The sequence below is a fragment of the Conger conger genome, chromosome 1 (genome assembly GCF_963514075.1).
Source record: "Conger conger chromosome 1, fConCon1.1, whole genome shotgun sequence".
NCBI classification, from domain to species: Eukaryota; Metazoa; Chordata; class Actinopteri; order Anguilliformes; family Congridae; genus Conger; species Conger conger.
Window position 1 is genome coordinate 80,904,252 of NC_083760.1, and position 143,024 is coordinate 81,047,275.

Consider the following 143,024-nt stretch of genomic DNA (forward strand, 5'->3'; position numbering starts at 1 on the left):
TTCAGTTATTGTTCGCATCAACCATCAGAATGGGCGTGGCATGATTGTTAGTGCCAGAGGGGCTGGTTTGAGTATTTCTGTCACTGCTGATCTCCTGGGATTTTCACACACACTCACTAGTCCCCAGAGCAAAGAATGGTGCAAAAAACATAAAAATACAGTGAGTTGAAGTTCTGCAGACAGAAACACCTTGTTCATGGGAAACGTCAGAGGAGAATGGCCAGACTAGTCAAAGCTGACAGGAGGTGACAGTAACGCAAATAACCACACATTACAACAGTGGTATGCAGAAGAGCATCTCTGAACACACAACGCATCATAACTCTAAGTGGATAGGCTACAGCAGTAGAAGTCTAGAAAATGTCCAATAAATACCCAATAAAGTGCTCACTGAGTGTATGTACATATATAAGCCGATAATCATAAGTGAATTGCATTTCAAAGTTAAATTGTTTAATGAAAATGGAAATCTTGTAAGCTGATTCAGAGGGGGGGTGCATTGTTATTTAAATATTGTGGTACTTACTGCTGTTCATCATCACGTCTATCTTAACAGGTGCTCTAGAACTAGAATTTTTCATATAAAAAAATAAAGACCACCGCTTTATTTCAAGATGCATGGGGTCAATATCCTACATAACTCCTTTATCGCACCATTCTCTGCAAACTCTAGAGCAGAGGTCACCAACCCTGGTCCTGGAGAGCTACTGGGTCTGCTGGTTTTTGTTTTCACCTTAAAATCAGCACCCTGCTGAGTACCAGGTAACCAGGTGAGGTGAGTTAGCTGTGTAATCATCTGCTCTAATTGATCAATTAAGTGCAGAGTAACAGCGAAAACCAGCAGACCCCGTAGCTCTCCAGGACCAGGGTTGGTGACCTCTGCTCTAGAGACTTGTACTTGATCAGCCATTTTTGAGCTACAATCCACCCTGTCTGGCACCAACAATCATTCCATGGTCAAAGTCACTTGGATCACATTCTGACATCAGCTGAACCTCTTGACCACCTCTGCATGTTTTTATGCATTTAGTTGCTGCCACATGATTAGCTGATTAAATATTTGCATTAACAAGCTGGTTGGTGAGCAGAGGAATTTATCTCTTTATAATGACCAGGCATGACCAGGTGTCTCAAAGAAGAAAAGGATTTATTTTTCTGCACAAAGTCCAGTACTTAAACACACAAGGTGGTCAAGCATGAACTGATGAGACAGGCAGTCTGCCATTTTATAATCAAAGTGTCTTACTAATACATAGATTATAACATTGAGTGGAAATATAGTGAAATACATCATTCTACCTCTGATTGGTACACAATCAAAAAACTCAAAAAACAACATACAATTATTGGTTCATGCAGCATGCGTATTGGATGAACACGAGTGCACGGTGCCCCAAATAATACACAAACCCTTCCAAATCAGAACTAGCTATTCGGTCTCTCAGAGCCGTCTGTTTTGTTAATTCAAGATGAAGTGTCTCCTCTAGTGATAAGATAGGCCAGTGAGTCTCAGCTGACTGGAAGTTATGTATGTACTGAATGTTGTTTACCAGGTTTAGTGATGCTATGTTTACAGTGTCGTCATGACTGAGCACTTATCTGCCCAAACACTATTGCATTCTCCCAGGTACACTTTGTTCCAGTGTCACAATCACTCCTGTATTCATTATTCAACTATGACTATCACCACACACCAAAACATCCATATCATGGAATGTGCATGTGACACCACCATCATTGGACACATCATCATTACATTACATTACAGGTATTTAGCTCTTATCCAGAGCGATGTACAATAAAGGGCAAATAAAACCCAGGGACAAGTGTGTTGAGGACCCTAGAGGATAGTGCAGTTCCAAGTGACAAATCAGCCAACAATGACGAATCAGCCCACAGACATGGAAGTGCAAGGCCTTACAAACTGGTGCGAAGACAATCCACACTGCCATTAAAGGAAAACACCAACATTTTGGGACATAGGCCTTTTTTCTGACTTACCCAGATGATGTTTGATTTTATTTTCATTTTTGTGCATTCACTGGCTCAATTTCCATCTTAGCATAACGTGTTAGCTTAGCATAAAGACTTGAAGCCTATCGGAGTCAGTAGCCTACCTCCTTCAAAGTGAAGAAATACACCTTACAGCAACTCCGAAACGGTCTTATTTACACACGCTAACGTGTATTTGAAATACGGCTGAAACTATAACCGATGAACACACATGTATCCTCTTGGTAGCCGCTGGTCGAAGAACTTCTGACGGTAGTTTTAAACGTCTCTCGTTCTTACATTTTAAAAAAATATTATTGTTCATTAGTACGAACCAACCCGGCTGTCCTTAAACAGTCCTTAAATGAACATGGACTATACTTTATTTGTAACGTGAATATCTGTTTCTGACACTAATGCGTAATTAAACCCGTACAATGATCGTCAGACATTAAAGTGTCTAAAAACAATGAAAAAGTGCTTTATACTTCAGGAATGGCATCAAGGTTGAAATGAAAAGCAGTGCTCGCTGGGGCTCACAGATCCACGGCTCTGTAAGGACCAGGATCAGGCTGCTATCGGTGCATATCAGTAACTCCACAGCATTGCCCAGGCCATGAGGACAGCCACCACAAAAGAGGAGACCTGTAAAGAGCTGTGGAGGAACAGGACATGGTATTTTATAATAATACAATCTTCTAAACCTATGAACTGCTCACAGTACCTAAATGGCAAACAAAAAAGGTTATCGCAATGTTGCTGCAATGTAGTGGCAATGTTACAACATTGGCAAAACGTTCCAGTAACATTCTGAGAAGATTGTGTTCGCAGGGTATAGGAACAGGGGCATGGCGAGTTCTGTTACTGTGCAGCCTGCATGAGTGTGATAATTCAGTCAGAACTGATTCTGACACAAGCCAATTGATAATTATCCAACATGGACCTGTTGGTCATACAGTTCATGTTCAGCGTACAGAAACAATGACCATTGATCCCCAATCACCGGTGCAGTCAAACACTGATGCAGAACTGTGAAGGCAGGAAACCCTACGATACAGTTGCGAGGGAGTCGGCTACACACCTTGTTTTGCTTGTGGTGGTTGTCTCCCTGACACTGCAAAAGGAGACATTTAATTATTAAAACTTAACTTTGATGTCAGTTTGAAAAGCCAAACTGCATTTAAAACTGCCCCAGACATTCTGTGAGTACAGCTATGAGGAAGTCTTATTGCCACTCACTGTAAGAATCCTGAGGATGAGGTAGCAAAGTAGTACGTATGTATCATAGAAACATATTCCATTAAGAGGGCAATTCCATGCTGGTTCTATTCCCGACAATCTATTTCCTCACCCACTTCAAAACAAATGCAAGGGAACATGAATGAAATGGTGCTTACAAAGGCACACATGGGCCATCATCTGCATCGGCACTTGCAATGTTCTGTGGTGGCAGTACAGTGCTGCACTCACGAGAAGGGCCAGAACGCAGTTCTGAAATGTCTGTGGAAAAAGTTATTGTTTATATTTTCATTAAGAAACGATGATGCCTGTGTTTGGCCATTACCACTTAACCAGTTAACCCTTACCTTGCATGTCTACAAGGATGAAGATGTCCCCTCCTTTCATGAATCCTCCATTCCTAAATTCTTCCAAGCTCCTTAGTTGCACTCCAAATGCACGATTCACGTAATAAGAGTCGCCGTTCGAGTCATTGAACAATGTTCCAACTTTCCGTGGTTCGTCCCATATAGGAGCTAGTGATGATAATAAGATTGCAGATTTTTTTAGCCGAAGAATCTCATGCCAGAACATCCTCAGTTGTGGAAAGAAAGCCATGCCTTAACTGGACCCACAATTATAACGACTTTACTAATGAGCTCAGGGCTCTGAGGACAGTATTTGTTAATGCAATAGAGCAATTGTCTCAGTTACACTCTTAAAACTTTTTGGTAGACTTTTTGGAAGTTTATGACTTCTTACTTTGAAGTGTTTAATCAATTGATATATTTTAGACTGCTTTGTGACATGCCAGAAACAGAGCAAAGCATTTATTTCCTTGAATGCTTGCGACAAAGCCATCTAAAATATATTAATTGATGAAATAATATTGTGAGACAGCTTTTTTCTTGTTTTGCTAGATGAAGACTCACCGTCTGTTGACGTGGGATCCGTGGTGTAACTAAATTGCCTGGACATCCGTTTCTGGATGTCAGGGTTCTGGTCCAGGAATAGGATTGTGATCTGATGCCAGGGGCATGGCCACTGCAGCTGATCGTCATTTTCCCCTGACACCAAGCGAACAAAGGCCCCAATGACAGTTGGGCTCAGTACGGCCAAAATTTGGTACCCGTAGCCAGTCTTGGAAAAATATCTTGGGCTAAAGAGGACTGTGTCATTAGCAATGAGCTGCTCCACGTTCCTTATGTGCCAAGTCTGATGGGGACACTCCGTCTCAGACAGGTTGATGTCATCGATGGAGAAGCCGCCAGAGGAACGTCCTTCTCCTTTTTGCCCCTCAAATTCCACCTGGAATAATTTGTTGGCATTCAGAGGCACATGCTGGAGCTGCCAGTAGTCAGCTGGTGGGCCTGATAAAAACAAATAGATTTTTGCATTTCCTTGTATATTATTTGCATTACATTTATTTAGATTAGGTATGGTATATATTCCCATATAGCCACAAAATAGGTTGTTGGGATATTTGGATAGTTTACGAACATGTGAGAACATTATTTGGCAAGCTAGCTGAGCTACGTGGTTAGCAGTAGTCATGCTTTGTGAACTGTTCGTTTTGTGGCATTGCATCATTCTATGGGTTTGGTTTGGTAGGGTGTCCTGATTGCTGATGCAGGCTAGTATCATACTGGCTCACTAGCTGATAGCTAACCAACTAGCCTACATACTTGCTAGTTATAAACAATCTTTCCTCTCAGACCGGAACCAGAAATTTGATATCAATATTCTGAAAACTGATATCACAATTCCGGTCAGAGAGGAAACCGGCACATCTCTGGAGGCAGAAGCAGCAAATGAAACACTAAAACCACTTTTAAACTTTTTTAAGTTAGGTTTTAGGTTGATCTTGACCAACAGGGCACCTAATAGAAAATAAACCTAACTTTCTTGCCAATAATGCAAGTCTCTAAATACAACAATTACCTGTGATCCGCCACATAAGACTCAGTGTTTCCTTGTTATTGTCTTGATCAAACTGTCTTATCCATATGTTGAGTTGATCAGACTCATTTCCACTGTGGTAGTAATAAAACTGGAGGCACTGTATACTGCAACGTCTCCTGGGAGTCATCTTCCCGGTCTCCATTTTGGCTCTGTCTCCTTCCACACCATTGACTGTGCTGAAATGCATGAAGATGTCTGTCCCTGTGGAAAGGGGTTAACAGTACTGGATAATCATTGGATAATCAACTTATGAAAACCTGACACCCAAATATGATCCTGTCATAGATATAGATATGAGATTCAAGACAAAATATTAATGGAAACGTTATTATACCTGTCATATTATTTGGAGCTGAGGTGCTGGATTCATTGGAGGGAGTACTTGTTGGTCCTGGAATAAAATAATTTGTAAAGTAAAAGCTAATAAAATAAAATTATATTGAGTAGCTCTGTTCTCCCAAGGACTGACTATACATTATCATATTCAAATCTTCACTATTTACAGTAAATACCATCTAAAGCTCATAGGTTTAGATGCAAAACTGGTTGGTAACAATAAGACATTTTTTCTCTCTCAAGTAAAATTTTATTTTTCCATTTGCAAATCAACTTATGAAAACCTGACACCCAAATATGATCCTGTCATAGATATAGATATGAGATTCAAGACAAAATATTAATGGAAACGTTATTATACCTGTCATATTATTTGGAGCTGAGGTGCTGGATTCATTGGAGGGAGTACTTGTTGGTCCTGGAATAAAATAATTTGTAAAGTAAAAGCTAATAAAATAAAATTATATTGAGTAGCTCTGTTCTCCCAAGGACTGACTATACATTATCATATTCAAATCTTCACTATTTACAGTAAATACCATCTAAAGCTCATAGGTTTAGATGCAAAACTGGTTGGTAACAATAAGACATTTTTTCTCTCTCAAGTAAAATTTTATTTTTCCATTTGCAAATCAACTTATGAAAACCTGACACCCAAATATGATCCTGTCATAGATATAGATATGAGATTCAAGACAAAATATTAATGGAAACGTTATTATACCTGTCATATTATTTGGAGCTGAGGTGCTGGATTCATTGGAGGGAGTACTTGTTGGTCCTGGAATAAAATAATTTGTAAAGTAAAAGCTAATAAAATAAAATTATATTGAGTAGCTCTGTTCTCCCAAGGACTGACTATACATTATCATATTCAAATCTTCACTATTTACAGTAAATACCATCTAAAGCTCATAGGTTTAGATGCAAAACTGGTTGGTAACAATAAGACATTTTTTCTCTCTCAAGTAAAATTTTATTTTTCCATTTGCAAATCTTGAAATGAGATTTGCTTTGATGAGTAAAATTTAATTCTTGAAGTCTTGAAATTAGTGAAACCGTCTTACCTCATTCAGTATTTTTGGCATAATTTAGCATCAAAGTTAATAGTAATTTTAGCATTAGCATTCCTTTAATTTAGCACTGAAGCGATGCAGAAGTAGTTTTGTACCTTCTGAAACCCCCAGATTGGTGTGACCGGAGCGGGGGCCACCGGAGGTGAATGTCTCATTGCTCCAACTTGCGTTGGTCTTGGAGCACTGGCTCATGCGACACGTTGACTCGTTCTCAAAAGTGCACTTCTCCAGAAGGGCCACTGAGGATGCTGAGAGTGTGATTTATACAAATAGAAGTGTCAATGATAGCTTTGGAGTGCAGGACAGCCACTTTAACATTGTGCCAGTTTACGCTGTTAATCTATGCCAACATTGGTGGTCATCGTGTCTAGAATGTGTGTTCCACACTGCTGTTCAAGATCAAACATTTTACTGTGGTGTAAAATAGACTAAAAACTGCATTTCTACAAAAGAATCATCCAAAATAGTGAATGTCTTTGACTTAAAATGTGCCTGAGACTGTCAAGAATTACTTTCCTGGGCGATTAAGATCATTGTCATCAGGACTGGTTCTAAACTTGAGGTCCCTTTTTGAATTATACATATCCCACCCAATCGGACAAACAGATGGGCTATGACTACTTATGTTGCATGTCGCCCATGCCTAAAGCTGGCTCTGACTGTCACAGCCACATTTTATAGTGTGTTACAATTGCAGTATCTTTTCAAGTATTGCAATATGTCTAACACATTCAAAATTATACAGATTTCTACACTTACAACCTAGTGTATAGTATAAAGATAGGCCAGTGTTTTCATTTCGATATCCATTAGCCTTGCTCTATAAATGACTTAATATACCACAATTAGCCCCATTGCTGGTCTTTTGACTTACTGCAGTTGTAGAGGTTGTTGAGTTCCTCGGCATCATAGCGACTCAGGCTGAACCTCTGTCCAATCAGATTTTGAAACTTAGGCTGCTTTGTGATTATAGTTGTTCCGTTTCCATTACTAAAGGCGAACTGCGCATAGTGCATGATGGAGTTGTAATCATACAGACTACCTTGTGTGGTGCTTTCATTTTTTAATATCTTTTCGAAGTTGTTCTCAAACCCTGCAGAACACAGACATAATACAGCAAGAGAATATGTTGTGAAGTATTTAAGGTTCAGGAAAGAATGCGCAGTGTGATTTTATTTTACATCAATATTCTCATACAGGTGAACATGGAACAAAATACTGGCGAATCCAGCAAAACTTGAATGTAATGAAAGGGTGACATACCTTTCTCAATGTTCTCCCAAACAATTGTGACATACTCATCTCTGTCAAATCTGGATTGCTCATGAAAGAAGCCTAGAGCATGAAGAAATTCATGCTCGACAATAAATACGTGATCACAGTATTGTCCAATGGAAAGGATTTGTCTCCCAGAACGAATATTCCCCACATAAGAGTAGCATCTATAAGGAAATGCAAAAAAATCAGGATGAAAAAGTGCCTATCACAACATTTTTTTATTGTTTTATTAAACAATGATGAGAGAGGTTACCCTGAATCTTTTTCAATTGATATGTAGTTTCTCTCTGTGTCCCGTAGCTTGAAATCTATGCATGACTTCAGAGCATACTCTTCAATTGACCTCAGCACAACTGCTTTAGCATTAATGTCTGCAATGCAAAATGAGACATAAATTAAAACCGTGCAAATGCAGTTGATCTTTAACAGCATGTACATCCGTATTCCTCAAAACATGGTCCCTGAGGGCCAGGAGCTGCTGGTTTTCCACCCTCCCTTTACCTGGGAGTCAGGTGTGGCCAATCAGTAGCACTAATTGTTAAATTAATTACCTGGGAGGAAAGAAAACCAGATTTGGATTTGAGGATACCTGATGTGCATGGTGCACATTACTAAGGTGTGGTGTATTTTTGGCTCCTGACATTGCAATGATTTAGTCCTACACACAGGTAGGTTGTCTCCACCTCTTCGTCTCCTCATGTGTTTGTCCCCAGCGAAGATATTGCACTACGTTATAGTTCTCGGAGGCTTTTCATGGATATTGGAAATGGTTGGCATTTATAGAGCGCCTTTATCCAAAGTGCTGTACAATTGATGCTTCTCATTCACCCATTCATACTCACCCTCACATACCAATGGCGATTGGCAGGCACCAACCAGCTCATCAGATTACTCACCAAGGCTAGAATTAAGAGTATAGGGCACTGGAATCTCCCATCTGGCCTCCGTTTCTAAAACAGCACTTCTTTTCCGTTTCTGAAATCAAGCAATGGCAACTTGAGCCCCAAGCTTAACTTGGCAACTTTGGAGCTTACTCTAAACAGAAACATCATGAAAAGACGTGCCAACTTGTCCTCTTTACACACTTAATCAGTCAACATATCAATATGACACTAAAACTGTGTGTGAATGATTATTTTTTGGCTGAGGAACCAATTCTGTGGATGAACATTTTCGGGCATTGACCAATCTTTGTTTTGCCTTGCTGTTTGGGTCACCGGTCAAAACTGCTGTCTGGCTAGACAGGGGACCAGGTAAGCTCACAGGAGTTGGATTTGTTTTTTTGTGCATGTGTGTGTTCTTTTGAATCCCACTAATCATTGTTTTGTTTTGTTTTCTGCCTTCCTCTCCCTGCTCCGAGCTCCAGCCTGCAGATGTAGCTGAAGCACCACAACCTGAACCCGGCTTCAGCTATCCTCCGGATAATCATCTATATTTGTCATCTGCAAAAACTACTTTGTGATAATCTTGTGCTGTAAAAAGCGCAATACAAATAAAATTGACTTGAATTGAATTGATTGTGTACTCTGATGTACTCGGGTATTCCCATGCAGTGCCTTTGTCTGGGGTTCTTTCTGTCCCCCCATCAGGGGACAGTAGCTGCCAGTGTATGCAGGAGGAGTACAAAGGAGAAATTCCGTACAGATATTAGGAAGTATCTTCTCACACAGAGAGTGGTCAATGTGTGGAATAGCTTGCCAGTGCATGTAGTGGAGGCACAAATACTGGGGGTTTTCAAGACTAGGCGTGTTGGAATCTATTCATTACCTCATGTTATGTTATGTTATGTTATGTTATGTTATGTTATGTTATGTTATGTTATGTTATGTTATGTTATGTTATGTTAGGTTATGTTATTTACATTGATGTATAAACTGAAAATGCTGATTAATGTGCACTGTCCCTGGTGAATAAATCAAATAAAAGAACCCAGGGCAACAGTGGCAAGCCAAGGGCAACAGTGGCAAGGAAAAACTGCCTGACTAACAGGAAGAAACCTTGAGCAGAACCGGGCTCACAGGGAGAGTTCATCTGCTTCTGGCCACATAATGAAAAAAAGTCTTATTGCAGATATAATGGGTAAGCTTAAAAATCTATAGTTTTATTGTGCTTTAGAGAGGAATATAATTCATATAATACAATATAATTCATTTGATGTACTTTGTTGATAATGAGTCACCAAATCAACGCATTATCAATGATGCCAAATCAATAATTGATTGAAAAACAAACCTCTATGGATAAAAATATGATAACATACCTGCATGATATCACCTCCAGTAAGATTCGGATTCAGGCCTGTATTGAAAAATAATAATTTTCCATATATTTCCTGCAGGTCTTTTGCTTAGCTTAGTGCTGTAATCTTAATATTCTGCTATGTGAGACCTAGCAGAAGTAGGCACATACAGTATTTACATATATGCTGTGGCCAAACAACCATGAAGTAATTTTACATTGGTGTTCATGAACATTTTTTGTTTACTATCTATTGTATATCAATCATCAATTATATATCAGTATTGGCCAATTTCTTTGTTTTTGCAATACACTGAATACATTTGGGGTTCAGATAAAAAGATAAACACATTTTCATAAAATTTCTGGTATTTACTGCTAGATGTGTTAAACTACTTAGAACATAGCTGACCACTCAATTTTTCGGTAAGCAAAATTCTTGTAACAGAGAGTATTTAAGTTAATTGAAGTAAATAACACTTAATATTTGGCAGTATATCCCTTGCTTGCAATAACTGCATGAAGCCTGCGACCCATGGACATAGATTCTTCTTTTGTAATGCTTTTCCAGGCTTTTATTACAGCCTCTTTCAGTTGCTGTTTGTTTCAGGGTTTTTTTCCCTTCAATCTCCTCTTCAGGAGGTAAAATGCATGCTCAATTGGGTTAAGGTCTGGTGATTGACTTGGAGGTCTAAAACCTTCCACTTTTTCTTCATAATGAAGTTCATTGTTGTGTTGGCAGTGTGTTTTGGGTTATTGTCTTGCTGCATGATGAAGTTCCTCCCAATTCGTTTGGACACATTTCTCCATAATTTGGTACATAGAATGTTTTTGTTGACTTCTGAATTCATCCTGCTGCTACCATCATGAGTGGCGTCATCAATAAAGATTAGTGAGCCCACTCCAGAAGCAGCCATGCAAGCCCAAGCCATGACACTTCCTCCACCGTGCTTCACAGATGAGCTTATATGTTTTGGATATCACTATTTGAACTCTCACAATGTTTCTGTCATCAACTGTTGTTGTTTTCCTTGTTTGATGTCTGTTGGTCAGTAGTCAGCAGTTTATTTCTTTTTCAGGACATTCCAAGTTGCTGTACAAGCTATCCCCAATGCTTGTTCAATGGCTGTGGTCGATTTCCCCTCTTTCTAAGCTTCAAAATGACTTGCATTTCTCCTAAATACAGCTCTCTGGCCTTCATGTTGGTTTTTCTAAATGCAGTATTCACAGGCAAAACCAAAGGCTAAAACCAAGAGTCGGCATTCAGAACTATTCATTGTTTAACCAATAAATCTAACAGGACACATGTGGGCAACAAGAAACACCCGTAAGTCACATGTTCCAATACTTTTGCTCACCTAAAAATTGGGTGGTCTGATACAAAAGGTGATATATTCTAAGTTGTTTAACAAATGTAGACAAAAATACCAGGAAATGAAAGCTGAAATTGAGATCTGTCATCTCATATCATCTTTTGACCCCAAACTCAATTGTCTTCAATGTATTGCAAAAGCAAAGGAATTGACCCTGCTGTTCTAATATTTTTGCAGGGGACTGTACAATGCCAGTCTTATTCAGTTCCAATAATGTAACAAATCATTGGCCGGACTGTACCTTGGTTTATTTCTTCAATGCTTAGATCCGGACCTATTACAAAGTCTGTTGAAATTAAAAGAACAGCAACACATCAATCAAACAAATCATATCAATATAGCAATAAATATATGAATATATCTTACATGTATAATGCCAGGCTTTTGGCTGACCAGGTGCAGTACATTGTAGCAATTTTAATCAGAAGAAAACTTTATTTTTAAAATAATTTAACGCTTATATATTTACCATGCCACAGGATGCATTAATATGTGTATCAACTACCACCACCACACTGAACAAACAGTTACAAATAAGCAATTGTGCTCACCTGGACCTAAATCCTTGACAATATCACCTTGTGTAGGCTGGGAAAAGGAAAATGAAAATAAACAATACAGTACAAATATAATTGGAATTACAATATAATTACCATTTGTGCAAGCATCGATGCAATATGCACTCATGGATGGCAAAAGTGTGGCCTCTAGATTCCTTAGCTTGTAAATGGCCATGTGAACGAGCAACAATCAGGCAAGTGAGAAAGATCACATGAGTTATACATTTTTATTTCAAAGGAAAATATTTATACTTTTAAGGTACCTACCATGGACTGGGATAGTTTTATGGTGAAGCCCACAAAGAGAAAAATAAAAAAATCCATTCTTCATTCGGTGTAGTGCTTCTTGATGTAGTGTAGCTTTGAAATAAAGAAAGAAAGAAAGAAAGAAATACAATTTGATGATTATGTGCTGTACTATACGAATCTGCACTTAATTTGCTCCAACACGTTTTTAAGCTCAAATACGTAAATCATGAAACAACCCTGAAAGCTTGTCATTCTGGAGTCATTCAAGTCTAGAAAAGACAGTTTCATGATTAAATTTTCATTTGCAATACATAATCTACACAATAGCTGCTTTCTGATATTCAGGTCCAAGTCCAAGACAAAATGTACATTTACCTGAAAACTAATATGTGGGCTCCCCATGTCCCACAAAATAGACAGTTGCTGAAATATTCAAACGTCTAAACAGTTAGGCTCAGTGTCATAAAAATACTGTACCTGTTTGTTGAATGAATGTCGCCTTGCTGTGGGATATTATAAGACTACTGCAAAATCTGACTTTATATGCAAAGAGAAGGAAGTGAATTGGCAAAATTCCATAACTTTGGTAGACAATGGAGAAATGGGAGGAGCTTATAATGGCCATGACACCCAGTAATGTGGGCTGGTGTGGTTTCACAGCCTGAGAGTCCATGTGAAACCAATCATGTGTAACTCCATCCCTACTGTTTTCATAATATCAAATCAATGTAAAACCAGCTAAGCTGCATTAGAGTTCCGCCAACTCTTTCATACCTCCTTAATCCTGTCCTGTCAGACAAGTTTTCTGTTGTCGGTGACAGCTCTGCTCAGCATTTTTTGAAAGGAGGGTATAATGCCAGTTACATATGAATATTATTCATATGTATTATTATGTTATGTATTCAGATCCAATACCAGGATTTTGGGTGGTATAATACATTTCACAAGTACATTTTACTTCTGTCAAGGACTCCGACAGAAGACAAAACTTTCCTTTTAAAATGTCATTAATTTAACTCTATATTTACCATGTCACAAAATATGTGTTAATATGTGTATCAACTACCACCATACAGAACAGCCATTTACCAATAAGCAGGACAAAATCACAAAAAATTAGCGATCTGCATTGTTTTTTCAAAGGCAATCTTGGCAGTTTTCCAAAACGGACATTTGGAGTCTCCATAAGGACACATGGAACCTAACTGCCGTTATGGGTCTTATGAAGTGTAAAATATTGCATTTTGCTTACTAAACTATTTTTTTGTTTGTACGTTTGCAGCAGGTTGAGAAGAAAAAAATAGTACAATAATAACAATAATACCATATTGTAATTTAAAATTATTATTCAAACACTGTTGGAATCTTAAAGGTACAATAGCTAAGATTTTTGTGTTAAAACATTGTTACAAGACCATTGTAAATCCCTTCCTATCATTGAAAAAGGTTCACTCACATGTTGACTCACCCTCTGCCAAATTTATAGTCAATAAATTTGGGTTTCAAAATATACAGTTGATGGCCCAACACTCTGCACCAAAACCTTATAAAATTGTACAATAATTCAAGCTCATTGGTTGAAAATACGGAGAAGGAGGAGGGATAAACAGTGATGTGGTTACAGTGTGTTTGTTGCTGTTAGAATTCAGAAATTACCTACCTTTAATGTCATTAGCTAAAATGCCTTTTCGTCATCATCTCTATAACAAGCTCGTAGTCAGTTCTCTGATGAGCTGAAGTTATCCAGAATTTTCTTACACACGGATGGGGGTAACGCATTTTCTCTGCAACTATGTTACAAATACTGGTCAGAGATGGTTGTACTAGGGCCCATCGTGTTTGAGAGAGCCTAGGTGCCCTGAAAAAATAAATGAATACAAAAACCCCCCACTAGCCCAGCCCTGGGGTTTATGGGACCTTGAAGTTCTTTCAAAACAGAACGAAATTGTCAGACTCCAGGCTGTTCTGCTCTTATCTGTGCTATTCCTTTCGTTTCAGTAGGTGTCTATGTCCTTGGCATTTTCCTGTATTTTGTCCCTTGTTGCTTTTAGTAGTCACTCATTCATTTCAGCTGTTTGTCGTTTTTGTTAATTCACCTGTGTATTTATACCCCTCTACTTCCTTTGTCTCATTGCTAGATTGTTATGTATGTACCTCTTTTCGTGTATCCTGACTTTTGTTTTCTGATTATTGATTTTGTTTCGGTTTGGATATTTCGTTTTTGACTTTTGCCTGCTGATGAACAAACTTTTGCTTGTGACTTCGACCCCGTCTTGGATAACCCTTATTGCAACTGTCTGCTGGCAATTGACTCATAGCTGTCTCGACTGTCTCTGTTGGAATAAGGAAACCTTTATTCTGCATACTTCCAGGTTGCTATTAGTTCTTCTGCCTCACATTCTCACAGGTATAAGGCTATTTGACATGGAGTGTGAAATGCCAAGAGAAACAAAAGAGTGTTTTATTCTCAGACTTGTGCAATCCATCACTTAAAAAATGTATTTTTGAATCTTCACGCCCTTATGAACAAATCAAATGAAATGTGCCTTCACGTCAATGAAAATATATGAAAACAAAACTGTGTGACTTGAAATAGGTTTACTTATAGTTAATTTTTCCCACCCTCATCTTATAAATGTAATTATTTGCTTATGAGCACTCTTCATATCTGTTTTACTGTTTTACTTCATATCTGTTTTACTTAATATGTCATTAAGATTAAAATAAATATTTATTTTTTGCTAAATACTTTAAATCTTAACCAAGATTTGTGATAAAACACACATTATGTTAAATGTTATATTATGTAAATTTTATATTATGGAAATATTTATTTATACAACCAAGGTTTAAGATTTAAGTATTTAAAGTCAGATTAAAGTATTTTTATATATTTACAATATATTTAGAACATACTTAGCCTGTATATTGATATTTGTCAATTAAATATGGGTTGTAAACAACAAAGCTAGGTAAATTAAAGCAAGTTGAATCGGCCTACTCCCACTTGCCAGATACCTGTAATCCTGTGCTCCTCTCTTACTATTTGTCTACGGGCTCCTAGTTACCGAAGTGGTTTTCAGACAAGCTTACTGGTTTGCTGACAACCTTGACAGTCTGTCTGGAGACATTGTGCTTCTAAGATAATTCTTGGTTCGTTTCAGATTTGAAAATGATCTCGGCTGAAGCCACAGTCAACAGAAACTATTAAAAGGAGCTTAAAGGCTTTGGCAACCGAGGAAGAAGCTGAGCAGAAGTGAGTTGGTGCTTTAAACAGGCTACAGCAGTTCAGCGAGATTCTTTAAACGATTCTGTCCCATCCACCGTAATGCCCGGTGTCACGGTGCTATAGTGAGCGGCCTGTAGCGTAGTGGTTAAGGTAAAGGACTGGGACACGCAAGGTCGGTGGTTCTAATCCCGGTGTAGCCACAATAAGATCCGCACAGCCGTTGGGCCCTTGAGCAAGGCCCTTAACCCTGCATTGCTCCAGGGGAGGATTGTCTCCTGCTTAGTTTAATCAACTGTACGTCGCTCTGGATAAGAGCGTCTGCCAAATGCCAATAATGTAATGTAATGTAATGGAAGATATAAACTGTATAAGAAAGGCCTGAGGGAAGGCTGACTCTACCTGGAGGCTGCAGGGGAAGTACAGCGGCCTGCGATTCATCAACAGGCGTGGAAGGTTCATGCCCGCTTACTGGTCATAATAGTGACATATTATTACCACTATGGACAGGCAGCCTGAGGTACATAACTGGGACCTGCAAGGTCGGTGGTTCGATCCCCGGTGTAGCCACAATAAGATCTGCACAGTCGTTGGGCCCTTGAGCAAGGCCCTTAACCCTGCATTGCTCCAGGGGAGGATTGTCTCCTGCTTAGTCTAATCAACTGTACGTCGCTCTGGATAAGAGTGTCTGCCAAAATGCCATTAATGTAATGACATTATTTTGGTATTTTAGCTTGTCAAGATAATGTTTTTGTAGCTTTTTGGGCACCACTGGGAGACTTTTTGCTCATCATCTTGAGAAATAAACTGCATCGGTCTGTTCACTTTCCAAACCGGCTGCGCATTAGTTTTAGTTGTGTTTTCTGAGCGCCTGGCAGGTGGTTATATATGCCTTTGTGGTTATATGTTTTTACAGTGATGGCTGCCCACCCATTGACATGGGTCAGCTCCAGAGGGGTAGGTTCTACTGGGCATGATTTGACAGTAGCATGATAGGCGGGCTTGATGTAGGGTATTAGCTACTCAGGAGAGAGGTGGTATATTCACCTTGTGGCTGACAGTGGCCCTCTGCTTGTCTATCTCACTTGCTTAGTCAAATAATAAAGAACTTACTAGATCTAAGACTAGAGCAGGGCCATTTGTGCAGCCCCCACAATGCCAGTGGTTTTGTGTTAAAAATTAACATTAAAAAAAGTTAAATTTCCTTCACTGCTTAAACTTATTAAAAACAATGTATCCCTTCTCTGTTACCATGTAACATGCTCATTGCAGTAAACTTTTCTGGGCAACTCAGACAAAAGGATTGAAGCTGTTGTCGGTATTCATATTGCAACTTTCTGGAGGGCAGAAATGTTTTCCATGTCTCCAGATTTACCCATAGAGCCACTGGCTAACACATTCATAAACACTATGCAGACGTTCATAAATGCTTCAGCGAATAAGTGTGATTCTTAATTTCTTCATGAACACTATATAATACCTTGATAAGCCCAATGTCAATATTCATAAATACTGATCATAAATAAACACATTGTGTGTGCCACTTGCCATTTCATGGTAATGTAATTTTCTACATTGTTAATGTCATGGCACTTTGCACTTATGAAATGTAACGCAACGGCTTCTAAAGAAATACCTCAAATACGTGTTGCTGGTAAACAAAATTGCGGATGCCAAAATCTCAGAAAAATGAACATAGCAGCAATTATACACAGCTTATGCACCAACATTTAACTTACCTCATTCTTCATACAGGGCTGTCCTCTCTGGTGTCTTCACATGGTTACAAGCCCAATTTAAGGTCTAGATTTTGGTACCACGGAAGGGCGATGCTCTATTAGCTCGCTCAAACAATTGCCCGGAGTAGTAAAACATTTAGCAATGTATTATTATAAACAAGTCCTAGTATGCAAAACATTGACAAAGATGTCTGAATACAGGAGGTCAGTGGAACATAGATGGTAGTCAACACAAGTAAAAAAAATTGTCAATTGGTTTAAGCGCTTGTAAATATTAATGTCGTACTTACTATGGTGCAACTGTGAGTTATACAGCTTTTGGAAATCAGATTAAAGTATTTGTATATATTTACAATATATTTAGGACATACGTAGCCTGTATACTGATATTTGTCAATTAAATATGGGCTGTAAACAACAAAATTAGGTAAATTAAATCCAATTAAATCAGCCTCCTCCCAGTTACTGGCTGTGCTGTTTTTGGTTGTAAAGTACTGACAACCTTGACATTTAACACTGTATTATAATAAACAAGTCCAAGTACACAAAACATTGACAAAGATGTCTGAAGACAGGAGGTCAGCGGAGGGTAGATGGTGGTAAACCCCAGTCGTGACTCAGCATAATCACTGGAAGGCACATCAATCACGCTCCTTAAAGTCCATAAGGGGGTATTTTCTCATAATAATTATGATGACAGTTCAATATGATTCCTTCATAAACACTTTGTAATACCTTCATAAGCCCTATGTTGACGTACATAAATTCCAACAACCGATAAGCACATGATGTGTGCCACTGATCACGCCATGGTAATGTCACATGCTGGACCTTACACGTGCTTATTGGTGCTTTTTAGATTTGAAGATTAGTTTAAGCGTTTGTAAATATTACTATATTACTTACTGGTGCTACTGCATGAGTTATAATGCTTTTATGAAGCACTATGGAAAGTTACCATCTTTCAAATCAAAATAAGCTGATTTGAATCGTCTCCCTCCACCATTCATTTTTCTTCCTTCTACCCTCATGCTGTTTCTTATTTTGCTCATTTGTCCTGTTAACTTTGGTATCAATCTTTAATTGTGCTTGCTGCAGTAAATTCACATATAGTAAGCTGAATTGGGAGTGCTCTGTCCCTTTTTGGGGAATTCAGCCAGTAGAGGTCACTCCGAGTTTGTTTGTTCATACAGCCTGTTAATACTACCTTTTCAAGATTTGTTAACTTGTTTCAGTGAAGATGAGCTGACATCAAAATGCACCACAGACCACAATACAAAAGAAAGCCCCAGAAACTGGTTTTAAATATATGCGGATAAAGGAAGTTATTCCATTTTTGGTGCCAGGAGGCGTGGTCCTCAGATTGCCCTGCTTGCTTCCTGCAAACTGCACCCTGTGGCACCTCGGTTATTGACTTCCTTCATTTACATTTACATTTTATTCATTTGGCAGACGCTTTTAATCCAAAGCGACTTACAAGTGCATAGGTTCTACCACAAGTCAAAGCATCACATCCAGAACTAGAAAAATACACCTGGACTGCTGTTCTAAACATATAGTCGTCATATAAGTGCAATATTTTTTTTTTTTTTTTTTTTTTTTTTTGGGGGGGGGGTTAGACAGGGATAGGGGTATCAGAAGGGGGGGGCGGGGTAAATCAGGAGGGGGGACTAAGGTAGAGTTTGAAGAGGTGTGTTTTGAGTCTGCGTCGAAATAGGGGGAGGGATTCTGCTGTCCTGACAGTGGTAGGCAAGTCATTCCACCACTGAGGAACCAGAACGGAAAACAGGCGTGAACGTGCAGCTCGACCGCCAGGTGCCCGTAGAGAGGGAATCGTAAGGCGACCAGAGCTGGCAGACCGGAGTGGTCTAGCTGGGGAGTAGGGAGTGATCAGGGATTGTATGTAATGTGGGGCAGTCCCCTTAGCAGCCTGAAATGCCAACACTAGGGCCTTGAATCGGATGCGTGCGGCAATAGGAAGCCAGTGGAGGCCAATGAGAAGCGGGGTGACATGAGCCGACCTGGGCTGACTGGTGATCAAGCGGGCTGCAGCATTCTGGACCAGCTGGAGGGGCTTGATGGCGCACGCTGGGAGACCGGCTAGGAGGGAGTTGCAGTAATCCAGGCGGGAAATGACGAGCGCCTGGACTAGGAGCTGGGTGGCTTTCTCCGTCAGGAGATGACGGATGCGGCGTATATTAAACAGAAAGAACCTGCAGGTTCTGGCAGTGGAGGATACTTGTGGAGCCAGGGAGAGGCAGTTATCAAGAGTCACCCCAAGATTCTTTGCCGTACGGGAGGAGGAAACTACAAAGTCCTCCACAGTCAGTGAGAGGACTTCATTTGTACTTCATTTCAAGCATTTCAATTTACACACAACAAATATTAAATTAGTGGATTTTTAGTTACTGCACATTCCAGTCATTTTTCATTCTGGATTAAAGAGATCAAAATTCCCATAGCAGGTGGTGCCTCTAGACAGCCCAGAGGATGTAGGGAGTCAAGCCAATCTTTAGCAGCCTGAGGTGAAACTGGCATGGTGGAGCCTTTAGCTGGAGTGGAGCCTTTAAAGTGTCATTTGTCATACATTAATCCATTCAGGAATGTTGTGTAAGTTCTGAAGAAACTGTATGGTTTCATTTTACATTGTAGATTACACAAAGTATCCAATGCTTACTTGCTCAAAAATATGTCTGGTGGAGAACCGGATTGGTGGCCACGTCTGCTGTTGGAGAGGGCACACACACCTGGGTTGAGATAACTAAACGGCCCAGGTGCTTAAAGTGCGCTGGCCTCCACAGTACGTGACCCGGACCGAGAGAACACTCGGAGGGCATGGTTTTTACCTCATTTTTTGTATCTTTATTTTGCAGAGTGGGGGGCGGCCTGTAGCGTAGTGGTTAGGGTAAAGGACTGGGACACGTAAGGTCGGTGGTTCTAATCCCAGTGTAGCCGCAAATAAGATTGGCACAGCCGTCGGGCCCTTGAGCAAGGCCCTTAACCCTGCATTGCTCCAGGGGAGGATTGTCTCCTGCTTAGTCTAATCAACTGTACGTCGCTCTGGATAAGAGCGTCTGCCAAATGCCAATAATGTAATGTAATGTGAGGAGATGCTGCTGAAAGCTGGCCAGCACCCAGCTGCAGTCTGAAAAGATGTTGCTCGGTTTCACTCTCATTTGTACTCTTTATTTTAGTTTGTTGTGTTAGTTTGTTACTTCTGCCCATAACCCGTGAAGAGGAAGGTCGAAGACTTTTTTATTATTTATTTTGTGTTGTTGTGGGTGCTCACTCTCTCCCCCCATCAGGCTGTCAGGGGTTGGACAAAGGGAACCAATCGCAGACTCAGGGATAAGATAACTTTATTGACATGGGGTAGATGCAAAACATAATCCACAAACAGGCAATGGTTGGGATCCAGGCAGACAGGTACATCTGAAACAGGCAGAGTTCAAAAACCGAGGAGACAGACAAGCAAAGGTACAAATCCAAAAAACCAAAGCAGAGTCCAAAAAAACAGGCAGAGATCAAGAATCAAGATTTTAAAAAATTAGAAAAACAGAGAAAAGCAGATACAATATAACAGGGCACAGGGTAGACAAAGCTAGAACCGGGGTAGAGAACAGAATAACAGAAAGACGAACTAGCAGCACGAAACTGAAAAGGACAGGTTTAAACACACTATTAACAAGCACTAAATGAGAAACAGGTGGAATCAATGACAGGAGACAGGAAGGAAGTACATACAGTACTGTGCAGAAGTCTTAGGCATCCTAGACTTTATTATATACATGCTTATTTTTTTGTGTGTGTTAGTATAAAAGAACGTATTTGAGATTTCCAAATATTCATTTTTCAAAAGATTTAACAGAGACATTTTTGTAACAAAAAAAGTAACATGTTACTGTAAGCAATTTACAATTTTTTACATAAAAACTTGATCAAGGCTGTCTGAGATCAGAAGCAAGGAGCCAACCAAAGTCTGCAGAAGAACTGTGGCAAGTTCTCCAACATGCTTGGAACAACCTCCTTGCTGATTGTCTTATTGAACTGCAGGACAGCGTTAGCCATCTCAGAGAAGTCATGCAGTTTTAACGCCAAAGGGTGGTCACAAATTTTTTTTGATTTGATTTAGTTTTTGACTATTCTGCCAAATTACAAAAATGTAATGTAAAATGTATGTAGTATGTTTATTTAGGACATTTCATTGAAGAATCGTATCTGTACAGAATGTTATACAGGTGCCTAAGACTTTTGCACAGTACTGTATTAGGAGTGGGGAGGCGGAGACACGAAATGGGACACAGTTGAAACCAATACATGAAGGTAAATGGAGTAGGAAACAGACTACGGTGGTCACAGAGGGCAACAAGGAACAAAAACGCTAATAACTTAGACAAAACGGATACATAAAAACACAGAACCTGACACAGGAAAAACCTGAAGTGCAAAATCTCTGTATCCTACAATTTAGTACACTGACAAAACAAAGTAATAGCAAATTGGTGCAATATTAATTTGACATAAATCCAGTATTAGTATACACAAATAAATGAGTAAATAAATAAATACATTATCAGATGTTTGTTACATTACATTACATTATTGGCATTTGGCAGACGCTCTTATCCAGAGCGACGTACAACAAAGTGCATACCCATAACCAGGGATAAGTTCGCTGAAAGACCCTAGAGGGAAGTACAATTTCAACTGCTACCTGTACAACAAAGATAAGGACGAGGGCCCTTTTTTTTTTTTTTTGAGAACAAAGAAACAAAGAAACAGAGCAAAGGTGACCAAAGTTAACTATCCAAACACTGCTTACCGATACACAAAGTCACAGAAACAACAATTAAGGTTCACAGGAAGGTAGGGAGGGATGGGGAGAGGTGCTGCTTGAAGAGGTGTGTCTTCAGCTTGCGCTTGAAGGTGGGGAGAGATTCTACAGTTCTGACCTCAACGGGGAGTTCGTTCCACCACCGTGGAGCCAGAACAGACAGTAGTCGTGAGCGTGATGTGGAGGTTCGGAGAGCCAAGCGGCCTGTGGAGGCTGAACGAAGAGGTCTGGCAGGGGTGTAGGGTCTGATGATTTTTTGTAGATAAGCTGGGGAAGACCCTTTAACTGCTTGGAAGGCTAGCACGTGACGTGTGAGTATTTGGGAAGGTTGAAGACCAGACGAGCTGCTGCATTCTGGATGAGTTGGAGGGGTCTGATGGCAGACGCTGGGAGGCCAGCCAAGAGGGAATTGCAGTAGTCCAGGTGGGACAGAACCATCACACCGAGGTTCCTTGCACTGGGTGACGGCGTAAGTGTGGTATCCCCGAGGGAAATGGAGAGATCCAGATGGGGAGAGGTTTTAGCAGGGATGAATATCATTTCAGTCTTGCCTGGGTTGAGCTTTAGATGGTGGTTGTCCATCCAGCTCTGGATGTCCCTCAGGCAAGCAGAGATACGGGCTGAAACCTGCGTATCAGACGGCGGGAACGAGACGAAGAGTTGGGTATCGTCCGCGTAGCAGTGGTAGGATAGCCCATGTGCAGTGATCACAGGGCCAAGGGAGCGAGTGTAAAGAGAAAAAAGAAGCGGGCCTAGGACTGAGCCCTGGGGAACTCCTGTTGCGAGGGGCCGAGGTGTCGATACCGAACCAGCCCAGGCAACCTGGAAGGAGCGACCAGAGAGGTAGGACTCAATCCAGTCCAGGGCTGTGCCACAGATGCCCGTTGCTGACAGGGCAGACAGGAGGATGGAGTGATCCAGAGTGTCAAAGGCAGCAGAGAGATCTAGAAGAATGAGGACAGAGGAGAGGGAGGTTGCTCGTGCGGCATGGAGTGACTCACTGACGGAGAGGAGCGCAGTCTCTGTCGAGTGGCCCGATCTGAAGCCAGACTGATGGGAGTCTAGCAGGTTGTTGTTAGAAAAGAAAGAAAAAAGTTGAGTAGAAGCGGCTCGTTCTATAGTTTTAGTTTATGTTTAATCCTGTCCTAAAATTAGATTAGAAAAGTAGATTTATACATGAAATTGTCTCCTCTTCTGATGTTCTAGTGGAATTAATTATTCCGTCACCTAAAAAAGGTCCCAGTTTTCTTTTTTGTGCTCTACCATCATAAATTATACTGTGATGTAGTTGTAATCCATGGTACTTCAGTCACTCATGAAAAGTAGTAGAAAAGAATCAACATTCTGTACAGATCCACTTATGATCTGTACACCAAATACAATTGAAGAAAACCCAGTCAAGTGTCCATCTCACAGTGCAAGTTACAGGTCGAAGGGTTCAGGTCGATCTCAAAAAAGAGAATCTCAACGGGTTTTCCTGGTAAAATGAGGGTGAATAACAATAACAAATGCCCAGTGGTTTTTTCGTCACACTGATCGTCAGTGTCACATGCAGTACCCAATCCGTCCCACTAGATGGCAGGAAACCAACATGGTAATTTTGATCAACAGGACTGCTGTGAGGAGCTTACTTACTTATAAACTGTAAATAGTACCCAATCCGTCCCACTAGATGGCAGGAAACCTACATGGTAATTTCGATCAACAGGACTGCTGTGAGGAGCTTACTTACTTATAAACTGTAAATATAAATGGATAGGCAATAAACCATGGGCCAGTTCGCATGATTTTATGTACATATATGTTCCCACACACACACACCACACATGCGCGCACACACACACACCGGCTACTTTACAAGAGACTGCTCCTCCGAACAGTAAATGGCAGGCATTTATATAGCGCCTTTATCCAAAGCACTGTACAATTGATGCTTCTCCATTCACCCATTCATACACACACTCCCACACCGACGGCGATTAGCTGCCATGCAAGGCCCCGACCAGCTCGTCAGGAGCATTTAGGGGTTAGGTGTCTTGCTCAGGGACACTTCGACAAAGCCCGGGCCGGGAATCGAACCGGCAACCCTCCGACTGCCAGACGACTGCTCTTACTGCCTGAGCCATGTCACCCCCAGAGTGAACAGTGAATGATGTGGCTGGAAGATGCTTGCCCTAAGGGACTTTGACTGCAGTGTGATTGTTGGTGCCAAGCGGGGGGGTTCCCGCATCTCAGAAACAGCCGCCCTCCTGGATTTATTTTTACACACATTGTGTGTGTGTGTGTGTGTGCATGCACTATATTCTCTAACTCGACTACTACTCTAGAGTTTACAGAGAATGGCAGTTATGTGCACCTTCTTAACGAGAGAGGTCAGAGAAGAATGTTTAATGAAAGAGAAAGGCCACAGCTTTTTACAGAAAGCTGAATGTGAAGCACATCAAACCCTGGAGTGAATGGGCTACAGCAGTGGAAGCTAAGAACAGGAAGATGAGGCTACAGTGGAACGATTGTTCATTTGGAAAAAAACATTACTTGGTCCAACTAATTGATAAATTTGATTTCTGCTGCGACAGAATTCGACATAAACAACATGAATCCAGACTTGTCTTGTGTCTGTGGTGCAGGCTGGTGATGGTGGTGTAATGGTGTGGGGAATATTTTCTTGGCACACAAGAGATGCAGAGAACTGCAAAATTGGGAGAGAGCAAGCTTAATATGCTATAGGCCTACATACTGTAAGTGTATACAACTACATAATATTTCATAAGCTACCAAGGAGTGAACAACATACATTTCAGCAGTAAACCAGCAAAGGGAGCAGAGACAGATGGAATTACAGAAAACTATGAACCTTAAAACAATATTGAGTTTTCATTGGATGGGAAGATGATTCCTCTGGGTGGGCAAGGCTTATCTCTGCCCACCCGTAGACACGCCCTTGCCGGTGAGTGTTCTCTCTCTCTTTCTCCCCCCTCTCTGTCTCGCTAAAATATCTTTGCTTTTTATTTTCCTTTGTTGATCTATTGACGATTGTGAACAAAAGCTTGGACAGAGGCAATTTTACAATGTCAGTGAAGAAGAAGACAACAAGTGAAGAACAAGTTGCCTGTGAACAAAGAAGGAACTCTTTTATTTTAGCTTTTATCACTTTGGCCCCCTAGAAGGCAATTTCTTCCTATTTTGTACTAGTCCTATAGAAGTGTCAGTATCTCGAAAACAATTTACTCCACACACAGGCTTGAAGACTTCAATTAAAGAAGAGGCCATTCATAAATTTGAGACAGAACAAATTTATATCAGAGCATGCACATTCAATGTGTCACACAATGGTACATAAAAATACAAACAAATTACAAAATGCCTTTATGTTTTAATAACACTGGAGATTAACACTGGATATCTCAATTTCTAAGTGAAGTACCAACCCAGAATTACTTTAGGTTTGTGCACAAACTAGATCTTGGGTACAAGATTATCTACAGGCATTAAAATTCCACAAGAGATATCCTCAAGTGTCCCATAATCTCACCAAATACTAAACATTTGTCCAAACAAATGAATGATTAACGCTTACTTTTCTATTAAACCCGATTTTATACAAAATTTAACTTTATTTCAAAATTACGTTAACCAGAGCCCCTTTAGCTAGTAAAATTATAAATAGTTTTATAAATAGCAAGTCCAACACAAACGCTCACTTGATGTTTTACGCACATCTGAATTCTGCTATGCGAATGCAGCAATATTCCTAAACTGTCCGTCACCTGAATATGACAAATTATGCCTTGTTGGAAAGGGTAGGCAACCCCGTACAAGAAGATCCCCATGTTTTAAATTCGTTCAGTACTGAAATTACCTAGCAATGCATTTACCCAATAACAGCAAATATTTCAAGACGGAATTTGCTTAGTTGTAGTGGCTGTAGTGTAGTAAATGGCTGAACGGATTACGAAATAAACTACAATGTTAGTCATAAAACAGCCATAGCTTCATAACCAGGTTCCATAAATTAGTCTGCATCGAATAATTTGCAAAACAAACTTACATTTCCACAAAAATGGAAATATGTTGACTGAACGTTCAATAAAAGTGAGCTATGAAAAAACAATGTGAAAATGTCTTTATCCATGAATTGTATATTTTTGTTCTTATAGTGGAACATGATTCCAATATAAGGCTCATTAGAATATGCCTTTTATTGTCTCAGTCTGTGACTCAGTCACCATTAAAGTGGAGAGTCTGCTGTTTTATTGCCCTGCTTTGCAATTAAGAGGCAGAGAAGAATCTAAAGTTCTGTTCTTGCTAGCAGAGAGTCTTTTTAACAATCGGCCATCGCCATCTTGTGGTTTTTATTATCTTAGAAATATGAATGAACAATAATTTGGACGGTCGGCGGCTCGACTGAGCGGGGGCGGCGTGGACGGGGTTAACGGAAGAAAGTCGGTCTGTCCAGCCAGATACGATCCCAGCCCCGCAGGCCAGTCGAATGCCTTGAAAGACACTTCAGCTCCCCAGTTCCCCAGGAGATTCTGGGAAGAATGCCACCGGCTGATTTGCAAAACAAACAGATCGTGGTGCCCGCGTATCATCCATCTATCTCTGTCTGTCTAAGCAGCTCCTAAATCTGCCCCTCCCCTCAGCAAAGATCAGATGTGTGAGATCACAAAGGCCATCCTGCCACAGACCTTTTCTTCTATCTGTGTAAAAACGGTGCGAGTCATTGGGTGTTGTCACCGCGGGGACTACGAGTGTGGTCTTGTTCAAAGCAAACATCTTGTCTTCAGCACCCAGCAGTGCTCAGACACCCACTCCCACCCACGCATTCCTCACTGATGGTCCACCTATGCAGACTTCAAGGCTGGGATTATCTTAATCACGGGCCTGTCTACAGGTCAGAGCAATAACCACAGGGGTCTTTATCTCATCACTGTACCCTAATGGCTTTGCATTGTTGTCTGAAACCCAAGAGGGTCAGAGTGGAGTCTGTCGGTCTCTCGCTTTCCGATTCAGTACACTACAGGTGGACGTGACTGGTTGTTTTGTAACGTTATCGTTTCTCAATCAGTTTTCTTGTCTGGCAGACTGTTATCTTAGATGATTTATTACGTCTCTTGATAAAGAGACAGAAATCTATTTTGGCAGCTGTATTTCATAATAAGGGTATCCCAGGTTAGGATGTGATGGTTTAAGGGGGTATCTGGATGAGATACTGCTTCTAAATTAAAACCATCAAACTATTATTCTGCACTGATACTGAACATAATTACCTGTCTGTCTAACGCTAACCTGTCTTTGTGTTCATCTTGTATGTCTCTGGCCTCCATATACTGTGTGTGCATGTACGTGTGTGTGTGTGTGTGTGTGTACCTGTGTGACTGGTTGTTTGTGTGTGTGTGTGTGTGTGTGCATGCATGCATGTGTGTTAGTATCAGTGTGACTGGTCATTTGTGAGTGTGTGTGTGTGTGTGCCTGTATTACTTTTTTATGTGTAAAACAGTAACAGGATTAGCTGCCAGTGATGTGTTGTCAGTGGACTCTGCCCCTCCACGCTGGCTAGGCGCGATGAAGGCGATGGTGACGTGTTGCGGTGCTGCTGACCTTCACTGAGTGATCAGGCGCTCGTAAAATTCAGCGGGAGATAGCCAAGGCCAGACTACTGACCTGAACAGGCCTGTGCTTCTGAGGGGCTGAGGCTGCAGAGATACTACACCACAGGAGCAACACTGCTGGGACACAGGCAGACACCCACCGGTCTAATGGCCTGGGAGGGAGGGATATGCCCCCTGTGTGGAGCTACTACTGCAAGCAGCCAAAAACTAGAAAGGGTGGGAAACGCTGGTCCTCTATGCTTTTGTTCCCATCTGACCTTGCTTGCTCTCTGAACCTGAAACCTGAAGCTCACCGAATTTGAGTCAGAATGCTGAAACATGGATCGTGAAGAACCCACTTCAAACATTCAACATTTAAACCATATTAGCTAGATGAGAATCATCGGTGTGCCTACAAGTACAAACAATCAAAATGTAATTCTCTAGCTTTCAAAGTGGCACTAGACCAACACTGAAATGAATACAGGTAAAGCTAAGTGTTCTTTAAAGTAAAGGTAAAGAAAACAGGCTCTTAGTATAGCATTTGCTCACAATCAACTTACAGTGCAATGAACCTAGACACACGGAATATGTGACTTCATGGCAGCATGACGCATTCTCCAGTCTCTACTGTACCCTGAACCCACAACTGACTAAACTAATGACTAATAATTAACTAACCAATAATTTTGCACAGCTTGAACAGACCTTTAAAGAGACCCTTATAAGATTCTAGAGTGAGATAATTTAATGCTGAGATTAGTAGATATTGCAGTAAAATGACAACATATTTAGCCAAGCCAGTTTGTCATTCAGGTCTTACTAAAAATGTTGATGTACCAAGAATGTACTTATGAGCTTTTTCTAGGCCAGTAAATTGATTTTCTTTTCTAGGCAAACCAGAAAATTTAATTTCTCAATTCTGCCATATCAGTTAGTAGGTTTAAAAAAGAATGCACATTTTAAAATTACAATAAGTATACTATTCAACAAGTAGAGTGTTCCAAGCAGAAAAAGCACAGGCATGTTTTTAGCATGCTTATCCAGAAAATATAAAATTTGAAAATCAATGAAAAGCATTCCCCTAGGGTTAGTTTCAGCACCTGATTCGCAATTTGCAGACGACTTCAAATTGACCAATCATTCACACATGCTGTCACTGAAAGGACCCATTGGTCTCTCAGACAGGCCTGTATATGGGTTTCACGTTTAGTGGAAAAGCCAGAACTCATGAATAGGTTTCGGAACCGAGAACCGATTCCATATTAGAACCGGATCCACAATTCCAAGAACCGGGTAACCAATACGAATTTCAGTTCTGCTCATCGGTTCCTAAACGCCCATTTCCACTCACACGTTTCAAATAAACGGCATTGATTAGGCTACTATTGCTAACTAGGGCTGTTACTTTGACCAAAAAGTGCACTTTAAATATGTGCATTTTAAATACATATTAGTTTGAAACGACTTATCATACATGTCTGGTGTTGTTTTAGCTATGTCCATTAGAGGGCCAGAAAGTATTGCCAAAAACACCATTAACAAGTGTGGTTTCCCAATTTAACAAGAAATATTAGCAAAACATCAAAATGTAACAAACATGAACATAATAGTGTCCGTGCACGCACTATTAGGCATTGTCCTAGCCAGCTCTCCAACCAGTGTGTCAACAGTCCATCCATATAATGCTATTAGCAGAGAGACTAGCATTTTACCCAAGGAAAAAACAATTCTAATAGTAAATCTGCGATGAATAAAGGTAGATAGATTTTATAGAAACCTACCGTTTTAACATTATTTACATTAACAGATGTTTTGTCGGCCAAAGCGATGGAAATGCCATCATAAACGTTATTTTCCGCGGAATGTGGATGAGTGCGAGTATAGACTATGGTTACGTTTCAACTCTCGGTTCACCAACTAAAGTCTTTTTTGCCAATTACATTATCTACTCAATCCTATTGGTTATTTCAGACCTATGTGAAACAAGCAATTGAGTCTGTGGCAGAATGAATGAAAACTGATGGGTAAAAATATCTCAAATGTTCTCTTTCACATTCAAACATGGCAATTAATGCAAAAAAATTCTAATATGATTCAAAGTTGGAATCTAAACGTAACGTGCTGTGTACACATTACAATTTATCTAATGTGGCAGCTTCATTGCTGTGGTCTGGAGCATTCAAATATCCCATGGTATGTATAAAAGTTCCATGTGGCAAAATCCTTCTCTTGGAGTGCAATGGTTACTCTCCTAACCAATATGTATAATCCAGATTTATGAAACATCACTGCATTATCCTTCTAAGACCCAGAAATTAGTTTTGTCCCATGAATGCGACATGTCTCTGGTCTTAATCTCAAAAGACGTATTTTCACCTCCAGGTCTCAGGATACTATTGCATGACTTACCAGTTGAATTTAATTGCAACGGAATCAAACAAGTTATTTGTATTTGCATAAGTTGTAAGTTACCATTCTTTGTAAGTTATTCATAAAACATTAACTAATGATGGTTCATGTAGCATAAATATCTGCTAATTATTTTATGAACTGCATTAATTATACTTGGTAAACCTTCACAAATGACACATTGTTGTAAAACACTTTACTTTTCATTTGTTTTTTCCAAAATAATGTACTTTAGGCCTATATACAAGTTATTGTGTAGATGTAATAGTGTGGGTCTGATTCAAGGCATTTATTGTTCCTGTTACATCCATCCCCTGCTAGTGTTACAACTCACCCCAGTAGTAGAACTCACCTTCTATTTGACATTAACTCATGTATTCTGCGCTGTGATTGTGGATTTTGTCTAAATGACTGGTAATTGTAGCAAATGTGGGTAGATTATATCAACATTTGAGAGCTCTAGCGTAAAGACTCTGAGTTATACACATTGGAGCAAAATGTGTTACAATTGTCCTCGGTCTGCCCTACACATCTTCCCAGGACCTACACATCTGCCCTGGATCTGCCACCAACAGAGTAGGTTACCTCATGCATCAACAGTGTCGATTTGTTGAACTATGAGCACGGCTACACTTCCACTTACATTTCCATAGCGTGAAAGATGGGCCGCAGTAAATGGTTAAAAGTGTGGGTGTGGTTTTTGGGGATAAAAAAATAAAAAATCTGTTCTCTCTTTGTTGAGCCACCTCATTTTTTACTTTGTGGAAATTGTGAGTTTTTTTATTTTGTATTTTTATTGTATGTATTTGCGTCACAGCAAGGAGGTCCTGGGTTCGAATCCCCGTCGGCCGGGGCTTCTCTGTGCGGAGTTTGCATGTTCTCCCCGTGTTTGCGTGGGTTTCCTCCGGGTACTCCGGTTTCCTTCCACAGTCCAAAGACATGCAGGTTAGGCTGATTGGAGAGTCTAAATTGCCCATAGGTATGAGTGTGTGAGTGAATGGTGTGTGTGCCCTGCGATGGACTGGCGACCTGTCCAGGGTGTATTCCTGCCTTTCGCCCAATGTATGCTGGGATAGGCTCCAGCCCCCCTGCGACCCTATTCAGGATAAGCGGGTTAAGATAATGGATGGATGGATGGATTGTATGTATTTATTTGTGAACATTAGGTTAAAAGTTATAACCTAAACTTGAGTATAGTTATATTAATGAAACAATACCCTTGGTTGTATGGTAAACACTTCATCAAAAATCATTCTTTTATATAAAAATGTGACCTTTTTTTTAACCATATTGGAATCGTAATCGGGAACCTATAAGAACCAGAATCGATAAGCAGAATCGGAACTGGAATTCATAAAATCCAAACGATACCCAACCCTACTCATGAACGAATAAATTACATTGTAAATGATCTGTGATGACAAAGGGCATGACCCTTGCTGAGTCTTATCTGACTTTGGTTAAAAAACTGATCCTGAACACAGAAAAATGTCTGGCTAATACGCCATCTCAGACGGGTCGGAATGGAGGAGTTTGTGCTTTTCTGATAGAAAAAAGGAGGTCCTGCCCTCACATGACCCTGTTACTGTGAAATGTAATCTACAGATGAATCTCTTTTGTGTGTGCTGTCTAATTGGTCTAGTTTGTGTGCATTATTGCGGTCCACTTGTTCCGGTATGTGCGTCATTGAGATCCAGCAGGCCTGGTGCATCATTATTTTCTGGTCCACTCATGTGTTACCGGGGTCTGACTAGTATAGTATTTCTGCGCATTCAGAACCCAGGATACATATGTCTATTGAAAACTGAATCTTGGTATTTTCAGGGCTCGGTTGGTCCTGCGTGTTGTCAGGGTTCATTTGGCCATGTACACGTGAGTTGTCAGGGTCCAGGCTATTGGAGGGTGTGACAGGAAGTGGGAAAGGTGGAGGTGACAGCAGGGCAGGTGCCGCTGGACTTTGTGCTCCCAGATTCCTATAAATACAGCTCTGACTGAGCAACTGAGACAGTCAAAGGCAGACTCACGTATCATTCACACACAGGTACGGAGGGAGATTGCTCTTTCTGAATTTAAAGTAAAAGGCAAAGTAGACATAGAAAAAAGGCTTAATAGTAAAATAGACAGTAAATTAGAAAGGTTTTTATCAGTTTATTAATCAAAATGTCTTCTTTTTTTAGGATTTGCAGACATGAAGCTCCTTATTCTGCTTTCACTTGTGGCATTTACAGGTAAGTGAATTCAGCTGCCATCGCTTCATCATCTGCCTGCTAACTCATTATGTCTGTTGTGTGTTTTGTAGAATTACTCATCCCAGCATGAGTTATGATGATATGAAGACCAAAATAATTTGGAAATTCAAAATAACTGACGCAAAGAGCAATAGTCACATAACAGTTTGAAATAATTAACCTACTAGTGTAAATAATGACGTTAGAAAATAAGATGTTACAAAACAGTATCAGAGTGAAAATACCCACAAGCAGCAGTAAATTATTGCCAGGTTTGCATCGGAAGGGCTGTTTTAAGCCACTCAGTAGTGAGCTTCATACTGGACTTGTGCTGTCATTGTCATTAACCAAAAACACACCACGCCAGGTTGCCATGCCAACATTCTATGGGCAGATGAGCCCAAGCCACAGCTGGAGCAGCTGAAAGATGCATTCTGGGATTATGTTGCCAAGGCGACACAAACTGCTGAGGACTCACTGCAGGTCATCAGACAGTCTCAGCTGGGCCAGGAGGTTAAGTAAGTTTTGAGTTAAAGAACTTGCTTGTGGAAGCATTTTATCATATACTGTTAGCATCTTGGCTGTACTGTTACTCTCAGGTAATTAAAAAAAATTCTGTGTTCCTGTCTGCAGTGCTAAGATCACAGAGAGCGCAGACCTGGCCAGCCAATACGCAGTCACTCTGCACAGTCAGGTGACTCCTCTGGCCCAGGACCTTCTGAACAAAATCTCCCAGGAGGCCGAGCTAATGAAGGAGCGCCTGGGGCAGGATGTAAGCACAGTGAGGGCCCAGCTGGAGCCCTACGCAGAGGAGCTGAGGGCCAACATTGAGCTGCAGGTGGAGAAGCTGAGGCAGGAGGTGGCCCCCTACACTGAGTCCCTGGACACTGAAGCCCTGAAGGCCACCCTGCTCCAGAAGAGCGAGGAGCTGAAGCAGACCCTGGAGCAGAAAGTGAAGGAGCTGCAGTCCCAGCTGGGCCCCTACACCGAGGAGCTGAAGGAGAAAGTGGAGCAGCGTCTGCAGGAGTTCCAGCTGAGTGTGGCTCCCCTGACCGAGAGCCTCCAGACCCAGCTGACCCAGAGAGCCAAGATGCTTCAGCAAAGCCTGGCACCCTACGCTGAAGACCTGAGGGAGAAGCTCGACCCCTACGCCCAGGACCTCAAATCCCAGCTCACCTCTCTTTGGGAGTCCTTTGCCAAAAGTGCATAAGTGTAGGAGGAACCAATGTTTGCCTTGCTTATCGTTTCTGACTGTCCGAATCTCTCTGGGACTCCAATAACACAGCCCATTATCATCTTTGCTTGACGCACTCGTCCAATACCTGTCAGTTCATGAGTGGCTCTTTATTATTTTTGCTGCACTATTAACAACATCGAAGACCCACAATAGCTATGATGCTTACAGCTGTCATTCTTTTGTTCAGAAAGAGCTAAGAGAATGCTCTGATATTGAAGCAAAACTTTGCACTTTACTTGACCCCTGAGATATGTAAATATTTCTTTTTGTCATGTACTGTAAAAATTGATAGATGCAGTTTTCTCACTTTTCTAACTTATTGAAATAAAAACAAGAAAACATAATTCCTGCAACTATGTTTATTTATTTACAAGGAATACATTATTGTTCCCAAAGAAGAAAACAAAAAACACATATGAAACAGAGACTATTATGATATGAGTTGAAAAAAAACTTTTTACATAATTTAAAAAATCATGAATTGATTTCGAATTGCATAGTTTACTTTATCGGTTGTCCAATATGACATGTTAATAATAATAACAATTTTTGCTATAAACTCATTTTCAGTAGCTTTATCAACCATGGTAAAACGGTAAAACAAAATGAAAGAATTGAAAAACTCTATATGAATATAAGTGTGTCATGTAAAGAGGGTCACACAAACTCAAATAAACATGGATTAAGTGTAAGCAGCTAGGGTTGTCACTTAGGTATGTAAGAGCAGCAGGCCGTTTTTTCCATGTTAGCCGGTGTGGCTCAGGGCTGATTATCTTGGTCTGCCAGCAGGTGTCAGGGTGAAACACTCACATGTAGACAGATCCTCTTTGTAAGAATGTACTTACAACTCACAACACGATGACACCATTTTAAGGAGCAGGGCTTGTAAAGAGGTTCACTGCCGGAGAAGGAGGCTATACACATTTATCCAACCATTTGTTTCAGTAAAAATGAAACTCTAAAAATGGATAACATGCAGAAATTGTAATAAATTATGTGGGTCCTTTCCAGCTGTGGGCAAGTTAAAACTCTGGGCCCCTAGACTGATTGCCACCTTTCACAATACTAGGTAGGGCTCTGGTCAACTACCATTGAAAGTGTGTAAGACCCTGAGATTTAATGAATTACATGACATTAATGGCATTTGTCAGACGCTCTTATCCAGAGCGACGTACAGTTGATTAGACTAAGCAGGAGACAATCCTCCCCTGGAGCAATGCAGGGTTAAGGACCTTGCTCAAGAGCCCAATGGCTGTGCGGATCTTATTGTGGCAACACAGGGATTAGAACCAGCGACCTTGCGGGTCCCAGTCATGTACCTTGGATCATTGTTGTGCACTACATTCCTGCAATTAGACAAATCTATGATGATACAACAAGCATGTCATTGGGGTAATGCAAAACCCATAAGTTTTCATCTGTTTTTTTATTTCATGACTCACAACGAAAGTGCTCATCTGGCTCTATGTACTGTCAAAGAGTTTTATAAACTCAACAACAAATGCATTTCGTTCAATACCATAATTGTCTCTGTATTGTCCACTGTATTGTCTCTTGTTATAAATAAATTGCTCACAAAAAAAAGAGGCTTTTGCAGCCCTTCATCTAAAGTGTAAACCATTCATCATGTACAAATGTCTTTTCATGTTCATAAGCTGCAGTCCCCTTCAAAAGTATTGGAACAGCTAGGCCAATTCCTTTGTTTTTGCAATATACTGAATACATTTGGGGTTGAGATAAAAAGATGAACATGAGACAAGAGTTCAGAATTTCAGTGTTTATTTCCTTCGATTTACACCTAGATGTGTAACATTACTTAGAGCAAAGCACCTTTGATATCATTACATTAATGGCATTCGGCAGACGCTCTCATCTAGAGCGACTTACAGACTGACCACTGCCCTACAGGTATAAGACCACCTGATTTTTAGGTGAGCAAAAATATTGGAGCAGAGAGTATTTAAGTAAATTAAAGTAAATAACACTTAATATTTGGCAGTATATCCCTTGCTTGCAATAACTGACCCATTGACATAGACAATGACACTTTTGTTTGCTTTTCAAGGCTTTTACTGCAGTCTCTTTCAATAGTTGTTTTGACGGCTTTTACCTCTTCAGGAGCTCAATTGCGTTAAGGTCTGGTGATTGACTTGGAGGTCTAAAACCTTCCACTTTTTCCTCCATAATGAAGTCCATTGTTGTGTTGGCAGTGCATTTTGGGTCACTGTCTTGCTGCATAATGAAGTTCCTGCCAATTAGTTTGGACACATTTCTCCGGAAGTTGGCAGACAGAATGTTTTTGTAGACTTCTGAATTCATACTGCTGCTACCATCATGAGTTATATCATCAATAAAGATTAGTGATCCCACTCCAGAAGCAGCTATGCAAGCCTAAGCCATGATACTTCCTACACTGTGCTTCACAGATGAGCTTGTATGTGTTAGCAGATCTCTTCTTTCTCCACATTTTCGCCTTTCCATCACTTTCGTAGAGGTCTTTTGTTCTTTGTACCAGAACTTTTGTGATTCGTCGCTGTACTTCTTTGCAAATTGTAATCTTGCCATCCAATTTTGACTACTGATGAGTAGTTAGCATCTTATGGTAGCCTCTATATTGCTGCTCTCCAAGTCTTCTTCGAACAATTGACTGAGATACCTTCACCTCTGCCCTGTGGAGATGTTTTGAGGTTTCACAGCTTTCACAAGGTTTCTGTCATCAACTGCTGTTGTTTTCCTTGGTCGACCTGTTTAATGTCTGTTGCTCCTCAGTATGCCAGTGGTTTTTACTGGGACAGGCTTAGACAGGCTCACAATCAAGTTCAACAATGAGTTGAACCCATAATAAATCCAAGAGAAAAATCAACAACACATTGTACAGAATAGACCAAATTAGCTGTGAATAAAATATTTATCAGTAACAGTAACATTACCGCCTCGCTAAATGTTAGTGTGTGAACAATGTATTAATCTCAGATGAATTATGGTAATTATATATATGTTATATATATGGAAATATGGTTTCATTTACAAACCTACTTTTTTACTCATCATTTACATATGATTTCTTAATGATTAGTTTATAGTTTATACATGACTTATAACATATTAAGTATATAACAACAAACTGCGTATTATTAATGTACAAACATATTTACATTATTTTTTTATGATAAGTTGCAAAGGACTTTGATATGAGAAAATAAATGAACACAATTGATGCATAAAATGTAATGAATGCTGTCCGAGGTGTAATCAATGAGAAAAAAAGTATAATTTGAAGCTAATTTGAAGTGTTAGCTGGGGATACACTGCCTGTTCCCCCGGTAGCACAGAAAGATCTTACCCAGATCTTCTTCTAGATTGACCAGAGAGGATATATGATCAGGCAGACCCTGACAACCTATGTAGATGACTAAAAATAAAAAAACGAGAAGCTGGATCCCTACACCAAGGACTTTGAATCATGGCTGACCTCTCTTTGGGAGTCCTTTACCAAAAGTGTCTAAGACTAACCACTCTGCTCTGCTTACCTTTTCTGACTGTCTGAATCTCTCCGGGACTCCAATAATGCACCCCATGATCATCTTTGAGGCCCACATGACTTCTCCAAGCGGCATCGTCTCAGAACATTAGCCGGCCAAACTCAGCTTTGGCAGGACCAGGAATCGAACCGCGGTCCTCGGTGCACAACTACAACAAACTGATGCCTGCATCAAGGTCCATTACTTTAGCTGTGCGCAGACTGATTTGAAGATTTTTAATACATAACAAAAACATATTCGGGGGATATTGAAGGTTGTTACATTTTGCAAGAACTGCATTTGGGTCTCTGCAGTCTGAAGGTGTCAATGTGGGCAAAGTAGTTTTTTCTTGTAAAGTGAATCAAACCTGAACTTGCCAAGTTACACAGGTTACAGTATCAGTCAAATGAGGATGAGTTCAGGTCTGAAGTTTATGAAAGAATCAATATGTAGCTCATGGAGAGGGACTTAACTTACCCCACATAACTTATTTTAGAGTTGATGCATCTTATCAGTCAGTGATATTTCTGAGATGCTGGCACAGAACATAGATACATTTTTGTTTCAGTCAGAAAAAAAAGAAAAAGAAAGAAAGCAGCAAAGCACATCATCTAAAAAAACCCCCACAAAAACACCAAAAGCAGTAAACGTGGCTTTGAAACAAGAATCAGTTGTATGATTCCTTTAGTATTCCACAGCAATGATGACAGTGGCAGATTGATTGAAACTGGGTAATAGCACTGATTGGCTTTGCTCAAACTCTTACTCGCAATTTTGCCAATGTGTGTGTGTGTGATGCACAGTCCATGTGCTGCAAAGGTCCAAGGATATGTGCTTCATTAAAACCATGAGAGGTCACATCAAGGCAGTAGTTTTTGGACTTTGTGTTCCACATTGCAGCGCTCAGCTCTCTATATAGAGGTCTGGCACAGCCAGATCAAATCAGTCTCACATAAGAAGGCTCACACACAGGTAAGATGGCAACTGCTGTTATTTGTCAAATGTTTTATACTAACTATACTTTTGTAAGTAAGATATATAGCATGTCATAAGGTATTAATCAATGTTCTGGTGTTTTTTGTTTAGGATTACATAGGTATATCATCATGAGGTTGTTTGTGGTGCTTGCTCTTGTGGCTTTTACTGGTGAGTGAATTTTGTTCTATTACTGTAGTATGCAGCTCTAATGAGAATGCCCAACTAATCATTTTGATATTAACAGTATTAACAGTAAATTCAGTGAAAGTGCCAGAAGTAAAAAATACAGTTTTAGCAGGTTGAATTTAAATTAAACAGAAAAGCTCTTTATGATGTATTAGAACATACAACAAAATTATTTTACTACATGTCAACAGGCTGCCAAGCCAATGTTCTGAGGTCAGACGAACCCCAGACACAACTGGGTATGGTGAAAGATGCATTTTGGGACTACTTGGTCAAGGCTTCAAAAACTGCCCTAGATTCATTCACAACCCTCAGAGAGTCTGAGTTGGGTCAGCAAGTGAAGTAAGTAACACATTTCAGGGCATGATTACTGCAAAAGACTTACCTGTCACTGACCAATGCTAATGATATGAACACTACTCTCTCTGCCTATCTGTCTCACACAGCACCAGGATCGAAGACAGTGTACAAATAGCCCGCCAATACGCAGCCATTGTGCAGGATCAGGTGTCCATCATTGGCCAGGAGGCATACGACAAGGTTTCTGAACAAGTGGACCGACTCTCAGAGCGCCTGCAGCAGGATTTAAGAGCAGTGAAGGCGCAGCTGGAGCCCTACACAGAGCAGCTGAAGGCCAACATTGAGCAGCAGGTGGAGAGGCTAGGGCAGGAGTGGCAGGAGGTGGCCCCCTACACAGAGTTTGTGGACACCCTGAAGGACACCCTGTGGCAGAAGAGCATGGAGCTGATACGGATCCTGGAGCGGAGTCTGATTAGGCTGGACACCCTGCTGGGCCCCTCCACTCAGGAGCTGCGGGATGAACTGGCGCAGCAGAACCGGAAGTTCTGGCGGATTGTGGCTCCCCCGGTTGGCAGTGCCATTAACCAGATTGAACGGAGACGATATAAGCTTGTGCGGACCCTGACACCCTATGTAGACGACTGGAACGAGAAGCTGGATCCCTACACCAAGGACCTTGATTCATGGCTGACCTCTCTTTGGGAGTCCTTTACCAAAAGTGCCCAAGACTAACCACTCTGCTCTGCTTACCTTTTCTGACTGTCTGAATCTCTCCGGGACTCCAATAATGCACCCCATGATCATCTTTGTTTGACAACCTCTTCCAATATTTGTCAGTTCATGAGTGTGGGCCACTTCTCAAACACTTCTTAAAAAAGCTACAATATTAACATCATCGAAGACCCGCACCAGCTATATTGTCTACCGTTGCCTTTATTCTGTTCAGTAAGAGCTAAAAATATGCTCTGATACTGAAGCAAAACTGTGCATTTATCGACCATTTGTTCTTCTTTTATTTTTTCCTAAACTGTAAAAATACATAGATGCTTTGTTCTCAATTTTCTATTTTTTTTAAATAAAGGCAAGAAAATGAATAATTCCTGAAAATATGTTTATTTATTCACCAGAAATATGATACTGAGACTCTGATGGTATTAGCTGAAAATAAGCTCATTTTACATTATTTTATAAATTAGTTTCATTATGAAATGATTTCTACATAATATTTAAATGCTTAGTTAATAGCACTTACTATTTTGCTACAAACACATTCTCAGTCACTTCATCAACCATTTATAAATGCAAATCCCTATGGTTCATTTTCATACATTGTACATAACTGCAATTTCATGTAAAGTTATCATATTTTTCAAGAAGCATGGCAGGAGATGCCCCAAAAACCTTGAGTTTCTTAACACACAAAGAAAGTTAACATTTACATTACATTACATTACATTACATTATTGGCATTTGGCAGACGCTCTTATCCAGAGCGACATACAGTTGATTAGATGAAGCAGGAGACAATCCTCCCCTGGAGCAATGCAGGGTTAAGGGCCTTGCTCAAGGGCCCAACGGTTGTGCAGATCTTATTGTGGCTACACCGGGATTAGAACCACTGACCTTGCCAAATTCCCAGTCATTTACCTTCAGAACTACACTACAGGTTGCCCATTTAGCTCAATATACTGTGAAAACCCCAAATGATAGAACCATATTTCTCATCAATGGTATGGAGAATAGAAGCAGTTTATTCTTGTTCCTGAGAATCATATTTTGGAGAGACAAGATCTATGCACAACATAGCGTGGGGCCCCTGGCTTACTGTAGGTGGAGGAGAGTTCAGACCAATAATTGAAATAAGGAGAGCCACAGTCAGGCGTTAAGTTCAAAGAAAGTCAGATTTATTTGTCCAAGTGAGTGGGGGGGGGAGTTATGCAACATAAATCCTTCCCATCTGCGGTATTGGCTTCACTCGGCCTAGAGAGAGAGAGAGAGAGAGAGAGAGAGAGAGAGAGAGAGAGAGAGAGAGAGAGAGAGAGAGAGAGAGAGAGAGAGAGAGAGAGAGAGAGAGAGAGAGAGAGAGAGAGCAGAGGAGAGGGGGTGAGAGTTAGTGTGGGGCTCCTAGGCCAGGCTCTGTCTAGCCTTCTTTTAGCCCCGGCCCAGGCTTGGCCTCCAGCCCTTCCTCCACTGTCCTTTAGACCGCCAAACAATCCATGATATTAATCTTCCATTGTACTTGAATTTACACTGTCCACACAATATTCAACGCCGGTGAATTCAAATAACCGGGTCACATAAGCTTCACTTCAATAATTACTTCACACACAATCTTCAGGGGATTACTCATGACCCGGGTTTTTAGCTCACGGTTTCGGCCAGAGGTGGCGCAGAGCCGCTTCTCTTCCTGTGTCTCCTTCTCTTCTCCAGTTTTCCTCTGTTTAAGAGCACTCAACCTTGGGCATTCTTAATTGACAGAATGCAGCTCACCTGCTGCCGCTTGCTCAGGCTGTGAGCAGGTCATTAGGGAAATACTTGGCCTCAATTAGCTTCCCCAGTAGCCTGCGTTGGGGGAAGGGTCTCTGACCGTGCTGCTGAAGGTGGCTCAGCTGCCTATCCCACTCTGCCAGAGGCACTGGGGTGCCACAATAGATACTACAAGTAGTCCAGTCTAATGGCTGTCCCCTTCATTGGGGTCTCCCTAAAGAAACGTCGCCCCATAGATACCTTTTTATTTTTTGGCTGTGGTCCTCTAGTTCCCCTTCACTGGGGCGGCCTGTAGCGTAGTGGTTAAGGTAAATGACTGGGATATGCAAGGTCGGTGGTTCTAATCCCGGTGTAGCACAATAAGATCCGCACAGCCGTTGGGCCCTTGAGCAAGGTCCTTAACCCTGCATTGCTCCAGGGGAGGATTGTCGCCTGCTTAGTCTAATCAACAGTGTGTTGCTCTGGATAAGGGCATCTGCCAAATGCTAATAGTGTAGTGTTGTGTAATAGGCCTGCTTTACCATCAAAGGTGACTTGTACAAAAACATATTCAGGGGATATTTAAGCTAATTACATTTAGCAAGAAATGCATTTGTTTCCCTGTAGTTTGAAGGTGTCAATGTGGGCAAAGTAGTTTTTTCTTGTAAAGTGATGACATCAAACCTAAACTTGCCAAGTTACACAGGTTACAGTTTACATTTACATTTTACATTTTAGTCATTTGGCAGACGCTTTTAATCCAAAGCGACTTACAAGTGCATAGGTTCTACCACAAGTCAAAGCATCACAACCAGAACTAGGAAAATACACCTGGACTGCTGTTCTGAACATATAGTCGTCATCATAACTGCAATTTTTTTTTTTTTTTTTTTTTTTTTTTGGGGGGGGGGGGGGGGGTTAGACAGGGATAGGGGTATCAGAAGGGGGGGGCGGGGTAAGTCAGGAGGGAGGACTAAGGTAGAGTTTGAAGAGGTGTGTTTTGAGTCTGCGTCGAAATAGGGGGAGGGAATCTGCTGTCCTGACAGTGGTAGGCAAGTCATTCCACCACTGAGGGACCAGAACGGAAAACAGGCGTGAACGTGCAGCTCGACCGCCAGGTGCCCGTAGAGAGGGAACCGTAAGGCGACCAGAGCTGGCAGACCGGAGTGGTCTAGCTGGGGAGTAGGGAGTGATCAGGGATTGTATGTAATGTGGGGCAGTCCCCTTAGCAGCCTGAAATGCAGTTAAATGAGGATGAGTTCAGGTCTGAAGTTTATGAAATAATCAATATGTAGCTCATGGAGAGGGACTTAACTTACCCCACATAATTATTATAGAATTGCTGCATCTCATCAGTCAGTGATATTTCTGAGATGCTGGCACAGAACATGGATTAATCAGGATTTCCAATGGCTTTCGCAAATGCTACCTTAGATAAACCTTAGATGTTGTCCTTGCGAGTCTGCAAAGCACATCAACTAAAAAAACCCCCACAAAAACACCAAAAGCAGTAAACGTGGCTTTGAAACAAGAATCAGTTGTATGATTCCTTTAGTATTCCACAGCAATGATGACAGTGGCAGATTGATTAAAACTGGGTAATAGCACTGATTGGCTTTGCTCAAACTCTTACTCGCAATTTTGCCAATGTGTGTGTGTGTGATGCACAGTCCAGTCCAAAGGTCCAAGGATATGTGCTTCATTAAAACCATGAGAGGTCACATCAAGGCAGTAGTTTTTGGACTTTGTGTTCCACATTGCAAGGCTCAGCTCTCTATATAGAGGTCTGGCACAGCCAGATCAAATCAGTCTCACAGAAGAAGGCTCACACACAGGTAAGATGGCAACTGCTGTTATTTGTCAAATGTTTTATACTAACTATGCTTTTGTAAGTAAGATATATAGCATGTCATAAGGTATTAATCAATGTTCTGGTGTTTTTTGTTTAGGATTACATAGGTATATCATCATGAGGTTGTTTGTGGTGCTTGCTCTTGTGGCTTTTACTGGTGAGTGAATTTTGTTCTATTACTGTAGTATGCAGCTCTAATGAGAATGCCCAACTAATCATTTTGATATTAACAGTATTAACTGTAAATTCTGTGAAAAATACTGGTTGAATTTAAATTAAACAGAAAAGCTCTTTATGATGTATTAGAACATAAAACAAAATTATTTTACTACATGTCAACAGGCTGCCAAGCCAATGTTCTGAGGTCAGACGAACCCCAGACACAACTGGGTGTGGTGAAAGGTGCATTTTGGGACTACTTGGGCAAGGCTTCAAAAACTGTCCAAGATTCTTTCACAACCCTCAGAGAGTCTGAGTTGGGTCAGCAAGTGAAGTAAGTAACACATTTCAGGGCATGATGACTACAGATAACATACCTGTCACTGACCAATGCTAATGATATGAACACTACTCTCTCTGCCTATCTGTCTCACACAGCACCAGGATCGAAGACAGTGTACAAATAGCCCGCCAATACACAGCCATTGTGCAGGATCAGGTGTCCATCGTTGGCCAGGAGGCATACGACAAGGTTTCGGAACAAGTGGACCGACTCTCAGAGCGCCTGCAGCAGGATTTAAAAGCAGTGAAGGTGCAGCTGGAGCCCTACACAGAGAAGGTGAGGGCCAACATTAAGCAGCAGGTAGAGAAGCTGGGGCAGAAGGTGGCCCCCTACACAGAGTTCCTGGAGACCAACTACCTCCAGAAGAGAGAAGAGTTTTTCAGGGTCCTGGACTGGAGTGTGACGGAGCTGCAGACCCTGCTGGGCCCCTCCAGGCAGGAGAAACTGGAGCAGCTCTGGCAGGATTTCTGGAAGGTTGTGACTCCCCCAGCTAGCAGCGTCATTCAACAGATTTCCCAAAGAGCCCATGACCTTGAGCTGGCCCTGAATCCCTATGTAAATGATTTTATGGAGAAGCTGGACCCCTACACCAAGGACCTCAAATCCGAGCTCAACTCTCTTTGGGAGTCCTTTACAAATAGTGCCTAAGTGTAGGAGGAGCTTCTCTCAGCTCAGCTTATCGTTTCTGACTGTCTAAATCTCTCCGGGGCTCCAATAGGGTACCCCACGATCATCGTTTCTTGGCAGGTTCTTCCAATACCTGTCAGATCATGAGATTAATAACATTGTTCAGTAAGAGCTAAAAGAATCACAGGCGCCATTTACACCATGGCAGCGGGGAACATGTACCCCCTAATATCTCCCCAAAAGTACAGAAATATTAACGGCAAAATATATTCACAGAAAATGAGAATTTGATACTTAACTTTGCACTTTATTTGACCCCTGAGACATTTAATTTTTTCTTTGACATGAACTGTACAAGTTTATAGATGCTGTGTTCTCAGTTTTCTAAAATGTTTTTAAATAAAGGCAAGAAAATGAATAATTCCTGTTTGTTTGTTTATTCACCAGGAATATGATACTGAGACTCTGACGGTATTAGCTGAAAATAAACTCATTACTCATTATATTAGAAATTACTTTCATTATGAAATGATTTTTACATATCCAAAATCATATTGAAATGCTTAGTTAATAGCACTGATTATTTTGCTACAAACACATTCTCACTAGCTTCATCAACCATTTTTAAATGCAAATCCCTGTGGTTCATGTTCATACATTGTACATAACTGCAATTTTATGGACAGTTATACTATCAAGAAGCATGGTGTTTGTTGCTAGCAAGAGATGCCCAAAAGATTTTAGTTTCTTAACACACAAAGAAAGTTAACATCTAGCTCAATCTACTGTGAAAACCCCAAATGATAGAACCATATTTCTCATCAATGGTATGGAGAATAGAAGCAGCATATTCTTGTTCCTGCAAATCACATGTTGACGAGACAATATCTATACACAACATAGATATAGCATAGGTATTCCAGTCTAATGGCTGTCCCCTTCATTGGGGTCTCCCTACTGCTTCTGCATATTTCGGGTGCCGCCCATCCTCAGATATACAGCACTAGTTTATGACAGCAGCTTGCACATGCACAAGGCTCCATCAGTGCATCAGCTGCACCAGAGCCTGGCACCTGCCCATATGCTCTAACCACCCCTGGAAGGCTGCAGGCACCAGGAGCACACATATTATTTTACCTTTTAAAGTCCACAAGCATTCATTTTGATCGGAAACCTTCCGACTCACAACTGCTTTGTTGAATATGCAACACTTTTCGGTCATTTTCTGGCTGGACCGAACTTTGCCATTATATATTTTTTTCTAAATTGATGTATTTCACTTAATTTTCCTTGTTGCTGTTATTAACCGAAATATACACTCAGTGAGCACTTCATTAGGTAGATACCATCTTGTAATGTAAATATTTAATCAGCCAAGCGTGTGACAGCCAGTAAATGCATAAAAGCATGCAGACATGGTCAAGAGGTCCAGCTGTTTTTCAAACCAAACGTCAGAATTTGGAAGAAATGTGATCTAAGTGGCTTTGACCATGGAGTGATTATTGGTGCGAGACAGGGTTGGAATATCTCTGAAACTGATGATCGGGGTGTTTGCAGAGAATGGTGCAAAAAAACAAAAAACATCCAGTGAGCAGCAGTTCTGTGGGCAGAAACACTTTATTAATTAGAGAGGTCAGAGGAGAAGGGCCAGACTGGTCAAAGGAGACAGAAAGGTAACAGTAACGCATTACATCTGTTGCATATGATGCAGGTTTTTTCCCATTCAAATACAAAGAGATTTAGAATTGTTTGCAGGACAACCTAAAAATAAGATATCTAGACTATGATTATGTTGATGGGTCACAGACATCAGAAAGTCATGCAACCAAATACAAAACCCGACTAATTTGTCTGAAAGATAAAAAGTGCTGTAATTACTAAATGGTGAAACTACAATTTACAAAAATACCCTTTAATAAAAGCTCAGAATCTGTGCTTTGACCATGTATGAATTGTGTGAACAGAGAAAGTAAAATTTTAAATCTGAAAAAGCAGTAAAAGACAAAGGGACCCCAAACTTTTTCACTGTAGTGGATACTGTAACAAAAGTGGCCTTCTCCATCATAGAAAATTTTTTAAAGTTACACCATATCTGTCACAGCCACATAAAAAAAAAAAAATGAATGCATGGGTTTATCACTTTATCACTGAGGTTTGCAATGCTCTGTTCTTGGGTCTTCCATAGAAATCTATTAAAAAGTTAACTTGTACAGATAGCAATACGTAAATCATTGCATTAGCTACTAGCAAGTTTTACTCATGTTTAATGGATCAGCACCTGAATATATTTAATTCATTATCAGCCGATAAGAACTTTGAGATCGGCTAAAGCAAAGCTCTTGTGTGTTCCAAAGGTTAATTATATGCATCGTGTTGAAGCATACTATTCTGTGGATGCATGTATCATGTTCTGAGTTCTGTCAAATGCATGCACTGCAATGTGTGTTTGTCCCATGTGGGGGACATGATCTTAAACCCATATATTCTACTCCATCATCCATACACTATTGCATGATGAGTCAAACTTTTTTGCAGTGAAAAATGTGTTGATATGAGCAAATAAATGCATACAATTAATACAATTCAATTAATCTCATCGTCTACTCTATACCAGTATTTGAAATATACTAAAAAACCTCCAAAGCACAAACAAACGCATAAATAAAAACACACACACACACACACACAAATATATATATATATATATATATATATATATATATATATATATATATACAGTACTGTGCAAAAGTCTTAGGCACCTGTATCATTGTACAGATAAGTTTCTTTCAAAAATAATTAAGTGAAAGGTCCTAAATAAACATACTATACATTTGACATCACATTTTAATAATTTGGCAGAATAGTTAAAAACTCAATCAAATTAATATTTTTTGTAACCACCCTTCGGTCTGCAGACTTTGGTTGGGTCCTTGCTTCTGATCTCAGACAGCCTTGAGTCACAAGTTTTTATGTGAAAAGTAGTCAAATGCTTATAGTAATATGTTACTTTTTTAAAAATTAAATACACAAATGTCTCTGTAAAATTAAATATTTGGGGAAATGAATATTTGGAAATAAAAGAACACATCAAATGTCTTCTTTTATACTAGTATGCACAAAAACATATATATATAAGACTTGTGCACAGCACTGTATATATATGTCACATGACTATTTCCTTATTAGGCATTCATAGACATATTCCAGGGTCACAGAAAGCAGTTTGATTTTGTATGCAATGTATCTGTTTCACTACAGTCTGCAGGTGTGGATATGGGCTGAGTAGCATTTTGTTATCAAGTGATGACATTAAATCTAAACTAGCCAAGTTACACAGGTCGCAGTATGGCCATCAATCACAGCAGCTGCTCAGGTCTAAAGTCTGTGTAAGAATAAATAAGTAAACTTGCACTCCACATAAATTAATATAAAACCGCTGCATCTTATCAGTGAGTGATAATTCCACAAAGTCAGCGGAGATATATCGCCCAGAAAACGAATTAATCAGGATTTCCTCATGGCTTACACAAATGCTTTTTACTCAAATAAAGGGCAAAGTCCACTAAACTAAGATAAACGTTAGATCGTGTCCTTGTGAGGGTTATGAGGAAAGTACTGGCCCTTCATTAACTACTAACCTACTTGTATTTCCAATGAAACTTTAAATAGCTCCAGTAAGAATAAATTAATTAATAAATACAAACATCATAAGCAGAAAAGTAGATCAACCACAAAAAAAACAAAAAAAGGAATCAGTTGTTCGATCAGCATTCCACAGTAATGATGACAGTGACAGTATATTGAATGAAATTGAAATGCTGGCACAGAACATGGATTCATCAGGATTTCCCAATGGCTTTCGCAAATGCTACCTTAAATAAACCTTAGATGTTGTCCTTGTGAGTCTGCAACAACAGTCATTTTGTTTCAGTAAAAAATAACAAAAGCAGCAAAGCACATCAACTCAAAAAAACCCCCACAAAAACACCAAAAGGCGTAAATGTGGCTTTGAAACAAGAATCAGTTGTATGTTTATTCCACAGCAATGATAACAGTGGCAGATTGAATGAAACTGTGTCATAGCACTGACTGGCTTTGCTTGTGTTACAGCTTGGAAGTCTGCCAATGTGTGTGAGACATATGTCTCTGTGCTGGAAAGGTCCATGAGAGGTAACATCAAGGCAGTAGTTTTTGGACTTTGTGTTCCACATTGCAGTCCTCAGCTCTCTATATATTGGTCTGGAACAGCCGGACCAATCAGTCTCACAGAAGAAGGCTCACGCTCAGGTAAGATGGCAACTGTTGTTTTTTTCCAGTGTTTGAAACTATGCTGTTCTAAATAAGATATAGCTTGTGATACGATATTAATTAATAGTCTGGTGCTTTTTTAGGATCACAGAAATAGCCATGAGGTTCTTTGTGGTGCTTGCTCTTGTGGCTTTTACTGGTGAGTGAATTTTGTTCTTTTGCATACATTACATTACATTATTGGTATTTGGCAGATGCTCTTATCCAGAGTGACGTACAACAAAGTAAGCATACAATTTGTGGATTCACTAAATTCAAAAGTGAAAGCAGCAGAAAGTGACAATAAATAAAAAACACTTGTATAGCAAAGGTTGTGAAAAGGTTGTGAAATTGTAAAGGTTTTATGATGTATTAAAACATAAACTAAAATAGTTTCACCCCATGTCAACAGGCTGCCAAGCTAGTGTTCTGAGGTCAGACGAACCCCAGAAACAACTGGAACAGGTGACAGATGCATTCTGGGACTATGTTGCCCAGGCAAAACAAACTGCCGAAGATAATTTCAAAACCATCAGAGAGTCTGAGTTTGGTCAGCAAGTGGAGTAAGTAACACATTTTAGGGTACGATGACTACAGAAAACGTGCCTGTCACTGACCGATGCTAACGATCTGAACACTACTCTCTCTCTCCGTCTCATACAGCGCCAAGATCACAGACGGTGTCAAAGTAGCCCGCCAATACGCGGCCATACTGCACGATCAGGCATCTGTTATTGGTCAGGAGGCGTACGTCAAGGTCTCCGAGCAGGCGGACTGGCTCTCAGAGCGCCTGCAGAAGGATTTTCAAGAAGTGAAGGCCCAGCTGGAGCCCTACACAGAAGACCTGAGGGTCAAGTTTGAGCAGCAGGTGGAGACGCTGAGGGAGGAGGTGGCCCCCTACACTGAGTCCCTGGAGAAGAGAGTGAAGGAGCTGCGGGAGCAGCTGGGCCCCTACGCCGAGGAGCTGAAGGAGACAGCAGAGCAGTACCTGGAGGAGCTCCGGCAGAATGCGGCTCCCCTGGCCGAGAGCCTGCGGAAAGAGATAGTCAGCAAGGCCAGGGTGCTTCAGGACAAACTGGAACCCTACGTAGAACACCTGAAGGAGAACCTGTCCCTGTATGTTCAGAACATCAGAGCCCAAGTCACCGCTATCCAGGAGTCCTTCAACGATAGTGCTTAGAGTTGAAGGAATGAGCTTCGTCCCACAACCCTCTGTCTAATATCTAAGTTGATCCAAGCCAACAAAATATGCTACATGATTATTTATACACCTACAAGTACACTTAAAAAGATTTGTGAGAAAGATCTCATTGTCATGTAAAACAACTGCAACAACTTTCCAACCAAACGAAATGTGTTTCTTGTAAGTTGAAACCTTGGAATATGAAATAATGCACAAGAGCCATTATTGATGTCATGAATAAAAAAATTACAGAAATTCACCTGTTTTCTTATTTAATAAAAAATACAATACAATACAATACAATTTACATTCTAGAGAAACAAAAAACATTGTTAATGACCGACATGGTGGTACAAGAAGGTAATTGAAAAATTACTTTTCAGTATGAGAACTAAGAAGACAAGAAGAATGAATTGTGGAGAAATTATAAACTTCCAAACCAAAATTTGGTTAATTGTAAAGGATAATACATTTTATATATAAAAAAAGAGATATGCCCAGTCTTAATTATGAAGGAAATGTGTAACAAAAACTATTTTTTGGAAAATAGTTTGCATGCACGAAAGAATGAAGGACACACCCCCAATCAATGCAAATCCCACAAATCATATCAATAACTGCTGACACTGAGAAATCACCTGGGAAGTGTGAGAAAAGTATTTTACTATGACCGATCTGCCTGTCGTCAACAAGCAGTTTCGCAATGACTTTTAGAAACACTTTCATTTCAAACACTGCAGGCAAACTCCATTACCTTAGATCAGGGGTCGGCAACCCTGGTCCTGGAGAGCCGCAGGGTGTGCTGGCTTTCGTCTCCACCTTAAAATAAGCAACCGATTCAGACCCAAGAAACCAGGTGAGGTGGGTTAACTGTGTAATCAACGGCTTTCATTGATCAATTAATGCCAAGTAACAACGAAAGCCAGCACACCCTGCGGCTCTCCAGGACCAGGGTTGCCGACCCCTGCCTTAGATGAACCATCAAAACTCTGAAGAAAGAAATTGTCCATTGCATACAATATGGCAACTTGTTTGAACACATAAATGGTGTGACGTAGCATTATCAATATAATACACTGCTTTTATACAATTGCAGGCTAACGGAGAACCTTAAATGCTTTTGTTTTGTGTTCCCAATGAAAACATTTGCCTTCCCTCACCTTTTTTTTGTATTCCCTCATAATACTTTTGAAATATAGGTATTTCACTCAGAAACACTTAATATGGAAGTAGTTCTCTGAGCAAGCACCGATATTCTGTGTCCATTTGCCATAGTTTTGCAAGGGGGCAGAATACAGTGGGCTATATAATTATAGGATAGGATTTTTTGAGTCAGTTCCAACTACCCAGACACCTCCTTCTGAGTCTTTGCAACATGCTGAACTCAGAAGATCCACACGCCATTCCTGTGCAATTCCAGAACATGTTGAAGTGCTTTCTGTCCTCAGCTTCATGGGGACTGGCACAGGACAGTGAAAACATTGCTGTTGCTGTCCATTTTTTACATTTACATTTTAGTCATTTGGCAGACGCTTTTAATCCAAAGCGATTTACAAGTGCATAGGTTCTACCATAAGTCAAAGCATCACATCCAGAACTAGCAAAATATACATGAAATGCTGTTCTAAACATAGTTGTCGTCATAAGTCACAAGTAGTTTTTGGGGGGGGGGGGGGTTAGACAAGGATAGGGATATCAGAAAGGAGGGGCAGGTGAAATCAGGAGGGAGGACCAAGGCAATTCCAGGGCAATTCCAGACAGCACTCCACTCCTATAATTTTGTCTCTCCTATAATTTTGCCAATGTGTTCATCCAGTGTGGACAACTGGGAAACAATATCCTATGTGGCCAATAAGCTTTGTTTGTTAGATAGGACTCTTCTTTTCCTCAATTTTAATGTCAAACCATTTTTGTTTTACCTTTTCTATAGTATATGGACCTTGAGAGAGAGTTTAGTCTTTATTTATTAAACACGTGTCTACACGTGTGTGATAGACTAGTGGAATTTGTTTGGTTCCAATTACACATATGTAAATGATCATATGAAATTGCGATATTATTGATCAAATATTGATGAATGCCGTCCAGTGACTTTAAAAATACATCAAAATCCTCACAGAAATGGTTGAGTGAAAACAATATCCAGGTATTGCAGTGGCCATCCCAGTCTCCAGACTTAAATACCATCTGAGGCCGGTGGTCGGAACTGGAGAGGAGGGTCCATAAGTGCAAACCCAAGGATATCAATGATTCTGAAAAAGTCTGCATGGAGGAATGGTCAGAAATCCCTTCAAATATGTTTTCTAAAATTATCAGAATTCATAGGAAAAGACTAATGGCTGTTATCTTTGCCAGGGGTGTTAAGTATTAATTTTCCTTTTTTGATTTTAAATATGACTTTGATTGATTCCATTGAATCATTAACACAGCACACTACTTTACACATGTTTTTAAGTGTACAGTATTTTTGTGAATATTTATCAAGGGTGCCAATCATTCTGGCGCCCACTAAAATAAACATGTATTGACATTCAGGCCACATGGGCCTACATTTCAAAATAAATAAATAAATAAATAAATAAATAAATTGAACATGAATATATGCATCCAGAAAAAAAAAAACGATTATAAACCTTTTTGCTTGGTGTGTGACAACTTTCTTTCCTTTAACCATCTCATGGAATTCTCATGAAAACATATAAACAGTGGAAATGACAGATACAGATACAGATAGTCTAGAGAAGTCTATCTATATATGCAAAAGTAAGCATGCATGTAGCTTATGGAAAATGTTGGATGTCAGTGAACAATGTGCATTTGCAGTAATATTCAATGCTTCTATATCTATTTCAAAGGTCAGTTACAACTCAGTTTCTCCATTGCTGGAATTGGACTCAAGTCTCGCCAGATATTTGTGTTGTCATGAGTCCAGTTAGCCCCATGTCAGAGTGCTGTCATAGCTGAAGTGTAGACTGTGATGTGGAGCAGGAGTGGTGGGGAGAGGTCCCTTTGACAGCAGGGCAGTCATATCTGGACTTTGTGTTCTCCTGATACCTATATAAACAGCTTGGGAATAGTATGACTGACATCCTCATACACAGCCATACACATTTAGTCGGACACTCACACAGGTAAGAAAAAAGCTGTTTTCCCACAGCTTCCATATTTTAACAAACGAGCTGAAGTGTTAAGATTTCGGAAGAACAACTCATCAATTGTCTATTTCTTCAACTTTAGGACGTCAAAGTCAGTCATGAAGGTATTTCTGCTAATTGCAGTTGTGGCATTGACTGGTAAGTGAATTCTGTTAATAGTTTGTTGTATTTTGCTACTGCATATAGATATTCATGAATGTTTCCCAACAAGTCTTTCATCTTTCTGTGATTATAGTCTTAAAACGTGTAAAATGCTGTTTGGCATGGAGCATGCTAAGACAATAACTGAATAGTAACAGTGGAAGTACATTTTCAGCAAGAGCTACTATTCAAAATTACTGTTACAAGAGGTATCATAACTGGTGAAAGCAAAGCCTGGCACCTCTCTGTAGTCATAATTTAATTATTACCATACTCTCCTAGGTTGCCATGCCAACATCCTGTGGCCAGAGCAGCCAGAATCACAGCTGGAGAAGGTGAAAGATGCATTCTGGGACTACGTTGCTAAGGCAACGCAAACAGCCAAAGACACGCTGCAGACAATCAGACAGTCCGAGCTGGGCCAGGAAGTCAAGTAAGTCGAGCCCAAGAAATAACTGCAGATACCTGGTGAAGAACTGTTACTGTGAACATCATGGCAGCTGGAGACACTCTCAAACTGTATTCTGCTGTCTTCTGTTGAAGTTGACTTGACCACACACTTTGGTCTTTACCGTGCTTACCACTTCCTCTCTATGTCTCTGTCTGCAGTGCTAAGATCACAGAGAGCGCAGATGTGGCCAGCCAATACGCAGTCACTCTACACAGTCAGATGCCTCCTCTGGCCCAGGACCTTCTGAAAAAAATCTCCCAGGAGGCCGAGCTAATGAAGGAGCGCCTGGGGCAGGATGTGAGCACAGTGAGGGCCCAGCTGGAGCCCTACGCAGAGGAGCTGAGGGCCAACATTGAGCAGCAGGTGGAGAAGCTGAGGCAGGAGGTGGCCACCTACACTGAGTCCCTGGACACTGAAGCCCTGAAGGCCACCCTGCTCCAGAAGAGCGAGGAGCTGAAGCAGACCCTGGAGCAGAAAGTGAAGGAGCTGCAGTCCCAGCTGGGCCCCTACACCGAGGAGCTGAAGGAGAAAGTGGAGCAGCGTCTGCAGGAGTTCCAGCTGAGTGTGGCTCCCCTGACCGAGAGCCTCCAGACCCAGCTGACCCAGAGAGCCAAGATGCTTCAGCAAAGCCTGGCACCCTACGCTGAAGACCTGAGGGAGAAGCTCGACCCCTATGCCCAGGACCTCAGATCCAAGCTCACCTCTCTTTGGGAGTCCTTTGCCAAGAGTATCTAAAGAAATTCTGAATTTGCCAATACCCCAGAACTCTCCTCTTTTGTGTTTTTGAGGAGAACCTTCTTTCTTCTCGATCCTGCTCACTCATGCAATAAAACCCTCCAGAATTACCTCTGGAACACAGTGAAATGAACTACTGTAAGCAATCAATAATTGAGTGCGAGGTTGACCAATGATTGAAAAGCAAAATGTACCCTGTACCCTGATCCATTATTCTAATACTGTATGTATTTGTATTTCTCTTTGAAGCCCAAAGCCTATATGACTATTTGCACTGAATATGGATCAAAAACTATGCTATAATGTGTTTGATAGACACTTCTGTCACTTGTTACCCTAATTTATGACAATACATAACTACAAAGAAGGAATTTGTGATGTATGTGTTTATTTTTACCACGGATTCAAAGCGAATGACCTTGAATTACTCCAATTGAACTTCATATATACAGTATATATCCAACATATAATATTTCACCGCATCAACGACTTCCACACTCTGACTAACAAAGAACCTCCCCAAAACACACACACACTTTGCACTGTGTGTTGACTAATATAAGTCATACAGGCAACTCCGCCGGAGCTGTGTTGCTTTCATCTGACACAAAGCTGATATCATCTTCACCCATCAGTACTGGTGATGTAGTGGAACTTTGTGCCTCTCCTCACCAATGTCAATAGAACACATACTGACTAACTTACAGCCACTATTATGTCCACAACAATCAGATGTTTACTTGCTTTTCCAAGCATTGTATACGAGGTCAGAAGATGGAACTAGGATAACCAGGTTCACTGTTTCAGAACCACCTAAAGCAAGCATAGTATTATTTTTTTTCATCAAGAGGTAAAATAACGATAATTATAGGTGTATTATAATTGGTCCTGTCATAGGTCTAAATATAGCGTCTCCCAAATGAAACAGCTCTTGCAATTAATCACTGTAAGATGCTGAGTGCTGTACATTGGATGACTTGGACTGTGGCTGTGTTCAGTAGTAGAGTTTGGTCAAAAAAAATACCCATGAACTCATAATATTCCAGCCAGTCCACAACAATGTATAGCAGTAAGGCAAAATCTTCCCAACCTATGTTTGATAACTTTGAGAAGAACCCCATTCTGCTTCTCTCTGTAACCAATCACAGTATGTAACAAAATAAGTAACCTTTCCCATTTTTTGTTCACAATGTCTGCATCTCTCCTCAGTGTAATTATGTTTCACAGGGTAGGGTTTGACTGATCGAAAGTAGAATGTGATCCCAACAAACAAAGCCTGCCAATCCACTGCCATCTTCAGATCCAAAGTTTCTAAGTATTTCATATATGAACATTTGATATATTCTCTGCCAATCCCCGTGGCAGCAGTGCAATGGATAAAATTTTTACATTTACATTTTAGTCATTTGGCAGACGCTTTTAATCCAAAGCGACTTACAAGTGCATAGGTTCTACCATAAGTCAGAGCATCACATCCAGAAACTAGCAAAATACACAGGAAATGCTGTTCTAAACATAGTTGTCATCAGAAGTGCATTTTTTTTTTTTTTTTTTTTGGGGGGGGGGGTTAGACAAGGATAGGGATATCAGAAAGGAGGGGCAGGGGAAATCAGGAGGGAGGACTAAGGTAGAGTTTGAAAAGGTGGGTTTTGAGTCTGCGTCGAAATAGGGGGAGGGATTCTGCTGTTCTGACAGTGGTAGGCAAGTCATTCCACCACTGAGGAACCAGAACGGAAAACAGGCGTGAACGTGCAGATATGGGTCAGGAGTTTTAGTTAATGTTCACATGAACCGACAGAAATGGGATACAATTTGATCTCAGTGATCTAGACTGTGGCATGGTTCTTGGTGCCAGACAGTCTGGTTTCAGTATTTTTGTAATTGCTGGTCTGCTGGGATTTTCACACATAACACTCCCTAAAGTTTACCCAGAATAGTGCTAAAAACAGAAAATATCCAGTGAGCGGCAGTTCTGCAGACGGAAATGCCTTGTTGATGAGAGAGGTCAAGGGAGAATGGCCAGACTGGTTCGAGCAGGCAGAAGGGCTATGGTAACTCAGATAACCAGTGGTGAGCACAAAAGAATCTCAGAATGCACAACATGTTGGACCTTGAGGAGGATGGGCTACAACAGCAGAAGTCCAGATTCCACTTCTGTTGCTAGTGTTCTGTTGCCACTAGTGTTTGGATAGTTCACTTTGGTCACTTTTGCTCTGTTTGTTTGTTTCTTTGTTCTCAAAAAAAAAAAAAAAAAAACATTTAAAAAGGCCCCTCGTCCTTATCTTTGTTGTACAGGTAGCAATTGAAATTGTACTTCCCTCTAGGGTCTTTCAGCGAACTTATCCCTGGTTATGGGTATGCACTTTGTTGAACGTCGCTCTGGATAAGAGCGTCTGCCAAATGCCAATAATGTAATGTAATGTAATGTTGCACTTCTGTCAGCCAAGAACAGAAACCTGAGGCTGCAGTGGGTACAGGCTCACCAAAATTGGGCAGTTGAAGACTGGAAAAATGTAGCCTGGTCTGATGAATCTTGATTTCTGCTGAGGCATGCAGATGGTAGGGTCAGAATTTGTCATCAACAGCATGAGTCCATGGACCCAACGTGCCTTGTGTCAACAGTCCAGGCTGGTGGCGGTAGTGTAATGGTGTGGGGAATATTTCTTAGCACACTTTGGACCCATTAATATCAATCAATCATCACTTGAATGCCACAGACTATTTGAGTATTGTTGCTGACCATGTGCTTCCTTTCATGGCCACAATGTACCCATCTGCTAATGGCTACTTCCAGCATGACAATGCACCATGTCACAAAGCAAAAGTAATCTCAAACTGGTTTCATGAACATGACAATGAGTTCAATGTTCTTCAGTGGCCTTCCCAGTCACTGGATCAGAATCCAATAGAACACCTTTGGGATGAGGTACAACGGGAGATTCGCTGCATGAATGTGCAGCTGACAAACCTTCAGAAATGCAATCATGACAATATGGAACAGGATCTCAAGGAATGTTTTCAACATCTTGTGGAATCCATGCCATGAAGAATTGCGGTTGTTTTGAGAGCAGAGGGAGGCCCTACCCAGTATTAGTATAGTGTTCCTAATATTATCCAGATATTACAAGACTTCACAAAATATCTGCAAATACACATATTATTATTATTTTCAGATATATAGCAACATATGCCATATATTTTTATTAAATGTACTGTATGAGCAGGGGTTATGCTAAGAGCCAATCGTAATGCACGCACCCTGGTAAGGTTAGACTGTGCTTCTTCTTTAATACCGTGAAGAGAATCAACGCCAAACTGTGTGTATGTATGCACCCAGGCATAAAATCACCACAAAAAGTCTGACTTGATACGGTGCTCGATACTGTCGAGTTTGTAGGTAAACGGCAAGCACTGGGTGCCATTTAGTGCTTGGAAAAAGGCAGGCGGCGTTGGGCTGAATGAAACAGGAAACTGTAAGCTAAAAGGTAAAATATAATTTACTAGAAATATACTGCTAAGTACACCTATTATTTCTACTTTGATCTCAGTGAATATGACCAGTGGAATGTATTATTTGGCAAAAATGACAATATATTATATAACTAACTGTATATTAAAACTATGTTTGGAGTGACTGTGTGTATTACATTTTTGTTCAAAATATCACAATATATCTTCTGACATAATGTCATTATCTCTCCGTTGTCTAAGAGCATGCTGTAATTTGTGCAGGGAACCCCAGGCAATCGGGAGTAGTGGGGTAGGCTTCTCCACACCACGGCGTGTGGCTGTCTGTGCCATCGGGGTTCGGCCTAGACCGAGAGATCCAAGCGCAGATAGCGATGTGGAGTGGCGCTGACACAAACAATAACAGTGCTGGTGACAGCAGGGCACTCTCCCCTGGACTTTGTGTCTTCATCAGCCAACCGGCTCCATTGGTGTATTTAAGGCAAACAAATACGCTGGACACAGGCTCGACACAAACGCTCAGGTAAGACACCCAGTGCTCTTTTACCCCTTTATTCTTGAATTTCAGTCCAGCACAGAAAGAATTGTGTGTTTCCTGACTAACTGGTGTGAACTGTTGTTAAGCGGTAGCAGTGGTTTTGCCGTAACACTTAATCTTGGGCTATTTTGGGACTCGTTAGCGGTAGCAGTGAGAGTTTTGCTATGTTTTTAGTATATGGTTGACTTACATTCATGTAGCTTTACATAAGTTGTAAGTTTAACAAAGCCCATTTCTATTTTGCATGACTGACAGAATAATGTTCTCGCAGAAAACAGATTTATGTGAGTAGTTATGCATTGTATTCTTACTATGACTGCCTACAGTTAAATATAAATTTGATCGATCCTTTCCCTACACAGACAGAACCACAGAAATGAAGGTTTACGTGGTGCTCATATTGGCAGCATTACATGGTAAGTACTGAAATTATCATTAAGATCCATGCAGTTACCTTAATTCTTGTAACAGGAATGTCAGCTGCCAAAAACTGTTGCTGGCATGATATAAGCATGCCATTTCTATTTTAGTCTCTAAAAAATCAAATGGCCAATTTGTAGCATGTCAGTTAGTGTGGTGTCCTAATTACATGGGTTCTGGTTGGTGTAACATCACTGTCCATCACCACAGGTTGTTATGCCGACATAGCCCAGCCACAAGTAACACAACTTGACTTGCTGAAGGATGCATTCTGGGATTATGTTGCCAAGGCAACGCTTACTGCTAAAGACACCCTGCAGATGATCAGGGAGTCTGAACTGGGACAGGACGTCAAGTAAGCTATACTTCAATATAAATATGTGTAGGAACATAGGAAGAACTAGAAAATGTGCATAATATACAGATAAATTAAATTATATTTACATTTTTGCTATATTTTGTGTGCTTTTTAGACACAAAGCTTGTTATGAAATGTAACTTTGAAGTCAAAAGTCCAGTTGATTGGTCAGTCCCCAATGCTAAGGGCCCATCTACCATCTTAACCATCCTCCAGTTTAAGGGAGAAAAAAAAGAATACTTGCCATTCCAATTCCGTTCATGTAGAGAGCTTTCACCTGTCTGTTTATACAGCTCTGACTCTATCACATCTCTCACACAGTGCCAAGATCACAGAGAGCACAGATCTGGCCAGCCAATACGCAGTCACTCTGCACAGTCAGGTGACTCCTCTGGCCCAGGACCTTCTGAACAAAATCTCCCAGGAGGCCGAGCGAATGAAGGAGCGCCTGGGGCAGGATGTGAGCACAGTGAGGGCCCAGCTGGAGCCCTACGCAGAGGAGCTGAGGGCCAACATTGAGCAGCAGGTGGAGAAGCTGAGGCAGGAGGTGGCCCCCTACACTGAGTCCCTGGACACTGAAGCCCTGAAGGCCACCCTGCTCCAGAAGAGCGAGGAACTGAAGCAGACCCTGGAGCAGAAAGTGAAGGAGCTGCAGTCCCAGCTGGGCCCCTACACCGAGGAGCTGAAGGAGAAAGTGGAGCAGCGTCTGCAGGAGTTCCAGCTGAGTGTGGCTCCCCTGACCGAGAGCCTCCAGACCCAGCTGGCCCAGAGAGCCAAGATGCTTCAGCTGAGCCTGGCACCCTACGCTGAAGACCTGAGGGAGAAGCTCGACCCCTACGCCCAGGACCTCAGATCCAAGCTCACCTCTCTTTGGGAGTCCTTTGCCAAGAGCAGTTAAACATCGTTCCTAACTTTGCCAAATAAAAAGAACATATTTATCTAATTTAATATTTATAAATATGTGATTTTTAAGTGCCAGTGGCCAGCTATATTCTCTTAGTCACTATATGGGTGCTACGTGCTTATTTATGTGTAATGGATTTAAGGGAAATGGTTATTCCATGGTTACTGCATATTGTTACCAGTGTCAGATAGATGTTTGGTTTTCCTGCACTAATGTATGAAAATAAATGTGAAATTAACAATTCTCTGTTTTTTTTTTCACTTGAAAGAATAACCCTTTATGCACATGACCACTGCAGGAGACTTTATGAATATGTCTCAGAATTTTACATACCTGTAAATTTCAAATTAACTTCTATTTGAATTTGATGTAGCCGAAACTTCATGCCTAAAATTGATTATTATATAAAATTTTATTCTTAAAGCACAAACACAACCTGCTGGTTATGAGGTAAAAGGTAATGAGGTCTCACAGGTAAAAAACCTGCGGTACCTCCTCATAACCAGCAGGTAATGAACTTACATGCAGAAAACCTAACGTCAAGATGCAATCATATCGACATCAACATGGGATTTTAATATATAACTACTTTTGATTTGATCAGACGACCATTTTATAAATTAGCCTCATGCATATTCACAACAAGCCCTTCTTAGGGGCGGCATTGGCTCAGGCAGTAAGAGCAGTCGTCTGGCAGTCAGAGAGCTGCCAGTTTGATCGCGCCCTGGTTGTGTCATAGGGTCCCTGAGCAAGACACCTAACCCCCCAAATGGTCCAGATGAGCTGGTTGGTGCCTTGCATGGCTGCCAATCGCTGTGTACAGCACTTTGGATCAAGGCACTATATAAATGCCAACCAGTGGCTTTACAAAGTGTGCCATCTAGTGGTACACTGTAGTAGTGTTGTATTAAATCAGGGGAAATGTCAGGGATACCAGTGCGAGAGAACTGAACACTTACAAATTTCAGGCATTGACGAAAAATACATTGATCTGTTAAAACCATTAGTGCAAAATAATATGCGGTCCCTTTCGAAAAGCTATTGCCAATTTAATACCCCATGCATAAGTTTTTGAAAAATGGATTTGCAAACAGGAATATCTGTAATACAACTACGAGACTAAATGATAAGTTAAATAATCAGCATCTTTCATTTTAAGTAAGGTTGTGGTTACATCTTAAGTAAGGTAACAGTTATGTCTTGAGTTTTTGACTACAGGGCTGATTAGAGGTGTGTTCAGGAGCATTTGAAACAGCCCAAAACCTCAACTCATGAACTTCCTATTTGCACCCTTGGTCATACTTTGTGACACCCAGCCGTTAAATGCGCTCCCCTGTACACTGTCTTAGCTGTTCATTAAACTGCCACCATCTCTCTAACCCTTGTGTTCTGAGAGTTGGCAGGCTAAATGAATGAATATAAATGAATAGCCACATATGTGCTTTAAAACACTTTTTAGTGTGGCGCAATGCTCCTTGGTGTCTAAAAATAGCAAATGACAGTAATATTGTAGAGCAAAGAAAAGGGGATACATACTGTACGTCATCCTTTTCTCAGCTCTCTAAACATGGACACACGCCTAACTGACGGCAGGAAGATTTCGCTGGGAAAGGAGAAGAAGCATTCCTGGAGGCAGTATCAGGAGCATTGCAACACATGCATGGGAATAGAACGTACTGCACTACATTGAAAACATGAGGGGGGGGTTTTTGTGGAACGCGTGTATTGCAAAGCAGTGAAGTATACAGGCAATAATATTTCCCACAAAGTGTTGCAATATTGTCATGACATATTTCCTTATATTGTCAGTATATTTCTGATAAACAATTCTCAGCGATAGGCCCAAAGTGACTGTTTGACATAGTCGCATTGGCATCCTTTCATATGCATTATTCTTTGCTCTTGGATACATTTTCAGTTTTGTTTCCATTACTTTGGCTTGCTGAGACCATTCCCCATTGCACTGCTCTGGCTGACACGTTGAGAGTCATTTTTCAGCCGGTTGACTGTGGCATGAAAGCTATACACTTTAGAAGGACCTTTGCTAGTCCTTCTGCCCTCACAAACAGGCAGCTGACATTATAGCAATGGCTGGGACCCACTGTTATGAATGACCGTGCAAAATATTACCAACTAATGATACATGAAATCATTCAACCTGCACACCAGCATTACCTGACTTGTCCTACCCTTTAGTCCTTGTGTAGTCTTAACATTCTGTATACTCCCCTTGTCCAAAGGGTAAAAAATTACCCACCTTCACCCTAAGATAAAGCAGCTTAATTTAATTTTAAACCCTGAATCTATTTTGTATGAAGAAACAACCTGTCATTCATCACAAACTTTGTCATCAAATTTCAAGTTGAAAAAATATAATTTATGGGGTTTATCTACTGTTAATACATAGACAGCAATAATAACAGCTTGTCTGGGAGGTTTATTAACCTTGTTGAGCAACTAGTTTTGATCACCTGAGGACTTGCTCTTGGCTAGAATTGCACACTCCTTTCAACAAACACCCACAAACCTCACTCTGAACTTGCTGAAGTTCATTTGAACTCTTGTAGCTGCTTGTTTGGACAAGTGTTTTAGTCTTTTACTGAGACTTAAAATCTTATTTTTTCTTTCAAGTCGAAAACATTTGCGTGAAATTTTCTTATACCATTGGCAAATCTCAAAATTAGTCAAATATTTTTGTCTTATTTAGCAAAAATAATTTAAGTCTGAATATAAGACTAAGATGGCAGCCAGATTCAGATTCAGATTGCAGTTAACATAAAGGTTTCTTATTTTCACACATTTTTTTCAGCCAAGCCTGATATCGTGTGAATCATAATGTTAGTCCATATTAATTTTAGAAGCATAATATTGACAATAAGCTGCATGTAGATATGTACACAAATCCAAAAAACCCTGTGAGGATTGTTGGCATGCATGCATGCAACTGAATGGGGACATTTGTCAGCATACAGTCTGCTCATATGGACACACATGTAGCCTTTTAAATGCATGTTCTTAAATCATCTTCAGTGCTAAAAGTCCACGCAAACACACACACACACACACACACACACACACGCACGCAAACACACACACAAACACACACACACACAGGGGCAAGTTGCGGCTCATCTCCGTGAGTCTGTTTGTTCCACCCGTGAGTCTGTTTGTTCCACCCAGCGAGCTTGTCCCAGGCTTGTTTACCGAAACCTGCATTCCTCCGCCACCAACTGCCATTGGCTCCTTAACCCTTCCCTGGCTCCAATTCTACCCAAGACAGGCCAGGAGATGAGAATCTGCACCTTCCCCTCCGACGTCTGTAAACAGCTCAGGTTCCCTGCACTGTGAGTCTCACGTTCTCTGGGGTCCGCCTGTGTGGACATGAACGCTGCACAGTGAGGGGGACAGTGAGGGAGATGGATGCACTGTACCATGTCCTCCATAAAGGCAGGAGGGGCAGAACCCGTGTGCCAGGGATGCCATAAGCAGGGGAGGGGGGGAAACTTAGGACGATTCACAATGACCGAGTGGGGCCCACAAAAACATATGTGAGCGAAGGATTAATAATTTGTCAGTTATTGAATTTGACATTAATGGAATAGTTTCATATGACTACTGAAACATCTATATATAGATGATGGCAACGATATTATTGTAGAACTAATTATCTTCATTTACGCAAAGTAGATTCACAGCTGGAGTCGCACAAGAAGTGGACTGTTCAGCTCTCACAGGTAAATACCGCCTGTACGTGGGTTGATGTTCGATATTCCGTGTCAGCCCTGGGTTTTGCGTTTGACAGGGGTATCATAAGGTCACTGCACCATATCTGGTTACAAGATATCGCCCAGTGACCATATAGCCATGTACATTTCTGGTGTGACTTGAATAAATCGTAGTTAGACTAGCTCAGATCATATCCACAACCCTACAGTAGGTGCACATAAAAGTGTTAATCTCAGGTGGGGCTATGTTGTTGCACCCTTGAGCAAGATACTTAACTTGAAATTCTTCAATAGACAGTCAGTGTGGGTTTTGTTTTTTAAACTGCCAAAGTTTCCTTGGATATGAGTTCCTGCTACTCGAATGAATATAGGACTGGCTGCCATCTTAAGACCGTTTACCCGGTTATAGGGGTCAACATGCACAGTACTGGGTAGCAGCTCAGTTTATTGGTCAGGGGACTGGGCTTGCAACATGATTGATTCCCCAGGTAGGGCATTGCCATTGCACCCTTAAGAAAGGTCACTGAAAATGTTACCAGGTTGACCATTGCGGATATGTGTCTGCTGAATGCCTACATGTTGCCTCTGTGTTGACTCTGAAATCACTAGCATTAACTGGAATAGTCAGGTTAACATAGTTCACTGCTATCATAACCTAAGACATAATGAACCATGCTTGGATTGGCCAGTCCTTGCCCGACACACAGAATATCTGTGGTCAGTTCGCCTAGCTTTTCTGGGATTAATTCCAAGATGCATGGTTTTACATTACAGGGTACAGTGGGTTAAATTCCAAATGAGACAGAGTTCACAGCACTTCAAGACAAAAGAAATAATAAAAAAAACAGGACAAAGATGTGAACGACAGTAACCCAAGGGGGAGGGCTGGAATTTGGGAAAAGGAGTGAGTCAGATGGGGATGACTGGGCGACCTCAGGAAAACACACACGCACACACACACACACACACATCAATGCACACACACACACACACACACACACACACACATATATATTAGCAGTACCATGTGTAATAGAATCCAGAGTTTCTGCATTGCATATAATCCACATTACAATTTAGACACTATTCTTCCATTTCACCATAAGCGTCCTACAAAGATAAAAATGCATAAGTATCTCAAAGCCCAGCTGTGCACCTTTTCCCCTAGAACACAAATACGAGGTGACATCACACCAAAAGGAGCTGCCCTTTCACACAATTAATGGCTTTGAATAGACTGCTGATTCCACTAGACTAGTGGGGTTATCTCAGTTCAGAACTCAAGCCTTTACAGATGAAAACAGAGAGATAGAAATGTATGAACAAAAAATGGATCTCACATGCTTGTAAAGAAACAGAACTAGCTAAAAGAAAAAGAAAAAAGCTGTCTACATTCAGAACTAAATTTGGCGAAACACTGAATTAATAATCAATAACACTGTATTAAATTTGCTTTAATTTTACTCTTTTTTTCCCCCTTTAGGGCACTCAACAAGCCCTGCCAATTCATCCATAAAAACAGCTTACAGTACATCTTACATTCCACATCACTCTTCACATGGACCCTTGGCCCCTTCCACGGAGGCCGGCGCTAATTGCCCTGCGGTGTTGCACACAGTCACTGTCTGCAGAAGACTGGTGTGTGGAGGGCCACAGTACAGCAGCAGTTGGAGCTGACGTGAGCTGACACAAATCCATTATCTCCAATAAAGAGGCTATTCCCCAGGCTATTTCTGCAGCAGCTCGACGGTGTTCAGCTAAGGTTGTGTGAGGTTGGGGTTTGGTTGGGGGCAAGCAGCAACACCGTGGCAATGTTTCACCATTTTTTAACCAGCATGAAACAAAAACTTTCTAGTTGCGTTGGAAGTAGGTTAAGATCAACATTTTTTTAAGGACACTGGGCGAAACTGGCACGGGAGGTAAGAGCGGTCGTCTGGCAGTCGGTTGCCGGTTCGATCACGCCCTGGGCGTGTCAAAGTGTCCCTGAGCAAGACACCTAATCCCCAAATGCTCCTGACAGGCTGGTTGGTGCCTTGCAAGACTGCCAGTTGGTGTGTGAGTGTGAGTATGTGTGTGAATGGGTGAATGAGAAGCATCAATTGTACAGCACTTTGGACAAAGGCACTATATAAATGCAGACCATTTACATGCCCAAGAAAATCACTAAAACAAAAGGCTTTCCACAAAATGGTGGCGGTACAGCATAGCAGTTGCACAACAAAGCCTTTCACCCTGAGGTGATAGGCCTGGCTTCTGTGTGGGAATGCCATTGTACCCTTGATCAAGGTGCTTCACCTGAAGTGCTTCAGTGAATATCCAGCTGTGTAATGACTTTATGTAAAATACGCACATACAGTCGTTATACAGCCCCCCAGCCTCCATTTAGGGTGAAGACAAAGGAGGAAGAGGGTAAAAGGTGCGAGATCATCACCTGACCGTGAAAAGCCAGTGAATGGTGTGTCCTGGATGCCAATACAACAACTAAAGCATTCAACCCTCATAGTGCAACCAGGCAGAATAATGTATGGATAAGAGCGTCTGCCAGATGCCAATAATGTAATGTAATGTACAAAACGAAATGGATAAATACTGTGTTAATACTCAGTGAGCACTTTTTAGGTATATATTATACCTATTTTTAGACTCATTGGTCTTCCGCTGCTGTAGCCTATCCATTTATGTGTTTGATGTGTTGTGTGTTCAGAGATGCTCTTCCGCATACCACTGTTGTAATGCGTGGTTATTTGCGTTACTGTCACCTTCCTGTCAGCTTTGACAAGTGTGGCCCTTCGCCTCAGACCTTTCTCATAAACAGCATGTTTTTGCCCGCAGAATTGCTGCTCACCATTCTCTGCAAACTCTAGAGACTGTTGTGCATGAAAATTACAGGAGACCAGCAGTTTCTGAAATACTCAAACCACCCAGACTGGCACCAATAATCATTCCGCAGTCAAAGTCACTTAGATCGTATTTCTTCCCAATTCTGACATTTTGTCTGAACAACAGTTGAACCTCTCGGCCACATCTGCATGCTTTTATGCATTTAGTTGCTGCCACGTGATTGGCGGATTAAATACTTGCATGAACAAGCTGGTGAACAGGCCTACCTAATAAAGTGCTCACTAAGTGTATATAGGCACTACGAGTGACTCCGGATAAGAACATCTGAATGTAATGTAAATGTGCTCACTGACAAACTCACCCATAAGTGAATGTACAACTGAACACCGATATCTTCTTCATATAGCACATACAAGGTAAAATGTAAACTTCCTTGTGCGTGCGTTAATGCGTACCTCCAAAGGTTCTAGCCTTATCGGGTTCCTGTGTTTGTGGAATCGGGTGATTAAAGGATTGTGCGTGTTTAGAAAGAGAGAAAGGAGAGCTGAAAATAAAAACCACTCACACCAATCAGGCCTCTGGGAATAGAAAAGCGCCTTTATGAGTTCTGATAATACCAGACAAATGAATCAACTCCCACTCTCCTCGGCAAGCTTAATCTTGCTCAGTGGGCATACTTTAACGTAATCTGATGACACAAAAGCAAAACCAGCTAAATCGCAAGCACAAACCTCGGAAGTCAGCATTTTGCTGTATTTGTTGAGAAAGGCTGGGATGAAGCAACATTACATAAGGGCTTACGGTCAACGATCAGCAGTAGGCAGGAAAATGAAAGGACAAGAGTCACCCTGCACAGTCTGTGTTGTGTGCATGTTTTAGCAGCAAATTTAAGGAAGCACATTTTATACCGTCTGGACATCATGAGATCAGCCGATGCTAAAATGAAATCATTGTGCAATAATGGAAAGAAAGAAAGAAGCAGTGCATGGATTGCACAGACTGAGTGAAGGTTAAAGCGGCAATTCAAATGAATCATTACTCCTTTGCCACCAAAGTCCATATCATGTGGATCAAAGTTCATCATTTTGGCTTGAACTCTGGGCAGCCTGTTGCTTAAGTAGAACCTGGCATTAGGAAGCCTACAGTCTCTCTCAGTATAAACCCATTGCAGATAACTTTCTGCTGATGTTCAAATTTTTCCAACGAAAACATAAAACATGTTTTCTAAAGAAAAGGGGGGAAAAAAACAGTATTTGGCCTAAATATCAACAAGATAAGTAACTACAAACATCATATTCACCCACATGACATAAGGTGTATAACACAGATGGATGTAGTTTGGTTGCACTCCACAGTCATATCAAAGAACAAAAGAGGCAATGTATATGTCATGTGTTATCGCTCCTTTGAGAGTCCAACAAAGTGTACTGGTCATTTGCTCGCTGTCCTCTGAATTGTCTGTAATAAAGCAGCAGGTTTGAAGTGTACCCGAGATAGGCTTATAATAACTGTTGCATGGCAGTCGAATAATGACCATAAGAAGAACGTGTCCTCGCGTTATCAGCTCCCATGCAATTCGCAGGTAGTGACGTGGCGAAGCTCTATCAGCGTTCCATTCCGAAGTGTACCATATGTGAGTACAACTGACCTTTACCTGGACTCAGACCGACCCCCTGCGCCCTGTTGAATAACACGACGTTCATTCATTTCTGTTTTGTTTTTCTAGTTCATAAATATTCTTATTCATGTCGGCCGAATGCATAGTTATTTCGCTCACTAAAAATGTAGGTCGGCGAATGTCACTCGTGACCTACCGTCACCAAGGCTTATGCGTGGACCACAGTAGCCTACTTACGGCCCAGTTTCGCCTTGCCTTTTTCTAGCATTCCATTTCAAAAGCGCATTTCTGCACTTCGTGATTCTAAAGGTCTTCATGAAAATGGCAATCTCTGTTAGTATTAAGCATAGCTATTTGTCACACGGAGGCAACGCCACTGGCCCCACAACTGACGTTATTTTAAACAGAAACAATTCGGTCAATTGGCGGTAGTCAATTATTGCTGATCACCCCAGGCAATGCTTTCAAAAGATCCTGGCGCCAAAGGTGGTGTAGGGCAAAAGGTGTTATGAATTGAGATGACCGAGCTTTTCTAACATGAGTCTAGGCGCCGTCGGCTATCAATTGGTATCATTGTTCTGTTTTCCAACACTTTTTAAATCTCCATAGGCTATACCTTATAACATTCGCAAGCGTGGTTGCATTGTTCTATGTTTTTGGAGGCTTACATGAAATAACGTACCATAAATTTGGACCACAAAATAAAATAGTTATTTTTTTAGGTAGGCTGTCCTCGGCAATTCAGCAAACTTTTACAAAATCAACCTGTTTTCAGATGCGGTGCATTAACAGCCTGTACATATGATTTCAAAATGTAATGAGAGTGTGATGTTTTATATTGGTGTTGTTCATGTAGGTAGTTACATCCCTTCCATTTAAGAAAATGCTACTTTATAGCTATACTATATTCAACAATGATATACGCAATATTAATATAACTTAAAAGTGACTGCACTTATTTTCTCGTGCATTGTAAATCGGACAAGCGCGTCTGCTAAATTAATACAATGTAAAAGAAGACGTGTGTCTTTTTTTTGTGATAAAGAAAGAAAACAACATGACTGGACATTAGCCTATGTTCTCCGTTAGTCGATAGAACAGTTATGCTGTTTCACAAATTTTCGTATGCCATTTTTGTGCATTAAACAATTACAAGCTAACAAAAGTTTAATTTATTCATTCGTACTTTTAAATCACTATGAAGGTGTTTTGTTCCAACAGGTACTTTGGCGCGAACAGCAATGCACATATGGCTAAGCTCAAAAACAATGTATTTATCTTCGAAAACAAATGGGAAATGTTGCGGCATTGGTGTGACATATAACACACTGCCTAAAGGAAAAATCTGAGACGTTTGCGAAAACACACATAAAAAAATAAAAAAAGTCTTCGGGGGCAGAACTTCGAACCGAAAGGGCGCCACTTCAGCGAGTTACAAGAAACAGGCACTATGTACACAAACACCCACGTGCTCACGCGCAAAGACGCGCTCACAGGTCCCAGGAGCGTATAAAAACTCTTGGCATTGTGTCACAGAACACAGAGGAAGCAGGACTTCTGAGGTAAGTGGCTCTTCTTTTTCTTAAAAAAAAAGGAAAAAAAAAAAAAAAACTTTGGTTCTTACGTTCGATATCCACGACTAAATGGTTATGGAACTTTTTTTTACTGTTTTTATTAGATTGAGGTCCGGACTGTATTTCTGCACATTGAATTAGCTACTCCGTTTTCTAATGGTTTAAACAATGCATTTTTAAAATAAAATAAAACCGTTATTACAGCAAAGAAAATGAAAGGCAAGGCGGATATAGAATCAATAGCCAATTCAGCCAATTACGATGGTTATAAAGTAAGCTCTAAATACTTATTTCGGATTTTCTTTTATTGTTGAATTTTAAGGTTTTGTACTTTTCTTTTCTAGACCTCTAGAGCTGATAGTGGAACTATGTAGATCGAGTACTGTGTTTAAGGTCATATGATCGCATAATTGCATTTACAGACGTCATTTCAGAAGCCTCGGTTTCCTAGCTGGCTTCTCACCTACTGTCCCTCCCTCCATTCAGGCAACACGGCTATGTGTGACTGATGTTTCTCATGTGTAGGTGTGAGGCCCCTGATGTTTTATAGTGCCCTACAGTGAGTTGCATGCAGTGGATTAAGCTGTTGCACTGAATGTGAACTGTGTGATTTTGTGCTTTGTGTAGATTTACTGACTACTGTCTACTGACTACTCATCACAATGAAGGCTGTGGCAGTGATTCTTGTCCTGGCAGTCATCTCAGGTGAGGTGTTTTATAGACACACAAACCATCATACACACACACACAATAATGTAACACAGCATGCACACATACAGGTAAGCACACACATACACACACACACACACAGACAGAAGCATGCACACACATATACATGCATACACACACATATGGGCAGCCTGTAGCGTAGTGGTTAAGGTAAATGACTGGGACAGGCAAGGTTGGTGGTTTGAATCCCAGTGTAACCACAATAAGATCCGCACAGCCACTGGGCCCTTGAGCAAGGCCCTTAGCCCTGCATTGCTCCAGGGGAGGATTATCTCCTGCTTAGTCTAATCAACTGTACGTCGCTCTGGATAAGAGCGTCTGCCAAATGCCAATAATGTAATAATGTAATATATACACACACGGAAGCACACAGACACACATACAGAAGCATGCACAAACTGACATAGCCATGCGTGCACGCACACACACACTATATGCCCCAGGGTGCTGTTAGTTAACAGTCAACTAGCAGTGAATCATTTGTGCAGCTAAGAGAGCATGGTCGTGTGTATTTGGTGCAGGCTGCCATGCTCGTGCAATCCAGCATGATGAACCCAAGACCAAGTGGGAGGAGACCGTGGACCGTTTCTGGCAGTACGTGGCTGACCTCAACACCCAGGCCGATGGCGTGATGGAGAATATCAAGAGCTCCCAGCTCAGGAGAGAGTTGGAGTGAGTGCCATGCACTTATGTACTTTACACTGCAGTACCTATTTAGGCAGGGCCTGTTGGTTCCCTGTCTGCACCTTATCCAGCCCTGTAACACAGCTTTCAGGGAAGAGCTCATCAATGTGTGTGTCTCCCTCGCCCCCTGTCCAGCACCCTGATCACTGACACCATGGCGGAGTTGACCACCTACAAAGATGAAATTCAGAACAAAGTGGCCCCCTACGCCCAGGACACCGCCACCCAGCTGGGCCAGGACGTGCAGCTGCTGGTGAACAAGCTGCACGGCGACATGACCGACGCCAAGGAGCGGTCCACCCAGTACGTCCACGAGCTGAAGACCATGATGGAGCAGAACGCCGACGACGTCAAGAACCGCATCAGCGCCTACACCCGCAAGCTGAAGAAGCGCCTGGGCAAGGACACCGAGGAGATCCGCACGTGAGTGTTACAGACACGCACGCACTCACACGCACGCACACACGCGCACACGCACACACTCACACGCACACGCACACACATATACACACACACACACGCGCACACATATACACACACACACACACACACACACACACACATACACACACACACACACACACACACACACAAACGCACACACACACACACACATATACACACACACACATATACACGTGGATGCACACACACACACATATACACACACATACACGCACGCACACACACACATATACACACACATATACACGCACACACACACATGCACATATACACACACACACACGCACGCACGCACGCACACACACACACACACACTTACATACACACACATAGAATTCCTAGCCTTTTTACACTGTGACAACTGAATCTGATGATTTCACATTATCAATCTGCTTAGCAGTAGCTTTTTTTCTTTTCTTTTTTTTTACCTACTTATTTACACAACTACCACAGTTTCCCCCATCCTATACTACCTTAATGCTGTGTGATCACCGCTACGAATCGGGCTGAGCTTTGCGATTCTAACGCGACCTTCGACCTTCAGCACTGTCACCACCTACCTGGAGGAGCTGCAGTCCCGCGCCTCCCAGAACATGGAGAACATGAAGGAGCAGCTGCACCCCTACGTCAGCCAGGTGCACGCCAGCGCCAGCGAGAAGCTGGGCAGCCTCACCCAGCTCGTCCAGTCCCAGACCCAGGACCTGAGCTCCCAGTTCGAGTCCCAGGCCGGCGCCATCCGCGAACGGCTGGAGCACACCGCCCAGGAGCTGCGCATCACTCTGGAGGCCCAGCTGGAGGAGCTGACCAACTGGTTCACCCCCTACGCCGCCAAGATCCGCGACCAGCTGAAGGAAGTCAGCGACAAGATCCAGGCCAGCTCCTAAGGGGAGCCAGGGGGTGAACGGGGAGCTAGGGGGTCACTGCTTCCTCCGATGTCTTAGCTGTGCTACTTTCATTCCCCGGTTGCCAGGATAGACCAGGAGAAATAAGCGTTACTGACATATTACTGTTGTTTTCTCACTGTGTTAGCGCTTGTCTGTCGGGAACAGGGAAGTTGGTGCGGAAGGAGAGAGTTTGGGCCTTATACTGTTTCTTTTTTCCTCTGAAGACAGGTAAACAGGACCTTTGAGCTTTCTATATATTTGTAAATTGAATGCTTTTGTCCATATTCTCTCCATATCCTGGACCTCTGTCATGAACCAACCCAATGTTTGTTTTAGTGTACAATTCCCCACTGACAACCAGAAACAGGTGATAGGACGCTGATATATTCTTGCTTGCCTGCCTAACCGAATATGTTCAGTTTTTTGAAAGGATTGTTTTGATGATTGTCTGCTCGCATCACATAACCGCAGATGGGTCTGTGAAGCCATAGTTCATATCCGATCAGCATGCACACAGTGACATATGCGGTGTTAGTTCAACTCTACCAGAGTGCATATGAGTCCATTAGGAACCAATAGACACACTGTAAGAGATGACCAAACACTGAATCTAACTACTGTGCGGTAATATAAACAATATCCCTCACACAAGTAGGAGGAATTCATAGCTGGCTCTGGTTCATTGAGACATTTAATCACTGTGTCTGTTGTCATATTATTGTTTGCACACTGCAATAGTTTTAACAGTTTAGATTGTTGGTGGTTGTGTTCGGTCATTTGACGGCCAGTGTAATGGAAATCCCTGGTTTCTATAATGTAATGTCATACACACACACTCCACTGGACCGCAGTTTGCTCCTCTGTGTTTCATGTCTGTGAAGCCACCAGGCCACAAGCCGTCCATGCTGCCCTGTGCAGCACACTGCAGACCTGCAGTCACTCCACCGCTGTCCAACTAATAAACCCGTTTGAAACTGTTAACTGTCGTGCCGGTGTCTCTGTGTTTCAAGGCGTGAAAACTTGTATTACTTGTTGAACTTGAGTGATATGGGATTTTTATTGGTCAATATGTGATGAAATCATCCTTTTTGTGAACCCAGCAGGTGTAACCCTGGAAGGTGGGAACGCACCTGTCTGTGCACGTCCTGTCTGCACGTCGCTCAAATAAATTCACACACACACCTTAATTTGGAAGGAAACTAGGCCAGAGAAAAGTGATTCACAGATTCACACAGAACATTTTCTTTTTTTTTTTAAAGATATTTTTTAGGCCTTTTTCAGCTTTATTGGACAGTATAGTATAGAGCAGAGGTCACCAACCCTGGTCCTGGAGAGCTACTGGGTCTGCTGATTTTTAGTTTTCACCTTAAAATCAGCACCCTGTTGAGACCCAGGTAGCCAGGTGAGGTGAGCTAGCTGTGTAATCATCTGCTCTAATTGATTAATTAAGTGCAGAGTAACAGCGAAAACCAGCAGACCCCGTAGCTCTCCAGGACCAGGGTTGGTGACCTCTGGTATAGAGAGACAGGAAGAATGGGGGTGAGAGAGAGGGGAAGACATGCGACAAATGTCAGACGGCCGACGTCACGGCTCACCATGAGCATGCGGTCAGTGCTCTACAGGCTGCGCCACCGAGACACCCCACACAGACCTTTTTCAATAATGTGCCACCGCAACACCTTCAAGCTTCTTATTAAAACACGCGAGAGACCACATTGACAGCGGCTTTTCAGGATAGATTTTGTTGATCACTTTTAAAGCATCGCATGGTATAGGATTATATATTTGAACTCATGATGCTCTACAAATGCCCCATCATTAAAGACAGCTGCCATCCTTGTTACCTTAAACATATCAGGTGTGTCCACACTTTTTGGACTTGCTATCTTTTACCTTTTTAATTTACTTGTGACACTTGTTCTTCTCTGTGCTCTAATGTCTGGTACCGTTTTTATTACCGTGTGCATAAATATGACGACCAGTCATTGTACTACATATGTGAAAACAAGGTGATTGGGAACTCATAAATGGTTATTTGACAGAGGTTCAACCACCGTTGTATGCCCTTCAGCGGATGTGTAGAAATGAGACCTAAATGTAACTTGTTCTCAGTCAAGTGATGAATCCCGTGGTTTCAGATGGAAACTGAACACTGGCCACCTACTGTGTATCTTCTCTCATCAAATTCAAACCCATGGTGTAGGAAATGGCGGTCAGAACAGGAAACTACCCATTTTCTGAAGAGCTACTGCTTTAGACTGCGCTATGGCTCCCCTGATCTTCTCCAGCTTTTTCTTTCTTTTGGATTTCCTTTTGGGATAGCAACATTACAAGCACAGCCGTGTAAATATAGGTTACCTGTGTTGTGGTTTTTGTTTTCTGTACTAATTGGTTTGTATAGTGAACCGCTCACGGATTTCCTTCTGTGCCTGATGTCACACTTTTTCATTCCCCAGACTAACACTGCCGTTTTCCACTTTTGTATGTTTCTCTGGACTAGAGTATCTGTATTAAAGTGATTTTAATGTAATGTAATACAAAGTGAGGGAGAGTGTTAGCGAGCAGGGTAAAGCGCCTCCTTTGGTGGATTGGGTTACTGCAGCCCAGCTGTACCAGGTGTGCGACGGAGCTCGCAAAAACAAATTTGAGACGGGGTTACAGTAAAGCAGTGATGCAAAAGCACGGCAAAAACTAGATGGCGGATCAGAAAAGCGGCGGCACTTATAGTGGGAAACGTTTTGTTTGGTGTCCCACCGAATCTCCCGCTGTTCCTCTGCGGTGGCCCCCTCCCGCCACCCAGCGCACCCTTGCGCTGCTCTGCTGACTGCGCATAATAAAGCACTTGTCTCTGAGCTCCGCTCTTCCGTGACCGGCGGCTTCAGTTCCACCCTACGCCCCCGTCCTCTGCCCCGTCCCCCGCGCTCCGTGTTTACCATCTGATTTCAGCATACAGAGCCCCGTTCATTTGCCTCAAAAAGCCCTCCACCCTCCCCTTCCCCCGAGCACCATTTCCCCTTTGTCTCCTGATCCTCCCTGGGGCTCCCTCTCCCTGGTCTAACTCCTGTCGGAACATGCCGAGCGCTGCCCCCACATTCCTGCGTGTCGTTCCGCTGTGGGACTCGAGAACACGTTGTGCTCCTCGCCTCTCACCACTTCACACTTGTTATGAAGACACTCGTTTCCGCTCCTGAGACGCGCTTGCACGCACACACACGGAGACACACGCGCCGCCGTAACAAAGAGGAGCTTTCAAAATACACAAACAGCTGTAGCTGTTTTCACATAAAAGTATAAAACACAGACCGGCTCATCAGGTGGACTTTTTTTCCCTCTTCTGCTTTGCCTGTTCTGCCTTAAAAACATGCTGTTGTATTCAACAAATAAAACATTAGTAGAATGACCAGTCCAGTTACATTTTTTTCCCCGAGTTGAAGTTAAGATCTCAACTAGGAAATTTTAAAAGGAGAAAAAGTTTTAAAAGCGGTAATAAATAAGTTCAAGGGCAGCCTGTAGCCTAGTGGCAAAGGGGCATGACAGCGACCTGGAAGTCAATAAAAAGCGTCATCTAAATAACAAAATTAAAATGAAAAATGAAAAGAGGAGACGAAAAGGTGAACTAGAGACAGGGACAGAGAGAGAGAGGGAAAGAAAGAATGTAAAGAGAGGGGCAGAGAGAGACAGAGAGGTAGAAGGAGAGAGGGGGAGTTGACCCAGATGGGTAAACTCAGGTAAGTCAGTCACAGTGGGTGAATTGCACTCAGTGGGCCAGCAGATGACACTCTTTCCTCTCTCCCTCTCCTCCACACCTACCCCCACTTCTGTCATCACCCCTCAAGAAACCTAAAACAAAGTTCCCCTTTCCTCAAACTCTACACATTGGGCAACATTGGCTCAGGAGGTAAGATCAGTTGTCTGGCAGTCTGAGAGTAGCTGGTTTGTGGTTGTCTTGACGTGTCCCTGAGCAAGACACCTAACCTCCCAATTGCTTGATGAGCTGGTTGGTGCCTTGCATGGCAGACAATCTCTGTTGGTGTGTGAGTGTGTGTGTGTGAATGGGTGAATGAGAAGCAACAACTGTACAGCAGTTTGGATAAAGGTGCTATATAAATGCAGACATTTACCATTTACACATATATACTCAGTGAGCACTTTATTAGGTAGACCTGTACACAAGCTTGTTAATGCAAATATTTAATCAGCTAATCATGTGGCAGCAACTAAATTCATACAAGCATACAGACATGGTCAAGAGGTTCAGCTGTTTTTCGGACCAAATATTAGAATGGGGAAGACATGATCTAAGTAACTTTGACTGTGTAATGATTGCTTGTGCCAGACAGGGTGGTTTGAGTATCTCATAACCTGCTGATCTCCTGTGATTTCCATGCGCATTAGTCTCTAGACCAGGGGTCTCCAACCCTGGTCCTGGAGGGCTACTGGGTCTGCTGTTTTTTCTTGTTACCCTGCACTTAACTGTGATCAACTGCTCTAATTGATTAATTAACTCACCTCACCTGGTTACCTGGGTGTCAAAGGGTGCTGATTTTAAGGTGAAAACAAAAACCAGCAGACCCAGTAGCTCTCCAGGACCAGGGTTGGAGACCCCTGCTCTAGACTTTGCAGAGAATGGTGCAAAAAACATCCAGAGAGCAGCAGTTCTGCAGGCAAAAACTTGTTAATGTGAGAGGTTAGAGGACAGGGCCAGAATGGTCAAAGCTGACAGGAAGGCGACAGTAACGCAAATAACCACACATCACAACAGGGGTATGCAGAAGAGCAGCTCTGAACACAGTAAAAAGCTAACAAATACCTAATGAAGTGCTCAGTGAGTGTACGTATTAGAGTGCACTATTTAGATTTTTGATTGTGCAGAGGTATGGCATGTGTCTGTATACCATGCCTTTAAGTAAACGAGTAGCACTCAATAGAAATGGTATTGCTACATTCCTAACAGACGAAAAAGCTTGTTTTTTTGATTAACTGTTCTTCATTTTCATTTGAAGAATGAATAGTATAATGCGTCACAACAGCGTCCAAAGAGCAGCCATTGCCAAACACACCATGTCAAAGTCTACTCCTCCACTATCTGCCATGCTCACTCATGGGGACTGCAGGCTTTCCGCACTGTCTGCGTGCATGCATCCCTGTGCGTGCCTGTGTCCATGTCCACTGGATAGGTTTACAGAACAACCGAAGATTGTATAGTGAATTATTATGATTGTATCACGCAATGTTTATTCCTCCGTAGGCCACATTTGCAGTTGCGTAACCATCCCTGCAGGAGAAGATACCACGTAACTGTTATTGTAAAATCTTGTCTTTGACCCTTTCCAGTTAGTCAGTTCCACTTGATAACAAAAATACTCCAGACAGCTGCAGGGTTTCTTCGAAATTGCAAAAACAGGAAAACCACAGGCATTCAGCCAGTCAGCAGTTCTCCGCGGTGCGTTTCAGTCCCTGACGCTCGCCAGCAGACAGGTGCAGGAGCAGAGTGACCTACAGTAACCTGGAGTGTTCTGCTGCTCCTCTCCCGTCTGCCTTCACCCTGAAGGAACATCTTAACTCACAAATCAGTCAGTACAGATGCAGTTTCGCAACTTTTTTTTATTTTTTATTTTTTTATATCTGTTATATGGGCTTATGGATGCCTTGCGACAGGGGCTGGCATGCGGCGACACGTCTCTGGTGGGCAGCAACAGTTGCTCAGCCGACGCGTTTTGCGTGAAAACAAACGCGCCCAATGCGAGCGCTCCGCGTACGGACGGGGCCTCGCAATGGACAGAAAGACGGCTGAAGAGACTTCACGCGGAGCTGCTGATGAAGCCACAGGGGTCAGGGTAGAAGCGGACCTCTGACAGCCCCACCGGCTGGCCCATCCAGCCTGGGGGTTACTGCCGTTCACCGCCTGGGAGCTCACGTCCCCGCAGATGGCCGGCCATGTCGACTCATGAGCCCCCAGGCTGGAGGACTCTCCATCCGTTAGAAAATGTAGGCCAAACGTACACGCCGATGATGTGCAGACAAAGCTTGCTGTGTTAAGGGGGTGAGTCATGGTCCAGTGCTGTTCATATCGAGACTGAATCAGGGAAGAGCTTTGTGCCTCTGGAGCTGTCAGATAGCATTTCTGCTTTGTGTTCATTCTATTTTGGCACATAAATGTTGGTGGGACAGTAGAAAGACTTCCTTGGGAAGGTCACTGACTTCTCTGGCAGTCAAAGAAGCTGGGTTCAGTTTCCTGGCAAAGACTTGCGTAACTATACAGATTGGCATGTGATGAGTGCACTTTGTTGAGATTGCACAACGTTTGCCGCCACTGATATACCACTGTGGTTGTGTCTGTAGAAGAACGTGGACTATAATAATAATAATAATAATAATAATAATAATAATAATAATTTCTTATTTAGCACTTTTATCCAAAGCGACTTACAGTTGATTAGACTAAGCCGGATACAATCCCCCTACAATATGGGGTTAAGGGCCTTGCTCAAGGGCCCAATGGTGTTGAGAGGTCTCTGGCTTAACAATCAATGGTCTCTGGCTCCAACTTTAGACGTGGCACCAGAGGTATGGAGCCACTAGGGGTGATCCAAAGGTTCCTTATGAAGGCAACTCCCTAATAGTGATAGTCCAATAACTGCATCAGTTGGCACACTGCAGTGTATACGAGGCAGGGGCTGGTTACATGTGATTGGAGTATGCATTGGCAAGTCTGATCCCTCCTGAATGCACAGAGCAGGGAGGGGTGTCAAACTTCAGTCCTGAAGGGCCACAATGACTGCAGGCTTAACGTCACAGCGCCTGCAGGCTAACCATCACAGTGTCTGCGAGCTTAACGTCACAGTGACTACAAGCTTAACATCAGTCCTGGAGAGCCCCAGTGTCTGCTGGATTTCAAAGCTTTTCCAGCCTGTGTGATTAATTCTCATTGGTCATTGGTTGGTTAGAGTCCAGACACGGTGTTCTCTGGGCCTTAGTTGGCTTAATGGAATGGAAACCACACATACCTGCAGACACTCTGGGCCTTTGTGACCCCAGATTTACACCTCGGATATAGAGGATAGGACATTAAATGCCGAAGAGGAACATTAAATGCCATTTCTTTTAATAAGAAAAGGGAATCTAATGGGGGGAGCGGGTTTGGCCTGTTAACATAAATGTAGTTACACAATCCATGGTATGATACCTTTGGCCAGCAGTGCCACAAGGCAGTACATGATTAACTTGATGTGTTGGCAAAACAAACTGCTTTTCTTTGTGCCAGGGGTAAAACAAAATCCAGACAGCAGTGCATAATCAAAGTGCCTATTCTAAAGTTTCTCTCTTTTGGTGGATTTGGCGACATCTGTGGCCATAAAAGTTCCACCAAGAGTTCCATTAAAAACAAAACTATTAATAGAAGCACATTAAGTGTTTATTTTTCTTAGAAGATATTCCAACAGAAGTGTATTTTTGTGAAAGAAGACTGCCTAAAGAGACAACCAACAATAACTTTTGACATAGTGATATTGAGCAACATATCAAACAATAATTGGTGAGATTGTCTCACCCGACACCACCAGTGGAAAATAGAATATAGAGGAGCAACTACAGAACGTAAAGCCAATATTGCTTAAAAAATGCTATCATGAAATGGTATCAGATATGTCTTATTTTAATCTGAAAGAAATTATGACACCTTAAGCCACAGAGAGAGAGTTAACCCTTGACACTGGATAAGAGTGACTCCTAATAAAATACGCAACAATTGGCATTGTGAATATGTTATATGTGAATATATCCTAAAATTTCCCTCGGGATGAATAAAGTATCTATCTATCTATTTATCTGTTAAGAGAATGTATCTTCTCTCAACATAGAAGTAGCTGTTGCCTGCCATGTTCCAAGAATTTAATTGTTCAGAACGACCTATTGTTATGCTGTGTACTTAATAAATAAAACTCTCTGACTTTGACTTCTATGTTTGTTTGGAGAAATGTCCCTCCATTGTGAACTCATGCTCTAAAGCATCATAAAGTGGTTATAGACACTGTGACGGAAAGAGTAATTTTTGAAACATTAAAATAGTGAAAATGAAAGTAATGAAAGTCATTGTTTCTTATACATGCACAAGGTTCATCCTTGTATTGCTTTTGTATTACATGGTATGAATGCTGCAAAAATCAGCCCTGCTTTCAATTTCTACAAATGAAGGCCTTTACGTTTAGAGCTAACTATGTCAAGTGATTAACATTAACGGTCAGATATATTAAGGCTATGGTCAGCTCGCTCATCTGATGACACAATATAGCTGTATCAAAGTCTATCGAAACCTGATAAAAAGCTGTACTTTAGTCTGTTAACATCACAACAGGTTCAGATGAATTATGATCAACAACCTTTACCATCAAAATACAATATTACATCACCACTGATCGCACCAGAAGCCTGACCTACATGCACATCAATTGGTCAAATTCTATTAACAAGGCTGATAAACCTGAAAATATTACTTTTAATGATGCATATAAATGAGTTTCATTCAACAGTTGCATGGGTATGATTCAGCTGTGGAAATAGCATGTATCACATGCTTTCACTGGTTTTGAGTGAGAAATTGTTCAATAGGACATGAAACGGAAAAAAGTGACGCTGGAGGCACTTGCTTGCCAGCTGCCAAGGGTCAAACGGCAGGAGGTCACCATAGGCCAGAATCGGCAATTAACGGTTGCGTCAGCGTTTTTGGAAAGGGGTATAAAGAGGGACGCTACCGAGAGCCGATACACAGAGAAAGTGAAATACTTTTACCTCTGCACGGCAGGAAAAAGGTACGTATAGGCTATCCCTTTGTGAAGTTAAACTTCGTCTTTATATATAATGAATGTTGTTGCTAAAACTGTTATACGATAAAAGCGGATAAAACATCTGTATTTTTAAATATAACCACGCGTAGCTTTCGAGGTAATGTCTTGGGGCAGTATCTGAGCGACATCTAGACGTCTCGCAGGGCAGAACAACTGCTTCTATTAGAAAACAGAACAACTTAGCCTATGTAGAAAGCAAACACTTTAAAGTAAAGTACACATTCTATTCAAAATTAAATTCGGCACGTTATCGAAACATTTTGAAATACAGAGGAACATGTTTTAAATGTTGCTACCTTAACCCTACATATCAAACATTTTTCCCCGTTAAGGTAACCGAATTTGAAACCACATGTACCCTACATCTACGTATACAAGGTTTCAACAAAGAGTTAAGGTTATTTTCCGTAATTCCCAAAACAAAACGCAAGTATTTGTCGGGTCTAATTGCTGTAGACGACAAGAGCAGAAAAGTCACTGTTGGGGAGCTGTCCGGCGCTTTTAGTGCTGATGCAGAGAAGGAACCGCTGCATCAGAGAGCAGCAGACACAAAGACTAAAACATCCATGAAAATATATTGTGAAATAGGCCTAAGTAAAATAAAAGGTTAAAGAACGCTAACAGAAGTTGTCTATGGCTATTACTAAACATGTGGAATCATGTGTATTTTGAATTCAAGGAAAGCACAAGAAACTCACTCAAACGTGTTCCTTTCTTGGCAGATCACAAAGCGAAGATGAAACTTCCTATTGCTATCGCAGTGTTGGTTTTGGTGCTGGCGGCCAACACAGGTCAGTTCCTCTAGCTTTCTCTCACTATGTCCCTTGTCCCTGCTTTTTCTTTTCGCTGGTTTATCTGAGTTTCTGAATTTCGGCCGCAAAACAACACAAAATGAACCACTGCATTTGTTACATTTTACATGGTCTGCAGAGGCCCAGGACGCTGTGGAACCAACGCTGGAAGAGCGCTTCACAAAATTCGGAGAACAGATGCAAACACTGGCCGACACCATCAAAACAAAGACCATGGCGACCGTCGGAGATATTCACGATAGTCAATTTGCTACTGATACCAGGTGAAGCCAGCGCCCATGAATGCAGAAAGATGTTGCACGGTCACAGGAACAACAGTCTTGACCAATCCAATAGCCTCTTTTCCCATTCAGATACCTCACCTGCATTAACAGCCTAAGATGCATGCTCTTCAGTGTATTACAAATATTACTGACTACAAAATGTATTTTATTGTTGGTCTTCCGCTGCTGTAGCCCTTAACTTCAAGGTTCGACTTGTTGTGTGTTCAGAGATGCCTTTCTCCATACCATTGTTGTATGTGGTAATTTGAGTTACTGGCACCTTCCTGTCAACATGAACCAGTCTGGCCCTTCTCCACTGACTTCTCTCATTAGCAAGGCATTTTCGCCCACAGACCTGTCATTAACATTTCTTTTTATTTTTCTATTAGATCACATTTTTCCCCATTCTATTCTTCGGACTGAACTTTTTGACCATATCTGAATGCTTTTATACATTGAGCTGCTGCCACATGATTGGCCTATTTATATATTTGCATTGACAAGTTGGTGGGCAGGTCTACCTAATATAGTGGTCACTGAGTGTATGTATGTGGCCCATGATTAACACAAAGCCCATCATGTGTATTGAAATGGCAGCAACTGATATTTATAATGAACCTCTTCATCTATCTTCTTCTGTACCTTTCTGTCCACAGGAAATGGTTCACTGAGGCATTTGGCACCATGAAGGACAAGCTGGAAGACGTCTTTAAGCAGCAGTAATAAGCCACAGCCCTGATGTGCTACGCCTGTCCTCCATTTGCTTGTTCCATCATCTTCCTTTCTCTGTTATACTCTTTTGTTGATCTTCCTGCCGTTGCTGAAGGTTCCTGGTGAAAAAAGCCAACTCAATTTAAGCAATAAAAGTCAATCTGTAACAAGAAACAATGCCACTTGTCCATTGTGTTGTTGCATAAATGAACTTAAACTGCCGATTTATACAGGGGCAGAGACATAATGAAACATTCTGGAATTATCTGACCTGGGGACTTGGTCTCACTGACCTGACCAAAGATTATATCACCCAGGCAAGGTTACAGGAAACCGTCATTATGTTTCTGGGTATCAGTGCAGAACAGTAATATGCAGTGGGCTCCGTGAACTTGAATTCTACCAGATCTCCCAGTAATGGGATTTACTCAGAGGAATTACAGACTTGACTGCAGAAAGAAAGAGTACTGTATGCCTGCAGCATCAAAGACACATACACACACACACTACACACACACGTACACACTCATACACACACCACACACACACACACGTACACAGTCATACACACACACCACACACACACACACACACACACATACACACAAATTCATACACACACACATACACACACCACACACACTCATACACACACACACACATACACACAAATTCATACACACACACATACACACCAGACACACCACACACACACACCGCACACATACACACACACACCCCACACACACAGAGACATGCACACACACACACACCCTCAAACACACACACATACACACCCCCCCACACACACACACACACATAAACACACACGCACACTTACATACACACCCACACACATACACACACACACATGCACACACAAACAAAATGATGTGACCCTTAAAATGTGAATTCAATGCAGTTCTGTACTAAAAAAACCTCACATTTGTTGTAATTGTTGACAAATGCTTCCTTACGTCAGAAATACAAAACATATTTTAGAAATTATACATACAAATAGCAGCCATCTGTTTTGTTTATTGTAGTTAATTTGTACAAATGGGGGCCGTAATACTGGTGCCAGCTGCAGAAAGATAGAGGTGATAGAGGTATACATGTACCTGGGATTTACAGAGCAAGGAGAAAACCTCCAGCCACAAAAGGAGGAGGATCCTGTCGGCATAACTGCCTTTTTACTCGGTGAGATTTATGAGTAAATCTACACCCCTGCCAGACTTCTTCGTTCAGCCTCCACATGCCGCTTGGCACCTCCCCCTCTCCGAAACTCCACCTCACGCTCACGACTACTGTCTGTTCTGGCTCCACGGTGGTGGAACGAACTCCCCATTGAGGTCAGAACTGTAGAATCTCTCCCCACCTTCAAGCGCAAACTGAAGACGCACCTATTCAAGCAGCACCTCTCCCCGTCCCTCCCTACCACCTTGTGAACCTTAATTGTTGTCTTTGTGTTTCGGTATTTTTAGTTAGCTAGGTAAGCAGTATTTGGATAGTTAAGTTTGGTCACTTTTGCTTTGTTGTTTGTTTATTTGTTCGTTTAAAAAAAAATTAAAAAGGCCCTGGTCCTTATCTTCGTTGTACAGGTAGCAGTTGAAATTGTACTTCCCTCCTTTCAGCGCACTTATCCCTGGTTATGGGTATGCACTTTGTTTTTTTTAATTCACAATTTTCAATGTCATTGTGACTCAACTTACTTCATCTCATGTTTGGAGGTCACAGCTGTCATCAAGTGCTTATCTTAGAAGGAAATCCAACTGAAGTGTATTTTGGAGAAAGAAGCCTAAAGGCAACCAACAATGTCGGCCTGTAGCGTAGTGGTTAAGGTAAATGACACGCAAGGTTGGTGGTTCTAATCCCGGTGTAGACACAATAAGATCCGCACAGCCGTTGGGCCCTTGAGCAAGGCCCTTAACCCTGCATTCAATGTCACAAATTGTCTCCTGCTTAGTCTAATCAACTGTATGTCACTTTGGATAAGAGAGTCTGCCAAATGCCATTAATGTAATGTAATAATGTCGTTGGTCTGACAGTTAGGAACACTTCAAACCTAATTATAAAGACACAAATACAGCATAACACAGACGCAAATATAAGAACTCCAAGTTCAGGCAACGTTGGTGAATAAACAGAACAATCCATTTTAAAAAAATCAGCTTTCATTGATCAATTAAAAAACGCTGGGTAAAAACAAAAGCCAGCACATTCTGTGGCCCTCCAGGACCTGGGGTTTGTATTATAACACTTTGGCACCCCATAGAAAGTGGTTACAGACACTGTATCAGCCATCATTATTGAAATATAAAAACAAAAAGTGAAAGAAAAAATCATTTTGCAATGAAAGTAATTATTACTCATACATGCGTACTGGTTCATTCTTTTATTGCTTTTGCATTACATGGCATGAATGCTCAAATAAATCAGCCCCGCTTTCAATTTCTACAAAGGAGTGCCTTTACTTTTAGTGCTAACTATGTTAAGAGATTGACATTCATGGTCAGATTGTTTAGCACTCTCATATCATGACACAATATAGCTGTTTCAAAGTCTATCGAAACCTGATAAAAAGATGTACTTTAGTCTGCTAACATCTGATTCAGTTGCATTTTGATCAGCTACCTTTAACATCAGAATACAAAATTATATCACCATTGATTGCACCAGAAACCTGAAGTACATTCACTTCAACATACACTTTGTTTGTCTACAAAACTGATAACAAACCAGAGAATATTCATTTTTCATTATGCTTACTTTTCATTCTGCTGTTGCCATACAAAAGTTTAGAACTGTGAAAAAAGCACATTCCAGAGTCTCTCTCATACTATATGGTTTTAGTTATCATGACATTGGGTGAGGAATTTTTCAAGCAGATATTAAACAGAAAATAAGTGGTGTTGGATTCCTTCGCTAACCTGCTGCCAAGGATCAATGGCAGTAGATGAATATAGGCCAAAAGTGACAATTAACTGGTGTGTCAGCGTTTTTGAATGGGTTATAAAGACGGATGCCACTGAGAGCTGATACACAGAGAAAAAGAACCAGTCTTACCTCTCAACGGCAGTTAAAAGGTATGTGTATCCTTACGTGAAGTTAAATGTCATGTTTTATTTATCTACATGTCTTTATTATATATATACAGACATGTAGTTACCTGCCCACCATTCCTCTACACAGATCCTTTTTTTGCGCTTATTATCGGTCGTCTTCAGTTCAGCCCACAGGCTCTGGAGGATTTTACAAGGATGGGAAGGATCTTGCAAGGATCTGCATAAAGGAATGGTCCAAAATCCCTCCAAATGTGTTCCATAACCTTGTTAAGGATTACTGGAAAAGACTTGATTTATTTAAACAGACTTTACAAATAAATCTGTGAATGGGTTTAAACTATACGTTGAATGTATTAAGCTTCAGCAAAAGTAAAGAAATCAAAGGCATTGCAATATCAGTGTAAACATCTGTTCCTATGTGGGGATTGAATGGGTGAGATCAATTTATTTCCATACTCTGAGCTGGGTCAGGTACCTCGATGACATCAAGAATGAATGGCCAATAAATGTTTTAGTCTCATTGCATATCTCCTCCCATTGTTTCATGAGATATGTATATAGAGATTTTTATAGAGAGATTTGTAGCTGGAGCCACAGTACGTGATGGCACAGAGAATAGCAGTGTAACAGTATATCTGACTTGTAATGTGTGTTATTGTAGATATTGGGTGGATGTGTGATAATTAATTGAAAATTTTATGAAAATTTCCAGCCTCTTCACAGTCAATTTAATGAAATGCTAATTTTCATTGTAAAATTTAATTTATTGAATGTTCGGAAACATGACACTGACACATTAATGCAGAAAAATAATATTAAAATGTCTAAGACCAAATTTCTACTTTAAAAAAGCCTAAGGGAGCAAACAAATGTACATTCCCTTAAAAATTTACATTAATATGCTGTCAATACATTCTGATTAATTTTGCTTACTCTTAAAAGCAGATACCTTATCCCTACACATCAAACTTAAATCCACTGTGGTGGTCAATTTGAAACCTAAAGGTACCCTATAATCGACAAGTGCAAAGTTCTAGCAAAGGGTTAAGATTAACTCTTGTGTTGTCTTAAGGGTAAAAAATGGCCCGCCACTATATTTAACAGCAGAGAAAACCTCCTAAATGATCTTAATGCAAAATAGATTTGAAAAATAGAAATTCAATGAAGCTGCTTTATTTTAAGGGTTCAGTGAAGGCTGGTCATTGTTTACCCTTAGGACAAGGGGAGTATACAGAATGTTAAGGCTACACAAGAGTTAAAGGAATACACCAACATTTTGGGAAATATAGCGTTTTCTGACTTAGGACTTACCCAGACCCAGATGTTCATTTTTGTGCATTCCATGTTAGCATAAAGTGTTAGCTTAGCAAAAATACTTGAAGCTTGGAAGAGTGAGTAGCCTACTCCTCCAAAGTAAATAAATACAGCTTATAGCAACTCTTATTTACACAAAGTATCATTAAAATATTTATTTTAAATAGTATTTAAAATAGAGACGCTGTTTTCGGAGAAGTTAGACGGTTGGAACTATAACCGTTGAACACACATGTATCCTTTCGTATTCCGCTGGTTGAGTGCAGTGATCCACGCATCTTTTGAAGGTAGAGCTAGATCCAGCACAAGAGCTAGATACCTTCAGAAGATGCATGGATCACCGTGCTCAACCAGCGGAAGAATACGCGTGTGCTCATTGGTTATAGTTCCGAAAACAACATCTCGTCCAAGTCTAGGTAAGTCGAAAAAAAAGGTATATTTCCCAAAATGTTGGTGCATTCCTTTAAGGTATCAAAAAGCACAGTCCCCAAATACATTTATACAGTTCCTATTAAGTGCATTTAAACAAGCCGTTTGGATACCTGTAACTTTATGATGTCATGACTATACACTAATTTGCATATGTCCACCTTCAACATGGCCCACCTTGTAGCCGGAAGATATCCAAGCAATAAGCACAGATGGTGTTCAGGTCATTATGGAGCTAGCCAGCCAATCAGAACAGCGGTTCATTGATATTAATGAGCCTTAAAGACACAGTCAGTAAAACAACCTGCTCTTGGTAAAGCTAATGAGCAGCACTGAAGAATGGACATGTATAACTGGAAAAAGATTGTTCTGGTACTTAAAATCACACAAATGCCTATAGTTAACAGAACCTAAAATAAAACAGTGGAAAGGTGTACAATATGGGATCTTTAAGAGCAGAAAAGTCACTGTCGGGGAGCAGTCCGGGGCTTTTGGTGCTGATGCAGGGGAAGGAACTGCTGTCGGTCCATGGGTTGGCAAAGAAGCAGGAGACACAAAGGTGAAAACACATTGTGTTCAGAGATGCTCTTCTGCATACCGCAGCTGTAATGTGGAGCTATTTACGTTACTGTCACCTTCCTGTCAGCTTCGACCAGTCTGGCCCTTCTCCTCTGACGTCTCTCATTAACAAAGTGTTTCTCACCACAGAACTGCTGCTCACTGGGTTAGATCACATTTCTTCCCCATTCTGACATTAGGTCTGAAAAACAGCTGAACCACTTGATCACGTCTGCTTTTATACATTGAGTTGCTGCCACATGATTGGCTGATTAAATATCTGCATTAACAAGCTGGTGTACAGGTCTACCTAATGAAGTGGTCACTGAGTTCAAATGACTAACTCTAGCAAAAATTGTCTATATTATGGCTGGTGATGTGGCGTTGTGTATTTCACATTTGGGGAAAGCACGATACGTGGCCCAAGAATGGCCCTCTTTCGTTGCAGATCACAAAGCGAAGATGAAGCTTCCTATTGCTATCGCAGTGTTGGTTTTGGTCCTGGTGGCCAACACAGGTCAGTTCCTCTAGCTTTCTCTCATTAGGTCCCTTGACCCTGCTTTTCATTTTTGCTGGTTTATTGCTGGAGTTTCTGAGTTCCAGCCGTAAAACAACACAAAATGAACCGCTGTCTTTGTTACATTGGTTTGCAGAGGCGAGGAATGAGGACGAAGACAGACTGAAACAGGGCATTTTAGACCTTGCAAACGGCGTGGTATCAACTGCCAACGATATTAGATTATATGCCATGGCAACTTTGGATGATGTGTCCCAGCAAAAACTGGTTGTCAGTGCCAGGTAAACCAGCACTCAGAGTTGAATATAAATAGGAGCCAACAATGTGTAGATGTTGCACGGGGACAGGGAACAACAGTGGAGACCAGACAAATAGCCTCCTATATCCATTCAATTACCTCACCTGTATTAACAGTTTGAAGATAATTAACAATTATCTTCAAACCCGCAGACCACCACAAAAATACATAGGTTATTCAAGCTCCCACTCAAATGTAACTGGCATCTCAGTTAAAAATGAGCTGGCCTCAAAATCCACATAGATGAAGGACATCACCAACATCAGCTATCGCAATTAGCTATCGCACACTTACCAGTACACAGACCAGGCCGGCCAGTGTGGCAATACAGTGATACTTTTACCTATCTACTGATTGCATACAGTATAATTCTGCCAGGTTGTAGTTTTATTTTCAATGGATCACTATGTTGATTGTGAAAACATATTTATGGTAACAGGTGCATCAAGCCTCACCTGAACAAGATGTAAAATATGTATTTTGCCCATGTCTAACACAAATCCAGTAACTCATATTTAAAATACACCTCCCCATCTATCTTCTTTGTCTTTCTGTCCACAGGAACTGGCTGACAGATAAGTTTCTGAAGATGAGGGAGATGCTGGAAGAGGCCTTTCAAGTGGAGTAACCCACCGCCCTGATGTGCTACTCTTGCCGTCCATTTGCTTGTTCCGCCATCTTCCCTTCTCTGTTAATAAAAAATAATGGCACTTGTCCAGTGTGTTGTACTCTGGCTTTAAAATGAACTGAAGGATTTATACAGGGACATAATTAAACATTCTGGATTGAACTCCCACGGGGACATGTTCTCAGGGATCAGACCAAAGATTATATCAGCCGAGCAAGGTTACAGGAAACCGTCATAATGTTTCTGTGTGTTAGTGCATAATAGAAATATGCAGTGGGCTCCATCAACTTGAATGCTACCAGATCTCCCAGTAATGCTAATGAATTCATCACCTGTGGAAACACTATTGTGGAGATTTACTCAGTGGAATTATGGCTTTGTCTTCAGGAAAAAAGAAAGTACTGTATGCCTGCAGCCCAAAGTCCCAGCAGTGTGTGTAGCCCTGCGGAGACAAGACATACATGCACACACACAGACACACACACACACACACACACACACAGACACACACACACCAAATGATGCCACCTAGACCTACTTCAAGCAGAAAAAGTAAAAATATGTGACTTTCCTTATGTGAGAAATATATATGAAATTAGCAGCCATCTGTCATTTTATGTTGCATCATTTGTACAAATGGGCGTGTAACACTGAGTGCCAGCTACACCCTTGACAGAGGTTCACGGGTATTACACATCATTTGTACTAATTTCCTCAATGGAGCAGTGCCAATATTTTCATATTAATTCATATCTAGACTAGCTAGTATGCTTGTTAGACTTTTGGCGACGTAGGACTACGTGATCCAAAAGTTGAAATGAATCCTATGCATATATCCACATTTACCATTTAACACACTGGCGCATATCACACTTTAGCACTGAGGAATACAACTGATGTCTCAGCAGGTGTGTGTAATGCATGGGACTGTATGTGTTTTGTTCATAGACTCAACATTCACCACCTTATATAACCTTATTCTTTTAGGAATAGGGTACTCTCATTCCAGATTGGGGGAAATAAAAACAACATAGCAGGGTACACTTCCTAATTTCACAAGCTCCCTGGTTAAAGTCACTGTTTGTCTTCTGTTAATGAACACACTGGGGCTCCCATCAATTCCAATAACAATCTGCAGCTGTCTGTGGTTTGCCATTGTACATAGAATTTTGCTGTGCTGCTGAGTTTCTCTAATCTAAAATGGCAAAAGCAAATAGTTGACTTTTTGCATCATACTGCACTTTGGCATTTAACTAAATAAAAACTTAATCGATTGTTGCCCAAAAGAGGATGACCTCAAAACTTTCATCAGCACACAGCTTTAATGTGTCCCCTTCCATGTAATTCACATTGCCAATACAACAAACATAGACACATTAAACCGGCAGGAAAAAACTGAAAAAGAGCTCTTCCTGATAGCCTTGAGGTCACCGTTATCTCAAAATGTTTCAGGCTCCAAGCCACACACCATACATCAACGGTAACATGAAATGAAACAAGTAGACACAATTATTAAAATGTGATTTAAAGAAACAATACACTTAAAAGTTCTAAACATGTGTGCTACACCATCTTGATTTGCTGGGCTGAAACTTTGAAAGCAATACTTGTTGGAGAGAAAAGGATGAGTCAAAGGAAGGGATTTGTAGAGGGGGAGGCATTGTCATTATTGTTTGTTATGAAGGTTGTGCTATATTTCGCTGTGCTAAAAATGTAGGCCGGGTTCTAAAACGTTCTAATTTAACAAAATATCCTTGTGATATGTCCAGCTTTCTACAGAACATGAATTTCAGTGAATCTCTCCTAAGGTCATCATCCAAAATTACACCCACTCACCACCCCCATGCTAACTCTGCCAAAACAACAATGTGCAACAAGTGAACGTCTATCTCAGAGGTAAGAGTTAAGAGGTCGATCTGTTCCAGATTTCCTAATTAAATCACAGACAGCCAAAGCTCCTATGCAGGATTAAGTTTGCTCCACTACAAAGAGACAGGTATTGTTTTTACTTTCTCTACTGCACTGTATGCATACCACAATGCATTTGAAATATGTTCAAAATTATTTTCTAAAACCTGCCCTGTGTCTCTGCTAGGGATGCTGGGAAAGCCGGCTTTCTTCGCCCTGGTATTAGGGCTGCACGGTAAGTTCCAGGCTATGAATCGTGTGACACAGGCTGTTGAATCAATGCGTGAGGTTCAGGTAACGTGTTTAGGACTTTGCGAGTTTAAAAAAGAAAAACTTTAACTTGTATGATAATGGACCAATGTTTCACTTCAGATACATATATTTTGTAAAAAGCTCTCAAAGTAGAACGGCATTCGTTGTGTGTTCACTCAACTATACTTAATAGCCTGAAGCCTTTCTTTGTTTCTGTTCAGGTTCATTTTCTTTTGGAGTAACTGGAATGATGTTTTTAAATTAAGATTGTCTAATATTGTAGCTTTTTGGCTTGGTATAGTGTACAAGAGTAACATTAAGACAGGAAAACACAACTTTTCTGTATCTCTCTATATATAGACACTCGCCAAGCCCTTTATTAGGAACATTTTTCTTTATTACACCTACTTATTCATGTGATTATTTAATCAGCCAATTGTGTGGCAGCAGTGCAACACATACAATCATGTAGATAAGGGTGAGGAGCTTCAGTTGATGTTCACATCAACCATCAGAATGTGAAAATCTTTGACGGTGGAATGATTGTTGGTGGCAGACAGGGTGGTTTGAGTATCTCAGAAACTGCTAATCTCCTGGGATTTTTACGCACACTAGTCTCCAGTAATCCAGTAAGCAGCAGTTCTACAGACAGAAATGCCTTGTTAATGAGATATGTCAGAGGAGAATGGCCAGACTGGTCTCTTGATGTGGAAACCAAATTGGTGATCATTAAGTAGATTTTATTCCATTTTATGCTAGTAATTTTATTCCAATACCATTTCATTCTAGCAATTGGTTGGTTCATATTTTCAGAATTTTAGAGATGATAGGTAGTATTGAGACTGGTCTATAGTAAACCCTCCTAATGTGTTGGAAACCTTTTGTGTTGGTGGGTCAAATTTGACCCATGTTTTAATTCACACAACAAACACATAGGTGCCTTGCATAGCAGCCAATCGCCGTTGCTGTGTGTGTGAGAGAGGGTGTGTGTGAATGGGCAAATGAGAAGCATCAGTTGTGCAGTGCTTTGGATAAAGGCGTGATGCCAACCATTTACTAAAAAAGATCATCAGTCAATGTTGTTTTTTACCTCATACTGTGTTATGTTAGCGGACTATTAATAACTAATATTAGAACACACATTCCGAGAATCGCTTGTGGTTTTTATAACTTTACATTATTAACCATAGTGAGATCTGAGTTATGGGTCAAAATTGAGCCATAGAGATAGAGGTCTATGTTAGAAAAAAGGTCTCTCCATCTCTCACTCTCTCAACCACAGGATGTCTGGTTATGTCAGCCCCTCGGGATGAAGATAGCTCAGAGGAGGTATTTCTCTTGTGGTGGGTGCAGGAGTAGATGGGATACAAACACTGTATACCAGGGACCTCAAGCTCGCCTCCTGGAGGACCACGGCCTCCACCGATTCTCCCAATTCCCATTCACTCAGCAGACAATTTAGGCCTTGGAAGCATGACATGTAGACTCTTTAGCCAATGGATGACTTCAATTAAGCCCTTAAATGCAGGCACACATAAAACACAGACCCAGCACCCCTCCAGGATTGTGGATTGAGGTCCCTGCTCTATAACGCGAATAAATGCTAATACAATTGGTATAATTGGTATAATTGCCCAACATTTGGCTGAATCAAACCTTTTCTGGTGATGACAGACACACTTTGTCATCACTGACAGCATCTTGCTCTAATCGCATGATACCTGATGAAGCAACTTACCTTTTCTAAACCAGATAAAAAGGTAACTTTCCTTTTCTTAAGCAAATGCAATTGGGAAATACTTGCCTTTGCCGGCTGTTTTGCGTGCAAGTGATTGTTTGTAACACTCCTGGGTAAGTTTTGTGTGAAATGCTGAAGTTAACATAGCAGCTGTCTATTTAGCTGTCAGTAGTGAAACTGGTGCACAGCAGTTCATTTTCTTGTGCTTACAGGCCCTCTGCAAAGGATACTAGAGGAATGGTCAAGGGCTTTGCTGAGATGTACTACGAGGACCACGTTAAGCCCATAACTGATTCTTACACGCAATGGGCCACTGAACAGGCCTACAAGGCAGCATCCAGTGCCTGGGAAAGCATCAGTCAAAGCTGGAGCCGTTACTGGTCCCAATAGCAGCATTTGCCCCAGCACAACAGACCTTTCAGGCCATTTGTAATTATGAAGACACAGAGGCACAACAGCGCCACCTCACTGTTGTGTGGCTTATTTGAGTACAGCACCATCGTCAGAACCAGGCTATACAAATTGAAACAGATGTGTATATCAAAGTTTAAACTGAGGTACTACGGACAACAAAACAGCTAGGAAACCTCTACCCCGCTCAAGTATTTTATAAGTACACACACCCACTACCATACTATTATATTTCCTCCTGTACAATGTCTGTATAACCATCAAGGGCATATATAGAAACATCCAGTGAGCAGCAGTTATGCGGACAAAAACACGTTGTTAATGAGAGATGTCAGAGGAGAAGGCCCAGACTGGTCAAAGCTGACAGGAAGGTGGCAGTAACACAAATAACCACACATTACAACAGTGGTAAGCAGAAGAGCATCTCTGAACATACAACACATTAAACCTCTTTAGTGGATAGGCTACAACAACAGAAGATCAATAAGTCTAATAAATACCTAATAAAGTATATAAATAAATGTAAATAAATAAATATATTCACAGATATTTGCTAGATAGAATATCTAAAGATTAATAAATGGGTCTGATGTTAAGTCTGTGTTATTATCAATATATCAGTGCTTGTGTCGTAATTTGCTGCATGAATTAAACTGGGCACTATGCACCACCCCTTCTGTGCTTCTTTGTTTTATTTACATTTGGTGATTTGGTGCCACCGTTACATGGACAACACTCATGGGGCTACAGTAGCGGCTGCACTACTGGGTCAGAAATACTGCGGGAAACAAAGGGAAGTAGAACTTAAACGACATGGCTCAGGCAGTAAGAGCAGTCTGGCAGTCGGAGGGTTGCCGGTTCAATCCCCCGCCCAGTCTGTGTCGAAGTGCCCCTGAGCAAGACACCTAACCCCCAAATGCTCCTGACGAGCTGGTCGGCGCCTTGCATGGCAGCCAATCGCCATCGGCGTGTGAGTGTGTGTATGAATGGGTGAATGAGAAGCATCAATTGTACAGCGCTTTGGATAAAGGCGCTATATAAATGCCAACCATTTAAATCAAATCAAATCAGAGCAATGTTTACTTGTGATATGCCCAGTAACAGATGAAACGCTGGGATTAGTCTTTGAGTCACCTTGTATGAAAATTAGACGTACCAGTAGTGCAGTGTAGTTGAAAGAGAGGGATAGGTTATGAAGAGTATAAAGAATACATGTGGTAGATAACCTTAAGCAGGGTTCGGGGGAGGAGGACTTTAGACAACCTGCTGGATATTTCTCTACAGGCCAAGAGGCCTGAGATATCTGGGAGACTGGTAATAGCTGGTATCCATGGTAAGGAACAGGGATTGCACGAAGATATCATACAAAGCAATGTTCACTGCTTTTAATAGGGTGATCAGACTATCGAGAGAGGAAAGGACTAATATTCAGTGAATGATAGGATGATAGGTTTCATTTTTAACCATTTGTAGGCCTGCAAATTACCATCGACGGCTTTAGTCTGCATTAGCAAAATCATTGTCTTTTGCAACCCCTTGTGGTTAAAACAACTCAAGCAGTCTGTCCAGGTCTGCTAAAGCTAACCACCAGTTTCGAATTAGTTAGCAACCGTATCAGAAGTGATTTGAGAAACCTTGCTAAGAATTCCAGTTCAGTTCAGCCCTCTGTATTGAGTTCTATTGAATATTGCCCATTGGTCAATAAAATAATAATCAAACAAACAAAAAAAACAGTAAGACAATAATCAATTGACATCTGTTCACGAACGAAAACGGTGTCTTATAGATGTGATTGTCTGTGCTGGGAAAGCCCTGAGGCTGCCTTTTTAAATAACGTACAAGGTCCTGTGTCTGTCTTACCCTCAGTGACTGTGTCACTCTGCGACTGGGCCCATGGCCATGGGAGACCCCCTGTTGAGTCCATTGACTTTAATATACTTCTCTCCAGCCAGACAGCACAAGACCACTTTCAAGAGCTGTACCACAATCCCCATGTCCATAGTGTCATAAATGTCACCGGATGAGTACTGCTTGATCATTTCTCCCACCTAAGCATGCTGCAATTGACCCGGTATTACTTTGTAACGGCCAATCCAGTGTATGCTACAGCTACTACTACTACTACTACTACTGCTACTACTGCAGCTACTACTAGTACTACTACTACTAGATCGCTGCATTACAGGAATGTAGAAATGGCAGTCATTCCACTGCAACAAATACTGGCTGCTTTATCTGAGAACAACTGGAAGCAAATTACTAATCACCCACCAACCGTCATACTGTCAATAGCCAAGGGCTTCCTGGACACCGTGAGGCCAATGGAGGAGCAGTGAATGTGCCAGACAGGTTGTTGGTGGTTTGAGTATGTGAGAAACTGCTGATCTCCTGGAATTTTCATGTACAACAGTCTAGAGTTTACTTAGTGTGGAAAGGCAAAAAACGTCCAGTGAGCAGCAGTCCTGCGTGCAAAAACGCATTGTTAATGAAAGAGGTCTGAGGAGAATGACCAGACTGGTCAAAGCTGACAGGAAGGTGACAGTAATATAAATGACCAAACTTTGATGTGAGATAGCCAAAGCACCCTGTCTGGCATCAACAATCATTCCACAGTCAACCTTAGTTAAATCACATTTCTAGCTCATTCTCACAATTGGCCTGAAAAACAGCTGAACCTCCTGATCACGTGTGCATGCTCATATGCATTTAGTTGCTTCCACATGATTGGCTGATTAAATATTTGCATTAACAACCTGGTGTACAGGTCTACCTAATCAGGTACTCAGTGAATGTATATTAACCTTTTGCCTCATTTTATTCAAAATTGTAAAGAAACAAATTCCATAAAAAAACATCTACATATGGCCACAAAGTGAAAATCTGAAACAAAAAATGTTTTCTTTGACAAATCAATTTAAATTAATTTCAATATTTAAATACTGGCTGAAAAAGCTTACAAACTAGCAACAGTTCTGCTCTGCTCGACCTGTGGGTATGAATTAAGAGATGACGTTTGTTTACGCTTGCCCTATGTCACTGTGGCTTTAACCAGAGCACACAAACTGGACACTGACAAACCTACCGCTCAGCGTGATCATACGTCTGCCTCATCGTCCACTACATTTCACCCTCGGGATCTACAGTATACACAATCTTAGAGGTATTTTGGAAAAAGTATTGACAAATATTTTGGTCATTTTATGTCTCACATTATTGAAAATATCTTATCTTATTGAATTAAATTTTCAATCGTTTTTGTTGACCTGTTATGTTTCATTGTATGGTAAGACCAAAATGTACCAATCCTTCAATCTTAGAGGTATTTTGGAAAAGTTTGACAATTTGCAAATATTTTGGTCATTTTATGTCTTATCATGATTGGAAATGTTGTATTATCTTATTGAATTATTTAATGGTATAATAATATTTCATTATTATGATTTCCATTCTTGTTTTCTTTTGGGGGCTTTTTTTTGCATATGACCAAAATATACCAATCCTTCAATTTGGACAATGTATGCTCACAGAATATCTTTCCAACATATTCCCTTTGCCAATATATAAGTTATGTATAAGTTGTATACCTATTGACTTCACATTATTCGTTCATTGACCTTTCATTTTTCAGAAATGTCTTGGAAACTGGTGATAGCTGTAATTCTTGCGCTCCAAGGTAAGTAAACTGGGATTGCACAAAATATCATACAAAGAGAGAGGAAAGGACAAATATTCAGTGAACTCTTTTCTGTTTACCAGTAGGTTAAAGGTTTCATGTTGTCTAGGCTTGCAAATTACCATAGGCTGCTTTAACCTGCATTAGTAAAAAAATTTAATAAAAACTGTATCTCTTGGATCACGGTTGTGGTTAATACAACTCAACTAGTCGGTCCACGGCCCTGGTTCGACACAGCATACTAACTACTGTCTCCTCAAGATATGTACTGTCCATTCAGCATACTGCCTGCATACTGTATATTAGTGCCCTACATGAATGCAGACTGTGAGTTGTTCAGCAGGAAAACTTTCACTGAGTGCATTCACAAGCAGACTTTTCAGGAAGTAAAACATATTTTTAGAAGGTCCCACATGGGTGGGCATCTTACGACACTTCCGCCGTACCGTTGCAGAGTGTTCAGTAGACAGAATATATTTTGAGGAGTCGGAAAACAATAGTCATCGACACGCCCACTCTTAGTGAAACCCTGGACATACATAGATAAATACTAGATTTAGAGGAACTGCTTGCCTACTTAACCGCTTTGACCCCCAATGTATACTGAGCAAAAATAGTTTCAAACTAAAGTAGCTGGTTAGCAACTATATCAGGAGATATGATTTAAGAAACCTTCCAAAAATTCCAGATTTTCTGTCCACCAGTATTAGTTTGACAGAATATTAATCGCTAATAAATAATACATACAAATAAATGAATAAGATCATAAATTAATAAGATCTGTTCAAGAATGAAAACGGTGTCTTATAGATGTGACTGTCTTTGCTAGAAAAGCCCTGTGGCAGGTGTCTTGAATAACACACGAGGTCCTGTGTCTGTCTCACCCCCAGTGACTGTGTCGCTCTGCGACTTGCCCCAGCCGGACCAGGAGCTGGTGGCCAAATACGGTAATGTGATGGACTCATTTCACAAGCGGCTGGTGCCCTACTTCAGCATGATTCGGGACTTCATAACAGCCCCCCTGATTGAGCACGTTCTCTATAGCGAGGTATCTCTGGACTTCTTCGAAAAACTGTCCCACGTTCCCCATATCCAGAGTGTCGAAAAAGTCACCAAGTGAGTTCTACTTGGTCATCACGCCTACACCCGCCCACACAGTTATGGTGAAATGGATTATTTTTGTCAGGCATTTATGTTTGTCAAACATGGCCCCAATTTCTAAAGGATTTCACAGAAATGTCTAAACCTGGGACAAGTTGCATAACTGAGACACAAGGATTTGGCATGCACTTTGCAGAAAGACATGAAAAAGTGTATGCTAAACAATGAACAGAACCACATAACATGAAACAAACATAAATCATGACATAACAAGTTTGCGAAATTATGACAATAATCTATATAACATGACATGGCAAGACTAAGAAATAAATGGTAACAAGAACTAAACATTAAACATAACATGACAAGACAATGAAACGTAACAAGAAATAAAACATAAAAACACGGCGAGACTAGACTAACAATACGTGACATGACAATAACGTAACTAAGACAATAACTAAACATGAAACATGACGTGACAAACATGAAACGTGACAACAACAGTGGTATGAAGAAGAGCATCTCTGAACGTGTTGAACCTTGAAGTGGATGGGCTACAGCAGCAGAAGACCAATCAGTCTAATAATAAAAAAAACGAATAAAGTGCTCACTGAGTGCACATTGAAAGGTACACCATTTTGTATTATTGACCAAGTCCCATGTGGCTCATTAGGCCTGTTGATAGCACTGTTGCTGAATGTCCTGGGTTTGAGTCATGACATAAAACTTAAAACAAACAAAACCAACAAAAAAAACCAACACAGTTCATTTTATTTAACTTTCTGCACTGACCAATCCTCATCATTGCTAATATATACCTAGTCCCTATTGGTCGCCCCACCATTAATTGGCGGCCATTTCTAATGGTTTATTTTTCTAATTTTTTCTGTTGCACAGAGGTGTGGCTAGGGAGGTCTCATCACTGATAGACAAATCTCGCATGGCTGCCCTGGGGCTGTACGGAGAGCACGTCAGACCCTGGGCAGGACCCTACGTGGACCGGGCCATCGCTGCCATCATAAGCTTCCTGGACACCTTGAGGCCAGTGGAGGAGCAGTGACTGGGGGCTGGGAGACATATTCACGCTTTTGGATAGCTGCATGTCTCGTTGAAAATGATCAGAGATCTCCTGCGTGTTCTGAAATTTTGCCAGCATGACAGGGAATGTATTGAAATGAAAAATATAGTTTCCTGAATGCTTGAACATAACAAATAGATTAGTATCTGTGTTGTTGATTATATGCAGCCTTTTTAATTCATTTTTATCAAGGGTGCCAAACATGATGCAGCTCACTGGATAATGGATGATCAAGCACAGTGAATGGAGCGGGAGTGTTTCTTTTCTAAATCAATTTAACAAATACTGGCTGCTTTATCTGAGAACAACTGGAAGCAAATTACTAATCACCCACCAACCGTCATACTGTCAGTAGCCATGTAGACAATCACGGCCATAAGATGGTGGCTTTCTTTCAGGTATTCAACAGGCTTAATGATCTGAAAGTGTGGTTTATCTGGGAGTGACATCAGAGACGTGGAGGTCTTTAGACAACCGGTCAGATATTTTTCCCAGTGGATGGGCCAAGTGCATTAACATGGGCACATATTAAATAAACAAAACCAGAAGCACTCATCCATGATACTGCATAGCACAGCACATGAAATGCTTCTTGAAAATGTATACAGTTCAATGCACATACATGAGCATGTGTAAAATGATCTGCATGCAAATAAAAGTTCATTGGCACACCAGTTCACTGCACCTTACTCTCTCTCTCTTTCTATGTGTGTGTGTGAGTGTGTCTATGGTGAATGAGAAAGACATAGAGAGAGAAAAGCCTTTCTTTTGTCTTGCGTTTATACTCAAAGAGGATTAACAGTGGATATCACTATGCCAGATGCAAAGCACTTTGCACACACAAAGATGCATCCATGTGCGTGTGTGCTTGTACATGAATAGAGGGCGCTGGTGGGTATGAATTAAGCAATGACGTTTGTTTACACCTGCCCCATATTACTGTGGCTTTAACTAGAGCACACAAACTGGACACTGACAAACCTACCGCTCAGCGTGATCATACGTCTGCCTCATCGTCCACTACATTTCACCCTCGGGATCTACAGTATACACAATCTTAAAGGTATTTTGGAAAAAGTATTTACAAATATTTTGGTCATTTTATGTCTTATCCTTATTGAAAATATTTTATCTTATTGAAATACATTTTCAGTCTTTGTTTGTTGTTTGTTTCATTGCATGGTAAGAGCAAAATGTTCCAATCCTTCAATTTGGACATTATATGCTCCGAGAATATTTTTAAAAAATATTTTTAAAATAAATTTCCAACTTTAAAAGTAAAATTGTCTTTGCCAATATATAAGTCATAATCTCTATTGATTTTACATCATTCATTCATTAATCTTTCATTTTTCAGAGATGTCTGGGAAACTGGTGATAGCTGTAATTCTTGCGCTCCAAGGTAAGCAAACTGGGATTGCACAAAATACTATACAAAGAGAGAGGAAAGGACAAATATTCAGTGAACTCTTATCTGTTTACCAGTGGGTTAAAGGTCTCTTTTTGCAAATTAACATAGGCGGCCTGAGCCTGCATTTGCAAAATCTCTTGTACCCGATTGTGGTTAATAAAACTACTAAAAACAGCCTGAAAACTACTCAAAATATGTGCTGTCTACTCAAAATGCCATCTACATGTATTCGTACCCCACATGGTCTGCTCCTGAAGCCTTCCTGAAGCTGTTTAGTGAACAGCACATATTTTGAGGAGTCGGACACAGCCTGGAAATACGTAGATCACCAATACTACAGCAACTAAGCTGTTTCAGACACCGCTCATGTCTGCAACAGCTAACCAACATTTTCAAGCATGTACAGTAGCTAATTAGCAACCATATCAGGAGATGTGACTTGAGAAACCTTGATAAAATGCAAGTTCAGTTCAGTCCTCCTGTATTGATTTCTGCTGGATATTTGTAATTAAAAAATAATACACAAAAAAAAAAACAACAGCTGATTAAATCAGTTGATATCAGTTCAAGATGAAAACAGTTCCTTAAAGCAGTGACTGTCTTTGCTGGGAAAGCCCTGTGGCAGGTGTCTTGAATAACGCACGGGGTCCTGTGTCTGTCTCACCCCCAGTGACTGTGTCGCTCTGCAACTTGCCCCAGCCAGGGCAGGAGCTGAAGCTTAAGTACAGTAAAGTGATAAACAACTTTATGGACCGGCTGTGGCAGTACTATGAAAAGATTGGGCATCCCATAATAGGCCCCATGATGGATAACATTTTCGACAACAATGTAACCTCGGACTTCGTTGAAAAACTGTACAAAAATCCCTATGTCGAGGCTGCCCAAGACATCGCCATGTGAGTCCCACAGTTCCAAGACATACAAATGTAACTGCAACTAGATTAGTTAAAAGTACATTTGGAAGCATAAAACATTCCCCATAGGATGCAGCAGTGGATCCCAACCTCGATGCAAGGGACCCCTGTATATGCTGGTTTTAGTCCCAACCAGAGGTGCAATCCAATAATTTTAACAGCTGTTAAATCAACCTTTTAATCTAGATGTAGGAAATTTCTAATGTCGCTAGTCCCCTCTGAATATGGATATCTATGTTTTTCTCACCACCATCTTGAATGGGTAGCCATTTGGATTTTCTTTGTTCATGTGACTTTCCTGAGTTTCACCTGCTTGATTCACAAAGGAATTGGCCTTCTAGTAAATGCTGACTAAAAAAAAAATAATTTGGTGTCAATTGGCACAATAACACTCAACTCCATCCATCCATCCATTATCTTAACCCTCTTATCCTGAACATGGTCGCAGGGGGACTGGAACCTATCCCAGCATGCATTTGGCAAAAGGCAGGAATACACGCTGGACAGGTCGCCAGTCCATCGCAGGGCACACACACCATTCTGTCAGGGTTTTCCTGCTCATTTTCCAGGCAGTATCCTTTTTTCGGGCTCACACATACAGATTGCTGCCTTGGTTAATTGGTATCCAGGTGCAGTCTAATTACTAACCAATTATCTGTTATTGGTAGGAGGGCTCTAGCCTATTTAAGACTCATTGTCCCTCCACTCTGTGCTTGAGTGTTACATTGTGTTTCAGACACTGAGCCAGGTAGAGGTAGTCTTCAAGGCTGATGTTTCCATTAGAGATTTAAAGGCGTGTTACCCCGTATTCAGGTAACCGTATCAGGTTTTCTTTATTATTGTCTTTCATCTATTAAGCCAAAATAGGATCTTGTGCCAGGTTTTTGGTACTATTTTAGTTTTCTGTCCTGTTATCCGTTTTCCCCTTTCTCCCCTAGTGGTTCTCCTAGATTATATTGGGTTGACTAGACTATATTAGTGGTTATCATACGTTCTGGTGGTTGAACACTCCCTCTTTGGTCGCGTCTGGTCCTCTGTCCCCACGCCCTTACACCATTCACTCACACACTCATACCCACGCCGACCGGGATTCGAACCCAGGACCTCCTTGCTGTGAGGTGGCAGTGCTACCCACTGAACCATCCGTGCCAAATCCCTGGTGGCTCAGTGGGCTTGTGGATAGCACTGTTGCTCCCCATTTTACTGACCAATCCCTTAATTGGGAATATATTCCTGGTCCCCATTGGTCGCCCTATGATTAATTGGCAGCCATTTTGTGGGGTTTATTTTTCACTTTTTTCACAGAGGTGTGGCTATTGAGGCCTTTCCACTGGCGGATAAAACTCACACGGCTGCCCTGGGGCTGTACGGAGAGTACGTCAGGCCCTGGGCTGGACCCTACGTGGACCGGGCCATCGCTGCCATCAATGGCTTGCTGGACAAGGTGATGCCAGTGGAGAAGCAGTGACCGGGGTCTGGGAGACATATTCATGCTTTTGGATAGCTGCATGTCTCGGTAAAATATTCTGAGATCTACGGCGTGTTCCAAAATTGTACCAGCATGACAGGAAATGTATTGCAATAAAAATAAATTGTAAATGGTTGGCATTTATATAGTGTCTTTATCCAAAGTGCTGTACAATTGATGCTTCTTGTTCACCCATTCATACACACACTCACACAGAAATGGCAATTGGCCACCATGCAAGGCACCAACCAGCTCATCAGGAGCATTTAGGGGTCAGGTGTCTTGCTCAGGGACACTTCGACACAGCCCGGTCGAACCGGCAACCCTCCGACTGCCAGACAATTGACTGCTCTTACCTCCTGAGCCAACTTCCCCCCAAAATACAGTCAGTCTCACTCCAAAATATAGTTTCCTGAATGTTTGAACATAACAAATAGATTAGTATCTGTGTTGTTGATTATATGCGGCCTTTCTTCTTCATTTTTATCAAGGGTGCCAAACATGATGCAGCTCACTGGATAATGGATGATCAAGCACAGTGAATGGAGTGGGAGTGATTATTTTCTAAATCAATTTAACAAATACTGGCTGCAAAAGCTTACAAACTAAATTAAGGGCAAATGCAGAGGGGTTTGACCACCCCAACAGTGGGCCATGTGATTTCAGAACCATTGGCATTGCTTGGATTGCTCATTTTATCAGCGCATTCATTGTTGGGAATATACCACAGGGTTTGAATTACCAGAAGAGCGTTCAGCTCCTCTCCACCTGAACTCCCCCAGTTTGCAATCACAATCTCTCTCTTTTTATTTTTTTTTATATTAAGGCCAATGTACTAATAAATATCACATCGAGGCCTGATATTTACTGACAGCCACAAGTCTTATGAACAACACAAGGGGCTGCATGAGGAGTTATCTATTGCATACATCTGTTTAACCAGTAAAAAACAGAGGACAGTGAAAAAACAACAAAATCACCTTAGGGCCAAATAAATAGTACTGACCAACATGAAACATTTAGATGTTTGACATGCCAAGAAACCTCATAAAGAACATGCCTTTTTTTGATTAATTTAATACAAGTTTTTAGATTCATCTGTGCTTAGTGCAAGTGATAAAAACAGATTGAAGCTTTTCAACAGCTATATTTTGAGTCTGAGCATTTATCTGAGAACAAGTGAAAGCATATTACTAATCACCCACTGACCGTACTGTCAATAGCCATCTGGACTATCATGCCATAAGATGGTGGCTTTCGTTCAGGTATTAAGCAGGTTTAATGATCTGCCAGTTTGGACTGCCCTCTGCCTGTGACCTTGACGATTCTTTAGATTACCTTTGTTGTTTCTGTTTGTCTGGCTATCGGACCCCTGCGTGGATTATCGATTACGAACTGTCTGATCTGCATTACACACCTGTTTGCTGGCTCTCGACCCCACCTGCACAAAAGTTAATAAAGACTTTAAATTTAACTTCTGTGGCCTCGCTATTGGGTTTGTGGTTCTGAAGCCTGACATTGAACACACATTCCCATCAGAAAATTCACAGTACTGTGAATAGTACAACTTTAAAGCCATTCATTTAAAGTTGTACTTTAACTTAAAGCAAATGATAAATCAACCAACAAACCGTCATACTGGTAATAGCCATCTTGTCACGTCTGTGCCCCTAGCGTTTTCGCCTTTTCTTACCCTCTGTGACCACCGTAGTCTGTCCGTCTTCCCATTCATTCCTACTCATTCATCTCACTTGTTCTTCATTTAGTGACTCCGCCTCCCACTCCTTATATGTATTCCCTTCCTTTCATTCTGCCATGTCTATCACCTGTTTCTCTTTGACTGTTAATCAGTCCTGTATTTATACCTGTCCTTTCCAGCTTCTTCTGGCTAGTATGTCTTCTCCAGTTCTCCGAGTCTGCCCTTGTATTCCTTTTCCCCGGGTCTTACTTGTTTGCGACCCTGTTTTCCTGTCTGTTTTTCTGCACCCTGATTTTAGGGATTTTCTGGTTTTTGTTATTCTGCCTGGTTTTGACTCTGGTTTTGGATTTCATATTTGTACTTTCACTGGTTTGGTCTGTCTGTTTGGTTGTTGAACTCTGCTTGTAATGTCAGGGATGGGCGGAGAGCCAGACGCGACTCAGGGTAAACCCCTATAAGCTAACACGCTAACGTGTTTTGCCACAAAATCCCAGAAGATGAAGGAACAGGGATATACAAATACAAATGAGGATTACTCCCGGAACAGGGGGAGGAACAGAAAATAACTTGGATGAAAACTCCGACCAAATCAGAAATAAAGCCCAAAACGGCTATAAGAAAATAAAACGACCCTTAAAAAACAGGGCGACCTACCCAACCAAAATAAGTGCTTAAAGGTGAGCACTGAAAAACCCCAGACCGGGGATAAAATAAAAGTACAACCTAGAAAAAGACTAGGCACGAAAATAAAAACCTTGAGACGCAGCCCCACCAAAATATATATACCGGGGACAACGTCCCTCAACCATAGGCTCACACGAGCACGAAAAATAAAAGAGAAAGAAAACAAAGAACCTTTAGGAAGGCGTCAGCAGTGTACACACACTCGCGAACTGAACACCTTCCTTACCTTTTTCTTTTAAGTGTATCAGAAACCCAAACCAGCACATTACCTGACTCAACAATCACTGAGTCTACCTTGTGCTTACCAGCTTTGTGACAGAACAGTGGACACCAAAGCGTTGATTGACTGTCAGCACTGCCCTTAAATACTCTCCGGAGGAAAGCTCCCCTGGCACTAATGAGGGCCAGGTGAAAACAATGAGCCCCTGCCCTCTGGTGGCCCCAATCGGTCACTACCTCCCACCATGACACTGCCTGTTTTCACTAGGGAAGAGTAGGCTGTAAAAGACACATGTGACAGACAAGCATAATCAGTCTGACGGTTGGGGGGATGAGGTAAAAATTCTGACACTTTGTCCAAACATGGATGTCTTTAGACAACCTGTCAGATATTTCTCCCAGTGCGCAGGCCAAGAGCATTAACACTGCCACATATTAAATAGACCAGAAGCACTCCTCCAAGATACTGCACAGCACATAAAATGCTTCTTGGAAATGTATATATTTCAATGCACACATATGTGTAAAAGTATCTGTATGCAAAAAGGTAATTGGCGCACTAGTTCACTGCCTCGGTCTCTCTCTCTTTCTGCGTGTGTATGTGTGTGTGTATGTGTGTGTGTGTGTGTCTCTCTATGGTGAATGAGAAAGACATAGAGGGAAAAACCATATGCTGTGGATGCATTGCTTTTTCTCGAGTTTATATTCAATGACGATTAACAGTAGACATCAAATAGCATGCCAGGCGCAAAGCACTTTGCACACACAGAGGTGCATACATGTGTGCAAGCACATGTGTCTGTGTGCTTGTAGACAGGAACGAGGGCCGTGTGAATATGAATTCAAAGATGACGTTTGTTTACGCTTGCCCTATATCACTGTGGCTTTAACTAGAGCACACAAACTGGACACTGACAAACCTACCGCTCAGCGTGATCATACGTCTGCCTCATCGTCCACTACATTTCACCCTCGGGATCTACAGTATGCACAATCTTGGAAAAAGGTATTTTGGAAAAGGTATTGACAAATATTTTGGTCATTTTATGTCTTATTCTTATTGAAAATATTTTATCCTACATCTTCAGTCTTTGTTTGTTGTTCGTTTCATTGCATGGTAAGAGCAAAATGTTCCAGTCCTTCAATTTGGACATTATATGCTCCGAGAATATTTTTTCCATCATTTGCACTCATTTCCAACTTTACAAGTCAAATTGTCTTTGCCAATATATAAGTTGTAACCTCTATTGATTTCACATCATTCATTCATTGATCTTTCAGAGATGTCTGGGAAACTGGTGATGGCTGTAATTCTTGCGCTCCAAGGTAAGCAAACCGGGATTGCACAAAATACCATACAAAGCACTTTTCCCTCTATTCTTAAAGTGAGATCAGAATATTGAGAGAGGAAAGGACAGATATTCAGTGAGCTCTTATCTGTTTACCAGCGGGTTAATTGTCTCATTTTGCTAATTAACATAGGCGGCCTCAGCCTGCATTTGCAAAATGAGTGTCTCTTGTGTCCGGTTAATTCAACTCCTCTCGCCTGTCCATGGCCGTGTCCGACACAGCCTAAAAACTACTCAACATATGTGCTGTCTACTCAACATGCCACCTACGTGCATTAGTACCCTACGTGATCTGCTCCCAAAGTTGGACACAACCTGGAAATAGGAAACAGAACACAATACTGAATTTAGACAACCTTTTTGGCCTACTTAATGGCTCAATGCTCAGTGGACTCAATTTAGATTTGCAATAGTAAGCATGTAAGCTGTTTCAGACACAGCCCATGTCTGCAACATCTATCCACCATTTTCAAGCAAGCACAGTAGTTAATGGGCAACCATATCAAAAGATGTGATTTGAGAAACCTTGATAAAATTCCACTTCAGTTCAGTCCTGCTGTATTGAGATCTACTGGATATTGGTCATAAAAAATAATAAACAAACGAAAAAAAACAACAACTGATAAAATCAGTTAACATCTGTTCTAGATGAAAACAGTTCCTTAAAGCTGTGACAGTCTGCGCTGTGAAGGCATGTGGTCTTGAATAACCAACATGATCTCGCAGCGATTTTTCATGCCCTGAAATTCGGTCCACGTTTCCCGAATCTAGATAAGCGCCACCCCACGATAACGGTCTGAAATTGCAAGGAGAAATATAATGTAAATATAAAATGCAAACAGATAATGTATTTTAAATAATAGATGTATTTACACATAATCTGTGGCCAAATGCCCAAAAGAGGTTACAGTTAAGGTTAGGGTTACTATGTAACATTAACAATATTAATTGAATATAGAGAACGTGTCCTATGCACCTATTGGGAGTGCCTCAGTTCTGGTTAACGTGCTGTTATCTTCAACCGCTAGGGGGTGGATGTTCAGATTTTGGAACACAGAGACTGATTTCAGTGGTCAGAACATTCAGTCACCTTTCGTCAAATTAGTGTGAGACCAGGCTCCAATAACTCACAAGGCCCTGTGTCTGTCTCGCCCCCAGTGACTGTGTCTGCCCCAGTCAGAGCAGGAGCTAGTGCACAAGTACTCTAAAGAGACGTTCTCCTTTTACAAATGGCTGCGGTACCAATACAACAATATTGCACATCCCATAATAGGCCCCATGATGGATATCATTCTTGACAGCAAGATAACCTGGGACTTACTTAAAAAACTGGACAGCAATCCCCATGTCGAGTGTCGAAATTAACAGGTGAGTGCTGCTTGGTCATTACATTACTGCAACTAGATTAGACAACAAAGCACAACAAAGGGCTCAAAATTCAGAGAGGTAAGCAAATAAGTGGCAATGGATCAGGGTACACTGCGAAGAGATGAGTTGTCACACAAACTGTGGTGGAACATGGGCAGTTACGGAGCAGTTCTTATAGGATTCGGGAGGTCGTTCCACCCAGCTAGGGTTGAGAACCTCTGCACAAGCAAGAGCCATTCACGCAGCTGGCAGGATGTGCAAGTTTGCCTGTTTCCTGTGGAGGGGTCAAGAGGGTGTCTGGAGTTAAATTATTGCTTGTGGATAGAGAAGGGCTGTCTTGTTGGATGCAGCATAGCCATGGTCAGGACTTTGAATCTGATCCTAGCAGACTTACAGAAATTACCTTGATAGAGATATTGAGAGTGCTTTATAGGTACAATAGGTAAGATTTTTTTGTTGTAACCATTGTAAATCCCTTCCTGTCATTGAAAAAGTCTCACTGACATGTTGACTCACCCTTTGCAAAAATATACAGTTGACGGCCCAACACTCTGTACCAAAACATTGTATAACTGTGCAATAATTTAAGCTCATCGGTTGAAAATTGGTTCTAATTGCCACAGCCAATGGTGTTTCAACGTCAGTGCATTTACAGAGAATGGGTAGGATAAACAGTGTTGTGGTTTGAGCGTGTTTGTTGCTACAATTCCTCTCTTGACTGTTAGAAGTAAATTACCCATTGTACCTTTAAATAAATTTGCAGATGACACAAAACTATGTGTAGCTCACAGTCAGGAATCTACTAAACAAATTTTGATTGATCTTTGACAACCCTGTTGCACAGAGATGGAAGATACCAATTCTAAATTTTATTGGTCAAGTAGTTGATGACTTATTGGAATTTAAACTTATTTGCTTTATATAGTGCCACCTATTGGCAGAGTGGCTAAAATTGGCATCTCAGCACAGTATCATTGACTACATATGTATGTATGGTGAGGATCAGATATAGGGTTTACGAGTCACAGCCATCAAAATATGGAATTGGAATATCAAAATAAAAGTGATCACTTTTATCGGGATTAGTCCCAGCATACTCCATATCAAATTTTTTGAAAAGATTAGATTGAATATACGGAAGAAAAATGTCTTTAATAAAAATTAAAAAAAATGGGGGGGTCATTTTATTAATTAAATCGGGAATATACATTTTGCTCGGCATAAGCCAAGGTATCTGGGGGGGAAATATTCTACACCAAACGGTTCAGCTTCAGTCATGTGCGAAAATGTAAATGGGTGTTACAGTGCCACCATGTGGACGATTGGCATCATTGCAATGACCTGAGTAGTGGTGAAGTAACTGAACCTACCTGCCAAGTTTTGTAGCTCTACAATTTACTATTTTTAAAAGGAACAAAAACTGATTCTAGCACTCCATGCTTGGACCCCAAATAATAAAAATTATTATTATTATTATTATTATTATTATTATTATTATATAATAAAGCTGCTGGAACCCTATTGCAATTGTTCTGTTTTTATTTGTATTGTATTATTATTCCGTCCATTGAAAATAGATATAAAAAAGCAATCCAATTGACAATAACTCACCATTAGGACTACGTGCAATGATGCCATAACTGACTGAAAATGCAAACTTTGAAAGTATAGCTATGGTATGCTAGTTCATTAGTTTATCTATTCTTCAAGGGTTCCAATTGTATCTGTAGGACTCGGGACCGTAATGTTCTCTAGGGTCCTCTTCACACTTGCCCCTGTGTTCGATCTGCACTTCGTTGAACGTCGCTCTGGATAAGAGCGTCTGCTAAATACCTCGTAATGTAATGTAATATAGAATTCTGGTAATTGTGGACTCCTAACAGTCAAGAGAGGAATTAAAGCAACACCCTCAAACCACTGTTTATCCTTCCCACAGTCTATGAAAATAACACATAATATAAAGCGTTATTTTACAGTTCAGTGTTCTCATGCACCGTTTTAGAAAGCTGACACGCGTTAGAGCTTCAATCTTTTCGTCGTGTTCTAGTAAGGAGATGTTTGCCAGCTGACATTACGAAATGTTGACTTTAGTGTGCTACACAACACTATTTATATTTTTTGGCTTTTTGAAGTTTTCACTTTTGCAAACCAACTATATTATGAGCAAGCAACTTATTTGGTTATGTGACCAGCTGGCTATATAACTAAGATATGATAGTCGACCACAGACGACGCAACTGTAACTTACAGTTTGAGACAAATAAAGTTTTAACTAAACATGCATGGTTGAAGAAGCAAAGCGATACAAGGAATGTGCAGCTGCCCAAATAGCACTCCAGACAAGCGATCACTGAAACTCTGTATACTATCGCACTTATTATCCAAGCGAAGAATACATATCTAGTTATAAAACGATACCAATTTGCTATCGATAGCAACAAGCAAATTAGCTATTATTTAGCTTGCTGAATTTACAAATGAATTTACAAATATCCATTGCTACCGATAGGGAACTGGTATTGTTTTATAACTAGATATGTAGTCTTCGTTGGATAATAAGCAATAGTATACAGAGTTTCAATGATCGCTTGTCTGGAGTGCAATTTCGGCATGCAATGCACAGTGACGGCCCGTCAACTGTATATTTTGAAACCCGAATTTAAGGACCATAAACACAGGCAGAGGTGAGTCAACATGTAAGTGAGCCTTTCTCAATGACAGGAAGGGATTTACAATGGTCTAATAACAATGTTTTAACATGAAAATCTGACCTATTGTACCTTTCTACACTGACCAATCCCTTAATTGGAAATATATTCCCGGTCCCTATGGGTCGCCCCATCATTCATTGGCTGCCGTTTTGTGTGTGGGTTTTTTTTCTTCTTCTTTTTTTTTCCTGTTGCACAGCGGAATGTTGACGGAGGTCATATCACTGATCAGCCAAACTCACACGTCAGGCCCTGGGCTGGACCCTACCTGGACCGGGCCATCGCTGCCATCATAAGCTTCCTGGACACGGCAATGTCGGTGGAGGAGCAGTGACTGGGGGCTGGGAGACATATTCACATTACATTACATTACATTTTTGGCATTTGGCAGACGCTCTTATCCAGAGCGACGTACAGTTGATTAGACTAAGCAGGAGACAATCCTCCCCTGGAGCAATGCAGGGTTAAGGGCCTTGCTCAAGGGCCCAATGGCTGTGCCAATCTTATTGTGGCTACACCAGGATTAGAACCGCCAACCTTGTGTGTCCCAGTGATTTACCTTAACCACTACGCTACAGGCCGCCCCACTCGTTTGGCTAGTTGCATGTCTCGTTGAAAATGATCAGAGATCTGCTGCATGTTCTGAAATTTTACCAGCATCTAAGTCAAAGTGTTTAAAATGCATTATACAACAGATAGGTCCGGTCCATTGTCTCTATTGGTTAGTTTGCGTTCCCACCATGGCAATATCCAGGATATACACACAGCTAAAAAACTTTAAAAATGACTCAGCATTTTCAGATCACTGTTATCTACTTAGTAGCTAATCGAAATGAACGTAACTTAACGTTATCATCATCTTGCCGCTAGCAGCCTACCAAAGTAATATAAAATGAGTAAGTTTAAAGTGTTCTTTGATTTGGAAAGGAGTAGGAACGAAAAAAATACAACTTAGGCAACACCTTCGGATCAAAATACCAGCAAGACCACCAAACCCTGCTGAAGCAAATTAGTCATAACGACACTATGAGTTATTTAAATAACTGCACGTTATCTCGTAGTGTCATCTACAACAAAAACAAATTACTTGTGTGTGTCGTCTGGTGTAACATAAACTAGCAAGCTAGCTAACGTTAATGCAGTGGGGATACATTAGTGCAATAGCGTTGCTTAACTAAGGCTAGTGGAGTGGGGATACATTATTGCTAGCTAACAGTTACAATACCATTGCTTAGCAACCAATATACTACTGTTCAGCGGAAGAATGCATTTACCATAAAACATAGTTCCATTAAAATACATTAATTGAACGTTTGTCTTGTCTTCCTTTAGTGAAATTTACAGAAAGATACAATTTTGTGAAAGCCAGCCAGTCATTGTAGGTCCCTGGGTCCTGCTCAGTAGTTTGGGGCTATCACTGCGCTCAGTAAAGGTAGAGAACTGGCTGTGGACTCATTTTAGTCAGGATCACAGCTACTCTTGTAGAAGTAAAAGTTAATTTTACAGTGAATTCCCCTCTAAGCAGCCGTAAGCCGCTGCCCTGATGCATTACGCCTGCCCTTGATTTGCTTGTTCCATCATCTTCTTTTCTCTGATAATCCCACCATTGCTGAAAGTTCCAGATAAAAACCCAATGCAAAAATGCTGACCAACGTTTGACCAATACAAGTCTGTAATTAAAATAATAATAATAATAATAATAATGTCACTTGTCCATTGTGCTGCATTGTTGCATTAATAAACTCTAACTACAGATTTATACAGTGGCAGAGGTATAACGAAACATTCTGGAATGATCTGAATGATCTGACCTGGGGACTTGCTCTCACAGACCTGACCAAAGATTATTTCAGCCGAGCAGGGTTTCCTTCATTAGGGTTTTCGGTGCGTGATAGAAATATGATATGGGCGCCATGACCTTGAACGCTACCATTACATTACAGTAATGGCATTTGACAGATGCTACAGTTGATTAGACTAAGCAGGAGACAATCCTCCCCCTGGAGGTGTCCCAGTCATGTACCTTAACCCCTACGCTACAGGCCGTTACTAGAATTACAGCTTCAAATTCAGAAAGAAGAAAGCATGCCTGCAGACCCAAATTGACCCACAGTACAGTGCAAAAGTCAGAGACCACCCTTTCCTTTATTTCTTTTCCAGTCAAATCTGCCATTTTATTCAGTGTCAGAAAATAATTTTGGAAACATAGACTCACTGAGCACTTGATTAGGAATACCTTTACACCAGTTATTCATGCAATTATCTATTCAGCCAATCACGTGGCAGCAGTGCAATGCATAAAATCATGCAGATACGGGTCAATTTACGAGCTTCAGTTAATGTTCACATCAACCGTCAGAATGAAGAACAAATGTCATGTAATGACTTTGACCCTGCAATGATTGTTGGTGCCAGACAGGGTGGTTTGAATATGTCAGAAACTGCTGATCTCTTCGGATTTTCACACACAGTGAAACAGTGAGAATGGCGCGAAAAACAAAAAACAACCAGGAAAAAACGCCTTGCTAATGAGAGACTTGAGTCTTAACTACATGAGCCTAGGTGCTCTAGCAGTGTGTCTGGTCCAATGTTCAAATGATTCCTTTGCCTATGCTGTCTACATTCACCACCTGCACTGTGGATTGGGTTTCACTGCATTGGCATGTGTCACACTAAGCATTGTGGAATGCAACTGCTAAAACTCCCACAGCGTCAATAAACCTCCTCCTCTTAAACAAAAGATTAATAAAACATTTATGTCTCAACATTCACAGTGTAATGCATAGGATTGTTCTTTTTTTGATTCACAGTCTTGGCATTCACCACCACCTTGACTCTCACTCCATGTTGGGAGAAAGAAAAGCAAGGTAGCAGCCCACACTTCTTACATTTCACAAGCTCCCTGGTTAAAGTTACTGTTTATCTTCTGTTAATGTCCACACTGGGGCTTCTATCAATGGCCATGGTTTGCCATTTTTCATCGAATTTTGCTGTGCTGCTGAATTTCTCTAATCTAAAATTACAAATGTAAATAGTTGGCTTTTTGCATCACAGTGCACTTTGGCATTTGACCAAATGGAGACTTGATCGATTGCGGTCCAAAAGGCAATGACCCCTAAACATGAATCATCACATAGCTGTAATGTGTCCGCTTCCATGTAATGCACCTTGCCTGTAAAACAAACATACATTAAGCATGCAGGCTAAAAGTGCAGGACGCTGCTAGTTCTGGGGGACACACAAAGAAAAATGGGGCTTTCTGAAAGTCTTGAGGTAACCCCTTGAGGTCATTTCTAAATTCCCCTGGCTCCAAACCACACACACCACACACACGACCCATAAGTCACATTACATTTCCATATGACCTCCCAACATGAAATGAAACGAGCAGTCACAGTTATTTAAATGTGATTTTTTTTAAAGTTTAAAGGCAAAAGATGAAGTTCTGATGCTAAACCATCTTGATTGCTGAAACTCATGACGCACCTGAGTAAGTAACTGATTGTCAAAGAGCCAAAGAAGAGGGGGGAGCCATCAACATGCTTGCTTGTTATGAAGGTTGTGGTATATCTTGCTAGGCTACAGGTGTAGGCAGGTGAAAAACATTCTAATTAAATGAAAGATCCCTGTGATATTTCCAGCTTTCTACAGAACATGAATTTCAGTGAATCTCTCCTAAGGTCATCATCCAAAATTACACCCACTCACCACCCCCATGCTCACTCTGCCAAAACAACAATGTGAACGTCTATCTCACATAGGTAAGAGTTAAGAGGTTGATCTGTTACAAATTTCCTCATGAAATTAAATTGGGATAATGTTTAAAACAAGAGATTAAATATAGATTGTCCTCAGTTTATGAGTATTTAGTATTTTGGCTCGGTATCGTGTAGCACTAGAAGACACAGAAGAACATAACTTTTCTGTTTCACAACTTTAGCGAATCAATGACTTCAATTAAGCACTTATGTGCAGGCTTTCTGTCAGACGCACCTTAGACACCTTATTCCTTGACCATGTGCGCTGTCCATTACATCATACGGACCTTGAAATAGGGCAACACAATATGACGTGAATAAATAAGTAATCCTAAAACATTTCAAAATGGAAAAATCTGGACAAAAATCGTGATTTCTTTCATTTTAATATAATTAACATAAATGTATGAGTGGAAGTGTGTTTATTTTGCTGTCAAAAATGAATGGACCCCAAAGGGGAAATTGCTTTTTTCGCGGAATCCATAAATATGAACAGAGGGCGATATGATTTCTGGTGCTGGGGTTGAGGACCGAAAGCTGGCCCCTTGATAAACCCATTGTGCTGGAAATTCGCATAGAAGCAAGACCCTAGCCATAGACGGGTCTCAAATCAGCACCTGGGGGTTCCTTAATTTCGGCGTCCTTAAAAGTCGATTGGCGTTATTCCAAGTCAATCTTCAATTAGACATGACTTTCAGCTTCAAAATGAGACATGGGAGGTGCTTCTGTGTCGTGGGTTTGTTTATATAATAACTAGCTCAGCCAGCGGCTAGCTAGACACACTATTAAACAAACACTATTACACTATTACACACACCCACTATTAAACACACACACTATTAAACACACACACTATTACACACACACACTATTATACACACCCACTATTACACACACACACTATTATAGACACACTATTACACACACACTATTGTACACACCCACTATTATATATCCACTATTACACACACCCACTATTATAGACACACTATTAAACACAAACTTTTACACACACACTATTACACACACACTATTGTACACACACTATTACACACACACACACTATTATAGACACACTATTACACACAAACTATTGTACACACACTATATTACACACACACACTATTATAGACACACTATTAAACACACACAATTATACACACCCACTATTACACACAACCACTATTATACACGCCCACTATAATACACACACTATTACACACACACTATTACAAACACCCACTATTAAACACATGCTATGTCTGTATCACCATCAAGGGCATATATACTGTATTTACAGATATTTGCTTGATATAAAGATGTCTGCAGGCCTGCATATTACTAATATATTCGTTCTGGTGTTGTAATCTGTTGCATGAATTAAAATGGGCACTTTGTTCAACCCCTTCTGTGTTTTCCATTTTACTTCAATTTGGTGATTTGACGTCATTCCAGGGGCTAAATTAGCCGCCGCACTACTGGGTCAGAAGCACTACACAAAAGTAGAACTTAAATTAAATCAGATCAATGTCTATTTGTGGTATGTCCAGTGGGGGTAACAACATGTTGCATGTATTCCCACTCACTCTGACATAAAGAATGCAAATATAAAAAGATTAGTCACATTTTGTCACAGAAATCAAAAGCATACCTACACCCTACACCCCTATGGTGATTCATACCATTTAACCATTGAGATTGGCTGAGTGAGCTTGCTTGATCATTGCATTAGCACATTCATTCTTAATAAAAGAGAATATACCGGAAGCTAATGCAAATTACAGGGGAGCCAGAGGGACCCCAGCCCCGGTGACAGAGACCTGAATTCCCCTATGAAAGCTGGAGTGTACTTTGAGCCTGGGGGCACAGCAGCATGGTGATGTAGCGAGGCTTGGTGCTCAGGGTTATAGGTCTCATTTATAGACACACGGCAGCCATTGTACCCTTGAGCAAAGTACTGAACCTGAATTGCTCCAATAAAAATCTGGCTGTATCAATGAATGGCATGGAGAATATATGCTGAGTAAGGGCGGTCTGCAGACTGTCTGAATGTGGTGCACCACATTGGGTAAATTCCATATGAAATAGCTATAATATTTCTGCATCGCTATTATACCATTTCATTGTTCAGATAAACATGCAATGCTGTTTAAATAAAGACAGAAACATTTAGATGTACATTTAGAAAAACATTTAGATGTACATTTAGTATAACATTTAGATTCATTATTTTTCTGGATTAAAGAAATAGTACAGGGAAAGAACATGTATTTAGAGATCAATTCCATGGCACAACCTGTCAGAGTGAAAAAAACACAGTTTGAACACAGAATCCCATTGGAATATTCACAGTACCGTGTCCATAGTACCACTTTAAAGCCATTTATCTGAGAACAACTGAAAGCAAATGACAAATCACCCACCAACCATCATACTGTCCATGTTAAATTGCAAGAGCCATTCTGGACTACCGTGCCTGATAAAATAAGTGATAAAATAAAATGGGTTTCTGTGCTTCCAACTAGAAGTGAGGACAGGTCTTAACCTCCTAAGACCTGGCGTACACATGAGTGGACTCCACATTTTGGGCTGTACAACCATAATACTTAATTCTGCTTAACTGGGGCCCGATGTACACATACGTGGATACCTCAAAAACTACATCCTGTCAAAAGATGATGCTTAGTTTTTATACTTATCAGGTCCCAATAAGCCCAAATAGCAAAGAGAAATTAAAAATGCATACCAAAAAAGAGTGCGGGTCTTAGGAGGTTAAAGAGTATAAAGGATACATGTGGCAGATGATCTTAATCAGTCCCAGGGCTGGGGGAGGGGGGCCAGGTCAAAAGTCTGACATTTTGTCCGAACATCAGAGACGTGGAGGCCTTTAGACGACCTGTGGGATATTTCACCACCGTCCCGGTGCACGGGCCAAGAGCATCGATTTTGGCACATATTAAATCAACAAAACCAGAGACACTGACCCGTGATGCAGCACAGCACATAAAATGCTTCTTGGAAATGAATGCAGTTGAATGTACATGCATAAGCAGGCAGGAAATAAGATCTCCAGGCAAATAAAAGCACATTGTTTGCCTTACTTGCTGACACTAGTTCTTCCTCTCTCACACACACACACAGACATGCATACACAGAGTTGGCACTTCACTGACAGCTGATAATGACATTCATGTGTGCATGTACATATGTGTGTGTGTGTGAGTGTGTGTGTGTGTGTGTGGAAGCAAGAGCATTTGAGAGAAGAAGCAGATGTTGTGGATGTGTTTGTTTGAGTATGTCCTTCATAGTTGTAAAAGATTTTATATTTAATTCTGATTAATTGCAACTGTAAAGAATGTGAAAGAGGTCAAAGAGTTTGCCAGACGTGCAATGGACTTTGCACAAATAAAATGCGCATTCATGCATGTGTGCGTCCATGTGTGTGTGTGTGTGTGTGTGTGTGTGTGTGTGTGGGTGTGTGTCTGCGCATTTGTGTGCACGCGTAGGTGTCAGCTGTAGGGTCTGTTTGTAAGATAGGAACAGAGGGTGCTTGTGGGTGTCAATTCAAAGATGACGTTTGTTTACACTTGCCCCATATCACTGTGCTTTTAACCAGAGCACACAAACCGGGCACTGACAAACCTCCTCACCCTCTTCCTACGTCCAGTGCAGTTCACCCTCGGGATCTATAACCCACCTTACAGGTATTTAGAAAAATGCATCTGTATTTACAAATACTTTTGTGTTTTTATGTCTTGAAAATATCTATCTTATTGATTTGCTTTTGAATTTCCATTCTTATTCAGTTGCGTGGTGCAAACAGAATTTTAAAATCTTTTCATTTGCACTATTTATGCTCAGAGAATATACAGTCACTGAGCACTTTATTAGGAACATTTTTACTTTATTACACTTACTTATTCATGCGATTATCTAATCAGCCAATTGTGTGGAAGCGGTGCAATGATTATAATCATGCAGATACGGGTCATGAGCTTCAGTTAATGTCCACATCAACCATCAGAATGTGGAAAAAGGTTATCTAAGTGATTTTGACCATGAATGATTGTTGGTGGCAGACAGGTTTGAGTATCTCAGAAACTGCTGATCTCCTGGAATTTTCACACACATTAGTTTGCAAAGAAAAAGCTGAATTGCCTTTGCCTATATATACTTGGCTTAACCTCTATTTCTTTCAAATCACACTAATTCATTGATCTTTCATTTTTCAGAAATGTCTGGGAAACTGGTGATAGCTGTAATTCTTGCGCTCCAAGGTAAGCAAACACAAAATATCATACAAAGCACTTTTCCCTCTATTCAGCTTTTCAAGGAGTGATCGGAATATTGAGAGACAAATATTCAGTGAACTCTTATCTGTTTACCAGTGGGGTAAAGGTCTAGGCTTGCAAATTACCATAGGCCACTTTAACCTGCATTTGCAAAATCAGTGTCTTTTGCGCCCCCTTGTGGTTAAAACAACTTAACACATCTGTCCAGGTTTGCAACAACTAACCACCATTTTCAAGCAAGCAGCAAGTTAGCACCCATATTTGGACAAGTGATTTGAGAAACCTTACCAAAATTCTAGACTATCAGTCCTCCAGTGTTCAGATCTACAGAACACTGGCTTTATAAAAATATTGCTCTAAATAAGATCAGTTGACATCTATTCAAGAATGAAAATGGTGTCTTTGCTGGGAAAGCCCTGTGGCTGCTGTCTTGAACACGAGGTCCTGTGTCTGTCTCGCCCCCAGTGACTGTGTCACTCTGCACTGCGCCCGATCCGGACAAGGACCTGGTGGAAAAGTACACGGCTCTGAGGGACTCTTTTTACAAGCGGATGACGCTGTACTTCGGCAAGGCTAAGACAGCCTTAGTGCCCCTGGCAGAACATATTCCCCACAGCGATAAAGCAAAGGAGTACGTTGAAGATCTGCAGGGCAGGACCGAGGTCCAGGCGGCCGTAAAAATTGGCAGGTAAGTCCTGCTCCGTCACCTCCTCTACCACCATCCCCTCCCCATAATTCATCGGTATCAATCAAAGACTCAATAATGGAGAAAAACTGTTCTCTCTGTAAGGAATTCATGTTTGTCAGACTTATTAACCAAGAATTGGTAGCATACTCTTAAACATGGGAGACTTCCATCATAACTGTAAGAACAGTTTGGAATGCACAAGCCATGATTTGCCCTAAACTTCAGGTTTTAACCTCTAGAGCACATAACTTCATTACAACTGGAAAAGCTATCCAAATCTGTGAAAAACGGATTAGATATGATGCAGTTTTGTGGTCTAGAGGTTGAAACCTCAGACCTCCAGGTAAGCACACTGCAATTGACCTTCTATGACTATTACTACTACTGCTGCTACTTATAATAATAATAATAAGAAGAAGAAGAAGAGGAATAAGAATGTATTATTAATAATAATAACTACTTCAAAAAATAATACTCATCATCATAAAATAATTATTCAGATTATTATTTTTCCATTTTTTACTAGTAGTAGTAGTAGTAGTGTTAGTAGTAGCAGTGATAGTATTGCTATTATTAGGTGTCTAGCTCTATGACATGACCTGGCAAGTTGTTCCACAAATGAACACATTCTCTGTGAATTTTGTGAGTTTACAAACTTCAGCCAATGGCCTCTAGTCTCATTTGGCGATGCGTTGTGCCCTGTCACACAGTGGCGTGGCCGGCGAGATGGCCCCGATGGTGGACAAAGCCCGCACCGCAGCCCTGGGGCTGTACGGAGAGCACATCAGGCCCTGGGCGGGAACCTACCTGGACCAGCTGATCACCTCCGGCAAGGCCTTCCTGGACATCTTGCTGCCGATTGACGAATAGTGAATGGGAGCTGGGAGACAGACTCCAGCGCTCGCACCCCAAGTCCAACCTCGTGAAAACACAATGGCTTTCTAATTCTGTTAACGGTGATGATTACCCATAAACAGCCGAGCCCCGGCTATGTTGTCTGCCCTGACTTAATACAGCCGACGTGTAATGCTTTCACACTGCTCCAACACAATTACACATGCAACAGTATGAGCATTATGAATGTATGCAGGGTTGTGAATGACCAGTATCTCATCAAACGAAAAATCATAAGCTAATGCAAGAGTTTGCATGTATATAAACATTGCATCTGATATACCTATATGTAATGCAGTAAAGGCACATCAAAAGGATATAATTCCTGTTTATACGATTTCAATAAAGTTTCTGGAAACACCACCTTTCCGACTGGCTGAATTGCGTTCTTCGATCTTGGGATATCATTGGCCCACAGAGATATACCCCCCTGTAAAGTCTGGCAGGATGACTAGGAATGAGCTGTGGGAGTCTCAGCCATTTCAGTCACAAGTACAAAAATAGTTTTTACCCATTACTCAAGAAACACATCCAAAATGATTTGGGGGCTCACCAGTATCAAATAGTAAAGTTCACTGCCTGAAAGGTTAGTTAATATTTAATGCGTTCGACTGAACAACATATCAGTAGCAGCGATATGATCATGTTTACACGATACAACATTTAGCAAGGTTATTGCACAAATGATACAGGAACAATAATTAACGTTGTCCTAGATAACAGTCAGAAAGGTGTGTGGTCTCATACAGTTTATAGAAAACTGATAATGAAAGGGGGAAGCAGAGTTTAAATAATGGTAAGAAGAAAAAAAGGGTGCTATCTGTGGATTTAGCTCAAAATGAGTTATGAGTTATGAGAATATTTTTTACATCGTGATGCACATTCTGTATGCACAAACGGACACATTTTACACTGTGACGATTCAACCACTCTCTAAGTGTCTCATCCGGAAACAAACATATCAAAGGAAGGTTTAGAGAGAAACAATCAATGCCTTTCCATTCTATATACACTAACTGAGGAATTCATTAGGAACACCTGTACATCAACTTATTCATGCAATTATCGAATCAGCTAATCGTGTGGCAACATTGCAATGCATAAAATCATGCAGATACGAGTCAGGAGTTAATGTTCACATCGACCATCAGAATGGGGACAAAATTTGATCTCAGTGACTTTGACCATGGAATGATTGTTGATGCCAGACAAGGTGGTTTGAGTATCTAAGAAACTGCTGATTTCCTGGGATTGTCACACACAACAGTCTCTAGACTTTGCAGAGAATGGTGTGAAAAACAAAAAACAGGGAGCAGCAGTTATCAAGGCAGAAAAGCCTTGTTAATAAGAGAGGTCCAAGGAGAATGGCCAGACTGGTCAAAGCTGACGGGAAGGTAACAGTAAAGCAAATAACCACACATTACTACACAATACAATACAGAAGAGCATCTCTGATCACACAACGCATCAACCTCTAAGTGGATAGACTACAGATACAGAAGACAGCTTTTGATTGCCTTTTGATCGTAATGTTGCCGTTTGACTACATGAGGAACAGTAGTAGTAGGAGTTCTGCCAGTAAAAGGCAAGGAGGCCATTATGAGACAAATGCAGTCAGTCAAACAATAAGCCTACTAAAATAAAATAAACTGTGGAACATCATTAAGAAGAGAGCACTGGTGTATGTTTGGGATCATGGTCTTGCTGTGGGATGAAGCGCCATCTAATGAGATTGAAGGTATTTGGTTGTACGTGAGCAGATATGATGCTTCAGAACTCATTCTGCTGCTGCCATCAGCAGTTACTCTTTGAGGTGCAGTACTGTGCCGAAATCTTAGGCACCCTAGACTTTATTATATATATGTTTTTTTTTAGTTAGTTAGTATAAAAGAACACATTTGAGATTTCCAAATATTCATTTTTCAAAAGAGTTTACAGAGACATTTTTGTATTTAATTTAAAAAAAGTAACATATTACTGTAATCAATTGACTACTTTTTACATAATAACTTGATCAAGGCTGTCTGAGATCAGAAGCAAGGAGCCAACCAAAGTCTGCAGAAGAACTGTGGCAAGTTCTCCAACATGCTTGGAACAACCTCCCTATTGTGTCCCTTGGCTATCTCAGAGAAGTGATGCAGTTTTAACGCTGAAGGGTGATCACCAAAAATATTGATTTGATTCAGTTTTTAACTATTCTGCCAAGTTACTAAAATGTAATGTAAAATGTATAGTATGTTTATTTAGGACTTTTCATTGAATTATTTTTATTATTACTTTATTTTATTTATTTTATTATCTGTACAGAATGTTAAAGAGGTGCCTAAGACTTTTTAAGACTCTTCATAAAGTGAAAGTACAGTACATGCATATTCAGTTATCTGTAAAGAAATGACCTCAGTTTTTTAACATAGTCCCCCCAATTTAGGGGACCAAAGGTAATTGAACAGTTGGCTTTTACATTACATTACATTAATGGTATTTGGCAGACGCTCTTATCCAGAGCGACGTACAACAAAGTGCATACCCATAACCAGGGATAAGTGCGCTGAAAAACCCTAGAGGGAAGTACAATTTCAACTGCTTCTCAGCTGTTTATGATTAGTCCGGTGTATTAAATTGCCTCCTTAGTGCAAGTATCATAAAGCCTTTAATGATTAGTCTTGATTCTAGGCTTTTGATTGCCTTGTCAACTGCATGTTGTCCCCATGGACAGAGAGAAAGATGGTGAGGGAGGCCATAAAGACTCCAAGGATCACAGTCTAAAAATGCAGTGTTTGGTTGCATTTTGACATCACCAAGTCCCAAAAAGAGCCGTAGAACGGCATCTTCATACCAACAAACCCTTTGGTTGGCACGATGACAGCCCGCACTGAGCTCAATACAAAATAAAAAAACAAGTCTGGCAAACACCTTTGGAATTATGACTGGAAGAGAGTGCTATGGTCAGATGAGATCAAAATTGAATTTCATAATTTAGCCATACACACTATCGACATGTTTGGTGGCAAAAGAAAAATGCATGCAAGGAGAAACATCTACAGTCGTGTGCAAAAATGTTGGCACCCCTGGTGAAAAGGTCTTTTACAATTAATATCTTGCCGAACAGAAGCGAACCTGACCTCTAAATGTTAAACATGTACAGCAAGTTTGACACAGATTTTCTAGAATATTCAAGTCTGGGGACTGTGGTGGCCACCCCAAAACGTTCATCCGTCTTTCCTGGAGGTACTTTACGGTTGATTTTGAGGTATGCTTTGGATCATTGTCTTGATGGAATGCTCAATTTTTCTTCAACTTGAATGTCTGGAATGACTCTAGAATTTCTCAATATTTGGTGGAATCTATTCTTCCTTTCACTCGCACAATCTTTCCTGTGCCCCCAGCTGCCACACAACCTCAAAGCATAATGGATCCACCTTAACAGTTTAACAGTTGGTAATGTGTTCTTTTCTACAAAGGCTTCACCCTTTTTTCTCTAAAAGTTTTGGTTTTGTCAAAACCTGTGTGGTTTTTTCTGAGCATTTCTCAGCAGGTCTTAAGCCATTCTATCTAAACATTTTCTTAGTCTGCCAGACCTTGCCTTGACTTCAACAGTAAATCACCGGGGTCTGGGCCTCAGTAATCATCTTTTTTTTAAGTAAAAAAGAATAATCCAAAAGGGTTCCAAAACATTTGCACAGGGCCCTTTTCCTTTTTTTGTATAATTTATAAACAGTAAAAATGAAAATGAAAAACAATCTTGCTTTAAAATTTGTAGAAAGGTCTCATGTTCATCAAGATATTAATTGTAAATGGCTTTTATTTTTACACATTTTTGCATACGTCTGTACTGTCAAATAAGGAGGTGGGTCATTGATGTTTTGGAGATGTTTAAGATCAATGGCACAGTGTATTCAACAAAGTACCAGCAAATTTACATGGATACACACATACATACATACATACATACATACATACACACGCACACACACACACACACACACAAATATGTATTTAAGCCTAGAACCTCATTTTTAACAAATGAATACAGTACAGGGATAATTTTATATCATCTAAATTCTCATTTATAACATGACAATTCTGCACAGGTGGATAGTAAACTATGCATCGAAGACAGCGACAGAAGAGAGTTTACTGTGGCAGTGTGACGCTCTATGTCTCGCATGCAATACAGACATTTTTCAAACAGGCAGTTTTCTTGCAGCCTGACGGACGAGCCGATTGCAAAGCGGCCAAAAACAGGCGATGCAAAAAGAGGCGTCAAAACTGCAGGCGTGCATGCCGGCGATGGCACCACCCACCACACCAGCTCGACTTGCGCTGTGGCCCTTGTACATTCCCAGATGTTCCTTTTGACCCGCAGAGATTATTTCCAGGACACGCTGTACCCTCCCCGCACGCAGGGGTATCTCGCTGCGGAGCAAATTGCTGCGAAAGCAAACGAAAGCGCCCGTTCTTTCACCTGACTCATATCAGGCTTCAAATGGGGGCTCGTGACCTGGGCATAAACCACCAATCAGAGAACTGCATTTGTAGCACCACACGGGGAGGGAGGGGGGCTATGGTTAGTCATATATATATATTTAATTTTTCTTTTTCTTTAATGAACTTACCGATTGATCCTCTTTTATTATGTATCTGACCCCGTTAGTTTAACAGCACCCTCGACCTGCCTCTCCCCACACACACGTTAACACTGCTCTTTTGACTAGACTGTCGCTTATGAATCCGAAATCGATAAACAACTCTTGATATTTGCAAAGCAGGCAAATAGGATTGTGCAGTTTAAACAACACTGCGAAAACATGCTACTGGGCGAAGACCAAAAACAAGATGTCTCCAAACCCTCTAGATTTTTACTAATTACCTATGCAGCACCCCTCAATAAGTGTCAATGTCCATCTGAATACCAAGTACATGAAGTCTACACATTTTGTGAGCTGAGAACTAGAAGGATCTAACTGGCATTTTTGACAAAAATGAGTTAGTGTCATAAATATATTGTGTATAGGGCACTAAATACTTGTGTGATGTTTTGAACAGTAAAAATACAGTTTAAAAGTATGAAAAAATCTAGAATTAAAAAGTTGTATCGACATCACTTTTTAATGTTTGAAGCTCAATGTCTTGAAACTACTCAGAATGCTCATAGAACCTTCAAATTTTACTCCAAACAATTTGAATGTAGACATGGGGCTTTAAGTAAGGCTTAGCAGCAAAGTGGGGTTTTTTTTAAAGTTTTTTTTTATAGTGTAATGCTAATATAACACTGCACCACTCAATATCATCACTCACAATGTCAGTGTAATGCTATAATGTAACTTCCTATCACACAATACCATTACAATGTCAGTGTAATGCTATAATGTAATTTCCTATCACACAATACCATTACAATGTCAGTGTAATGCTATAATGTAATTTCCTATCACACAATACCATTACAATGTCAGTGTAATGCTATAATGTAACTTCCTATCACACAATACCATTACAATGTCAGTGTAATGCTATAATGTAACTTCCTATCACACAATACCATTACAATGTCAGTGTAATGCTATAATGCAACTTCCCATCACACAATACCATTACAATGTCAGTGTAATGCTATAATGTAACTTCCCATCACACAATACCATTACAATGTCAGTGTAATGCTATAATGTAACTTCCCATCACACAATACCATTACAATGTCAGTGTAATGCTATAATGTAACTTCCTATCACACAATACCATTACAATGTCAGTGTAATGCTATAATGTAACTTCCTATCACACAATACCATTACAATGTCAGTGTAATGCTATAATGTAACTTCCTATCACACAATACCATTACAATGTCAGTGTAATGCTATAATGTAACTTCCCGTCACACAATACCATTACAATGTCAGTGTAATGCTATAATGTAACTTCCCGTCACACAATACCATTACAATGTCAGTGTAATGCTATAATGTAACTTCCCGTCACACAATACCATTACAATGTCAGTGTAATGCTATAATGTAACTTCCCGTCACACAATACCATTACAATGTCAGTGTAATGCTATAATGTAACTTCCCGTCACACAATACCATTACAATGTCAGTGTAATGCTATAATGTAACTTCCCGTCACACAATACCATTACAATGTCAGTGTAATGCTATAATGTGACCTCCTGTCACACAATACCATTACAATGTCAGTGTAATGCTATAATGTGACCTCCTGTCACACAATACCATTACAATGTCAGTGTAATGCTATAATGTGACCTCCTGTCACACAATACCATTACAATGTCAGTGTAATGTTATAATGTGACCTTCTGTCACACAATACCATTACAATGTCAGTGTAATGCTATAATGTGACCTCCTGTCACACAATACCATTACAATGTCAGTGTAATGCTATAATGTGACCTCCTGTCACACAATACCATTACAATGTCAGTGTAATGCTATAATGTGACCTCCTGTCACACAATACCATTACAATGTCAGTGTAATGCTATAATGTGACCTCCTGTCACACAATACCATTACAATGTCAGTGTAATGTTATAATGTGACCTTCTGTCACACAATACCATTACAATGTCAGTGTAATGCTATAATGTGACCTCCTGTCACACAATACCATTACAATGTCAGTGTAATGCTATAATGTGACCTCCTGTCACACAATACCATTACAATGTCAGTGTAATGCTATAATGTGACCTCCTGTCACACAATACCATTACAATGTCAGTGTAATGCTATAATGTGACCTCCTGTCACACAATACCATCACTCACAATATCAGGGTAATGCCTCATGACTGCAGTGTAACACTCCTCATCCAAAATAGGCTCCATTATACTTATGCATGTGCAGCATGTTTGTGTACAGTACTGTGCAGAAGTCTTAGGTACCCTGGACTTTATTATATATATGTTTATTATATATTATTATTATATATTATTGGCAGACGCTCTTATCCAGAGCGACGTACAGTTGAATAGACTAGCAGCTAAGCAGGAGAGAATCCTACCCTGGAGCAATGCAGGGTTAAGGGCCCAACGGCTGTGCGGATCTTATTGTGGCGATACCGGAATTAGAACCACCGACCTTGCGTGTCCCAGTGATTTACCCTAACCACTACGCTACAGGCCGTCCCCATATGTGCACGCACAGTTATGCCTGTGATCGTGCATGTTCATATGTATGTATGTGCATGTGTGCTAACCTGTAGACCGGGTGACGTGTCTAAAGAGGTTTAGACTTAGGACTGCTGTGAATCAACATTGATCTTCATGGTCCCAGTTAAGTAACGCTCTGTTTCTCAATCCAGGCCCTGGTGGAACACTATCTTCGCTCATTTGTCTAAATGAGTGTCAATTGAGCTGTTAATTGTAAACCCTTCCGGATTAGACATCACTAGTGAGATGTTTATGCAAATACAAGGATAAAAGTAAAGATGACTTAAAGGATGAAAGTGCTTCAGTTGCCTTGCCAAACTTAATTCAATTGATTATTGAGTAAATTAAGCTCAGAACAATTTATTAATTAACTGAGAACATGTTTAATGGGACTTATGTTTTTATATTTTTTATCTGTTTTTTTCTATTCATATCATATTTTTAATAGAAATATGTTTTTACTGTTTCATTATCATTTTATTCACAACAACACTCTTTTCTCGCTAGCAGGTTCAATGAGAAGAGCAAGCAAATTCAACATTTTCAGTTGAGATCTAGCTGAAAATCACATGTAAGAAATGAATAGTGTTCCTATCAGGACTAAGATTGAGGAACACTGGAATAATGTAATTGAGTCTGTATGTGTCTCTGATGTGTGAAGAGAAGGGGATGCCTTTACTTATGGGACTTTGGGCTGCTAATTGTCAGCCCATAAAATAATAACTGACCTTCAGGATTTCATCTTGGAAATTACTCGTATTCGGCTGATGACACAAATCAACACTATGTGACCGAAGATGAAATTACGCAAAATACAGCCTCAAGACTACAGAATTATAAAAACAAATTTTCCACCTACCTTTTCCGAGTTTAAAATATGAGCCCCCCCCCGCCCAGAAGTGAAAACTCTTGCCCTGTCATCGGAAACCCCCCCCCCCCCCCCCCAAAAAAACCCACCTGCATGGTAATTGTTATCTGAAGAGAGGTGCACTTTGGCATGTAGAGTGACAGGTCGACCTAACACTGGTATAAATACAGGCTATACTACAGGTGGTCCTCACCAACTACCGATCACGTTCCCTGGAAAGAAGAGACGGTAAGCTGGCCTCTGCTCTCTCGTGCTAACAGCTAGACCAGAGGTGCATGCATGCCCTACAGCACCACATTTTTATTATTAATTAATTATTAATTATTAATTAATAAGCATTAATATTATTAAGTATGAGATGTGGAGACACAACACAGGTCTCTCTGAGAAAGGCTGGCTAAATTAAGCAGTATTTTCATTCAGTCCAGCAATATAGGATTCTGAAAATTAGCAAATAAATATCGCAATGGTCTGTCTGAGACTCTGTTTATGCATGATCAGTAAAAAACTTGTGTTTGAACTTAAGTGTAGTTAAAATACTCAATGAGAATTATTGTTCTGATAATTCATCAGCATGTTGCTTTGAAGCAAAATTATGCAGTATTTTTGTCCATCTAAAATAATGAACTCACCAATTGTTATTATTATCGTATTATTACCCCAAGAAGGTTTGGAGATAGTTATGTAGTATGAATGCAAGCCTTTTTTTCCTGTTTGCCATGTTCCTTGTGTCTGGTTACGATCTTGTGCCAAATTGCAATCTTGAATACAACTCATAGAGGAAAGCACATTTGCAGTAAACAACTTCACAGAGGGTGATGTTTGCATCACACGAACCTGACTAGGCCTCCAGAAATATATAATAGGACCCTGGAAGCTAACAGAAGCACTAGAACATGCAGCAGAAGCAAGTAGATGTGGCTTTTGAAAGAGGGAGCCTGACACCCGGTGGATAACTTGAGAATTGCAAGGGTTTTCGCCCCACAGTTCTGACTGGTTTGGTGTCTTGTTCACAGATCCCACTGGTCAACATGAACAAGCTTCTGGTCATCACTCTGCTCATCGGCCTGCTGTCCTTCGGTAAATCACTTTCGGTAACCCTTGCTTTTACCACAGCCGCTGTTTCAAAAGCGTACGAAGGCCGGATCGACCCGGTCAGACAACAAAATGTATCCCCTGCTGTGAATTGAAATGCTTTAAGAAATGCCTTCATTTCAGTAAGGAGAGGGTTTAAATAGTCTTCGGTTACGTTTGCTTTCTTTGTTTTCCCATAAAGGGCAACGTGCTTTCAGATTTTCACAGTTACAACTGACGCTATTCAATACAGAACTTAAGGTTGAATATCTCACACAGCCAGAGGATAGAGAGAAAAAGAGAGATAATGAGAGTGGGGGTGAATAGTGTATATTCACAGCAGCATGGCAACCAGACCGGGGTCAAATATATAATTGTCTTGGATTTAAAACTTTTCTACATTTTACTGAGTTTGTGTGGTGTATCGGAAATCCTCTCAAAAAGGGCAATCCCTGCCTTCTGGTACTTTTGATTGGCTCAGTCATACCAGGCAAGATAAATCGACCACAGAAAAGTATTTTAATCAAAAACAACGTTGCTCTGCACGATGGGAGGGAGATAAAACCCTGATACAGTCTCTGTGGAACCCACTGACCTCCTGCTAATGCCCCACCCCCCACAGGGACACAGGGCTTCCGCATGCCCAGGCAGGCTGAGGAGGGTGAGGAGCCTGCCCCAGAGGAAGTCCACGAGGAGCACGTTGCCGAGGAGGTGGCCCCGGAGGCCCCTGAGGCCCCGGAGGCCCCGGAGGCCCCTGAAGCGCCAGAGGCCCCTGAAGCACCAGAGGCCCTTGAAGAGCCAGAGGCCCCAGCAATGGAGGACTTGACCCATGAGGCCGCCCCAGAGCACCACGGACCCGACGCTCCCGAAGGCAGCGAGGAGCCCGAGGCCATTGGCCCCGTGACCTACATCACCAACACCATCCGCAACGCCTGGGACAAGACCGTGGACACCGCCACCGGCCTCATTGAGAGCATCAAAGGCCTGGGGATTGAGGAAAAAGCAGCGTAAGGCACCCAGAGCACTTAACACACGTCACCGCTACATCTGCACCTTTCACATACTCTAAACTCCTGCTGAGCACGCCTACTTAATTCATGCGATTATCTAATCAGCCAATTGTGTGGCAGCAGTGCAATGCATACAATCATGTAGATACAGGTCAAGAGCTTCAGTTAATGTAATCAACCATCAGAATGGGGAAAGAATGTCATCTAAGTGACTTTGACCGTAGAATGATTGAGTGGTTTGAGTGTCTCACAAACTACTGATCTTCTGGGATTTTCACACAAAGAAGGGTGCAAAAAACAAAAGAAAATCCAGTGAGCAGCAGTTCTGCAGACAGAAAAGCCTTGGAAGGTGACAGTAACAGAAATAAGCACACATTACAACAGTGGAATGCAGAAGAGCATCTCTGAACACACAACACATCATATCTTTAAGTGGGTAGGCTACAGCAGTAGAAGTCTAAACAATAAGTCTAATAAATACCTAATAAAGTACCCACTGAGTGTATATTATATCTGTATAAATCACCAACAGAAAGCACATTTCAGCAAAAGCTTCCAATGTGCTGAGAAATACAGACACAGAAAGGCATATCCTACGAGAGTTCAGAGAAGTCAAAGAGAGTGCTGGTCATGGCATGTCCATGATACTCAGGAGCAACCACGACCCAATCAATCTGGGCTGACACAATACCTGCCAGTCTCTCCGTGTCTATATCAAAGACAAATGCATTACAGGACAGTAGAGTATGTCAGGTACATTAAGCAATCCATCGTGCAGTCACAGTCACTCGTTGGCACATGTATGCTGTACCATGAAACAGTGAATGCAGACACTGACCATGAAATATTGCGTGTGTTTGTGTGTCTGTGTGTGTTTGTCTTAGTTCCCTGTACGCGGAGACCACCAGCGCTGTGCAGACCTACTCAGGCATCATGCAGGACCAGGTGTACTATCTCATCTACAGCCCGAAAAATTAAACACAGCACCACCCACCCCCGCAACTCCCGCCCAGCAGGCGCGGTCTCCTACCTCATTCTGCCCCCCCGCCCCGCCCCGCCCCGCCCCCCAGCCTCCCTCCTGACAGTCCACTCGGACTTCCTCTAAAACGGGGTCGCGCAAGACACCGCGCTCCAGCCAAAACCTCGCTGGCGACCCTCAACCAACCCCACCTCCCCACCCGCCCCATACGAAGCCCACACGCCACGCCCCTCCTTAGGCTCCGGTGCAGCCCGCCGGACCTCAGGGGGAGATAGCGCAACGCTCCGTGGTAGCACACACACCGCAGTAAAGCACAAGAGTAGCTTGGTCAGCAAACCCCAGACACAAAGGACGGACAGCTCGTGGAAGAGACGATGCGGAAGATCACAGGGCGTCGCGCCCCCGCGGCGCGACCTTTCACCTTTCTGCAATAGAGCACGGTGGGCGTGGCCAAACAGGCCCGGCCCACTTCACCGGAAACAATGTTATGTTCGTGTCACTGGTGATTCATAGCAAATTGTCCATGAAAAGAATTGCTGAAATAAAAAAAATAAAAAAAATGCATTTGTATAAACACTTGCTTTGAATCTTGTTACGAGGTCATCAACATGCAGCTGCGCACAGAATACATAACCCTTACTCTCACACACACACACACACACACACACCCACATGCGCACACGCACACACATTGAATGCTGGACCAGCAACAGCATGAGTGACAACTGACTACCCACTCAGGTTTACCAACAGAATGTTTCTGAACACACAACACACAGACACACATTACATTATTACATTATTACATTATTACATTATTGGCATTTGGCAGACGCTCTTATCCAGAGCGACGTACAGTTGATTAGACTAAGTAGGAGACAATCCTCTCCTGGAGCAATGCAGGCTGTGCAGATCTTATTGTGCCTACACCAGGATTAGAGCAGCCGACTCTGCGTGTCCCAGGCATTTGCCTTAACCACTACGCTACAGGCCGCCCCTACAGACAGACACACACACAACATCATGCATTGAATATCCATCCAACTTTGACATACTCACATACAAACTACACTTTCAGACACACCGACTTAAGTCAAACAGACTCATACCTTTACTGGACATTTTGGTGCAATGTGTATGTTCATATACTGTAATAGTGCCCATCAAATTCAAAGTGACTGAATAATCATTTCAACATGCTCTCTTTTCTAAAATGAAAAATCTCTGGAGGGCAATATCAGTTTGCAGAAGAAAATAACTCTACCTCAGTTAATTTCCTTGTTAAGGAAAATATATTTAACTGATCATTTCCTGACACAATGAAACAATATTTTTAATGCCAACATATGGCAATTTGTGCTTTGGCAATTTGTGTCTCCAGGGACATAATCTAATCAACAACTTGCATAGAATTTCTGTGATCTATAGTGACTTTAGCAAAAAGCCTATTCCTATGTTGTTATTTTATCTTAAGGCTGAAAATACAGCTAATTTACTGAAAAGGAAAATTGAGTCATATTGGCGAGGACAATGGGCAACCAAATAATGGGTTCATGACACTTGGAGACCATGTGCAATAGCTTTAGCTTGTGTTTTGTAGGTAATACGGCCACAATATAACCTTATTTACTTTAACCCTCGCCTCACAGCAAGGAGGTCCTGGGTTCGAATCCCGGTCGGCCAGGGCCTCTCTGTGTGGAGTTTGCATGTTCTCCCCGTGGTTGTGTGGGTTTCCTCCGGGTACTCCGGTTTCCTCCCACAAAGACATGCAGGTTAGGCTGATTGGAGAGTCTAAATTGCCCGTAGGTATGAGTGTGTGAGTGAATGGTGTGTGTGCCCTGAGATGGACCTACATCACCAGGGTGTCCAGGGTGTATTCCTGCCTTTCGCCCAATGTATGCTGGGATAGGCTCCAGCCCCCTGCGACCCTGTTCAGGATAAGCAGGTTAAGATAATGGATGGATGGATAGATAGTTTAACCCTTGTGTTGTCTTAGAAATAGCCTGCCACTAAGTTTAATGGCAGAGAAAACCCCTTAAATGATATTTTTCAACTTGAAATTTGATGACAAAGTTTGTGATGAGTGACAGGTTGTTTCTTCTGCTTTATTTTAGGGGTTTAGTGAAGGTGGGTCATTTTTTACCCTTAGGGCAAGGGGAGTATACAGAATGTTAAAATTCAGAAGGTATGGAGCATGCAAATTACTGGAGTGTTGCTTATAAGAGAAATACCAATTAATTCCAGTAGAATGTGGCAATATGACATTACTGTTTGGCATTTGACCTCTCCAGTACTAATGATGAATCCACATTTTATTTGTAATTGCCTGCAACTGGATATACTTGTCTGCAAGCGGCCGCCCCAAACGACTTAAATTATTTATTAAACTGGTGGAATAACAAAATCAGTTCAAATGACCTCATGTTCTGTTAATGTGCTTATATACTTCTTTTACATTTAAATTAACTTCCCTTAAAATACCGAATTATTTCCTTTTTTTTAATTTCTTGGTACAGAAATTAAAGATTTGAACGTCACTCGCCTTGATGAGATAACGTGAAGACCGACTCTCAGTTTATGGCTAAAGAGAAAAAGAACTGGACCGTTGCTCAGTGGTCCAAAGTCCTTTTTTCAGATGAAAATCAAGATCCCAGAGTCTGGAGGAAGAGTGGAGAGGCACAGAATTCAAGTTGCTTGAAGTCCAGTGTGAAGTTTCCACAGTCACTGATGATTTGGGGTGCCGTGTCATCTGCTGGCGTTGGGCCACTGTGTATTATCAAGTCCAGAGTCCACACAACCATCCACCGGGAGATTTTAGAGCACTTCATGCTTCCGTCTGCTGACAAGCTTCATGGAGATGTTGATTTCCTTTTCCAGCAGGACTTGGCACCTGCCTACAGTGCCAAAACTACTAGTAACTGGCTTGCTGACCAAGGTATTACTTCGCTTGATTGGCCAGCCAATTCACCTGACCTGAACCCCATAGAGAATCTATGGGGTATTGTCAAGAGGAAGATGAGAGACACCAGACCCAACAATACAGACGAGCTGAAGGCCTCTATCAAAGCAACCTGGGCTTCCGTAACACCTCAGCAGTGCCACAGGCTGATTGCCTCCATGCCACACCGCATTGACTTGTGTAATATTCTAAAATTTTGAGACACTGGAGATTGCGAGCTGAAAGCTGTAATCATCAAGATTAAAACAAAAAAAGGCTTGAAATATTTCATTTTATGTGTAATGAATCTAGAACATATGAAAGTTTCACTTTTTGAATTAAATTACGGAAAAAGTATAACTTTTCCGCAATATTCTAATTTTTTTAGATGCTCCTGTAGGTGGCAGACGTGATGGTTGCAGTATCTCAGAATTAGCTGCCCTCCTGGGATTTTCACACACTATAGCCTCTAGGGTTTTTGGAGAGCGGTGCAAGAAACAAGAAATATCCAGTGAGCGGCAGTTCTGTGAGTGAAAACACCTCGTTAATGAGATGGATCAGAGGAGAGTGTGTAGACTTGTTCAAAAGCTCAAATAAGAGCTGTGGTGTGCAGAAGGGCATCTCAGGCACAAAGGGTCCTGTCAGCAAAGAAGAGGAAGATGAGGCTACAGCAGAAATACTGCACGCCAAAACTGGTCGATTGAAGACTGGACCATGTCACCTGGGAATGTTGAATTCAGGCTGTTCTGGAGGGAATAGGGAGGTCCTATCCTGTGCTAGATAGGTGTACCTAATAAAGTGGTTACTGAGTGTATAATGACGAAGGTCCAGCACGATTTACTTTCATGGGTCTGTCCTATTCTCTCTCTCTCGCTCTCTCTCTCTCTCGCTCTCTCTCTCTCGCTCTCTCTCTACCATCTATCTATCTCTATTTATTTGACTTATTACTGTCTTACTGGAGGCTTGATTCTGGCGCTTGGTTTGGTTTTATTGTAGCTTTATTTGTTCCTGATCTTTGTTCCATTTTTTATGTTTCTTTTAGGAACATTGCTATGAATTGAAGGTTATTATTTATTAGTTTATGCAAACACATTTTTTGCAATGTTCACAAACGAGGCATAAAAATCTAAATGAAATATATACACTCAGTGAGTGCTTTATTCGGTATTTATTAGACTTCTAGATTTTTTTAGACTTCTACTGCTGTAGCCTATCCACTAAGAGTTATGATGTGCTGTGTGTTCAGAGACAGAGATGCTCTTCTGCATACCGCTGTTGCAATGCGTTGTTATTTGTGTTTCTGTCAGCTTTGACCAGTTTGGCCATTCTCCTCTGACATCTCTCATAACAAGGAATTTCTGTCTGTAGAACTGCTGCTCACTGCTTTATTTTCATTTTTTTGTTGTTTTTTGCACCATTCTTTGCAAAGTCTAGAGAGTAGTCTGCATGAAAATCCCAGGAGATCAGCAGAGATACTCAAACCACCCTGTCTGCTACAAAAAATCTATCCACAGTCAAAAGTCACTTAGATCACATTTTTTCCCCGTTCTGATGGTTGATGTGAACATTAACTCAAGCTCCTGACCCGTATCTACATGATTGTATGCGTTGCACTGCTGCCACACAATTGGCTGATAATCGCATGAATAAATAGGTGTAATAAAGTACATTTCTCTCTCTCTCTCCCTCTCCCTCCCTCCCTTTTGAAAATTAAATGCAATAATGGAGGAAGACAGTGGAAAGGACCAAGGGAGCACGCTATTTAACACTCTCTCTGAAGTGAAGCTGACATCTTCTCCATCACCTCAGTTTTCTGCTCAGTACCCTGGCTTCAGCAGGGGTGTCCAACCATAGCCAAAGGGGGGCTGGTGTCTCTCTCCTCTCTCTCTCTCTCTCCCTCTTACCCCCTCTCTCCTCTCTCTCTCCCTCTTACCCCCACTCTCTCTCTCCCTCTTACCCTCTCTCTCTCTTCCTCTTTCCCTCTCTCCCTCTTACCCTCTCTCTCCTCTCTCCCTCTTACCCCCTCTCCTCTCTCCCTCTTACCCTCTCTCTCTTCCTCTCCCTCTCTCCTTCTTACCCCCTCTCCTCTCTCCCTCTTACCCCTTCTCCTCTCTCCCGCTTACCCTCTCTCTCTTCCTCTCTCCTCTCTCCCTCTTACCCCCTCTCTCCTCTCTCCCTCTTACCCTCTCTGTCTTCCTCTCTTCCTCTCTCCCTCTTACCCTCTCTCTCTCTCCCTCTTACCCCCCCTCCCTCTCTCTCTCTTCCTCTCTCCCTCTTACCCCCCCTCCCTCTCTCTCTCCCTCCCTCCCCCAAAGCGGGAGTCGTTTTGGTCTGTTTATTTGTAATGCCCGGGGACACACAGCCATCTTGTTTCCTTTCGAGTAGGAGTTTACAGGATGGCTCCAAACAGATCTGACTGTGCCTGGTGTTCTTCGCTTCCCCGTGGGTACTCTGTGTGATGTCACCCGCTTCAATCAGACCCTCTCCCATCCCAGCCCTGGGGCTTGCTTCTGCAGCCCCGCACACGCCGGGAAACGAATGAGAACAACACCGCAAGCCACATGGCCGGAACACGCCTGTTTGGGTCCGCCCCGGGCGCGGGGGGGGCGGGGGAAGGGGGTGCCCTTTTTAAGACGACGCCTGGATGAGGGGGGTGACACAGGGACGGAGAGGGTTGCTAATAATTCCTGGAACAGAATTCAGGTTTTGACATTTTGGCATCAGGTCAGGCATTATGTGCCCTCCGTCTGTCAGGTGCACACAGTCGGAGTGAGGTTTATGTTGTTGTTGCTGCTGTTGTTGCTGTTGACGACGATGTTTTTAGACCAGAAGGGCTAAAGATCTGAGCCTAATGAGCCAAAGCAGAATCTCACTAAGGATGCGTAGGATGCCAAAATATGAAGATTCTCAGATGCAGAGGTCAGAATGTGAGGTGCCAGTGCTTAGCGAGCCATTACAGCATGGTCTTGCAGAGGCAATTATGTTTATGCAAAAACTGCTGCAGACAATATCATATTATCGGTGCATTAAGTTGGAGTTGAGGTCAAACATTGACCTGGATATAAATTAATTATTTAAAAAATTGTTAACAGAGCCTTTTCCAATATATATATATATATATATATAATTTTTTAAATAATATATATAGATAATATATACATATGTATTAATGTCGATTTTTTTTTTTTTTTTGTGGGACAAATCAAAAGCCTTTTCTGTTCTTAATGCTTAAAGATGACCCTGAGACCCGCAAGAATTCAGGCTGTTCTGGAGGGAATAGGGAGGTCCTATCCTGTGCTAGATAGGTGTACCTAATAAAGCGGTTACTGAGTGTGTAATGACGATTTAATTGTATGGGTCTGTCCCATTCTCTCTCTCTCTCTCTCTCTCTCTCTCTCTCTCATCAACATAACTACCTATTCTTCATCAACACCACAGGGTGTCGCCAGATATCGTTTAAAGCGTTAGCTATTAATATATAGTCCACCAGATGGCGATAGAGACACACACATCACACTGATGCTGCCTATTCTTCGTACAGTCTACGGCCTCACTGCGCATTGCGAAGGGAAGGTGTCCCAAAGCTTGATTTATACTGTAGCTGGTTTTTTATGGTTTTTCATTGAATTTAAAGAGAAAGAGATTGAAACATAAGAGTAAGGAGATGTGAAAGCTAATAAAGTAAGACCTGGAGTGCTTATACATGACCCTGAGACTCTCACACACACACATACACACACACAAAGGGAGAGAATACAGCAAGGAATTCAGGAGAGACAAAGAAACAACACAGTCATGTATAATTTCTTGCACCAACTTTATATCACGAGCAGCATAAACACGCAGTGTGACGAGCTTAACTAAGGCACGCCACAATGCTGTTTGCTGTAAAATCGTAATTCTGATGCAGACACACGATAATGTGGCATGGAAATAACTTCACATTAAGAGAACACACTGGTAACCCATGTAATTGCCCCAGCCGTAAAACACACACACACACACACACACACACACAGCCCACATGATATGACAAACTACTTTGTGGCAAAGCAGGGCTAAACATTGATGCAATCCTGGGCCAGTATTAATTATTCTTTATTTTACCAAATGAGCCCCATTGAGATTTCCATTTCTGTATCGAGCTTCACAGTACCATGCAATACTATAGTTAAACAAGCAAAGCTACAAAATGTGTGAGTATGCACACACTCATACACACACACACACACACACACACACACACACACACACACAGTGAGTGACAGCTGTTTCTATTAACACTCAGAGAACTTCAGGGCCACTTGACCATCTGTCCCGCCTGCCCTGGCTGTTGAACCCCAGCTCTCTCTCTCTCTCTCTCTCTCTCTCCACCACATCTCTCCCTCCCGCTTCTCCTCCTCTCTCCATCAGCCTCTGCCTCGTTCCCCCTTTCCGCAGTTCTGTTCTCCCTTCCCCCAGTATCTCTCCCATCAAACAGGCAGCGCCGATCTGGAACAGCCGCCCTCTGCCACACTGAGACGTAAAGCACGGTCACGGCCTTTGTGAGCCGAGCTCTCCTAAATCCTGCGGTTTCTCCACACGCCTCCCACGGCGAGCACAGCGCCTCGCACACAGATATGTAAACACGCGCTGCACCGCGCGCTTCCTCCGCGGTACGAACGGGCCGTAAATTAGCTCCCGTCACCCTCCCCCCCCGTCTTCTGTCTTCCTCTCTACGCCGCGTCCTTCCTCGCACTGACCCTCTCCCTTCCTGTCTCTATCCAGGCTTAATCACGGGCCCTGTGGCCCTACACCCCTCTGAGTCAGGATGCGTAGCCCACCTCCCCCTCTCCCTCCATTCATCTCTGTCCTCCCTCCCTCCACTGCATCGCTCGCGATATCTCTCCCCCCCGTTCAGGCGCCGAAGGCTCCTTCAGGGCGACTGCAGGAGCACCTTCTTCTTCACCTCCGCTTCCCCTCCCTCCCTCTCTCTCTCTCTCCCTCTCTCTCTCTCTCTGCATTTGTCCTTTCATATTGCTCATAGTTGGTTACATTCCGAGAATTCCCCAGTGATGCACCGTGGCATTGGCTCAAGAGCAGAGAGAGTGTGAGAGAGGGAGAGAAACATGGTTGGTCATTTGTAGTGTCATGGGAAAGCTATACCAACATAATGCTAACAGCGTCGGGGGAGAGAAAGATGACAGTACATGCTTGCCTCTGACAACTAACAGCAACATCTAACAGCCCCCAAACTCCTTACCAGGCAGTGCAGTCACTCCACTCGACATTGCCCAGGCAGGGGCAGGTACTGTGCTGGGCTGTGGTATTCATGTACTGTAACAGAAACCAGGCTCATACTCCACCAGGGCCCTAATGGGCACAAATGATAAGATACAACAGAGCTTTAAAAGCCTGTCCCCCTCCTCCAGGCCAGGAGAGCGCCGAGGAGACAGATTCCCACTCGTTAAGCAAAATCAGTGAAAAACAATGCCACGATCCCAATTTAACCACTGGAAGCGAAAACAAATGGCGAGTTTGTCCGGTGATAATGTATCTAACCAGAGATTAAGGGAGTAGATACAGTCGCTCCTAATCTGAAACCGGGCCATCTCTCTTTCTCTCTCTCTCGGCGGAGTGCGGACCACGCCCACTCATTCATCACCATGCAGCCATGTGTTGTTTAATGGACTCGCCAAGAGGCTTTTAACAAAGGCCATTTGACGCGGTAGCACCTGAGTGGGTGCATCTAGATTAACGCGTGTGTTGTCGGGCTAGATGTGTGCTCTCAGTGTAATAAACTCTAATGAGCACTATCGCAGCAAAAGAAAGCAAAGCGACCACGGGGCTCCGGTCCTTTACCGTAATTATCTTAAATTAACCAGAATAATGGCTAATGGCTCATATTACACCGTTGCCAGGGTTATTTGTATTTGTTCCCTTATAAAAGAAAGTTAGCCCGAAACGCCATACCGCTACAAACCAGGCCTATGCTAAGTTCCGGTTGAAAGCAGAGAAGCGTCCTACAGAACGATTCACGGCCAGGCCAGCCGGCAAATACCACTTTACACCGTTAGATGCTGTGTAATCGAGCCACTGCTCGTCGTGCCTATCTTAATGGTCACATATTGTGGAACATTTCCCTTCCTATGTGGATTATAAAGGAGTTGAAAGCGTTATAAAAACACTGTGAAAGTATCCATACGTCTCTGGGTATGATGAAAATGTGCATTTAAACAAACCGTTTGGACTTGACCGTGAAGTTATGACATCATTTTGATACACTCCTCTGCTTCAGCGCGGCCCACCTTGTACTGTAGCCGGAACAAATCCAAGCGCTGGCCCAGACGGCGTTCAGTTCGTTGGAGCTAGCAAGTCAATCCAAACAGAGGTTAATTGATTTAAATGAGCCTTAAAGACACAGTCACTAAAACAGTCTGTTCTTGGTAAAGCTCACGGGAGGTGCTGGAGAATGGACATGTAAGACTGGAGAGAGATCGTTTTTGGTCCTTAAAACCACCACAATATGGGACCATTAAGAGAAAAATTTGGAACTTGGAAGTTCAAAATGCATCATTAGCCTTCGTAAATGCATTGCCACTGTGCTTAACACTGGCAGACAGCTTCAAAGGATCGAGGCAGTGTCAAATAACGCAACCTAAACAGAGGGTTAAGCCTTAAATTAAGACTAGACACCACTTAACTCGACTGGAGCAGCTGTTCCCTGACCTGCACGTTCAAATGTTATTCAAATACCAATTATAAGTCTGTCGTTTCGAAAAGCCTAGGCCCAAATTATTTTCTTTTTCAAGGACGTGCACAGTAACTTTAGCAGGACCATGAAATTCGCGTAATCTCCAGTTGTCGACTTTCCAACAGTTGACTGGATATTTTCTACTGACTGTGCAGAACGGTACGTGTCATACAAAACAGCACAACTGACACGGACATTCACAGTGATTTAAATCTTCAGGGAAGTTCGCTCGTGCTCTGAAAACAGAGGCGTACTGAGAGTACAGTGACTTTTCCCCCCGTTTTCTCTAGAGAGTCCACCGACTGTGGGAGAAAAGCTGTGTGCGATGCTCATTTTCCTTTTTCTTCCACTGGTCATGAAGATGCACTTTCTCACGCCGAAAATAAACCAGAAACCGATCCAGAATGTGAAATGTTTACATATCCAAAAAGATTCACTGATTTTGGAGCATGTCTTTGTATTTGCCAACAAATAATCTGGTACCTCGTGACTGACGGACCCCTGATGGAAAACTAAAAACTTCATCACAACTTAATTTTCCAAAAAGTCTGAAAAGCTCTCATTTGTCTGCACACCTCCCAGAAGATGATGTAGAAGAGAGACTGTTAATGTGCTGGCTGTCACTTGTCCCAGAGAGATACAGGGTAAGATGCTTTTCCTTTCCCCATAAAATCTGCAACTCATTTATGCCAAAGAAACTCAGCTGCTTCAATCAATCAATTAAGTGATAAGTGTAATACCTTGTGGCGTCCAGGACAACGGTCCACTCAAAGACCAGTCAATCAAAACAACATGAAAGATTGGTTCAGACCGCACATAGGGTATTGGCCATCCTAGGTCCATGGGAAGCCTCACTCTCCTATCACCAGACAGTGTTAGGGTTAGGGTGTAAAGCAAGGGTTCCCGAACTGTGGGTGGGGTCCCCATGTTTGGTCGCCCGATTTTAGGATGGGGTCGCCTGAAAATATCAAAAAAGATGAAATGTGATTTTTGTTTCTTTAAAATATGTGAATGTAGGCCACTACATGTTTAACATTA

General features: G+C 41.4%; 11 protein-coding genes and 2 long non-coding RNA genes across 19 annotated transcripts in view; 12 read left to right on the forward strand and 1 right to left on the reverse strand.

Annotated features, from left to right (window-relative positions):
• The window catches only part of tomm40 (translocase of outer mitochondrial membrane 40 homolog (yeast)), a 7,963-nt gene extending 6,891 nt beyond the window's left edge, over positions 1-1,072 (forward strand). For all 4 annotated transcript variants that reach the window (XM_061241424.1, XM_061241399.1, XM_061241409.1 and 1 more), the window contains exon 10: positions 1-1,072. This exon is cut by the window's left edge and continues 700 nt beyond it. The gene's annotated coding sequence lies outside the window, so the exon portion shown is untranslated.
• A 58-nt stretch (positions 1,073-1,130) lies between these two features.
• On the reverse strand, positions 1,131-12,829 carry LOC133128099 (meprin A subunit beta-like). 2 transcript variants are annotated; one of them, XM_061241375.1, is made up of 17 exons: positions 12,760-12,829; positions 12,301-12,393; positions 12,025-12,061; positions 11,715-11,759; positions 10,123-10,160; positions 8,759-8,837; positions 8,116-8,233; positions 7,848-8,026; positions 7,459-7,677; positions 6,680-6,832; positions 5,507-5,563; positions 5,152-5,373; positions 4,143-4,580; positions 3,579-3,746; positions 3,390-3,492; positions 3,074-3,106; positions 1,131-2,647 (listed from the first exon to the last, which is right to left on the reverse strand). In XM_061241375.1, the coding sequence occupies exons 2-17, from the start codon at positions 12,355-12,357 to the stop codon at positions 2,581-2,583; spliced, it is 2,013 nt and encodes a 670-aa protein (XP_061097359.1). In that variant the 5' UTR covers positions 12,358-12,393; positions 12,760-12,829; the 3' UTR covers positions 1,131-2,580. The 2 variants fall into 2 exon arrangements, with proteins under 2 accessions (XP_061097359.1, XP_061097368.1); XM_061241384.1 differs by having other exon boundaries at positions 12,658-12,782.
• A 19,274-nt stretch (positions 12,830-32,103) lies between these two features.
• Positions 32,104-33,902, forward strand: LOC133139192 (apolipoprotein A-IV-like). Its single transcript, XM_061258580.1, has 4 exons — positions 32,104-32,125; positions 32,262-32,312; positions 32,680-32,830; positions 32,946-33,902. The coding sequence occupies exons 2-4, from the start codon at positions 32,273-32,275 to the stop codon at positions 33,520-33,522; spliced, it is 768 nt and encodes a 255-aa protein (XP_061114564.1). The 5' UTR covers positions 32,104-32,125; positions 32,262-32,272; the 3' UTR covers positions 33,523-33,902.
• A 4,043-nt stretch (positions 33,903-37,945) lies between these two features.
• On the forward strand, positions 37,946-39,631 carry LOC133107994 (apolipoprotein A-I-like). The gene is made up of 4 exons (XM_061217380.1): positions 37,946-38,042; positions 38,157-38,216; positions 38,426-38,576; positions 38,681-39,631. The coding sequence occupies exons 2-4, from the start codon at positions 38,177-38,179 to the stop codon at positions 39,264-39,266; spliced, it is 777 nt and encodes a 258-aa protein (XP_061073364.1). The 5' UTR covers positions 37,946-38,042; positions 38,157-38,176; the 3' UTR covers positions 39,267-39,631.
• A 3,131-nt stretch (positions 39,632-42,762) lies between these two features.
• LOC133108670 (apolipoprotein A-I-like) lies at positions 42,763-44,402 on the forward strand. Its single transcript, XM_061218310.1, has 4 exons — positions 42,763-42,835; positions 42,950-43,009; positions 43,195-43,345; positions 43,450-44,402. The coding sequence occupies exons 2-4, from the start codon at positions 42,970-42,972 to the stop codon at positions 44,000-44,002; spliced, it is 744 nt and encodes a 247-aa protein (XP_061074294.1). The 5' UTR covers positions 42,763-42,835; positions 42,950-42,969; the 3' UTR covers positions 44,003-44,402.
• Positions 44,403-48,227: 3,825 nt separating this feature from the next.
• Positions 48,228-49,709, forward strand: LOC133109744 (apolipoprotein A-I-like). Its single transcript, XM_061219299.1, has 4 exons — positions 48,228-48,271; positions 48,376-48,431; positions 48,684-48,834; positions 48,935-49,709. Exons 2-4 carry the CDS (start codon positions 48,392-48,394, stop codon positions 49,449-49,451), a joined length of 708 nt encoding a protein of 235 aa, XP_061075283.1. The 5' UTR covers positions 48,228-48,271; positions 48,376-48,391; the 3' UTR covers positions 49,452-49,709.
• Positions 49,710-52,487: 2,778 nt separating this feature from the next.
• On the forward strand, positions 52,488-54,307 carry LOC133139832 (apolipoprotein A-I-like). Its single transcript, XM_061259280.1, has 4 exons — positions 52,488-52,585; positions 52,692-52,747; positions 53,033-53,183; positions 53,360-54,307. Exons 1-4 carry the CDS (start codon positions 52,533-52,535, stop codon positions 53,934-53,936), a joined length of 837 nt encoding a protein of 278 aa, XP_061115264.1. The 5' UTR covers positions 52,488-52,532; the 3' UTR covers positions 53,937-54,307.
• Positions 54,308-57,819: 3,512 nt separating this feature from the next.
• On the forward strand, positions 57,820-59,865 carry LOC133140394 (apolipoprotein A-IV-like). 2 transcript variants are annotated; one of them, XM_061260330.1, is made up of 4 exons: positions 57,820-57,927; positions 58,305-58,358; positions 58,573-58,717; positions 59,042-59,865. In XM_061260330.1, exons 2-4 carry the CDS (start codon positions 58,319-58,321, stop codon positions 59,616-59,618), a joined length of 762 nt encoding a protein of 253 aa, XP_061116314.1. In that variant the 5' UTR covers positions 57,820-57,927; positions 58,305-58,318; the 3' UTR covers positions 59,619-59,865. The 2 variants fall into 2 exon arrangements, with proteins under 2 accessions (XP_061116314.1, XP_061116305.1); XM_061260321.1 differs by lacking the exon at positions 57,820-57,927 and adding an exon at positions 58,187-58,226.
• A 9,426-nt stretch (positions 59,866-69,291) lies between these two features.
• apoeb (apolipoprotein Eb) lies at positions 69,292-73,125 on the forward strand. The gene is made up of 5 exons (XM_061259712.1): positions 69,292-69,370; positions 70,010-70,087; positions 70,633-70,783; positions 70,931-71,218; positions 71,805-73,125. Exons 2-5 carry the CDS (start codon positions 70,045-70,047, stop codon positions 72,142-72,144), a joined length of 822 nt encoding a protein of 273 aa, XP_061115696.1. The 5' UTR covers positions 69,292-69,370; positions 70,010-70,044; the 3' UTR covers positions 72,145-73,125.
• Positions 73,126-80,860: 7,735 nt separating this feature from the next.
• apoc1 (apolipoprotein C-I) lies at positions 80,861-82,950 on the forward strand. The gene is made up of 4 exons (XM_061254181.1): positions 80,861-80,951; positions 81,710-81,778; positions 81,918-82,062; positions 82,719-82,950. The coding sequence occupies exons 2-4, from the start codon at positions 81,724-81,726 to the stop codon at positions 82,783-82,785; spliced, it is 267 nt and encodes an 88-aa protein (XP_061110165.1). The 5' UTR covers positions 80,861-80,951; positions 81,710-81,723; the 3' UTR covers positions 82,786-82,950.
• Positions 82,951-91,442: 8,492 nt separating this feature from the next.
• Positions 91,443-94,563, forward strand: LOC133106123 (uncharacterized). Its single transcript, XR_009704300.1, has 4 exons — positions 91,443-91,578; positions 91,678-91,725; positions 93,025-93,085; positions 93,693-94,563. It is a non-coding gene; the product is annotated as an uncharacterized LOC133106123 (long non-coding RNA).
• Positions 94,564-96,948: 2,385 nt separating this feature from the next.
• On the forward strand, positions 96,949-103,675 carry LOC133135687 (uncharacterized). The gene is made up of 8 exons (XM_061252918.1): positions 96,949-97,051; positions 97,520-97,564; positions 98,455-98,680; positions 99,566-99,713; positions 100,704-100,809; positions 101,104-101,148; positions 101,828-102,053; positions 103,377-103,675. The coding sequence occupies exons 2-8, from the start codon at positions 97,522-97,524 to the stop codon at positions 103,537-103,539; spliced, it is 957 nt and encodes a 318-aa protein (XP_061108902.1). The 5' UTR covers positions 96,949-97,051; positions 97,520-97,521; the 3' UTR covers positions 103,540-103,675.
• Positions 103,676-107,054: 3,379 nt separating this feature from the next.
• LOC133109984 (uncharacterized) lies at positions 107,055-112,414 on the forward strand. 2 transcript variants are annotated; one of them, XR_009704852.1, is made up of 4 exons: positions 107,055-107,161; positions 107,423-107,467; positions 108,764-108,858; positions 111,766-112,414. It is a non-coding gene; the product is annotated as an uncharacterized LOC133109984 (long non-coding RNA). The 2 variants fall into 2 exon arrangements; XR_009704833.1 differs by lacking the exon at positions 108,764-108,858.
• Positions 112,415-143,024: the final 30,610 nt, after the last annotated feature.

Coding starts and splice junctions, on each gene's coding strand:
- LOC133128099 (XM_061241375.1), bottom strand. CDS start 12,357: ATGGATTTTTTTATTTTTCTCTTTGTGGGCTTCACCATAAAACTATCC. Junction 11,760..12,024: donor TGTCAAGGATTTAGGTCCAG/GTGAGCACAATT, acceptor TAATTTCAACAG/ACTTTGTAATAGGTCCGGAT. Junction 3,747..4,142: donor GGATCCCACGTCAACAGACG/GTGAGTCTTCAT, acceptor TATCATCACTAG/CTCCTATATGGGACGAACCA.
- LOC133139192 (XM_061258580.1), top strand. CDS start 32,273: ATGAAGCTCCTTATTCTGCTTTCACTTGTGGCATTTACAG. Junction 32,313..32,679: donor TTCACTTGTGGCATTTACAG/GTAAGTGAATTC, acceptor ACACCACGCCAG/GTTGCCATGCCAACATTCTA. Junction 32,831..32,945: donor CAGCTGGGCCAGGAGGTTAA/GTAAGTTTTGAG, acceptor TCCTGTCTGCAG/TGCTAAGATCACAGAGAGCG.
- LOC133107994 (XM_061217380.1), top strand. CDS start 38,177: ATGAGGTTGTTTGTGGTGCTTGCTCTTGTGGCTTTTACTG. Junction 38,217..38,425: donor TGCTCTTGTGGCTTTTACTG/GTGAGTGAATTT, acceptor ACATGTCAACAG/GCTGCCAAGCCAATGTTCTG. Junction 38,577..38,680: donor GAGTTGGGTCAGCAAGTGAA/GTAAGTAACACA, acceptor TGTCTCACACAG/CACCAGGATCGAAGACAGTG.
- LOC133108670 (XM_061218310.1), top strand. CDS start 42,970: ATGAGGTTGTTTGTGGTGCTTGCTCTTGTGGCTTTTACTG. Junction 43,010..43,194: donor TGCTCTTGTGGCTTTTACTG/GTGAGTGAATTT, acceptor ACATGTCAACAG/GCTGCCAAGCCAATGTTCTG. Junction 43,346..43,449: donor GAGTTGGGTCAGCAAGTGAA/GTAAGTAACACA, acceptor TGTCTCACACAG/CACCAGGATCGAAGACAGTG.
- LOC133109744 (XM_061219299.1), top strand. CDS start 48,392: ATGAGGTTCTTTGTGGTGCTTGCTCTTGTGGCTTTTACTG. Junction 48,432..48,683: donor TGCTCTTGTGGCTTTTACTG/GTGAGTGAATTT, acceptor CCATGTCAACAG/GCTGCCAAGCTAGTGTTCTG. Junction 48,835..48,934: donor GAGTTTGGTCAGCAAGTGGA/GTAAGTAACACA, acceptor CGTCTCATACAG/CGCCAAGATCACAGACGGTG.
- LOC133139832 (XM_061259280.1), top strand. CDS start 52,533: ATGACTGACATCCTCATACACAGCCATACACATTTAGTCGGACACTCA. Junction 52,586..52,691: donor TTAGTCGGACACTCACACAG/GTAAGAAAAAAG, acceptor CTTCAACTTTAG/GACGTCAAAGTCAGTCATGA. Junction 53,184..53,359: donor GAGCTGGGCCAGGAAGTCAA/GTAAGTCGAGCC, acceptor CTCTGTCTGCAG/TGCTAAGATCACAGAGAGCG.
- LOC133140394 (XM_061260321.1), top strand. CDS start 58,187: ATGACTGACAGAATAATGTTCTCGCAGAAAACAGATTTAT. Junction 58,227..58,304: donor CTCGCAGAAAACAGATTTAT/GTGAGTAGTTAT, acceptor TTCCCTACACAG/ACAGAACCACAGAAATGAAG. Junction 58,718..59,041: donor GAACTGGGACAGGACGTCAA/GTAAGCTATACT, acceptor TCTCTCACACAG/TGCCAAGATCACAGAGAGCA.
- apoeb (XM_061259712.1), top strand. CDS start 70,045: ATGAAGGCTGTGGCAGTGATTCTTGTCCTGGCAGTCATCTCAG. Junction 70,088..70,632: donor TGTCCTGGCAGTCATCTCAG/GTGAGGTGTTTT, acceptor TATTTGGTGCAG/GCTGCCATGCTCGTGCAATC. Junction 71,219..71,804: donor GACACCGAGGAGATCCGCAC/GTGAGTGTTACA, acceptor TTCGACCTTCAG/CACTGTCACCACCTACCTGG.
- apoc1 (XM_061254181.1), top strand. CDS start 81,724: ATGAAACTTCCTATTGCTATCGCAGTGTTGGTTTTGGTGCTGGCGGCC. Junction 81,779..81,917: donor GGTGCTGGCGGCCAACACAG/GTCAGTTCCTCT, acceptor CATGGTCTGCAG/AGGCCCAGGACGCTGTGGAA. Junction 82,063..82,718: donor CAATTTGCTACTGATACCAG/GTGAAGCCAGCG, acceptor TTCTGTCCACAG/GAAATGGTTCACTGAGGCAT.
- LOC133135687 (XM_061252918.1), top strand. CDS start 97,522: ATGTCTTGGAAACTGGTGATAGCTGTAATTCTTGCGCTCCAAG. Junction 98,681..99,565: donor AGTGTCGAAAAAGTCACCAA/GTGAGTTCTACT, acceptor TCTGTTGCACAG/AGGTGTGGCTAGGGAGGTCT. Junction 99,714..100,703: donor TCCTGGACACCTTGAGGCCA/GTGGAGGAGCAG, acceptor CTTTAACTAGAG/CACACAAACTGGACACTGAC.